The sequence below is a fragment of the Poecile atricapillus genome, chromosome 15 (genome assembly GCF_030490865.1).
Source record: "Poecile atricapillus isolate bPoeAtr1 chromosome 15, bPoeAtr1.hap1, whole genome shotgun sequence".
Lineage (NCBI taxonomy): Eukaryota > Metazoa > Chordata > Aves > Passeriformes > Paridae > Poecile > Poecile atricapillus.
In genome coordinates, this window is record NC_081263.1 from 982,086 (window position 1) to 1,123,838 (window position 141,753).

General features: G+C 47.7%; 3 protein-coding genes and 1 long non-coding RNA gene across 15 annotated transcripts; 2 read left to right on the plus strand and 2 right to left on the minus strand.

Annotated features, from left to right (window-relative positions):
* Positions 1-11,365: 11,365 nt before the first annotated feature.
* On the plus strand, positions 11,366-44,048 carry PTPN1 (protein tyrosine phosphatase non-receptor type 1). 2 transcript variants are annotated; one of them, XM_058850912.1, is made up of 10 exons: positions 26,711-26,798; positions 26,903-27,040; positions 33,010-33,100; positions 34,734-34,834; positions 36,010-36,108; positions 37,590-37,727; positions 38,179-38,388; positions 39,418-39,579; positions 40,193-40,431; positions 40,922-44,048. In XM_058850912.1, the coding sequence occupies exons 4-10, from the start codon at positions 34,799-34,801 to the stop codon at positions 41,124-41,126; spliced, it is 1,089 nt and encodes a 362-aa protein (XP_058706895.1). In that variant the 5' UTR covers positions 26,711-26,798; positions 26,903-27,040; positions 33,010-33,100; positions 34,734-34,798; the 3' UTR covers positions 41,127-44,048. The 2 variants fall into 2 exon arrangements, with proteins under 2 accessions (XP_058706894.1, XP_058706895.1); XM_058850911.1 differs by lacking the exons at positions 26,711-26,798; positions 26,903-27,040 and adding an exon at positions 11,366-11,524.
* Positions 44,049-44,536: 488 nt separating this feature from the next.
* On the minus strand, positions 44,537-92,054 carry RIPOR3 (RIPOR family member 3). Of its 10 annotated transcripts, none has more exons than XM_058850905.1 (23): positions 91,889-91,992; positions 91,816-91,836; positions 69,757-69,885; positions 66,116-66,262; positions 63,917-63,995; positions 63,517-63,540; positions 63,329-63,382; positions 62,516-62,665; positions 62,003-62,066; positions 61,550-61,593; positions 58,613-58,738; positions 57,362-57,507; positions 52,318-52,447; positions 51,386-51,967; positions 50,395-50,531; positions 50,006-50,138; positions 49,451-49,559; positions 48,159-48,323; positions 47,837-47,995; positions 46,996-47,198; positions 46,476-46,559; positions 46,245-46,335; positions 44,537-45,483 (listed from the first exon to the last, which is right to left on the minus strand). In XM_058850905.1, the coding sequence occupies exons 3-23, from the start codon at positions 69,855-69,857 to the stop codon at positions 45,386-45,388; spliced, it is 2,826 nt and encodes a 941-aa protein (XP_058706888.1). In that variant the 5' UTR covers positions 69,858-69,885; positions 91,816-91,836; positions 91,889-91,992; the 3' UTR covers positions 44,537-45,385. The 10 variants fall into 10 exon arrangements, with proteins under 10 accessions (XP_058706888.1, XP_058706887.1, XP_058706884.1 ...); XM_058850904.1 differs by lacking the exons at positions 91,816-91,836; positions 91,889-91,992 and adding exons at positions 85,020-85,088; positions 85,217-85,786; XM_058850901.1 differs by lacking the exon at positions 91,816-91,836 and having other exon boundaries at positions 91,919-92,054.
* An 8,452-nt stretch (positions 92,055-100,506) lies between these two features.
* On the minus strand, positions 100,507-102,858 carry LOC131585079 (uncharacterized). Its single transcript, XR_009278858.1, has 3 exons — positions 102,730-102,858; positions 102,295-102,454; positions 100,507-100,810 (listed from the first exon to the last, which is right to left on the minus strand). It is a non-coding gene; the product is annotated as an uncharacterized LOC131585079 (long non-coding RNA).
* PARD6B (par-6 family cell polarity regulator beta) lies at positions 101,974-118,158 on the plus strand. Of its 2 annotated transcripts, none has more exons than XM_058850774.1 (3): positions 101,974-102,175; positions 106,785-107,007; positions 113,571-118,158. In XM_058850774.1, exons 1-3 carry the CDS (start codon positions 102,110-102,112, stop codon positions 114,398-114,400), a joined length of 1,119 nt encoding a protein of 372 aa, XP_058706757.1. In that variant the 5' UTR covers positions 101,974-102,109; the 3' UTR covers positions 114,401-118,158. The 2 variants fall into 2 exon arrangements, with proteins under 2 accessions (XP_058706757.1, XP_058706758.1); XM_058850775.1 differs by lacking the exon at positions 101,974-102,175 and adding an exon at positions 106,495-106,607.
* The last annotated feature ends 23,595 nt before the right edge of the window (positions 118,159-141,753 follow it).

Below are 141,753 nucleotides of genomic sequence, written 5' to 3' on the forward strand. Positions count from 1 at the left end.
AACAGATGTATATGCCAGTTATTTAAAATGTAATCCTCAAGAAAATCTTCTGAAGATGTCCATCACCTTCCTCTTTGTTGGAGTTCTTGGGCTCTTCACAGAAGATGCTGAGCTTTAATTACTCTGGAATTTGAGGCTGCTCAGCCAATGCCACCAGACAGCTCTCTGAATTTCAGTGCCTCTTCAAGGACTCTGCTCCTGCTCACTTCAGGCAGGAAGCACATCTTGGGAAATGAGCTGTGCTCTTCCTCAATGTGAGGCTAAACTAGAATCATTAATATCTCTCAGTTTCAGCAATTCCTTTTGGCCCAGGTCATCAGACTCACAGCATCAGTAAGTGGAGTGTCCAATCCCCTTTTCAGCTGAATATACCCAGTCATCAGGGACATATGAAGTGGAAAAAGTTCACAAACATTGTGTTTCATTGAAATCTGGAACTACTTAAGCTGAAATGAGACAAATCTGGACAATAGCATCCCCACTCTGCACGGAAAAAATGCCCTGCCCAAGCCCACATATCTGTTCCATGAAGACTTTTAACTGGGGTGCCAGTGTCTAATCAACCTCTCAAAGCTTATCTCATATCCAAGTAGCTGCTAATCAGCAGGAGCAATATGGGCACAGTTAATAATGACAGCTGATAAAGCTGAGCATGGCTGAAATAGCACTGGACAGTGTCTAGAGTGAACTGCAGGCTACACCTACCCACACCTGTACCTGGGTCAGTGACAGTGAATTCTTGTCAAGTCACATTATCACTGAAAGATTATCCTGGCTTCGGAAATGGTACTTTGAGTTAAAACCCCAAATGGACAAAATATTACCTATCAATTTGACATTATTTCATAATGACTAAATTAGAAGTCATTTTAGTTTTCTAATCTCATAACATTTAAACCATAATTGTAACATTATTTTTTCCATCCCCTTTGTAAGTTGCTCTTATTGACTGCTCTTACTTTGAGCAGTAATGAGTATTTTGAAAGTAGCCACAGATTTATCTCTTAATTTGTAATGGATGCTCTGCTACGTTCACTTATCTCACTGAGCCACTTCTCTTTGACCAAAGCTTCATTACTGAGCATTTACCACTCTTTGGTCAAACTGCCCTCAGGCTCATATATCCATCCTTCTCCCATGCCTGGCTTTACATTGATAAAATCTGCTTCACGAGAGAAAAAAATAATTTAAAAAATATATATATAAAATTATGACAATTATTTAATTCAATATTTTTCATACTTTTAAGCTCTAATGCAAAATTTTGATCTCACCTCCGCTGGATTTTGCCTGCCAACAGCTTGGATTCTCTCTAATCCCTAAAAAACTGCTGTATTGCAAAAGCAATTGGTTGGATGCCTCTTGTGAAATCATTAATTTTACAAGTTCTATGATATTTTGAATAACTTATTTAATGGATTTCCCCTGGTTCATTATTTACTTGGGATCCATGGCTTATGTGCAGAATGTGCAAACCTAAACACAAACAAGCCCCAACTGCCTCATTGCCCCAAAACACAGCTTTGGTTTTGGGTGTGCAGAGCCCCACCTAATCCAAGCAGGGACATGGTGCCAGAATTCCAGGCCATGGATCTCACATCCCAGGGCTCTGCTCATCTGGGCAGCACATGCAGGACAAGCAGGGTACAAACACTGCCCAGAGAGGAGGAGTGACACCAAGATCATGTTCAAAGGCCAAAAGCCATTGGATGCAACCCCTGTTTGGACCATTTGAGGCTGGTCAGGAATAAATATCTGAGAAATATCCTGAAGCACCAAAATCTGGCTGCATTCCAAACTGGAACAAATGAAAGATCTCCCAAATCTTTTCCAAGAGGAGAACAGGAGCGCATAACCCTTGTAACAGGCAGGCAAATCTCAAACAGCCAATTCTTTAAGACCCTGCTCTGAGACACAGGAGGCACAAGGCAAAGCTGGGACTGTCAGCACTGACCACTGGACCTCCCCATCTTCTGGAATGAGAGGGTCCCTCACATTCTCTTCCTTTGGCTACAAATTTCATCTGAGACTCAGATGTTTTTTGTAAAAAGTACACATCCACAAGTGTTTTCAAAAACCAGCATTTTCAGACAAAGAATGCTGTGCTAAAACATTCCCAACCAGTGCTCAGTCCCTGTTCTTCCAAGCTCATTTACATATTTCTACTTCAGATAAGGAAACTAAAGCTTGAACCCCAGGCTGTTGTGATTCACTGAAGTGTTGCATGGTGGAATGAATTTCAGAGATGCTGCTTCACTGAAAAACTGCAATTTGTTGTAAAGACACCTCCTATTCCTGCACTTCAAACTACACTTTGGCAGCAGAGATTTTTCACTCCATAAAACAAGATGTTCTAATTGAAAGCATTGAAAATGCTTTGCTGTACCAGAGATGAAGTCCCTTGTTCCATCTTAAAAGTTCCTTGTGGGGGAAAAAAATAACAACAACAACAAAGCTAAAATGACCCTGAAACCAACTGTTAAATAGTACAGAAATTATCCTGTTGGGAACAAATCCTCTGTGATAAAGGTGGTTTCTGGTTTTTTAAAGGACCTTAGTCCCTAAAATACGTATCAGTTTTGGTTGCCATGCACACCTGCTCCCTGAGAGGTCACTGTGACCCATTCATATTGATCTACATGCAGATAGGAGCGAAATGTTGATATTTTGTAAGTGTTCCATGTTTTCACACACAGTATCTTTCATAGGAACTAGAATAAATTGGTTTGGTTAAATTTTTTCCTATTTTATCAGCTACAAAAGAGAGATTAATTCCTGCTGGAAGGGTTTTCTTTCTAAAGAAAAGCTTGTGATTCAATTCTTTATCCTGAGCACTCAGACAGCATTCATATGTGGCGTGCCTGATGCCACAGACAGAGAAAGTAACTGATTTTTAAAGACACTAAACAGGCACAGTCATTCTTGGATTGAATGAGAGCAGCTCTGAAAGCTGGTGGTGACAGGTCAGCAAAGAACACAAGCCCTTAGAGTCAATAAATCAGGTGTTAATAGGCTGAAAGGGAAATTACAGGTGAAATAGAACCATTTCCATTTCCATTCAGCATTAAGGGAGTTTGATGTCTGGGCTGAGAACACCGGACTCAGGCGGGAGGGTGGAAGCACAGAGCAGATAATTCATCTCAATCCTCAGAGAGTGCACACCGGGAAGAGGCTTGGTTTGGCGGTTTTTTAGTACTTTATAATGTTAACAAAGGCCTGAAAACTCTGTTTCTATTTCACACCTTTCAGCAGGCATTTCCCAGGCTCTGCAGAACCAGATAACTGTCAGCGAATAATGACACAGTTGTTCTCCAATTTATATGACAATTGTTTCAGCTACCTGGCAGGTCAGGGAGAGCACCAGCAGCTCTCCACCACCACAGCTGTGGATTGTGCAATTCTGTTGTCACTTGAGAAAACAATGGATAGAGCCAAGAGGATTTCAGAGGAGCCAATTTGGGTTAAACCATTCCCTCCCCAGTCCCACCACCCTGCCCATTCTCCACCCCAACGCCTCCTCCTGCACACGCACAACTTCTCCCTTCTGTTTATTTTTCGTTTTAAACACTCTAAGCAGAAATTGACTTTGGCTGTTTTTCCTGAACTCTGAAGTGTTTGAGCAGATAAGATTCAGATAACCCATCAGAAGAAAGTTTCATAGGTCCCTCTTCTCCTGGCAGGTGGTCACCAAGGCCAGCCATGCACTCAGGTTTCTTTGCCCAGCTGAAGGATTTTTCTGTCTCATTTACTTTTCAAGTAAATTTACTTTTATCCAGATTTGAAATGTTTACAGTATCTCACTTGGAAAAAGATACTCGTTTATATACCATGCTGGGGAAATACAAAGTGTAAATCTCCCTGCTGCCATCCCAAATGTGGTAGTAGTTTCCCAAGCAGATTTAGTGAGCCCCTCAGACTCAGCAAAAGCGAGCTGATCTGAGCTCCTCTTCCTTTATGGGAAATAAATAAAGAGTGATAAAACTCTCCAAAGTACTAAGATGTGTCTCCAGAAATAACTGCTCTTTAGAGCACAATGTAAAAATAGCTACATTTGTTTCAAGGAAATACTGGTTAAAATAGATAAGCTTTTATTTTCCTATCACTATTTTTTCCACTTAAAGGCTTACCTGAAATGAGAATACTCCTAGACAAAAAGGAATTCGTGCTGTTCTTTCTACATAAGATATTTGTTGTAACTACAATCTTACTTATGTCTGGCATGGATTTTGTCACCAATATAATAATACTAATACTACTAATTACTATTATTACTGCTACTACTAAAAATAATAACATTTTAGAACAAAGTTTACTGCGGATCACTGAAATTGTAGAATTAGCCAGAGTGTCTCAGGATGGAGTCTTGAGTGGTAATACTGGTTTATGGTACTGATATTAATCTTCTCCTCTCCTCCTGCCCCAGCATCAATGTGTTCTAGAAACATTGATATGGTATTCTAGATAAATTGATAAATATTCTAGAAATACTGTTTATGTGCCATGTAGTTCACTCTACTAGAGACCTGATCTTGCTTAAAACTAATCCAGAAAAAACCTCTTTTTTTGGGGGTGTGGTTTTTTTGTAGTAGTGATGGTGTTTTTGGGGGGATTTTGTTGTGTTTTTTTTAAATAGCTGTGTTCCCAACTCCATTCCCGAGTGCAGCTGCATAAACACTGTGGCTGGGAGAGCTGCAGGGGTGGGACACCACAGAAACCAGCAGCAGGTGGCAAAGGAGGTGAGGCTCAGTCGATATTGCTGCCACACACTGGGACACCCAGCCTCAAGTGCACTCAGCAAATATAACTACAACTCACTTTGCTGCAAGCTAAGGCTGCTGGCAGCAAGGAACTCAGGGAACACTGCAAAACCCTGCAGGAATCCCAGGAAAATCTGCAGCTGGCTCGCTTGCCCTGACTGCCGTGCTGCGCTCACACCGAGGACACAACCCCTGAGTAGGAAACCCGTGCTGGAGCAGTAACTCACACCTGAGCTAATGCTCCCCTGCATTTGGAAAACCATCAGCCACACCTTGGAATGAAATGCACACATTCCCTTGCACATTTGTATCTTCAGTGTGAGGGGGGAATATATTTCTGCTGGCCAGACCACAGATGTGCGGGCTGAGCACTCACCGTTCTGCAGCCCTGGGAAGAGGAGGTGAAGGGAACTCCAGACTCAGGGATGCTGTATCTGCTGCAAGGAAAAAGCATCATGTAAGGAAAGGGTGGCTGAAAACATTCTGTCATTAATCTAAAATACTGCATGAGGCATAAAACACTGACTGAAAGGCTGGGGGAAAATTACCTTACAATCATAAACACATGCACTTCTCTCCCCACACTAGAGAGCACATCCCACCTGAGTCCCTTGGGACAGAGCCAACTGCATCTGGAAATCTTTATTTAGAAAACTAAACAATCTGACAAGATTTGAATACAAACCTCCTAAAGCCTAATGCTGTGGAACTAAAGCCAGAACTGCAAGTGTAATTTCATTCTGTTATCACATTAGCCATAAAAAAAGTCTTCTTATTAGCTACTACTTGACTTAAAAATCCTATGCACGAGTCAAATCCAGGCTGTGATCACCACGAGCAGTAAGGACTGGAGTGCCATCCAACGGTGAGACAGTCATTAGCAGCTCTGATTAAAGATTTCTGCCTCTACCTGCTGCTGCCACAGCAGGATATGAAACACCCTGCAAACCCATGGAGGCTCTAAAACATCCAAACCAGCAGAAGGTGCCCAGTTATTTTTACTCTCCTTTAACAGAGGCAGTAAGCAGAGTTTTTGATATCCCAGTCTTGTTTACAGCATTCAGGTTATCCCATCCCAACCAGGAGTTCTGTTTCCCAAAAGGTAAAGGCTGCCAGCTGGCAGAGCAGCTGAGGAGTCACATATCCTGCCACTCCAAAGCTTGTGTATCTGTGTATTTCCAACCTTCTCCATCAAGTTGCTTTGAACTGTGGAGGATGAAGAGAGGATATAAAATGTAGGATTGAGTTTGGACAAGCACCTGCCCTTTTTATGAAATAGAAATAAATCACACAATCCAACCCTTTCCCCTGGATTCTCATTGTCATTTCAAGGGCCAGGCTCTAGTGGACAATTTAAAGCCAAAACCTCTGAACCAGACTGTACTGGGATGAAAAAACAACGTACCTTAAGTTGCACAGGTTGGAATTATTTTGGGAAGGGACTACCTTCTTCTGTGCAAAGTGCAAGAAGGGTTGTGTCCTGAGACCACAGAACATTTTCATTTACCTAATCCTCCATTATTATATGGATCTAAGTCACCAGTAATACTTTTAATCTCTTCTGTGTTTTTTTTTTACTGCAATGCTTTGCAGATTTTGCAACTTTTAGCATTTTGTAAGGTAGATCATAAATTTCCTAAAGGCTGTTAGGAAATTTTTTGCTGCTCTGCATTTGTTTGGAGGCACAATTTGAGGATTAAATTTCTATTAAAGGGTGAACATGTTTGTAGGGCACAGATGTCTGATCCAAACAGCCCTTTTCAGGCCATATTTTTGGCTGGAATATATTTCAGAGCTTCAACTCTACTGGGACAGGCACCCTAAAGCGTGGAGCCAGTTGAGTCCAGTTCAGCATTGGGGTAAACAGGTATTGCCCTCTCTGGCTTCAACTGGAGTTATAAACTCAGAGATTAATTTACCCTTTTTCCATTGCAAGGCAGGACTGGAAATGAAAACAGACCTTCCTGTAACAATTCCAGTCCAGACATCCCTATTAGCTTTCCTATTCTATCCCAATCATCGTTAAATTGTATCGTAAGATTTATATTTCTTTTAATTTGTACTGCTTCCTACTAAGGAGAAAATAGTTCAGAAGCCACCAAAGAAATCTTACAACACAAGCCAGACTATGCCAGGGCAAATTTTCCCTGCAGAAGCAATTCAGACTGAAATATTCTGCCAGTGGAAAAGTACATGTTCCCAGCGAGGAAGGGAACGAAAGAGTGTGAAAACGTGCGGGAGGAGCTGTGCCCGTCCGCCCCCGGCGCTGCTGCGGCACGGCCGGAGAGCGGGGCCGGGCTCCCTTCGCTCGCTCTCCCGATGGGCGAGTGACACCAAGCGGCTCCTGCCAGTGCTACGGGCCCCGAGCCTGCCGCAGGGCTCCTTCCTCGGGGGCTCCTTCTTCGGGGGCTCCTTCTTTGGGGGCTCCTTCTTCGGGGGCTCCTTCTTTGGGGGCTCCTTCTCCCCTGGGCTCCTTCTTTGGGGGCTCCTTCTTTGGGGGCTCCTTCTTCGGGGGCTCCTTCCTCGGGGGCTCCTTCTTCGGGGGCTCCTCCTCCCCTGGGCTCCATCTCCCTGGGATCCTTCTCCCGGTGCTCCATCTCCCCTGGGCTCCTTCTTCGGGGGCTCCTTCTCCAGGGGTTCCATCTCTCCCGGGGCTCCTTCTCCCCGAGCTCCTTCTCCCGGGGCTCCATCTCCCTGGGCTCCTTCTCCCGGGGCTCCATCTCCCTGGGCTCCATCTCCCGGGGCTCCATCTCCCGGGACTCCATCTCCCGGTGCTCCATCTCCCGGTGCTCCATCTCTCCCGGGGCTCCATCTCCCGGTGCTCCATCTCTCCCTGGGCTCCATCTCCCGGGGCTCCATCTCTCCCGGGGCTCCATCTCTCCCGGGGCTCCATCTCCCGGGGCTCCATCTCCCGGGGCTCCATCTCCCGGGGCTCCATCTCCCTGGGCTCCATCTCTCGGGGGTTCCTCTCCGGAGCTCCTCCGGGCACAGCACACCGGCTGCGGTGTGCGGAGAGGGACCCCGGCCCGCGCACACCTGAGGGACCCCTCACACACCTGAGGGACCCCTCACACACCTGAGGGACCCCTCACACACCTGAGGGACCCCTCAGTGGGGACACACCTGAGGGATCCCCCCAGCCCTCACACACCTGAGGGACCCCTCACACACCTGTGGAACCCCCCAGCCCTCACACAACTGAGGGATCCCCCCAGCCCTCACACACCTGAGGGATCCCCCCAACCCTCGCACACCTGAGGGATCCCCCCAGCCCTCGCACACCTGAGGGATCCCCCCAACCCTCACAGACCTGTGGAACCCCTCAGCCCCCACACACCTGAGGGATCCCCCCAGCCCTCACACACCTGAGGGATCCCCCCAGCCCTCACACACCTGAGGTACCATGGGCATAACGTCGTTCCCTGACACGCTGACCCTCGGCCTAGTGGGGAGTCCCAGTCCGACCTCTGATGTCGCATCTCCTTGTCCTCACTCTCATCTTTGCTCACCTGGCCCCTGGTCCCAGCCCAATGCCGCTGCCAGGCTGTCCCCGCTGTCCCCGCGGCCGGGCTGTCCCCTGTCGTGTGGCACTGCCGTGTGGCATTGCCCGGCTCCTGTCCCCTGCCGTGTGGCACTGCCCGGCTCCTGTCCCCTGCCGTGTGGCACTGCCAGGCTCCTGTCCCCTGCCGTGTGGCATTACCCGGCTCCTGTCCCCTGCCGTGTGGCACTGCCCGGCTCCTGTCCCCTGCCGTGTGGCATTACCCGGCTCCTGTCCCCTGCCGTGTGGCACTGCCAGGCTCCTGTCCCCTGCCGTGTGGCACCGCCAGGCTCCTGTCCCCTGCCGTGTGGCACCGCCAGGCTCCTGTCCCCTGCCGTGTGGCACTGCCGTGTGGCACTGCCAGGCTCCTGTCCCCTGCCGTGTGGCACTGCCCGGCTCCTGTCCCCTGCCGTGTGGCACCGCCAGGCTCCTGTCCCCTGCCGTGTGGCATTACCCGGCTCCTGTCCCCTGCCGTGTGGCACCGCCAGGCTCCTGTCCCCTGCCGTGTGGCACTGCCAGGCTCCTGTCCCCTGCCGTGTGGCATTGCCCGGCTCCTGTCCCCTGCCGTGTGGCATTACCCGGCTCCTGTCCCCTGCCGTGTGGCACTGCCGTGTGGCATTACCCGGCTCCTGTCCCCTGCCGTGTGGCACTGCCGTGTGGCATTACCCGGCTCCTGTCCCCTGCCGTGTGGCACTGCCAGGCTCCTGTCCCCTGCCGTGTGGCATTACCCGGCTCCTGTCCCCTGCCGTGTGGCACTGCCCGGCTCCTGTCCCCTGCCGTGTGGCATTGCCCGGCTCCTGTCCCCTGCCGTGTGGCACTGCCGTGTGGCACTGCCAGGCTCCTGTCCCCTGCGGTGTGGCACTGCCCGGCTCCTGTCCCCTGCCGTGTGGCATTGCCCGGCTCCTGTCCCCTGCCGTGTGGCACTGCCCGGCTCCTGTCCCCTGCCGTGTGGCACTGAAGAGACGTTGGCCCCTCACAGCTGCTGCTGTTCCCACGCTCATCAGGCCACAAAGACCCACGAACACCCCAATTTCCTCTCTAGGCTTGGGGTCTGAAGAGGTAAAGCTGTTCTGGGGGCCATAGAGGTAAAGGTGTTATGCAGGAGTGTATCCACAAAGCTGGGAAAGGGTCTGGAGTGTCCTGTGAGGGGCTGAGGGAGCTGGGAAGGGGCTGGAGAATTCCTGAGGGAGCTGGGAAGGGGCTGGAGAATTCCTGAGGGAGCTGGGAAGGGGCTGAGCCTGGAGAAAAGGGGGATCAGGGGGAATTTCTGGCTCTGCACAAGTCCCAGGAGGGGACAGCCGGGGGATCGGGCTCTGCAGCCAGGGAACAGCGACAGGAGGAGAGGGAACAGCCTCAGGCTGGGCCAGGGGAGGCTCAGGGGGGACAGAGCAGGAATTTCCCCATGGAAAGGGAGCTCAGGGACTGGAACTGCCCAGGGAGCTTTGCAGTGCCCATCCCTGGAGGTGTCCCAGGAATTCCTGGAGGTGGCACTGAGTGCTCTGGGACAAGGTGGGCATCGGGCACAGCTGGGACTCCATGGGCTGGGAGGGATTTTCCAACCCAAACGACTCTGTGATTCTATGATTTGGCATAAATTGGCATCCACATATTGTGAGGGTCCCAGTTTTCTAGCCCTAGATATTGTTACATGCAAAAGAAAAGCCAGAATTCTGTGGCACATACATCAGTTTGCTGGGCTTCACCAAAATGAGAGTCACAGTGTGTGCCACTGCTGCAAATTGCTTCTTACGTATTTTATATGGGCATACACAGGTAAAAGCAAATATTTATAATGTACCCACTCAAAAATTTCCAGTTATTTAGTAACATCATTTATTGAACCAGACTGACACATTTAAAATATTACTTGTCACGCATATTGCCACTGTGATGGACTGAGATTTATGAAGAAATATGAGATACACTGATTTTCTAGGTTACTCTGTGAAATCTTCAGCCAAATACCAATTTGCTTGGGATATATGACTTGGGATATCTATGTCTGTATGGTTGGAGTATTTGGATTTCAAATCCAGGAGTAAGGACAGGGCTCTCTGAGATGCATAGGGTACAACTCCATTTGGAAATGGATGGCCTTATGAAAAAGCTGAGGTAGAGTGACATCTTTACCTCCTGGGACAGGACCATAGCACCTGGATAGTAATGGCCATTCCAGAGTAGGAATGCAAGAGCCGAGAACAGATGATCAAACAGCATCCGGAGCTTGTCCATTTCCTTACATCAAAAGGTATGGGGCAACTGACACAAGTACATTTCATTCTGCGGACCGTAAGAGCGAAACCCCTGTCCGTGCTCTGTCTGCAGCAAGGCAGAATGTCTCGCTAAGCGAGCCCACGAGCGGCACCTCTGCACGGCCACATCTGGCAGTGCCAGCGCTCCGCCGGCTGCCTCCGAGCCCTTCCTCTGCACAGCGCCGGGGCTGCGGCTGCTGCTGCCGGGGACCGACACGGGACTCGAGCCGCTCCTGAGGAGAGCCCAGCCCGGGCCGGAACGGCTCCGCTCCGCCGCGTCCTCACCGCAGCCGGGGCCGGGTCGGGGTGGCGGCGGCTGGGGAGGCTGCGGGGCCCCGGGGCCGGCCCGCTGGTGGCCGGCATCAGCCGCACTGCCCCGGCCCTGCCCCGCAGCCCCGGCCCTGCCCCGCAGCCCCTGCCCTGCCCCGCTGCCCCGGCCCTGCCCCGCAGCCCCTGCCCTGCCCCGCATCCCCTGCCCTGCCCCGCAGCCCCTGCCCTGCCCCGCATCCCCTGCCCTGCCCTGCATCCCCTGCCCCGCATCCCCTGCCCTGCCCCGCTGCCCCTGCCCTGCCCCGCATCCCCTGCCCTGCCCCGCTGCCCCGGCCCTGCCCCGCATCCCCTGCCCCGCATCCCCTGCCCCGCATCCCCTGCCCCGCATCCCCTGCCCCGCATCCCCTGCCCTGCCCCGCATCCCCTGCCCTGCCCCGCATCCCCTGCCCTGCCCCGCAGCCCCTGCCCTCCCCCGGAGCCCCCGGCCCACAGGGCGGGCGCTGTCCCGCTCCCACCGCCCCGGACGTCGCGTCGCCGGGGCGGGTGCGCAGTTCCGGCGGCAGCGGAGGGCGGGGGCCGGGCAGAGCCGCCGCGGCCTCGGCAGCAGCTGCAGCCGGAGCGGCGCGGGGGGCCAGGCCCCCGCCATGGAGATCGAGAAGGAGTTCCAGCGGCTCGACCAGGCCGCCAGCTGGGCCGCCATCTACCAGGTGAGGGGCAGCGCCCGGCCGGTCTGCCCCCGCGCCGGGCTGGGAGCGCTGCTCCGGCTGCCTCCGGCTGCCTCCCGTGCTTCCCTGTGCTTCCCTGTGCTTCCCTGTGCTTCCCGTGCTTCCCTGTGCCTCCCTGTACCTCCTGTGCCTCCCTGTACCTCCCTGTGCTTCCCTGTGCTTCCCGTGCTTCCCTGTGCCTCCCTGTGCCTCCTGTGCTTCCCTGTGCCTCCCTGTGCCTCCCTGTGCCTCCCTGTGCTTCCCTGTGCTTCCCTGTGCCTCCCTGTGCCTCCCTGTGCTTCCCTGTGCTTCCCTGTGCCTCCTGTGCCTCCTGTGCCTCCTGTGCCTCCTGTGCCTCCCTGTGCCTCCCGTGCCTCCCGTGCTTCCCTGTGCCTCCCTGTGCTTCCCTGTGCTTCCCTGTGCCTCCCTGTGCTTCCCTGTGCTTCCCTGTGCCTCCTGTGCCTCCCTGTGCCTCCCTGTGCCTCCTGTACCTCCCTGTACCTCCTGTGCCTCCTGTGCCTCCCTGTGCTTCCCTGTGCCTCCCTGTGCTTCCCTGTGCTTCCCTGTGCCTCCTGTGCCTCCCTGTGCCTCCCTGTGCCTCCTGTACCTCCTGTACCTCCCGTGCCTCCCGTGCCTCCCGCTCCCCGCCATGCCGCCGGTGATCCCCGAGGGCCAGCCCTGCCCTGCCCTGCCCGGGCACCGCTGCCCGCCTCCCCCGCCTCCGGGACCCCGGCCGGGCTGACCCGGGAGGATCTGCCCCGGAGGAGATGCCCCGGGTGGAGATGCCACCGGAGGATCTATCCCGGAGGAGATGCCCAGGGAGGATCTGCCCCGGAGGAGCTGCCCCGGAGGAGATGCCCCGGAGGAGATGCTCCGGGAGGAGATGCCCCGGGTGGAGATGCCACCGGAGGATCTGCCCTGGAGGAGATGCCCCGGGTGGAGATGCCACCGGAGGATCTATCCCGGAGGAGATGGTCCGGGAGGAGATGCCCCGGGTGGAGATGCCACCGGAGGATCTGCCCCGGAGGAGCTGCCCTGGGCACATCGGTCCGGGGGAGCTGCTCGAGCTGCCCCTCCCGAACCGGGGGCAGCGAATCCATCGGATTTGTCTTTGGGTGGAACAGAAAAGCAGCGAAGGGGGCATCAAATGCATTTAGCTTTGCAGTCACTGTAATCATAGAACAGAGCCTGAAACAGCGTGTTAGCAGTACTTGTGGAACTGGAACTGGGTTTCTGTTGTGCCGTTTGCTGCATTTAGATTTTTTTGTGATACTTAAAACAAGCCTGTGACAAACGTGAATGCTTACAATAATATTTGCCTTCTGGATCCAGCTTCACATACAAGCCACAGAAGTTAGTGCTTTTATCTTTAAAAGTTCTTCACAGCTTTATCTAAAATGAAGCTTAAGAGAAGCTGAAATACATGAATGACTGGGAGGATGTGTTCAGTCAGATCAGGCAGCGTTGCTGTAACATCCATTTGAATGTTTAAGCTGGTATATTGCATAAATGAATGGCCCGAAGTTCGTGTTTGCAATATAGACGTTGAGCTTCGCTTCTTTCAGTGTGAATTTCTCTGGCAATAGACCATTGAGAGGAGGACTTGTATAAAAGTGAAATAAACGGACTTCAGTTTCAGAATCACAGCAGGCGAGTTTTAACAGTAATAGCTTGCAGCGTGAACATCTTCAGTTGTCTGGCATTTAGAGAATAAGCGTGAAATGTTAAGGCTGCTTTTCAGAAGGTCCATTTCCTACATTTCCCTTCCCTGCCGGGTGTCAGTGCTTGCTGACTGTATGAAAGTCATGTGGATATATGACGTTATGTTTTTGCTGAACTGTTCTGCATGATTTGGTGTGTTGCAGGCTTTGTGCTCAGGAAATGATTTTGGGTAATAGAGCTTTGTAATTCAAGTGGTACATTTCTACAGGTACAATTTAATTACAGCAGTGAAATATCTAGGTAGAATGAGAGAATAGCCCATTTTCAATGAGGGATCAGCATTCAGTGATATTTTTGTCCTGCTCTTTTTGAATGATATGACTCAGTGGCCTGCTCAAACTGTGGCACAGCAGTAGCTTTGATTGCGGACTAGAATTCAATTTAAAAAAGGACTAAAGTGATTCTTTGATTTGTATCCAACTATTGACAAGCGCAGGGAGTGGGTTTTTACTTTTTTTTTTTCCCCTGATTGATTAATAGATATGTGCATCTATGTCATGAAATTCAGTTTCTCAGCTGCATCCTGCTTTTAAATAAGCAGTTGGAAATGGCATCGTGGCAGGTCATGTCTGGAAGAGCAGTGTACTCCTCTATAATCTGTGCTTTTGGTGTCTGAGCTGTGACATTAACAAAGCAGTTTTCCTGCAGCGCTGGTTTTTGCTTGAAGAGTGCAGTAAGTAGAACAATGTATGTGATTGGTGCAGGAAAGCATCCTCCCCCAGGGTAACTGGGGCTTCTGGTACCTCAGAGTGGCTGCTGAGATCCACAGCTGTTCAGCAGCGCTGCAGGTGAGGCAGACTGCAGCTTGCTCCTGTTCTTGTGTCAGTCTGTTATCTCCAGGTACAGCACAGCATCTCCAGGAGGAATTGGCAGTAGACGGGAGCTGTGGCTCACAGGGACTTGTCTGGGTGCCACATGACTTGGAAGGGTTAAAATTGTCCATGCTGCTTTTTTTTTTTGGGTGAGCGGAAGCTGTGCTCAGCTATGATAGTACAGCTGTGAGAGAACAAAATTTAGATTACCTTCTTTATTCAGCAATAATAATCCCAGGATGGGGACACAAACATTTCAAAATGAAGACCTTGTTTAGGTGATTTTGTGACAATCATGTCTTGGGCACTGCACAGTAGTGGAACCATTCTCTGTACAGCTGGTCAGAACAGGGTGAGCAATGATGAAATTCTTCGTGTTTTGACAGTCTGGGGTTTCTCTGAATGTTTATTTGGTTTTTAGTACCTATTTCTGTCCCTTACTTTCCTCTAGATTTACTTGCTATGAGAACTATGGGCCATGAGATCCTGTGGAGGTTGTTCAGTGACCCAAGTGAAAAAAAGAATTGCTCAGGTTCCGACTGTTGCTTGTGTTTTAGAGAAACATAAGCATAAAAAAGGCACATTCAAATTAAAATCCTCTCCCATAAAACAGTAAGTTAGAGGAATGTGAGCTTTACCATGTGCTAGCTGTGGTAAAGGTGGCAGCAGAAAGCAAATGCTTGGGGGTAGGTGAATGACATGCACCCTGCAGAACTGTCATTAGAAGCTATTGGAATGAAAAGCATTTGCTCTGGAGATGTCACAACAAAAAACCCATACCCCAAAGCTAAGGAAAGCACAGTGTAGGCTTTTAGAGCAGGGAAGAAAAGTAGATATTTGTCCAGAACATCAAAGCAACACTGGATTGTCACTTGCTCACAGTGAGTGCAGTGCTGGATTTTCACAGTGGTTTTACAGGCAGAAGTCTTTCAGAACTTTAGGAGATATTTTAGTTTCTAACTTCTTACACGGGGTGATAGAATGAGATATTATCTTAAAAACACAACCCTCAGATACAGGTAGAGTTGCTTCTTGTGTTTATATAAACCAGATATGTTGACTTTAGTTTGTTGGCCAATGATATTAACTTTGATGTGCTTATCAGGAGCAGTAAAAATACCTCTGAATTATTTACTGATGTACCATTCATCTGGGGATTCCATTCACTATGGATGGAGGCAGAGCTGACATCTGGGGACAGCTCATGCAGAGTTTTCCATGTGAAGGTAGCAAAAAGAAATTAAAATGTGCACTCTTTTCTAGTTTTTATCTTTAGTGGAATATATAATAAGAAAGAACTGGATATCGTTTGGAAGTGATATCCTGAAAACAGAACTATCTCTCTCTGGAAAGCTGAGTTGGGGTTGGGTTTGAGACCTGTAAATAACTGTTCTCAGTTTCTTTATTAATTTTTGAGGGTCTTTTAACCAAATATTAATGTGAATGTTAGTTTTTCAAACCTGTCTAAGCTAAACTGAAACACTCCAAATTATGAAAATGAATGAACTTCATTCAGATTATGGGAGGAAGACAGAAAGGTATTGTGGACATTTTGGATATCCCTCTGTCAAGAGGGAAAAGGCTTGGGAAGTTTTTTAGGTATTCACCGTCTCTGGAAAAACATTTGTAGAATCTGTGGATGGGTTTTGATGCTGAAAGTAAACTGTGAAATGGTTGACCCTGAAGACTTGTAACAGTGTGGTTGTGTTGTGTATTGACAGTCAATGGACAGGAAGCTCTTCAAGAGGTGTTGGTTTATAAGCTGCAGCAGGAGTGCAGGCTGCAGTCTGGAAGCATTTGGGTTACTCCTTTGCTCAGCTACTGAGCAGCAGATAAATTGTGGCTCGAACATGACTTTTTATAAATGAATCTTTGTGCTTTATTCTGCCAGTTCTAGCTGCAGGTCTCTGCATGCACTGCCTTGCCACCGCTTAATTTGTGCTCTGTTGATTCATTTGAGGCTCAGCATAATTGGCTCTGGTTGTGGAGAGCTGGTTTGGAAGTCAGGGTTGCAGGGAGGCTCTCTGTTCCTTCAGTAAGCTGGAGATATTCCGTGTTTTCCTGTGCTCTACGCTGACTCTTCCTAGCTGTGTGCAGGGTTAGTGATGGAGAAGCAAAGTGTGTGTGGCTCACAAGGTCAGGATCCTCCTGAAAGCCAGAGCTGCTGTTCAGCTGCAGGTGATGCCACCTTTGTCCCCTGGGGCTGGCTCAGGGCACTCTGTGCCTGGGCTGGCTTTTGCTGCTGGCTTTTTCAGAGCAGCACCACTTGTGTCTACTGCTGGCAGATTTGAGATTGGGTGAGTCCCATTTTGTACAGCTACTGAGCCACCTGCTCTTGCTTTTTCTACAGAGTTTAAAATCTAAATACATGAACCCAGAGCTTCTGTGGTGGTCTAGCTGGGAGCAGAAGATGGAAAAATGGAGCCTGTTTGCTTATCATTTGCTAAAAAAATTAGAAATCATACAATGTGCACAAAGTGCTCACCTTCTTCTGAGCATTTCTGGAAGTGTTTCATGTTGTTAGTGTTCTGAGCATTTTTGGAATGGTTTCATGGTGTTAGTGTGTCCTTCCACATGGTACCATTGCCTCCTCTGTGTGCTGGAATCACACATGTATGGAGGGAAAGTGGTGAGGAGAAAGAGTGTTGGCCACATGCCAAATGATGGTAAATTCAAATAGAAATAGCCCTTGTAAGCAGAGAATAAAATGTGGTAGTGGTAGACCAAGTATTTTTCAAACTAAAACAACTTTCTAAATACGCTGGGTAGGTTTGAAATAACAGTTCGTCCTATAGTTAACTAAACATTAAAATTGAAAGTTTTCCTGTAGTGCCTGCTTTGCAAATGGACTTTCTCCAAGGGGTCTCTTTAGCTGAGACTTCATAAGATGTGGCTTACACTGAAATATCACTGCTGCTTTCTTGTAAACATGAGAATTGCCAGGTTTGAAATCAGTGTCACTTGCATGAGCCAGGTTTGGGTTGTGAATTTAGGCTCATTAAGTACCTGAGGATACTCAGTGATTCCTTCCTCATTGCTCTCTGCAGTGTTCATAACGAACAGGGACTCCATCTGATCTCTGAGCTTGGATGTTTGCAGCGCTCACCATTGAGGTTTTCTGGTTTCTGGGGTTTTTTTTAGTCATTGGTCAACTTGTTTCATGTTGATCTGCAGAAGAGGTGGTTTTTTTCTCTCTGCTGCCAGGAGACATGCCCTTGCTGGTTTGACTGGGAGAGGCACTTTGATAGAGCATCCAAATGCCTTTGTGTGTTCACTTTGTAGATCGTGTAGTACAAATGCCAATTCATTTTCTACCAAAGCCTGTGAATTCAGATGTGCTTTTTCTCTCACCCACGCAGAATACAGCTAAGATTCAACAGCTTGCCTGTCATATTATACCAAGAAAAACTGGTAAAAGTGATTCTTGGAAATGCATGTGATTCTGCTAATGGTGATAGCTGATCTACTTTCAAATTGGGTTGCATTTTCTGCATTTAAGAAAGCAGATTCATAGAACAGTAGCAAAAAATTTCTGTCCTGGTTGGGAAGGAAAATGAGCTGGCATAATATGAAACTTTTAGAAATGCTTTTAATTCTGTTTTTTCTTATTTTGAATTCTGTACTCTTTCCATGTATAAGTTGTCTCAGCTCTTGGTTGTTGTTTAGGAACATGTGGTTAAGGAGTCAAAAGTCACCTTCAGCACTGAGGGTGGAGATTTACCTGTTTCACTCATGATGAAGAGATCATTTAGTCAGATTTACATTGTTTTGTGCAGCCTTTTTCTTCTCCTCAGAAGATTAAAACAGTTTCTACATCAACAGAAATAGAAAATAAGGCAACAATACAGCAGGTTTTGCATTCTGCCAGTTTGGGCAATTACAGAAAAACCTCTGTAGAGTTTAGGGGTGAGTGTGGAGCTGGGCAGACCTCGCTGCAGGCAGGGGAAACCCTCCCCACCCTCCCCTCTGGGCTGAAAGCTCTCTGTACTTCATGTACTGAAATAATTGCTAGTTCAAAATGCTACTCCAGAGTACTATTGTGAACTTAAAGCAGCTATTATATCTGTGATCTCTCAGGTGCTTTTGCTTGTATCTGGAGTTCCCAGAATTTTATGCTGCTTCTGTTAAGTACTTGATTTGTCAAGTCCTTGATGCTGAGAGCCATCCTACAAAAGACACTCTGTTTCTCAGATTCTTTATATTTATATGGAACAAGTGTTCTACACATAAAGAGGAATGTTCTCATAACCTTCTTCCCTTGTGCACAGTTCAATGAGAATTGCTTGTTTATACCATTCCTGATCCCACAGTCACAGGTTACAGTAACATAAACAGCCTGACCTTTTAATGTGATGGCAGGAAGTAAAATGTGAAATCTATTTTAAAAATGCATCTTTGACTAAGGAAGAGTATACTTCCTTTTTCTGACATGAAAAATAACCCATGCTCGTTCAGAAGATCTCGATTCCATTTTTATTATGTGGGGCCTGTTTTTTCCACTGTTTTCTGTACAGTCATTGCAGCTGCTTGTGGGACTAAACCTCTGCCATCCTCATGTGGGATTGTATCTCCTTCCTTAACATTTGCATGGCCATCAGTGGCTGAAGATGGGGGCTACAGGAAAAGCACAACTCTGACACAAGCAAGAGGTTTTAGTAAGAGGAACTTCTTTTGGAAAAAAGGAAAGGGTGGGTCATTGGAGCAAGAACTGGAAAAATACTACATAGCTTATTAAACAGCTAAAATACATATTGACACATTGGACAGAATTTCTGAATATTTCCAGAAGTGGAAGAGATATGGGGAACTTTACCTAGTAAAGGAGTGGGGGTGGACAGCTGCCCAGCTCTGGAAAATGTTTTTATTTTCTTCCTTAAGAGTTTAATTAAATTGGAAATCAACACTGTCACTTCTTTCTTAAACTTCTGCCAATGAAGGATTTTCCCCACTTAATCACAGTTGCTACCTGGAACTTGATGGTGTCTGTGGGATGTCATGAACAAGAATTGTGTTTCACCCTGTACTTTTCTCATTGCCAGTATTGAAACCTTCTCAGAAGCGTGTTTCCTGAGCAGAGCAGATGTTTCAGAGCTCCTGCAGGGAATGTGTGCTGGGGAGCAGCAGAGCCCTTCCTCTGAGTTCCCAGTGAGCTGGGGTGGCACTGGCAGAGCGCTGAGGACGCAGGGCTGGGCTTGCAGTGAGCACTGGGCAGTCAGCAGGGTACCTGCCCGCTCATTAATGATTGCCCTTCCTTCTGCAGCCATCCCTGAGGAGTGCCAGCTCCTGAGAGATGAAGCAGGAGAGTGTGTGGCAGCTGGCTGGTGCTGGGAGCAGCAGGGCACAGCAGGAGCTGGCCTGGGCAGAGGGAAGCTCTGATCCTTGGAGGTGCTCAGCCCTTCCCTGGAAGGGCTCAGGAGCAGGGCTGTTTTCAGGGGACCCCAGCTTCTGGAACTTCTCTGTCCTGTGTCCATCACACTCGTCTGGTGCTCAGTGGAGGTGAAAGATTGGAACAGGAGGTTGAAAATATGTGAAGTCTTTAGAGCTGCTGAGTTGCTGGATTTATTAGCCCACGTGAGAGCATTAGTGGAGAGTTCTAATCTTACCAGTCTTTTTAGAGCCTGTCAGGAAGCAGACGGAGCAGAAAGGTTTCATGGAAAGCACTGACTTAGGTCTTATTTGTCATTGATTTCATGTTTATAACTTGTGTAAAGCTGACCATCAGGGGCCTCCACTGGGAGCCAAGCCCATCAGCCAAGGCTTTGCTTGGTTGCCCACACAATCCAGTGTACAGGATACTCCTCTGTGAGTGACTGGCTGACAGCAGGAAACTGCTTCTGTGCTGCTCTGCCTGCAGAGTTCTCAGCCACATGAAATTTGGCTGGTAAAACTGATATGTGCTTGTTGTCTTTCAAGAGTAGCTAAGTTAATATTGCTACCCAGTTAGGAGCAGGCACTCAAACATTTATTGCTTTCATGTAATAACATCTACATCTTTTGGGTTTTTTTATACCAAAGTCTTTGCTAACAATGTGTTCTGCATATTAAACTCTCTCTACAGGCAGAATTGTGTCTTGAAACACTTACAGAAGAATAATACAATGTAAAAAGCTTTGTGTGATTCTGATAGTTGTTAACCTTTATTTGTGGATGAGTGCTCAGAAGCCTTTGGTGTAGCTGTCCTTTGGGGGTGGGGAATGGAAAGGGATGTGATAAGGTGTGAAGGGTTTATTGAAAGATATTTATTGCATTTCTTAGTGTTGTTTTTTCTGTGTTCCCGATCTGTTCCACAGCTGCAAATGAGGATTTGGGGTAGACATCAAGTGATAAAACATGTTTAGTCACAAGGGATGACTGGCTTTGGCTGGCAGGAAATGGAACACGATGATGAGCAAGAGTCTGGGGGAGCCTGGGCTGTGCTGGGCTCGGTGCAGAGCTGCCTGGGCTGCCAAGGAGTGCTGTGTTTCTAGAGAGGATACTGCCCCTGCAAGATGTAGAAGTTCTGAGGGTTGCTTGGCTTTGCTAAATCAGCTGCTTTAGTTCTCAGAATTAATTATTTTTAGCTAGCAGGGTGAGTAGATGTATGAAGTGGCAACACTGTTTATCTCATCTGATCCACACAATGACTCTCTCTGCAGTCTGTTCATTAGCATGGGGAGCATTCCCCAGTCCTTTGAAGGCCTGGCTTGTCAAGTTTTGCAGTCTTTTTCATGTGCTGGAGTGCAGAGTGCTAATCTGTCCTGCATAGGATGTCTGTGAGCCCTTACCTTGATGATGTGATGTCCCTGTTTAACACTGACATTTGTTTTTATAAACTCTCAGTTGCTTTCAGATGAGAAGATGTCCTGTACAGCGGGGCATGAAAGCTCTCTGTCCCTGTAGTGACACTTAAAACATCCTCTAAGAACACATCATTGGTTCTCTCAGTGTCTTGAAGCATTGCTTTGCAGCTTGGAGAACTGAAAATACTGAATATATTTTAGCTTGTAAGGTCTGGCTGGTTTGGGGTTATGGGAGGGGTTGTCTTTATGCCAGTTGCCAGGCTTGTTTGCCATAGGTGGATTCTCTTACACATTTCCATCTCTGCTGTAAGAATTTAATGGTTAAGTTTCCTTTTCCAAAAAGCATATTGGCTTTTTCTCTCTGACCCTTGGAGCAGTTTACTGCTCTGGAAGTAGTTGCATAAACATTGTGCTTTTATGTGCAATTTCTGTTAAACCTTGGTGCAGAACAGAGGTGTCCAGGCATCCATCCTGCCCCAGAGCCAGGCAGGGGCTGGGCAGTCCCTGCTGTCCCCATCAGTGCCACCATGCCTGTGCAGGACACACCAGTCACCCCAAAATTGTGTTTGGGCCATGGACTGGGAGCTGAGCAGCTCGGGTTCAGAACGCTGTGAGGTTTAATATTAACCTCGCTTAGTTAGATTGCTTTCCTAAACACGAATTAGACAGTCATGTGGAAAGCCAGGAGTATCCTAATTCTGCTTTATCTAACATCTGTTTTCAGCAGTACTGTTTGTTCTCAGCAGGTTTTTGTGTGCATTGCAGTAGCTTGGCAACCTGTAGGTTGCACCATTCAGTGAATTCACTATGCTTTTAATCATCACTACGATTTTCCTTTCCAAATTTGAATATTCTAAGTACAGTGAAGTAGGCATGTGTGATTATAACTTCAGCCTCCATGTTAAACAGATCCCAACTGAAACAAGCTGCTCATGCAAATTTGTGATCCAGCAAGTTCCTTCGATTGCTGTCCGAAAGTCTTTCTTAGGAAAAGACACTTTACTTTCTGGCAATGGTAGTTCAGCAGTTACAGCCAGTTCAAGTTCCCAAAGAGGGATTTGGGATTTTGCTGAGAACCAAAGCTGATGAAAGCAGGGCTGCTTGCTGCTTCTGCTGGAGGAGCAAAGCTTGAGTTTGACCTTTCCCTGCATGCAGAGGCATGAACCTGCATTGTGCAATCCTGGTAATTGTACATTCTCTTTAAACTCTTGGAATCTTGTTAGGTTAGAAATCATAAAAAGCTTTTAGTAGCAGTGTAATGAGCATGCTTTGGCAGAATGAATCTGTAGTTCCATTGCCTGTCTACTTTCCAATGGCCAGCATGGTGAAACATTCTTTTGCCATAGATTAGAACTTGCTGGAGTTTAATTTTAGGAAAAAAACAGAATGTGGGGAGAGACACCGCTTACATTATGGCTCTGGTACCTGTGTAATGTATGGTTCATAAATTTGAATGCATGAGGATCCTTGATACTAAATAGATTGAGTTTTCCCCTCATACATCTGGCTTAAAGACTGCATCTCAAGACAGCCAGTAAAACAACACACGCTACAAACACCTTCATGGAATTGAGGTTTGCCACTGAATAAGATGTAGATGATGATATTTTTTTAATAGGTAAAGAAGAGTTCACAATTTCCTAGATACCAGTTCCTCCACTCCCGTTCTGGTGTGTTTTTGTTCTACATACAACCTTATAACTTGGAGAATTTTGATGGAATTAGTAGAAAGTTGGAAATATGGCTGATGATTATCCCATAGCATTTTAAATAGAAAAATAACACTGACATGATCTGAACATGTGGCCCTCTGTAGTCCTGGTGTGACTATTTCATTAATGTGTGTCTATACATGGGAAAGTCCAATTTAGCTTTTAGATTCACGTTGGAGTACCCAGTGTGAATTAAAATTATTTATGCAGAAGGACACCCCTTAGCCTTGAGGGAAGAGAAATTTGCTTTAAATTCTGCCTTTGCTTGCTCAGTGTTTGAAAGTAATGAGCAGTTTACTTGTGTTAGAACCGAGACCTTTCTTTCTGTGAAGCAGCTGGGGAGCTGGACCTTGTCTCTACCTTTCGAGGCTGACTCCCATGAGTGCTCCGGGTGCTTGGCATTACCTTATCAAATGAGAATATTTGCCTTTATAAATGAATCATTTCAGAAAGAGTAGTGGGAAGTCCCTAAAGTCTGAATATTGTGTTGCATCTGGTGTGGTAGCAGCATTGTGCTGTGAAGGCTAATTTAGAAGGTTTTGGAGAGGGAAAAAATCTTTGGGGCTCTTAGAATATGCAAACTAATTAGAGGTTCCAGTGAACACAGCTGTTTCTGGCCAAGCTGACTAAGCTAGGAATTCAAATTACTATTTTTAGCCATCTTACAAGGTCTCTACTTTTCAATGATACCCATGTTATTACTTCTAAAAATTACACTGTTGTGTATTTATCACCCTGACAATAAGCATTTTTAGTGCAACCAGTCCATTGCTTTTTAAATCAAACAAAATGTTTGAAGTTCTGTGAGATATTGTGAAGATAGCTTCAAAATCACATTCTGAACTTGTTTCTTTTTTCTACTAAGCTTTGTTTGGAACTTCCTGCAAAGATTACTGGATGAGAAAAAGCATTCCTTAAAATCTGAGTGTACTGAATAGATCTACTTCATGCATAAATTCGTTGCCTTTTTTAAAAAAAAATCAGTCTAATTTTAACATAGCATATGGCAAGCTGGTGTCTTAAAACTGCTTTAACTGGCTGTACTTTCTAAATGCATATATAACTTGTTTAACTCCAGGTAAGTATTAAAGAAAAAACCATTGTAATTTGTATTTTCTGTGAATACCAATAGCTTGCTTACTCTGTCCTATAAATTATAATAGATAAGATCTGAATTTAGTTTTAGTCAGCGCTGGGGGTAGAAAATGAGGTTTGCAAACTTATTCTGTTTTCACAAAATCCTGTTTCCATGATGGTAAGAGACTTTCAAACCAACTCAAATCAAGAAAATGAAAATGAGGCAAACTCCAGAAGTTCTGATTCCTAAGTAAGGATTCTTTTGTTTCTGGCTTTGTGTCATCATGGAAAATACGCCATTGAGAGTTAATCTAGCAGTGCTCTTGTGTTTCCAAGGAGTTTCCCAGCAGCAATGCAGGAGGAATGCAGGATTCCCAGCCCTGCCTCTGGTGCTCCCTTCTTCTCATGGTGGGCTCGGGGAGCTCATCAAAAGCTTTCTTGCCTTGCCTCCAGGAACCAGGGAACAAAAAGCATTCCTACAAGAGCCTAAAAAACTGTCCCAGAGAAAAGCCCCCCTCCTGAAAGGAGAACTGCAGAGCTGATGGTTACAGCAAAGGCTGGATTCTGGAGATGGTACTGAGAGCACTGACTCCTGAGCTGGAAACAGGAGCTGGAGCATCCCAGCTGAGAGCTGATCCACGTGGAGACACGAGCAGCAGCTCCTGCAGCAACCAAGAGGTGTCTTCTGCCTGTCCTTGCTGGGGACTGTCCCCAGGCACCACTCCTCAGGGAGAACACCAGAGGCTGCTTGGAGGAGAGAGCGTGGATCAAAATCCCTGCTTTGGAATAAGGGCTCGTTCTCAGTGAAACCTTTTAATGTTTTAGCAGTCCAAGAAGACAGAGATGTTTATTTTGGAATGTAATGACAGCAAACTTGACATTAGGGTATTCAAAGGACAATAGCAGTGATGTGAAAAAATGTGTGGTATTTTGCTTTGTAAACCCTGGAAGTATATTTTTGTAGCTCCAAGTCTCTGATGAGCAAAGGATTATGTGTGTGCACGTTCTCAGAACCAGCCCATGTTTTCCCTTTGCAGCAAATGCTGATGGTGTGTTAACAGCATTACAAAAAGGAATTGATGATAAGTCTTGGAGTGTACAAAGTCTCCTACTTCCCCTGTTACTCACTGCATTGCCTGTGGTTTTGGGAGGTGTTGTAAGGTGCCAAGTCAAGTTGTTGAATTTGTAAAGAGCTTGATAAGTAAATATGGGGAGTGTGGAGCTCTTTGACTTGTCAGATTTTCTGTTTTCAGGCACACGTGGTTCTGTAAGGCCTCAGACACTGGTGAAGTTTTTTGCTCTCACATTGTCTCTGTGTAGACATCTCTGATTCCACCTGGTTTGTGATGCTTATTTTGAGCACCCACCAGAATTTCTGAGGTCAGATTATTTCCTGTTTTCAGGTAGTAATGTAAACTTCTTTGGCCCTCATTACTGGTAACCCTTTTGGTGTAGTCAGTGGCACCTTTCAGGAGAGGTGTCTGTGTCCTTCTCTTGGAACCTCTTCATCTCTCTGAGCTGCAGAACAGGCTGAGAAGTGTGAGAAACATTGTTCTGTTTGCTAAATCCAGGGTTAAAAATCCTTGTGATCTGATTCAGGGAATCACATGCCTTCCAGGGAATTGTCCTGGTGCTTTATGGATGGGTATAAAATCAAACTGAAAAAACCCAACACCACCAGTAGGAGACCATTTAAAAAACCCCTCTTTTTCTGACTTGTTAGGACTGCCTCGAGCATTAAAGCTATAGAAGGTCTCAAAGCTTGACAAATAATTTATCTCTACTGCATAAGCAAAAATGATGGATTTAGGAGAGATGATGACTTTGTAGTGTCTGGAAGTTTTAGCCACACACAGGTGCTGCTCAGGGCTTGTGTATTTGTAGGTCCTGTCCCTGTCCCTGCAGGAGTCACAGCCTTACACCTGACTGAACTCCCTGCCTGCTCCAGAATTGCTTTCAATTAGGGACGGAAGGGAAAGTTAGTGAGTTGGTGAGGTTGTGTTCCCAGGAAGGTGTGGCTGGTGTTTTGGGGGTGCTTTAGAAACACTGGTCCTTTTCCTTCATCTCCTTTGGCAGAAGAGAGCCCGGGTTCAGATCTCAGGGCTGGGCAGGGAACACCATGGTGGTGAGGGAGCTGCAGTGTCCGGGGAACTTCTGCTCCTTGTTCTGCTCCTGGGGCTGATAACACAGCACAGATGAGAGGGGCTGGGAGCTGCTGTGGGGCCTGTGCTGGGAATGAGCCGGGAATGAGCTGGGAATGAGCTGGGAATGAGCTGGGAATGAGCTGGAGCTCCTCTGGCTCTCCTGGAGCACCCAGCGCTGCCTCTCTGTAACCTCTGGTCCTGCTGTGTGCTGGGCAAGGAGCTCCTCATGTTCAGCACCTGATGGGGAAAATCATCTCAACGAGGTTAACATCACTTGGGAATTGCAAACTGCCTTTTTCCTTTGTCATTTGTGGCGTTTTAGTGAATTCTGTGTGTCACAGATGAGCAGATACGGCTGTAGATGGGGAATACTGGACTTGTCTCGTTATCTGTTACTGTGACCCGCATTTTTGGATTTACCAGGTACCAGTTGGTAACTAGACATGTTAAACTCATGTAATCTCCAAAAGGATTCAAAATAATGCTGTGGTAGTTCTGCAACTCTGAGTTTAAAATGCTGCTGAGACAGCTACGCAAATGTTGGCATTTCATTTTTGAAAAATAAATCAAAAATTTGCAGTCTTAGTTTGTTTCTTTCAAATGTTTGTCCTGAGTGAAATGATTGCGGTGTTTGTTAAGCAGCTAAAGTGCTGTGCTGTTTATTTGGCTTTTAGTCACCACACTTTCCAGGAAAAGGTGAAAGGACACAAACACCACAGACGAGTTTCGGTTGCAGCTCAGTGCATGTGAAGTGCACGTCTGAATCTACAGTGAAGACTCTTTAAAAAACTTCATGGAGGCTTAGTAGGAAGAGTGGAACTCAGATACTCAGGGCTGGTTGTTTTCAAACTCACGTGTGATATTACACAGCTCTTGTGTGTGTGTGTGTGTGTGTGTGCTCCTCATTGCAGAGGTGCTGGCACAGCTCATTAGAGCAGTGTGTTAATGATCTTCCCAACTGATTTAGGGACCTTCAGCTGGGACAGGAGATGCAGCACTAAAGGGCAGCCTGGAATCTCTTCAGGCAGAAGGTGATGATGTCCTTCCCTGCTGGTACAGTACCTTGCAGTGGCCTTTCAGATTCCTGCTCAGTTGCAGGTAAGGCCAGATATTCTGCAAATTCATATTCTTTCAGTGAGCTGTGTGCCAGCACGCCCAGCTGAATAGAAGAGCAGGATGTGTTCAGAGCCAGGAGTCTTGGAGCAGATGCATACACTGGGACCAAAAATGGGAGGAAAGGAAAAAGGATCTGTAAAGGTTCAGCTTTTAACTGGTAAGGCTTTGAATGTGTTACCTGGTGAGGAAGCGAGACTTCAATTTGATTATCTTATTTTTACTTATTAATCAAATTAGTTCATTTACCTTAAGATAACATGGTGATAATGAATTATGCAAGATTTGGGGGAATGGTGATAATGGATTATGTGAGGTGTAGGGGAGATAGTACAGTCTTGCTTTCTTAACATTAACTGAGGTTATCAACACAGTATCTCTGAAAGAGTACAGGACTCTGAGTATAGGTAAAAAATCCATGGTAAATGATTCCATGGTTCCTATTTCATGAACCTTGAGGAACCAAGAGATCCCCTTGAGAAACTGTAAACTATCTGCAGTGGGGGGCGTTTCTTGTCCTTTTGTTTCCCATTTGAAACATACCATTTGCAGCTTGTCTAAATTCTAGAAAATACCTCGGTTATACAGGGCATGGAAAGGTGTGAGAAGTGTTTCTCACCCCTCCCTTACATTCTAGTATTTGCAGGGTTCTTTTTTCCTCCTCTGAAGCCTCCAAAGCCTTGGGTTTTGTTTGTGGTTTTTTGGTGGTGGTAGCTCTGTAAAAGCTATAATGTTCTTAGACGGCTTGTGAGATGTCAGAATGAAAATATTAGGTAACTAGGAAAGCAGGACTGTTTATAACCACAGTTGTCAGTCTGTGAAGCCTGGAATACCCTACAGGCCAGCAGTGATACATTTTTAAACTCACACAAAACCCATACTGCAAACAAATTAAGGGCTGGATTTGCTATGCAGACGGAATTCCTTCAGGAGTTCTGTGGATATCTGGTCTGTGGGATGCACCAGTCTATTTGAGATGAGGTTAAACCAAAACTCTTCATGTAGAGACCCCCTAATGTTTGGGCAAATCAAGATCTGGATCTCATCTCGGTGGTTATTTTTCTTACAGAAGAAGAGCAACTGAGTTAGAACCTCTTGACACTTTAATGAGAGTGTGGTTTATTTCCTGGCACTGACTTTGTTTGATGATACAGATAGCAAAGCTTTGCTTTTGCACAACAGCTGTCAAGAAAAGGCCATTTCACATTCTCAAACATCTCTATCCTTCCAATAATGTCCAAGATGCACTTCTGGAGCAGATTGAGTATCTGGGAGGAAAAATAGAGATGGATGTGAAGAAGAAGAAGGGAACTTGAGTTGTTTTCTGACGCTGACACTCCATTCAGTTGTTTCCTGTTTTGGCACTGAGTACATGGCTACAAAACAGCAGAAGTAGAGTGTTCCTGCCAGCAGCTCTGAACTTCTTCTGTTATGGGTCATAAATTTCAAGGACAAACTATATTTTGAACTTACTGAAATTTGAGAAGTCTCATGTAATTCTTTAACCTGATACTAAAGTTTAGCTCTTTGATTTCCCTGTCTCTGCTGCAACATTTAAAAGAAGCAGAGCTGGAAATTCAGTTTTTACCCATTGCAGATGACACTGAAGCAATCCAAGAATCTGAATTGTTCAGTATTGCTGTGGTTTATTGACAGCAGTGCCTTCCTTCTGGGAACACACTAAATAAATGTGCTGGTAAGGTTTGGAAGTGACACAGGTCGGAGGATTTCTCCCTCCTGGAAGCACAGCCGAGCCCTGAGAGCCATTCAGGTGCAGGTGTTAAATGGAGTTTTACAGTGTGCAGGTGTTAAATGGAGTTTTACAGTGTGCAGGTGTTAAATAGAGTTTTACAGTGTGCAGGTGTTAAATAGAGTTTTACAGTGTGCAGTTATCTCCCTGATAGAGGGGGAGCAATAAAGGGCTGCAGGCTTTGCTGGCAGAAGCCTCTGGGTGAGGGATGTTGGAGCTGGGCAGTGGTGAGACATGATCTGTAATACCTGCTAGCTGTGATAGATGCACCCTGGGGAAAAGGAGCCCCTGTGCCCGTGTTGATATGATTTAATGGGGCAGTTTACATTCTCCTGGGGGGTTATTTCCGTGCTCCCAGCAGCTGACTGGTGTCACAAACCCTCTGACACCGCTGTGCCACAGCCTGGTCACGGTGCCAGGGCACTGCTGAATTAGCAGAGGGCTTTCTAGGAAATCGTGTTGCAAGTGTGTGATTTCTTGTTTATTTATTTATTAATTCTAACCTCCTGTAATAGTGGTGTTGAACTTTAAACAAGCCTGTCCTTTCCTCTCTGTGCTGCTCGACCTCAGGAAGAAGCTTGACATAGCAAGCAACTGGTTTCTTTTATTTTGAGGGAGATTGGTAAGCAAATCAATACTACCATATCTTAGTTGAAAGCAAAACTAGGAGACCAAATAAAATGTTTTTAAAGGGTATTAACATCCATATTTATTTCATTTAGCTGGCCAAAATTCTGCAGCTGCTTGTTAAGATTTATGTAGTGTGATGCAACACTCTCTTCATTTATCTGTTCTTTAGATGACCTTCCTCTTACCTACAAATTATATCCTCATTTCTTGTTCTTGCCCAAATATGCTGATGTAAAGCTTAATGTAGGGTAAGAAATCAAATCTTCCTTGTCAAAGTGGGTTACTTGAGCAGTTGTGAGCTTTATATCTTCATCAAGTTCTTTTGCTGGGGAGTGAGTTCAGGGCCTCAGGTTGCTCTCTCCCATGCTGAATCTGAAGACCTTTTCCCATTTGTGTAAAGCAGGTGTTTCTTGTGGATCTCTTGGTACTTTTGCTCTTCTCTCAGGTCTTTGCAACCTCATTGGATTGTAGGGGGATCTCCATTTTTAAAGTGACATCTTGGGAAAAGAGCACCTTCCACTTGATTTTATTGTAACTTTCTACTCTTCCACCTTTTCCAGCTGTATCATGTGTCACCTTTTTATTTCAGTGGCAGCTTTAAGAAGAAAACCTGTTTTTTTAATCTACGATTACTTTTTAAAATAAGTCTTTATATAAATTTTGTGAATTGCTCTCCATAGTGCGAGTGCCTCAGTAGATGGATTAGGAGCAGTTCCGTAGCCCCTGATAAGATCTTGGCATTTGCTGCTTCCTGTAGGAGCAGAACTGCTGAAATGCCAGTAAATTGTTATCTGTGAGTCTGGGCTGCTCCAGGGTTTGTGGTGCAATTAAAGAGTGTGATCAAACTGAGCCCTGCTGCGAGGGAGGCTGGCTGCTGAAGCTGAAGATGTTGAGGCTGCACCTTTAGTTCCTGTTCTAAACACTGGTACACAAATCCACACGGTGTGCTCGAAGGCCTGATGGCATGGCCACCTCCTCCTGTGGTCTTCATATTTACTTGGGGATTTTGAGGTGCATCTTGTCTTTGTGAGCCTCCTGCTGGTGTCTGAGCAGGATGGGGAAGGTGAAGCCCAATGTGCTCTTGTGCTCAGAGCTGCAGGAACTTCCCGTTTGAAGAGCAGCAGACTTCCTCTCTCCAGCCCTGAAGTATCTGGGGACAGGGTTTAGAACCAGGAGATGAGTGGCATGAAGTGACTCATGCTCCAAACCCAAAGCATTTGACTTTGGAAAACTGACTTCAGTTCTAGCCCTTCCTCTTTAAAGTTTTATATTGCGCGACCTTTTAAATGAAATGTCGAGCTTCCTTTTTGACAAGCAGGATCTCTGCAGTGTGACTGGGTGTGATTCAAGAAGGTGTTTTGTAACTTCAGAAATCCCTGCCTTCATCAGCTACCTTCGGTTCTTGTGACATCTCTGGCTTCAGGTTGCTGAGAGCACAATTCCATGCTGTGAATGTCTGCGTTCCCCAGCAGGGAGACCTCGTGCTGCTGTTCTGGCCGTGTTCTGAGGCTGCCCTAGAGCAGTCAGTGGTGTCAGTGAGGATGGGACTCCAGCAGTGCTGGCCCCACACAGCTCCTGTGGGTGACTCCTGTGCCCACTGCCTTGTTTCTCTCCAGCCATTTTCTCTGTTGAAGGCAATTGTGTTTCCACTAAAGTCAACTTCATATCCTGGAAGCCCCCTTGGATGATAAATTTTCTTTGGTCACTTTAGATGTTCTAGCAACTCCTGTATCCAAAAAAAACCAAAAACCCAACCAAAACTCCAAACCTCTTTGCTCCCAGGGTGCTGAGGAGAGTGAGGAGAGTGTGCCCTGTCTGATGTGCAGGCACGCCTGCTCTCCAGGATTTTCTGTTTCATGTGTTCTCACACTCAGCAGTGAAGTGCTGCTGCTGGCTGGGTTCTCACACGAGGCAGCAGCTTGCCTGTTGCCATGTCTCCATCCCTCTTTTGTTACCATCCCACCCCCATCCCGTGGTTTTTCCTGTTTCTTGAAACACGCTCCAGAAATACACTGCTGTTTTTAAATAGGCTGCTGAAGGCACACGAGTGACTTCTTTCTTCCCATTTTCTCTGTGCCTGTGGGAGTTCAGCATCTCCTAGAACTCCATTATTCTCCAAGTACCTTCAGGCACCGTGGCATCTTGAAAAAGATCTGATATTTGCTGGTGAGGTAATAGCCAGCTCTCTATTCCCTGCACAATAAATTGCCACTTTCAATTCCTGAAATGCTCAGTGTTGCTGTTTCAATCTGTGGAACTCCTGGGGACTGGCAGGAGTTTGTGTGTGCACATACATGTGGATGCTCCAGTGTAACATCTTTGTATCTGAGTTCCTTTGTATAATTCCATTTCTGTAAAGAAGCACTTGATCCACTTAGTTTTAAAAGAGGGGACATTTTTTTTCCAAATCTGTTAATGCTGTGAAATGAAACTGTGTATTAGTGCTGCTGCTAAAATAGCCCAGTATTTACAGAAAAATTCCTTGGGGATCTTGGTTTGGTTTGCATTTTGATGCTTTTATAATATGAATCCTAAGTGGGAGGGGGGAGCTGTGTTGGTTTTGTGTGTTAGGGATTTTCAACACACATTTGGGAAATGTGGTTAGTGATCTAGAAAACCATTTTTCCCAGTTCCCTGTTTTTTTTCTCATGTTAGTCCTGTACAATCAGTACAGAAGAATAAATCCCTGTAAAGTACAAAGTTACCAGCCTAGTGTCAGAGACAAATTTCTGAAAACACCCATTTTAGCTGCCTCATGTTTGAGATATTAGACTGTGGCAGTCCAGATCATGTTCTCCAGACTGCATTCTTCATAAGCAGAAATACTGGCAGCCATGTGCTCAGTTATAAAAAGCTGGCAGCTGATGTCAGCCCTTATTTCAGTTTCGGAATACTGTGCTAATTTTGGGCAGGTTTATGTAAATCAGAACTCTTCTCCTGACATGTAGCATTCAGGGTAAATTGGTACATACCTGAATAATGCAGCAGAAGAGATAAACAGATAATGTGCTGCAGTGGATGGCCCACTTGAAAAATCTTTAGGGTTGTACATGATTCTTTATATGCAGAACTGTGCTTACACAGTATTTATTTATGATGTGAAATTCTGTTTCAGCAAATTGGGACTAATGTCCAAGGACAGCAGAATTCTTTTTTGCTTCTGAAATTGTCTCAAATTGCTGAGCTATTATGTACATCTGAACAAACCTACCTGGGAGAACCCTGGTGATCTGTTGGAGGTGCTACATCTGTTTCAGCTCAGCTCGTGAATTGAGTACAACTGACTTTTACCATTGCAGCTCTGTGACATCTTGCTGATCACTCAAGATAATGCTGCAGGTGGTCTTAGACAAATCACCTCTGTGTGTGTGTGATGCCAAGGAGGGTAGACAAGTTCTTTTCTACCACAATGAATGTTTTCACTGCTGCTGAGTCAGAAGCAGGGTTGATATTTTCACTGATGCTGCAAACGAGGGCTTGAAGCAGTTTATGTGGGAGTGCTTTGGGGCAGAGACTCTGCTGCTTCAGAGCTGGTGGACATTGTGCTACTTTATTATGCAAGTTAATAATATTTTTTAAATAATGTTAATGTTGTATTCTGAGAAATTTAATCTGAATTCTTAATCTGACACCCAAAGTCCAGAATTCCCTCACATGAAGATGTGAAATCAAATGGGTATCTGTCTTAAAATAGCTAATGGTGTGAAATTAGTTGGATTCATACCTAAAAGGATTTTTTTTTGTTTCAGGACATCAGGCATGAAGCCAGTGATTTTCCATGCAAAGTGGCCAAACATCCCAGAAACAAAAACAGAAATAGGTACAGAGATGTCAGCCCCTGTAAGTACACTTTCTTTTCCATTGTTTGTAGGAGTGTTGACCTCTAATGACTTCTCACAGCTAAATGTTCTTTGTAAGGACAAGATTCTGTTAGATTGATAAGCATCCAAGACAACTCTCTTTGTTATTATATTTATTTATTTGTGAGATTGGTGTCACAGGATGCTTTTATGTCCGTAGGGTTATGCTAGAGCAGCAAACAGTAGAGTCTGTATTTGTGGGCAGAAATCTGAAGAAAGAAACTTGCTTTACCTTTGACTTCTTCTCCTGGAGAAGAATGGTGGCTGAAGTAGCATTTCTAAAGTTGCAGGGGTGGTTTCTGTGCAGTTCTCACCTGGCAGAGCTCCTGCCAGGCAGCACAGGAGGCAGCAGTGCCCTTTCTGGGGGTGGGAGCAGTCTGGCACAGAGCTCTGCCAGAGATAAAGCAAAGCTGATAAACTCCCTGGAGCAGAGGAGGGGCAGAGGTGCTGCTGCCAGGCCACAGCTGGATTTATGGGATGGCTGTGTCCCCTGTGCTGGGGAAGTGGCTCTCTGAGCACAGGTGCTGTACAAGCACAGCTCACTGTGCTCTCTCCTCCTGTCATCCCAGGGACAGGGACACTCCCAGTGCCACCTGCCCACACCTGGCACCCAGGGCTTTGGGCTGCAGCCACATGGCCAGGAATGGTGCTCCATGGCTCTGGGCTGAAATAACATTTCATGGATCTGGTCAGAGCTAAGATTTAATGGATGTGATGCTGCAGGCAGCTCCCAGGAGGTCTCTGAGCAGCCTTCTCTGCACAGGACAGTGCCAGTCCTGAGCCACGTGTCCCCTCAGGGCACAGCACTCCCTGTCCCAGGGCACATGTCCAGCTGCTGTCCCAGCCCAGAGTGCTGCTCTGGGACACACAACTTCTGCCTTGCTGCTTAAAAGCTACTGAAGCCTTTGGGGCACTCGACCAGAACAGTAATGTTGCACATAGTTTGCTTTATTAAGCAGTTCTAATATTTGAGGTTGTGAGTAACAAATTCCTTCTTGCCTTTGGATAATCCTGTTCCCAGTCTGTTTGCTTTCTTGCAAAATGTGGGAACCCGTGTGTGTACTGAGATTTTTAGTTGGTGGTTTGGTTTCTTTAGTCCCAAGTTGAGCGAGGGACTAACAACAGAGCAAATCATTTCCATTTGCTGTATTTCTTGAATTTTGATAATTTTTTCTGTACATGAAAGGGTGTTTGGGGTGGGAACAGTGGCTAAATGTCAGTAGGAGTAAAAGGTCTCTGTCCTGTTTGCCTGATATATGTTTAGACAAACCTTTAACAACCTTGAACAAGCTGTATTTGAATGTTTAAGCTGAAAAGATAAGCAGTTGTGTAATTAGATTTATTTTAAACCAGCAACCTGATAAGTGTATAAATAGGTCAGTGTGGTGGGGTTTGCAGATTGCAGTGGGGATTATTTCAGCTGCTTCACCCTTGCAGTGAGCTGAGGTTTCAGGGTGGCTGTGCTGTGTGTGGCAGCCAGCTCTGCCCTGCTGGGACTGAGCCCTTCCTTCCTCAGCACAGCTCAGCTCTGGCCCCAGCAGCTGCTCAGGGTGTGCAGGGGTGGATTGTGCTGTGTTCACATCATCAACTCCTGTTTTCTCCTTGTGCCACAGTTGATCACAGTCGGATTAAGCTAAACCAAGGTGACAATGACTATATCAATGCTAGTTTGATAAAAATGGAAGAGGCCCAAAGGAGCTACATCCTTACCCAGGTAATGGCTGGCAATAGAAAATAAAAATCTTACGGTGGCTGGAGTTGTTTTTCATGGGTTTTGTGTTTGTTTTCTTTATTGTAAAGCAACTTAAGTGCATACAAACGTCTGTGTGTGTAAAAAAGTCACTGCTTTTCCATGAATCTGTCAATTCCACACCTATCAAATGTAAAACAAATGTATAACAAATGTACAAGTACCCACATGCCCTGTTTTATTCTGAGGACCAGCAGCTGTGCCAGGGTTCTTGTTTGTCCTAAATGTTCACTTCCCTGGAGACTGTCCTGATCTCTAATCTTGGCTTTTTTTTTTTACCCCTTCCTCCCACACACTTTAGATAAAGGTAGACTGGGATTAATATTTTCAAGTGACAGCTCTTCCTTCCTGTTTCTAAAGAATAAAGATAAATCTGCTCAGGAAGAAATGGGCAGAGCAGTGTGCAATTCCCTTACTCAGGGCAGGGGGTTCTCACAGGGGTGTGGAATTGTCTCACGTGCAGCTGATGCTGGTTCCTGTCCTGGTCTGAATTGAGGGGCTTTGAATGGCTTGATTTAAATCCAGCAATTCTTTCTGAGGATCTGCTGCTCCATTTGAGCACAGAAATGGATCAAACCCAAACTTCAGAGCAATAGCTTTAGAGTAGAAAATAGCAAAGGAACATAGCAGAGCTAGGAAGTTGTAAGGAAATCTGCTTTGGGAATAGAGAGTCTTTAAAAGGAGCCACCATTCCATGCAGTCCCAGACCAAATCTGTGAAGACTCTGGAAAACCATACAATTTGTTACTGATTTTGCATCCTTTCAGTCTTTTGGATGTTTATCATTTAGTCAAGTAATTTTCAAGTATCATGGAATAGGGATTGAGGGATTGCAGGTTAGTTTGACACAGATGGTATTTTTGCTTTCAGTCAGTGGGGTTTATTTCCCCATGACCTTTGTATACCTTTCCTGAGAAAATACAGCATTTTTCACTCCCAGTTCTGGGGAATAAGAGATTACCCATGCTTTCATGGGTAAATTCATAACCTGGAACTTAAAGCTGTCTCACTGCATTTTTTTACAGTTTCAAATGAGAAGTTTCTTGTTACTTGTTTGAATCTATTGCCTTGTTTCTGGGGAAAAATGCACTGACATTTACAGAAAATAATGCTTATTTCTGGGGATTCTGTCTCTGCAGGGACCTTTGCCAAATACTTGTGGTCACTTCTGGGAGATGGTTTGGGAACAGAAAAGCCGTGGTGTTGTCATGTTGAACAGAGTGATGGAAAAGGGATCTGTAAGTACTCACCCAATTCTAGCTATGTGCTCATCACATTTATGGTTTTCTGTAATAAAAAACTCAAGTAAAACCAACCCAGAGGATGGGGTGGGATGACTGTGAGTAGTTTTGTCTAAGAAATGGTGCCTGGAATTGAGTACCTGGTGAACTGATCTTACTTCAGTCAGCAAATCGCTCTGTTTGTAATTGTAGGCCCTGATTTCTCGTGAATTTGGCTGAATAAAACACAGACACCACATGAGTCCTCACAAATGGAGATCTCTGGTGCTAACCAGGGGGTCTGGAGTTGTTCTCAGTGTACACAGATGGCACCTCCCAGGGATCTGCAGTAGAGAGAGGAGCTCTGGGGCTCCAGGTTTCCATCACACACTGAGCTCTGATCATGCAGTGACCCCCAAGGCACACCCTCCCCTCCAGGGTCACTGCTGTACACAATAAAGTCTAATAATGTATATTATTTGGACATTTTGGAGGAGGGCAGTGAGTGGATTGGGTATCCACCAGGGATAACTGGGTGGTACATGATTTTGCATCATCAGGAAAACAATTCTTGGGCTGTGTTTTAATAAACTGCAGTCTGGATTTGCTGGGTTTTGTATTGCAAGTGAAATTTATTCTTCAAAAGAGATGTAGTAACCATATTTTTCAATAGTTTCTTCCTTTCCAACCATTCCTGATCTCTCTCTGTGCTGCTGTAGTTTTGAACAAAACAAATTACTGTGATCCCTTAGGGCAGTGCTTACACTCCTCAGCAAAGAGCAGTGGGAGATTTAGAGTGGAGCACAACAAAATATTGTTTGCAGATACATTTGTGAAGAAATTAGACACAAAGGCAATTGCTATAACTTTAACATTAATACAAATCCAAACAAAAAGTGCAGAGAATTATAACTGCATTCTGCACCCTGATCAACAAGAGGATGTATTTTCAAAATAAACTGGAGTAACTTTGAGCAAAACCACTGTTAGTCTACCTATGAGGAAAATGCTGAAGGGGTTTACTGTTCCTTAAAATTATGTCAAAAATCATCTTAGCCTTGAGCCTGCTGTTGGTTTAACATCGTTCTTCCATTTCTGGTTTGGCCACATTGTTTGCCCTAACAAAAGAGGCCTGAGCCATGGTGCAGAGGCTCAGAGAGGGAAGGGCAGGTGGTGATCCCAATGCCAGGGCAGAGGAGTGGCTCAGGGCCAGCAGGAGGGGGCCAGTGCTCCCAGGCACAGCATCCACAACATTCTGACATTTCATTGGCACAAGCTTGGGTGCAGACTTCTCCTTTTCATGCTGCTGATGAGCATTTTAGGTCCAGGTTTTTCCTGCACACTTTAAAATGTGCTGCTTTCCTATTTGGTTGCCTCAGTAAAGTCCCTGGCATGCAGCAGTCTCAGCAGAGCTCATCTCTCTGGGAGACCTTAATGAGAAAATTGCAATTCAGTCACAAGTGGGCAATGACATTTCTGTGTCTCCTGCTCGGTTTTAGATAAAGTGTGCACAGTACTGGCCACGGAAGGAGAAGAAAGAAATGGTTTTTGAAGATACAGACTTGAAACTAACATTGATATCTGAAGATATAAAATCCTACTACACAGTACGACAGCTGGAATTGGAAAACCTGACTGTGAGTACCAGATCTCATCCAGTCCCGGTCCTTGTTCTCCTTGAGGTGAAATTCATCTCCTCCCCAGCAAGGGCTTGAAATTGGTGGTCATGAAATTGTCCTGAATTTGATGATTCTGCATGAGATGTCATGGAAATTAAACTCTTGGATATTTATGAGATGTACCTGGGGATCCTCCAGGCAGTTTCTGGTCTCAGCCATACCCAGAGTGACACAAGCTTTTGAACTGTACCGAGATAACTAAACTCTAAAGAGGTTTAAATTTACTTGCCCAATTCCCTTTGCTCCCAGTGGAGACCAAGAGACCAGTGCTTGTTATCCATTCCTTGGCTGTGCAGCTATAAAAGCTCCCTCAGACTGGTGAAACTTTGTCCTTGGAATTTAAGTCAGCTGTTCCCAGTCCTTCTGACTGGTGTACCCAGACTAAGAGAGTTCCTAAATCCTGTTGCAGACCCAGGAAACTCGAGAGATTCTGCACTTTCACTACACCACCTGGCCCGACTTTGGTGTCCCGGAGTCGCCGGCGTCGTTCCTGAATTTCCTGTTCAAGGTGCGGGAGTCGGGCTCGCTGAGCCCCGGGCATGGCCCGGTCGTGGTGCACTGCAGCGCTGGCATCGGGAGGTCGGGCACCTTCTGCCTGGTGGACACCTGTCTGCTGCTGGTAAGGGCACTGCTGCAGGGCCACCTTGTCTGTTTAGGGACTTTTTGATTTGGGTTCTTTTTCCCTTTGAACTGAAGATTGATGAGGGGGAGGCGGTTTTTTCTCTCGTTCGGTCTCAGTTGTTTATTTTTTGTTATCAGCATTACAAGGTACAAGGAGCTGTGTGCACTATGGTAGAAAAGGGGTAAAATGGCTAACAAAGATCTTCTTCGAGGTCTTTTATATGTCCATTTACCCAATTAACAGATGCCAACTAAATTATTTTTCTTAGTGACCCAATGACCCAACACCTGTGTGCTGCACTCTGACATTTTCTACCCAATCACCTGCTACTACCCAAACACCCCTAGGAGAAGAACATGAAGAAGAAAGAAGAAGGACAAGAGACAACACCCTAAATCCTCCATCTTGTCTCCTGTTCTCTAAACTACTTTTTCACCCAGTGATTTAAGAAACTTTCTAATCTACACATTTACACATTTCCTATCTAACTTTAACATTTGTTTTCATGTGTCACCATGAAAACATGCACATGAATTTCATATTATATGAAATTCAGTGTTTCTTTGAATCCTGGAACTAAATATTAAAAGCAAGGGCACACAGTCTGTATCTCAGACTCCAACACCACCTGTCCTCCTGCACCTTGGGACAGCCTTCCAGGAGCTGGGGCAGGGGCTGGGAAGGGTTCCCTGCCATTTGCCATTCTTTACTCCCATGTTTTGGGAGTGTATTCCAAGGCAGGTCTCGTTCCTAAGTGGCCATTTTGAGTCTGGGGAAGAGAAGTCTCCAGTTTTTCAGAGTGATTCACGAAGACAGGCTTTGCCTTCAGGGAAAGCAGCATTTTTGAGGCCCAGTGTTTTCCCCTCTGTGTTTTTGGAGAGCCAGTAGCGAGCTGCTGATACCAGTTGTGTGTGAGTTCGTTCATTCTGTAATGTGGAGCGTGGTGTGAAGGCCCTACCACAAAAATGAGTCATCTGTAGTGAAGCTCAGCAGAGCAGAAAACATGTTTCACATTTTTATCTGCAGATGGACAAACGGAAAGATCCTTCCTCCGTGGACGTCAAGCAGGTTCTCCTGGAAATGAGGAAGTACAGGATGGGGCTGATCCAGACTGCAGATCAGCTCCGGTTCTCCTACTTAGCTGTTATTGAAGGGGCAAAATTCATCATGGGAGATGCTTCAGTGCAAGTGAGTGCTCCTGGCAGCTCCCAGGGAGCTGCAGCAAGTGGGTGGGAGGAACAGGATGGAAAGAAGCTTCAAATTTGGTGCTTGCTTCAGCTTCAGTACGTGTTTATATTATGGGGTTTTTAGGTACAGTACTTTACAGTCTGCCACGACCTAAAGTGCTGTATTTTATTTATTTCCAAAAGTACCTGTGATGTAGCAGGTGCCTCCTGTGCTTTGCTGCACAGTGACTGGGTGGAGCTGCAGCATCAGCCTCCCCTGACATTTCAGACAGTACAAGTTTCTTAATATGCCTGAAGTTCAAGTGTCATGATAAATTAATCAGGGTTTTTTATGGTAAGCAGAACTCCAGCAAGATAGATTTTATTTTGCGCTGCTTAAATCTTTTAGAAGCAGATTGGAATTTCTTGCTTTTAAGGCAAATGTGTTTTGTGTAGTGGATATAACTTGGGCTTGGAGTTCTTGTGTCTGGTTTTCCTTTCTTTTTTTGTCAATGCAAATGAAGAACCGCTTTAAGAGTCAATTAAAAGGCAGAGAATAAAGATTCTGCCATGGTAAAGTTTAAAGTTAGAGCAGCTTACATGAAAATCTGAACAGGGCTTGTCCTTCCCTGAAGGAGCAGTGGAAAGAGCTCTCCAATGAAGACCTGGAGCCACCCCCTGAGCACACCCCCCCACCTCCCAGGCCCCCGAAGAGAACCTCAGAGCTGCACAACGGGAGGATGCACGAGCACCCCGAGTTCTCCCCGAGGCAGCAGCAGGCAGCAGAGGAGGAGAGCAGCTGCTCAGTGGGCAGCGTGGAGCCGGCGGCTCCGGACGGCAGAGCCCGCGCGGCTGCACCAGCGAGCACAGACAGGTAAAGACTCGCTGCCCCTGGCTGCTGGGGCTGCAGGCAGTGGCACAGGGCAGGGGATGCTCGCCTCCACCCTGAGATGCTCTGTGGGAGTTAGGAGTGAGCAGCCACATCCCGTCCCTTTCTGGCTTTCTGGGCAGGTGCTGGAGTTTAGAACTTTGGTGTTCCCCTGAGCTGGCTGTGGGTGTGAGCGGGGTGCGTTCACTGCCTGTCTTGGTACAGATCTGTGATGAGCAATGAAAGCTGCTGGTGGTTAAAGCTTCTTCTTTGAAGGGCACAGAATCCTCCCAAGCCCTTCCTAAACCTCTGTTGAACAGCCAGGTGTGTCCTAACTGGAGACAGGCTGTGCTTTGGTGGCTGCTGCAGCTCCAAGAGCTTTGTGGTGTTCCCTGCCCTTGGAGCACCTGCATGGTTTCTCTCCTCCATGGCCAATCCAGCATGGAATGTTTGTTCCTACCCAGCCCTGAGTGTCCCTCCCTCCCTCTGTCCCCAGCACTAGTCACGACACTGAACCCCGGAGGAGAACTGTTGGTGAGAACCCGCGGCTCTCGCCCCGCAAGGAGGAGTCCGTGAAGGAAAACTCGGAGGAGGAGGATGAGAACGTGGTGGCGACTTGGAAGCCCTTCCTAGTGAATATCTGCATGTTCACTTTCCTCACAGCAGGAGCTTATCTCTGCTACAGGGTGTGTTTCCATTGACCAGTGCCCCGGACTCAGCTCAGCTCCTCGGAGCCCCTCGAGGCAGGGCAGCCTTGGCTCAGAGCAGGTAGATTTAGGGGGAAAGGCCAGAACTTTGGGTAGGGCTTAATGAGAGAATGCACTAGGGTTTTATCCAGCCCTGTGGTCCCAAGAACATAATATTGTAATCTCAGGGCCTTGAAATATTCAGGAGTAAGCAGAGAAAATGCCAAATAGTCTGTTTTCCTTTTTTGTTTTCTTTTTTTTTTTTTTTAAAAAAACTAAATAATAGAATTACAACACATTGTTGTTTTTAGCCTTTTTTAAAAAGCCAGTTCATTTTCTTTTGTTTCAGAAAAACTAGGCACAAGTGAAACTTGCTTGTACTCTCCAAGTGTTGTAACCAAATACATGACTTACATTGACAAGTTCCCAAAAAGAGAAAAAGAAACCCACATACCTGAAGAATGTAAACTTTTGGAAGGGGAGGTGTGTTTGTGGTTGGTTTTTTGGTTTGTTTTTTGTCTTTTTTTTAAACTTGCTTCATCTTTAAAGACTGAGTTGTGGGCAGTGCCTGTGGTATTGATATATTTAATCTTGGCATAACTGTTCTTAAAGAGCTGATTGTTTTACTTGTGTTGATAGAACCAGGCTTCTGCATTTGCTCAGGGTATCCCAACATGTCCAGCTCTTTGATTTTTTTTTTTTATTTTTATTTCTTTACTAAGTGTATCTCCTCATTGACTTTTGTTGCACTCTACTTGCACATATGCCTCTTTACATTGCACCATCCTTTCTAAAGCTGTTTTTACTTTTATATTCTGGGTTGGGAAAGGTCGAGGGGAGGGAGAGAAAACAGGAAGGGAAATTCAACCAAACCATGTCCACCAGCAGTGGGGCTGTGCCCGTGGCCCGTGGAAGGAGCAGTCCTTAAAGCTCAGCATTTGGAATGTAAAGTGCAGTTTCACTCTGCTCCCCTGGCCCAGCGTGGCCCTGGTGAGGGGCTCTGAGCAGGGAAGGGTTGGGAGATGAGAGCAGTCCCTGCTGGGGCAGTTCCCCAGGGCAGGAACAGGCCAGCAGGAGCCGTGCTGGGCTCCCAGCAGAGCCCGTGGCTGGGCTGGCAGCGTTGGTGTGCCCTGCTCGCTTGGCAGCAGAGATGCCAGTCCTGGCTGGGTGCTGCAGGGCTCAGGGGGCAGTGCTGCTGAGGGAGGGCTGGGCAGGACTGGCACTGGAAGGCAGCACTGCACCCAGCACCCAATGCTGTTCCTCGGGGTAATGCCAAATTCTCACTAGTTTAAACAATAATAGCAAAGATTTCTTTGCTCGTGTCGTGGTGCAGAGGACAGGAGCAAACTCACTCCTGGGAGCTGTAGTGATTGCACTGCCCCATGACAGCTGATCTGCAGCAGTGTTACTGATCTGTTTCATTTCTAAAGTCTTTCTAGATTTATAGCACTTAACCACCCTCAGTGCAGCCCTCGCTGTGCAGGAGCCCAGGGGAGCCCTCCACTCCGTATTTATTTTTGCCAAGCTGGCTGTAGGTGTAGCTCTCCCTTCAGTGGGTGAGTAGGTGAAGGGGTGGGTGGGGGTGGGAGTCACTTCTATTTTGTGTTACGTTAAGCTTGCATCAAGGGCTTTTCAAGAGTACAATAATAAATCCTCAGGTAGTACTGGGAATCAATCCTTTACCTGTGAGACTGTTGGTCAGACCAGTACTTGAAAGGAGGAATGTTGTAATCAGTCAATATTTAGTTATATTATTGGAAACAGGAAAAATGAGTATAGAAAAATGGTAATATATAATGGCTCATCTGTGTATTTAAGATACATTCTGTGATTGCTTTGTCCCCACTGTTCTCTGCAGCGTGGGCAGGACCCTGCCCTGAGGCACCATTTGTACCCCTTTGTATTAAAGTGCATGTGAAGTCTGCGGTGTCCCAGTGAAACACCACGTGCTTGAAAGGTGACAGAACTTATATTCCTGCTTCCTGATGTGCCCAAATGATACTTGCATGACCTGATCCTTAGTGGCTGTGGTTCAGAGGGTGTTGCTGAGTCTCTCTGTTCAGCACTGGACTGATTGGTGTTTATCAGAGCCCATGTACTCGCCTAATCCTTGGCATGACTTCCCGTGGGATCCCGTGTGCTCCGTGTGCCGGTGGTAGCATGTTCCTTTCAGCTGAGTGAGTGTAGTACAGACATTCCAGAGAGTTCAGGCAGCCTTTCCACACCTCCCCTGGCACTGGGACACCTGGGGAAAGAAACAAACCCAACCACCTCTGGCCACCTTCCCAAGAGGGAGTGTTTTAAATCTTAGGTATGGCAGGAAAACAAAGGATCCTTCCTTTGAATACAGAGAGTTATTTAATTGTGAATGATTCTACCCAGACAAAGTTCCTGCAGATGCCAGAAGAGCTTTGAGCATCCTCTTCGTGCCTGTTTCTTTCCTGTGTCCCAGGCCTGGCTCTGACCTGTCTGGGGCACGGTGAGAGTGCCCAGAGCCCAGGGAGATGTGGGCAGGCTGGCAATCCTGAGCTGTGCCCGTTTTGTTTGCTGTCCTGTACTGTCTGTGGTAGTTGGGGGGTGTATATACCGTAGCACAGTGGGGTGTTGGGTAACCTGTTCTTGGAAATGGACAAACATCCATGTTAGACTCGTTAGAAAGTTAGTGAGCTGCTCTGCTATCTGCCTTAAGCAAATATTTACTCATCAGGTCTTTCTTTTTTACAGATTGCCATAGAATAAACTTTTATAAAAAAAAATGTAAAAACTCAAGAAAAAAGCTGAATGTTTTGGTATAATACAGTTTCAGGTATCTTGTCTTTTGTGTAAACCGCTGCTGGGCCTCCCAGGTTAGAGTACAACTGTACAGTTTTTCAATCTCCCATACAAGTTTTCAGTTCTCATTTTAGTTGTAACAATAAAACTCTTTTTTTAAAGAACTCACTTGAATGTGTCATTGCTTCTGGGCTGGGTCCATGGGCTCCTGCTTGACCCACGTGCACATGAGGGCTGGAGGGGATGGGGTTGTAGAGTAAAAAAGGAATTTAAATGTTTCTGTAAGAACTTCCTGGAGGCAGAGCTCCAGTAAAAGAGTAGAGGATCCCCATCTCTCCCTGCCACCTCCATTTCCCTCTTCTGGTCTTTCACACTGAACATTTTAAGGGTAAGAAGTGCAGGCACTCAAGCACCCTGGTTGGTCCCTGCAGGAGCTGATGCTGACCCTGGTTGCAGCTGCAGCCTGCACATTCTGCTGTTTGAATTCCAGTACTTCCCTTTGGTTTATATTTCTAAGGAAACTTACAACTGGAGGAGGAGTTCACCAAAGTGGAGCAGGACAGGGCAGATCAGGGCCCTGTCCTCTGGGGATTGAGTTGTCCTTTGGGGGTTTAGTGCCTCTTACCTGGTTCCAGGGCCTCAGGCAGAGCAGTAAGAAACACTCCCAGGAGCTTGTCTCAAAAGGTTTATTAGAACTTTAGAAAACAGTATGAAATCCAACAAATAAATACCAAATAGAAAAGTTTTATGTGTATATATATATAAATATGTACACACAAGCCCAACCCTTTCAAGTATTGCACCTGAAGCCAGGCTGCTCCCCATGGCACCCTGCCAGCCAGGGCTGGGGGACGAGCCCCACCAGGGGTGGAGGAGAAGTCTTGGTCTATGACTAAATTCAGCATTTAAAAAAACCAAACCTGTCCCTCTCTCAGTCAGACCTGCACATGGCAAACCCCTGCAGCCCTGCTGCTGAGCACACACCTCCTCCAGAGCCCGTCAGGCCCTGCTGCACCTGGCCTGGCCTGCAACAATTATTAAGAAACTGATTTAGGGAGTACCAGGTATTCCTTCTGCAGCTAAATTGCCCAAGCAAAGGAAACCATCCAGCAATGGTACTGGATTTGTTCTACTGACAGGGCAGGTGATGGTGTGGGAGAGTGATCATTTCTCTCCTTGGAGAATGCCAAATTAATAAATTGCTTCCTGGGAAAATAGATCATATTGGACAGAATTGGAGCAGGGACAGCTAATTCCAGCAAGATGGAGATTTTAACTCCAGTTAAGATGTGGATCCACATTCTGAGAGATCCCAGTTTTCATTTGTCCAGCACTTGCTATTTCATGTGTTAGACTGAAAAAATCATGGAGAGCACAACTGTCCCCTTTGGAAATAAACCTGTCCTGGGGCAAGAGGCAGTGAAGGAAACCAGACAAAACCAAACCCTCAGGTACCCGTGTGGCTGTGAGGACAAGGGGATCCAGCTCCTCACATTCCACTACTAAAACACTGTGATTTCAATCTCAGCCTCCTGAGCTGTTTCTCTCAGTTCACAGCAGATCCTGTCCATCTTCTCGAAGGCTTGTCGGCCCCGTTCCCCTGCGGAGAGAGAAAACAGCCCCTGCTGAGGGACAGGCAGGAACACCCTGAGCAACGTGGCCAGCTGGGGACACTCCTGTCACACAGCCCTGCTTGGGAGAAAGGACTCAGGAGTGACAAACATCCCTCAGGGAACAGTTCTCCAAAACCAGCTAGAAGCCACCATGGAAAAGATTTCTATGAGTAACAGTTTGGAGTGTTACTGCAGGAAAACCTGTCGTGTGTGTGAGCCTGAGTGTTCTGTGGGGCAAGGCTGGAGAGCCCCAGAACTAAGCCTGGCTCAAAGTGGGGTTTGGAAGAACAGAACTGGGAAATGGTTGTCTCCTGCATGACCTGGCCATGCTCTGGCAGCATTCCAGCCATTAAGCCCCCAGGAAAAGATAAATACTGGGCAGTAGGAGGTGGGGAGCACTGACATTTTATCAGGTCACCTCCACTGTCAATCTACTTGGATTCCAGTGAAGTAACAAGTAATGAACCAGCATAAAACTGTCAGTCCTCATCTGTGAACTTTTCAAAAGGTCCAGTGGTTTCTAAAGCACTTAATCCTTCAGGATCTCCTTGGTCTGGTTCTATAAACTTCATCAGGGGCCCTTGGCTGTTATGTGTGATGTAAAGTTTATCTTCATGGTATGAAACAGCTGTTTATGAAATATTTCCGTTGTCCTGGATGTGTTCTGGCTGAACTTGAGGCCCCTCCTGGTGCTGCACTATTTCACATCCCTTTTTCAGACCATTTGAAAGCTGTACAAAAGCCTTACCAAAGGACAGTGTGGTTTCTCTGGCTGCATTCCTGACTTCCTCTGTTTCAGACTGGCACAGGTGGGCAACCTGCTCGATGCTCTCCACAGCCTGTCAGAGAACAGAAGAACTTGCCTCAGCAGCTTTTCAGCAGTTTGATGGACACTTTTACAAAGCAAACACAGACACCAGCTCCAGCACACATCCTCAGGGCAGGCAGGCCCTGCAGCAGCAGAGCTGGGAGCGCTCACCCTGAGGTTCTTCAGAGCCAGACACGCAGCCTGCTGAAGCCTTGTGTCACAGTCGGATAAAACATCGGTGTAAAACAAGACAGCCTGAATGAACAGAGAGGAAAATAAAAAAGAAAGTGTAATCAAGCAACCAAACCCGAGTTACAGGAGCAGTTTTGCCGTGGTGAAATGGAACAAGGCAGAGACAAATCACTCGAGCACTGCTGTGTTTAGGGGCTCATTCCCAGCGAGAGCAAGGCAAGGAAAGCAGCGCTGTTTGGGGGAAGCTGCCTGCATCCCTGCTGCCCCTGCATTCCCCTCTGTCCCCCCATTCCCCCTGCTGTCCCCCCATTCCCCCTGCTGTCCCCCCATTCCCCCTGCTGTCCCCCCATTCCCCCTGCTGTCCCCCCAGTCCCCCTGCTGTCCCCCCAGTCCCCCTGCTGTCCCCCCAGTCCCCCTGCTGTCCCCACATTCCCCCTGCTGTCCCCCCATTCCCCCTGCTGTCCCCACATTCCCCCTGCTGTCCCCCATCCCTGCTCACCCGTGCTCGGAGGCTGCTGCTGCCGCTGGCCCGGGCCAGGCAGGCGGTGGCCGCTTTGCTCACTCGGTGGTTCTGGTCCAGCTGCAGCAGCCCGAGCAGCCGCAGTGTCCGTGGCAGCGGCTGCAGCCGGCTCAGCCTCTTCCCCTTCAGCCTCTTCAGCGTTTTCAGCCTGCCGGGGCACTGCAGCTCCTCGATCAGCATCGCTGCGGGGCAGGACCGGCCTCAGGCAGGGAAACGCTCCCGGCCCGGCCAGCCCTGCCCAGCTGGGACAGCAGAGCCCTGCTCAGGCTCTCAGCCCCCTCCACGAGCCCTCTGCATCAACACAAGCCTGAAGATGCAGCCAATACCAGGACTATTTTTAATTCTTTTCTAATACTGAGAAAGTTTTGAAGTACTTTCACATGTTGGACAAGGCTCCAGTGAGGCACTGGCTATCTCAGGCTACAGAATACACATCAGTAACCTCTGCAATTGTACTGCTCTTTTCTGTGGCTGAGTCCAGCTAAACAGTGAACCCAATTCACCGACTGCACTCGGTCCTTGGATCCAGCTGCAGGCTGCTCCTGTCTGCTTCAGCTTCAGAATATCCAAAAAAAAAAAAACACTTTGCAGGGCACTTAAGATAAGCCCATCCTTCACACGGGGTTTGTTTGCACATGCTCAGATATGGGAGTCAAGCATGCTTTTCCTGTTCTGATTAAAACTACATGGTCATAAGAGGAATAAAAATGGAAACAAGTTGTCAGTGCAAGGGCTGGGCTGTTTCCTGCTCTGGAGTTGTATCTCCAGTGGGACCCCGGAGGGCACCAGCCCTGCAGGAGGAGCCAAGCACTGCCATTACCTTCTTTAGCAAGTTTTGCCAGGTGTTTCTCCAGGCTGCCAATGCGGTGTCTCTCCAGGTAACGATAAAACTGGAATAGAGTAACCGGTTCCGTTTGGAAATGCGAGGAGGGGAGCAACCCATCACAGGTGAGGATCTGCTCCAGCAGCCTCTGCAGCACTGCAGGGAACAGGGGAGGGACACAGAGGAAACAGCAGCTCGGTTACATGGAAGCTGCTGAAAACGAGCGAGAGGTTTGGGTCTGGGGTTTTTTAAATGCACAAGGACAGTTTTGAGCATGGCACTGAAATGAAGACAGTGTGGCCAGGTGCTCACGTGGTACCTGTCTCCAGGTGGCTGGGGTACTTCTCCTTCACTTTGAGCATCATTGTGTATTTCAGGGCATGACGGAACCTCTCTGCTGAGGTCACCAAGATGCTGCTGCCAGGCTCTGCAAGATCACTCCAGATTTTCAGATACTGCTTCTTCTTTTTAGTCTTCTGAATAACTGAAACCCAACATTTTAAAAAGTCAGTGAGCTCTAGCAGATTTGGGATTTTACATAAGAAATTAGGCAGCAGGTGGCCTGCCTGAACTTGGGGCAGCATTAAATTGTATTTGCATTAGAGATGGTTTTGTGAAAAACGAGGCATTTGCTGCCCAAATGTTCACACCTGCAAGCACTGATCTCCCCATGTTGGGCTGAGCTCCTGAACTGCCATCAGCAGCTCTTCTGCCTCTCATTGTTGCCTTCATCCCAGCACCTGAGTCAGTTCCAGAAGAACATTCTGGGAGTTTAGGTGGTCGCCCTTCTGTCAGCCAAAGAGGTGCCACTGCCAAGGGTTTTAGGGATCCTGCCTCGTGTTCCTGGCCCAGGGCAGAGCTCTGACCTCGGGGCACCCTCAAACCCTTGCCAAGAGCACGTGCAGCAATCCCTGTGGTTCCTCATCCAGACCCTTCATCCCTCATTGTACCTGCAGACACTGAGCTCCTGCCTCTCCCACACTTCCCCTGTCACACTCCACCAGCCCTGTGCAGCTCTGCTCCAGGGAACAGTTTATTCTCACATCCTCCAGGGCAAAATCTGCCAGCAAACGCTTCCAAATAAATTTGCATTCTTGCTGCTGTATTTACCAAGAAGAGAACAAAAACCTTCCAAGCCTCTCATTGTGCTTTATCATTTTGTCATGTCCAACAGCCAACGGAAGGATTTAGTAGTGGGAAGACTTGAGATAGAATTCTGTGCCCACCAAACTGTTCTGGCAAGTGAGCACAGAATTTGGGCTGTTTGATTACCAAGGAAAAGCACAGATAGAAAAGAGGATTTTATTAAGGCCGCTCTGCTGCTCTTTGCAAACTCCACCATCTACAGCATCCCTGTTTAAGACATACCAGTTCAGCTACTCTTTCTCTGAGACCAACTTCGCCAAATTTTTTCCTTCTGTGTAGAACTAAAAATGAACCAAAGAATGAGCCCTGTTTTTCCTAAGAATCCAGATAAAAGAGCTGGTTTAATGATGTCAATGTTTGTAAGGAATTTAGAGTGAAGCCCCTGGGTCTGGGGAGGCTCGAGCAGACACATCAGGAGTGCACCTCTCCCATCTCTGCATGCCTTGGAGCAAGGCAGGTACTCACTTTTCTCAACAGACAGATCCAGGACATCCCCCAGGACTCGTGTCTGCTCGGACACTTCTTCCAAAATGCTCTCCTGGACCACCTGGGCTACGTTGGGTGTCCTCAGTTTCTGAAATGCAACAGACATAACTCAGGGGCTGAAACAAGAGCAGGATCAAGCTCCAGATAAATGAGGGTTTGCTTCTTAGAATCCAACTTTTAAGACAAGTGAGAAAACCCTGTCTGCTCTCAGAAGGCCCCTTGCCCATCAGACACCTGGCCCCTGTTGTAGCAGTTTTTCATTCATTAAACATTACCCAAGCCAAGGCAAGCCTGTGCATTTGTTTTGAGCACTGAGGTACTGCTTAGAGCTTCAGCAAAACCCAGAGGCTGAAAAGAGGCAGCAGTTTTGCATGACATGTTTTGTGTGGGCACATGTGTACACTGCATTAATACACCCGATTTCCATTCTGAATCTCTCTCCTGTTATAAAACAAACAAAACATATCAAATTCTCCTGTAATCAGAATCAACAATGACAGCCAGTGCCCTGGAAACCCCCAGGCTGCTCTGTACCTGCAGGAGACCTTTGCACAGCCTCAGGTGTGTTATCAACAGCGTGTCTAGGTTGTCATCCCCAGTAGTTACATCTCGTGCTTCTGGTCTGGTGTCACAGCTCAGGGACTGGAGCACATTGCCATTGTATGTGCTGGTGAGATGAGGGGAAAAGAGAGTTAGAAGCCTCATCACTAAATAAAATTGAAGAAGTACAGTCTCAACAGGGAGCTGCAAAAGAAACCAGGTGGCATTGAACAGAAACCCACCTTTTCTTTAATTGCATTTATAACCCTCTAAAAACACAGGGGGACATTTCTGTGCTGGATTTGGCACCACAGCTGTTTCCCAGCCCAGTGTGGCTCTTGGGGACCCCTTTGCCTGTCCCCAGCAGGTGCTGCAGCACTTACCTGACACTGCCTGTCCTTACACTCCCAAACAGGGACAGCTCATCAGCACTGCAGTCAGCGTTCAGGAAATCAAAACTCTCCAGCACTGTCTCCACCATTAAACTCTCCATAGATGAGTGTTTGTGAAGTGTCTTGAGCTGTTGATGAAATGGAAGCAGAAACACTTATTTGTAGCCATTTTGCAGTTGTTCTTTGCTGGTTTTGATAACATTCCTAGTAATAAATCACTTTGCTTTTCTGATTTCATTCTTAACACATCAGGGAAGTCTGCTCTTGGTGCAGCACTCTGACCCCAGAATGATGTTGTTAATTAAATTGAAAACATGTCCCAATATTTTAATCTCTGTGGAGTCCCCTTTATCTTCATGCCTGCTAAGGCTGCTGAGAGCTGATATTCTCTGCATCCTGTCACTACCATTTTTCACTCATTCCCTGTTTCTGAGCAGCAGCCTTGGGTGGCTGCTGCATTCCAGCACAGCACCCAAGAGCTTCATTCCAACAGTGAATTCCATGGAGCCTTTGTGCCCCTCGGAAAGGCTGCTCTGAGGGTACCTGCTTTGGGTTTCAAATTCTGTTTTTCCAGGGGTTTCAGTGAGGGGAAGGACAGTTGTGTTAGCAGTTTTTACTCCAGCCCTGGTGTTCCTGCCCCAAGCCCTGCTGTTCCCAGGACGCTCGGTGAGGGGAGGAGGCTGCAGGGCGATGTACCCAGCACCAGGCCTCACAGCCCAGCTGCAGCCACCCCTTCCCCAGGATTGAGAAACACCCCAGGACTCTTATCCAGCCCAAAGGCTGAGGCTGACACGCAGGTTCTGGGGTGACAGAGCCCAGTTTCTGCTCAGCCCGGAGCTCCCTCCCCACACGGCTCGGCTGCTCCCCGAGCCCTGCCCGGCCTCTGCTGGCCACAGCCCGGCTGGGCCTCCAGCCAGCCATGGAGCTTGTCCAGGACTAACAGAGAGCCACAGCTCCTCCCGAGGGTGAAACTCAGCCCTACCTTCAACTTATCCCTCAGGGACGAAACCTGGCATTCCAATTTCTCCAGCTGGGCTTGCCCCTCATGGCGCGATTTCAGCAAATTTAACACTTCCTGCAGAGTCCTGTCGATCGACTTTGCTCGCCCGTCTGCTTTGAGGTCACCTGCAGCATTCCAGCTTTTCTGGCTGATGTTTTCCTGCTCTGCCAGGCGGCGATTCCGGGCCTGGCCGAAAGAGTCTGTCCTGCCTTTGTGACGGGTGGGGAAGGTGGAGGGGCTGGGGAAGCCACCCGCACACGGCGTCTTCTTCAGGATGTCCAGAGTGCTGTGGTCTGCCAGAGGATGCTGCAGCTCTTCCCCTCCAGTCTCCCGAATAATCACCAGGGGCAGCATCCTGTGGTCCAGGGCTGGCGTTGTACTTCTGGATTCTGCCCCTTTCTGGTCCTCAGAGCTGAGCGAGTCTCCCTCGCTCGTCTCCGCAGGGTTGTGGGGCTTGTTCCTCCCCGGGACATCGAAATCACAGGCAGCCAAGTAGCTCAGGATGCTGGGAGGCTGGGATTCCTCCCCTCCATCCCCTGGGCTCTGCCTCTGCTGCAAAACAGACTGCAAAGAGATGCCCAGGTGAGCCTGGAGACAGCTGGAAAGCCCCACTGGGAGAGGGGACTCTGCTTCCCTGGCTCCCAGTTTGATTCCCAGCACACATTACTGCAGCAGACACCCATTCCCCATCCATCCCAGCTGCTGAGCAGAGTTTTGTTGAGGGTTTTTTAAAATGTTTTACAAAATCTAAAAGAAAAAGGGATTAAAAGAAAAATTTAACAAAGCCCCAAAACAAACTGCAAAGGAAGCAGAATGCTGTTTTCACATTTCTGAGTGAGCTCCTGAGCAGCCTGACCCAACCCAAAACCCAAGCCCCAGGTCTGTGCTTTACCCTTTGCTCTCCAGGCACTCACCAGGTAATATCTCTCTCTGAAGCTGGGGGTGTTTGGGGGGGTCCAGTTGTACAATGAGCTCTTCCTGCTACCCACAGAAAACTTGGCAGTGCTTCCAGGTGACAGAAACAGGTTCTCTGTGTCAAAGGGGCTGCAGCAGAAAGCAAAGGCCCAAGTGTCAGTGAGAGCACAGAGCACAGAGGTGTTCAGTAGGATTTGAATCTTTAGTCAGCAACACACAGAACAGAACGAAACAGAAACTGCCTCTCTAGCCACCATCCTTGATTGCTACAGCAGAGAAAGACACAGGGTAAAAGGTGGTGGGTTTTGCACAGAATTCTCAAGACCCTTTGACAGAAACCTGTGCCAGTCTTTGGAAGAGGAGCCCAGTGGTCCCAAAGGCTGAAGGGCTCTGTCCTGACAGCAGCGCTGGCCCAGGCACCAGGCAGCGACACAGGCACAAAGCCATAGAGGAAGGAAATACAACACATGTAATAAAGGAGAAACTGCCAATTTCCCTCCTGCAGAGCACACACCACCTGGAAAAACCAATAAAAGCCCTCATTATCCTTCACCTATTAATAAATAATTCCTCTGGCTGGCAGAGGAGGCCTGTGCAGAGCTACTTGGCAGGTTCTGGGGTTCATACAGGCAGGGATGAGCCAGTCACAGCCCCAGAGCATGTTGGCTGTGGTCTGCAAGGGTTTGTCAAGTGCTGCACCAAAGACTTCCTAATTACCTACTTCATCTGAGCCATTAGTTTCTAAACTTCTTTGCAAAGCAGTCTAAGGAAACTCGCATGAATGATCCCCTGGGATGGAACTCAGCTAACCAGGAGATGGAAAACACATTTCAAGTTAAGCAAAGCAAGTTCAGTTTCTATATGTGTTACTTTTTGTTGCCTATTGAGGTGCCTTGTGGCACCAAAAGAAAGTTTGTTCTTCCCATTTGAGTACTGGCATTTTGAAAAAAGTGAATTGTTCACAACAAATCTGCAGCCTCAGTGATTGAGTATAACAACCAAAGAGCAGGATAAAATCAGCTGAATTCAGCTGTACATTGCAGAGATCCAGGTGATAATGAGGACTAATCAACTGCAGCAAAATGAACTTCTGCTCTCTAGCAAAAGTTGAAAAGCAGAGTCCCAACCCTCTCTGGCTTCTCAGAGACAGGGACAGTTGTGCAGAGCGTCCTGCAGTGCAGCACTCTGCTCTTCCTGAGCACAGAAGATGCTCTGGGAGCTCCCCTAGCCCAGGTTAATTGGCTGAAAGAGCCAGTGTCACCCAGCTGGGCTCCATCACAGCCCCAGCACCACGGGAACAACCATCTGCACTGACTCTGGGCAGAAATAAATCGGGGTTCTGACAGCAAGAGCCTTTCAGCCAAAGCCTGCTGTGTTTACTGATGAAAGCAAATTACTCCTACCCATGGCATTCTTAACAAAAGTTACAGGGACCCATTCCTCAGATTTTTCATTTCTAGCTTTTAATACTGTGATGCAGTAATGGAAAATGACACTCCTAGGAGAGGAAAAAGAACAAACAAAATCTGCTTTGCCTCTCTGACAATTCCTAAAAGCCTAAATACTTCAGCTGGCTGCAGACATGCACTAGCTCCTGATCCTGAAGGAATGACAGAGGGCAGAGCAGAGGGGGACAGCAAGAATGGAGTCTGCTCTGGAGCTTCTATTATCTCTTGGCTCTGAGCTCCTTGGGCAAGATCCATCATCTCCCTCCACATTTCTCCAGCAACAAAGCCTCATGCTGGGACAGCTCCACGAGTCCATCTCTCCCAGCATGCTGACACAGACTGAGCCAGTAGGGGATGTTCCAGGGAAAGCCAGAGGAAGCCAGTCAGATGGAGTTTGAGGCAACCCATAGCTGGGCTCTGTCATGCAGCACACTGCAAGCAGACTATTGTCTTGAATTGTCACTGGTTTTTCCTCAGTTTGTTTAGTCACTTCCTGAAATCATTGACATAAAACCTCTGCGTAGGTAAAAACCATGCAGGAATGTCGTTGTTTAACCTTAAACTGTGGAGCAAGTACTTTGATGGGGTGTGGGGGGTGCCTGTGGCTGAGCTGAGAGAAAGAGTGGCTCCACATTTCCTGTTCACATTTCCCAGCCAACATCCACATGCCTGCACAGGATTATCCAGCAACAGCTTTTCAGGACTGAAAAACTCTATTAAAAAAAAATAAAAATCTAAAATGACCCACAAGTCTGATCATCTTTGCTGTCCCCTTTCTGTGCACCAATCACTCCCCTCCTGTCCAGCCACTCCATGGAGTCAATACCCCCAGAGCAGAAATGGATAGAATTCCCTGCCTGAATCCCACTGCTCAGCCCATGAATCCAGCCTTTCACTGATACCCCCAAAAAAGCCCATTCTAGTCAAATGGACTGGACTCTCTGCTAATAACGAGATTTTTCTTTCCCCCATTAAGCCCAGGGGGAAATGCCCATGGGATTTAGCAGAAAGGTGCTCATTGGGTCTCAGCCACCCCTTCCAGCCTAACGAGCACCAGTGTCCAGGTTATCCAGCTGAGAGAGCACAGAGATGCACCAATGCATCACTGCCTGAAGGTCCTGCAGCAGGACCTGCCTCTCCACCCAAGGCTGCATCTGGAAGAGCAAGACTGGCAGCAGGGATGCATCCCAAAATAAAAGCCAGACCTTCCTTTTTCACATCCCTTAGGGCTTTGTCCTGCTGCTGCAGGAGGCCCTGTGAGCCAGGCCAGCACTGCTCAGTCACCAGGGTGCTTTGACTGGATGGTGCCCCTGGATCCCAATGCAGGGCACTCCTGGAGCTCTGGAAAGAGAATACAGCTCTCTCTTTATCCTGCATGTGAGACACAGAATTCAGACTGCTGTTTAGGTTGGCAAAAAACTCAAAGCCTTTTGCCAAACTGGCCAACAAAGCTGTTCTGCAACGGCCCCAAGCTCATTCACACTCCTCATGGCACAACCTATAAAGGAGCTGAAGGCACTTTTGTTTGAGCCCAGAAGACCAGAGGCCTATTTAAAGAAAATATACATTTAGAAGCAGAAGAGAGATCTACATTTGGATTTCTCACAAAGCAGGTCTAGACAAAGCTTGCCTCTCAGGGAACTTGGGTAAATCAGATGGATTTGTTTAGTTATTCTTAAATCAGAGGAAAAAGCAGCTGTTATTATGAGTGCTCTATCTCTGGAAACAGAAACACCCTGAGTTATCACCACAGCTTCTCTTTTCTGTAAACAGCCTCAGCAAACACTGTCAGAGAGGAGAGGCCAGCTCTGCACAGAAGAGCTCTGGAGAATCCACTTGATGAGACCCCAACACATCTCACAAAATTTAAACACAGCAGAGACACAGAGCTGGAGCTCTCATGTGCTGAGGAATTCCAAAGGGGGATTAACTCCCAAAGAAAATGAGTCACATCAGCCCTGCTCCCAGCTCAGCTGCTGCCAGCTCCAAGGGCTCTGTGATGCTGTCCCAAATCCCACGGACGTGCTCCTCTTGCCAGCCCAAAGCTGCACTGGGAACCACAGCCAGAGAGGGTCAGCAGCACCAGGATGGAGTTTTCTAGAAGGTTTTTCCCCAAATACAATTTTCTGTGGAGATTCAGGTTGTGAGGAGCTGTGCAATAGCCCCACATAGGAGGGGGATTTCCTCATCCAGTCTTTTGTAAGAACAGTTTCTATGCATGATTGATCCTGAAGCTCCTGACAGTGGGGACAGGAAGAGAGTAGATCCAGCAGTGAATGAGGGGCTCTGTCTGTCACTGCCACTGCTGGGGGTGCACAGGAGAGAGCAGAGGGGATTCCTTCCAGGCCCTATAAGCTCCATATGCTGTGGCCACTGTCAGATCTCAGGAGGAAAAAGCATCATAAACAGGGGCAGGCAAAAGTCTGCCAAGGTGAGTTTATTTCTTATTGACTTTGAGCAATCTGTGTTTGAAAATAACTTTCAGCTGCTGTGGCTGGGACACATTTCTCAGCCCAGCTGCAGGTACAAGTGTCAAGAACCACAGCGTGCACAAGGGATGCTCAGAAAATGGTGCTGGACCAATAAAGCTTCTCCTTCCCCAGCCAGGGAACCAGAGCTGTTTCTGATTTTCCTGGTGAGAGCCTGCACAGGTCACAGGGCCTTTCAGGGAGCTCCTGGCACCGAGGGGTGCTCAGAGGGCTCTGGCCATGCAGGGTTGGGAAGAGCCCAGGCTGCAGAAAGCCAGCACAGAGGGACCTGTGGAGAGGGTCCCCTGCTTCCCTGGCACCTCCCCAATGTGCTGCTGTGATCCTGGACAATGGCAAATGAAAACAGGTTTAAAAGTCTTGAATTGTTGCAGATGGATCTCTCTGTACAGGACAGCAGCACCATAAAGCAGAAATAACAGAACTACCTCAAAACCCTGTGCTGTGAGTCTGGAGGGAGGAGTAAGTGCCAGTGCACCACCCACAACAGTGAGAATTTACTTTTAATAACAGCAGTAGTCCACTACAAAAATCAAATTACAGATTTAAAATGTGAAACAACTTAATCACAGGCACCATGACAATGCTCAGCTATTTAAAAGTACATCTGTAAGCAGCTTCCCTGGAGTGCACAAACAGCCTTCTATCCATAACTACTCACACATGCAAGGTGCCAAATCTTTGGGAAAGCTGCTTTTTAACAGATCATGTCTTGGTAACAATGACTATCCTAAAACTTCAGCTATGTATTTTTTTCATTGTCCAGAAACTGCCACTTCCAGTTTAGTTCCATCACCTTGAAGACATTCTGTGTTTTGCAGACACATGCATTGCCTGGAGTTAGGCTGAACGCTCCTTGTGAGGAGCAGAGTCAGGCCACTGGAGAGGTGCCATGGCTGTGGTGACACCAAAGAAGAGCTGAAAGGTCACAGGAACAGCTTCTGTCCTCTGCCCTGCCTGCTCCCATCAGCTGCTGCCCGGGGAGGGAGCACGGGGCTGCTCTCTGCCCTGCTCTCAGACAGAAAGAGGACCATGGTGTTGAATGCAGCCCAGGGACACACCTCAAATCATTTGCTGTGTTTTCTGTTGCTGTTTGAGGCTGTACTTACTTCCAGAGGACCTCCAGCCGCAGCTTGATGGTGCCCAGCTCGGTTATATCCACGACGATGGCCTGGGGCTTGGTGCTGAAGAAGTTGATGCTGTCACACGTCACCACCCCCACCAGGATGGTGGCCAGGCCTCGCAGCTCTGTCACCTGCAGAGACACAAACACACCCAATTCCACCTCAGCAGGAGATCCTAAACTGCCTGCAGGGAAGGGAGAAGAGCCCAGGACAGATCTGCTCTGGGATCAAGCCCTGGCACACAGCTCTGTGCTCCCAAACCTGTGAGCCCCCATCCCCACAGGGAACAGCTCACAGGAGGCTGCCATGGAGGGGAGGGGTCCCAGGAGTGGGGACACACAGCTGGACAGCAGCTGCTGGATTTAAACCTGCCCCTTGTTTGTATGGATTAGTGAGAACCAAGCAGAAAGAGCAGGAGGTGTGGAGGACATCTGTCATCAGCTGACACAAAGAGTAAAACTGTCATTGTCACACAAAGTGACACGAGGTTTTACAACAACAGTGGTAAAACAGGGATCTGAATTAGCTTCTCACTGATGCTCATTGTGCAGTGAAAGTAAAGAGCCACCTCATAAAGCCATTTCCAAAGGCAAGATGCCAGAGAGGGTGCCCAGTGTGAGGCAGCTCCTGCTGGCAGGGCAGGGAGCTCTGCAGGAGCTGCTTTAACCAGAGCCCAGAGGCTGCACTGGCACAGTTCCCCACTAGGACAGGATCCAGCACAGCCTCAGCTCCCTGCACAGCCCAGCTGGGAGTGGTGCCAGGCTGCCCAAGGACTGACCCCTGCCAGGGCAGGGCACAGCCAAGGCTGGGCTTCCCACACGGGGATTTCTGTCCTCCAGCAGAGAGCAGGACTGCAGGTGCTCAGCATCCACAGGGGGGATAAGAATAATATCTACAGGCATATCTGTGCCTCCACCTCCAGGCTGTGTCCTAGAAATTCACAGATATTGATCTAGGACTTGTTTAAAAAAACAAACAAACAAAAAACTCTGAACACAACCACATATCCCAGGACATGGAAAAGCAGGTGGACTGATGTGGTTACTACTGCCAGTAGCAAAGGAAAATCAGAAGTAATGTCCCTTCACTAGGCACAACATGGATTAACTGTCATTTTTTACATAGTTAGAAAAAGAAAACTATTTAAGAATTTTGAGAAACCCTTGGTAGCCTGAGAGTGGAATAGCAGAAAACCTGCTAACCCACAGCTTCCAATCCAACCATTATACACCACACCTTGATTTCAAACTTCTCGTGCAGATTGGGTATAAAAACCTTTTCTTCCTCATCCCATGTTTGGCTGTCATCAGTCTCAATTTTGCCTTTCAGCCTCCATTTTTGGCGCCCCAGTCTCACGAACACCTGGACAGCAGAGAGAAAAGAGGATGTTGGGTCAGCATGTCCCAGACTATTCCCTTCAGCCCACAGGTCCCACACTGGCCCAGCTCCACAGAAGCAAAGCCATTCCCTTCCCTGGGACACTGGGATGGATGCAGCAGAAAAGTGGAGGCAGGAATTGGGGGTGCAGGTTTAACCCTTGCACTCAACAGCCAAAGGCACGTTCCAGCCACTGGAGAAGAGCCCAGGCCACTGCAGTGAGGTAGCAGGCACTGGAATTCCCTGGGAAAGGTGAGAACAGGAGGGCACCCAGGGAGACACAGAATGCATTCACCCCGTGCCAAGGGCAAGCTTCCAGCCAGCAGGAGCCTCTGGCTCCAGGGCAGCTCTGCAGGCAAAGCCCTGGCAGCTGGGTTTGAAAGGCAATCACTGCAACCCTCCCACAGCACCCAAATCACATCCCTGTCCCTGCCCAGCCTCCCAGGGCACAGCCAGGGCACCACTGCTCTGCTCTGCCCACAACACACCCTGCCTTCATCACACACCCTGCCTTCATCACACACCGTGCCTTCGTCACACACCCTGCCTTCACTTCATCACACACCCTGCCTTCACTTCATCACACACCCTGCCTTCCCTTCATCACACACCCTGCCTTCCCTTCATCACACACCCTGCCTCCGTCACACACCCTGCCTTCATCACACACCCTGCCTCCGTCACACACCCTGCCTCCATCACACACCCTGCCTCCATCACACACCCTGCCTCCATCACACACCCTGCCTTCCCTTCATCACACACCCTGCCTCCGTCACACACCCTGCCTCCGTCACACACCCTGCCTCCGTCACACACCCTGCCTTCCCTCCATCACACACCCTGCCTCCATCACACACCCTGCCTGCCTTCGTCACACACCCTGCCTTCACTCCATCACACACCCTGCCTTCCCTTCATCACACACCCTGCCTTCCCTTCATCACACACCCTGCCTCCGTCACACACCCTGCCTTCATCACACACCCTGCCTCCGTCACACACCCTGCCTTCATCACACACCCTGCCTCCGTCACACACCCTGCCTCCGTCACACACCCTGCCTTCCCTTCATCACACACCCTGCCTCCATCACACACCCTGCCTTCCCTTCATCACACCCTGCCTCCATCACACACCCTGCCTCCATCACACACCCTGCCTTCACTTCATCACACACCCTGCCTTCACTTCATCACACACCCTGCCTCCGTCACACACCCTGCCTCCGTCACACACCCTGCCTTCCCTTCATCACACACCCTGCCTCCATCACACACCCTGCCTTCCCTTCATCACACCCTGCCTCCATCACACACCCTGCCTCCATCACACACCCTGCCTTCATCACACACCCTGCCTCCGTCACACACCCTGCCTCCGTCACACACCCTGCCTTCCCTTCATCACACACCCTGCCTCCATCACACACCCTGCCTTCCCTTCATCACACCCTGCCTCCATCACACACCCTGCCTCCATCACACACCCTGCCTTCACTTCATCACACACCCTGCCTTCACTTCATCACACACCCTGCCTCCGTCACACACCCTGCCTCCGTCACACACCCTGCCTTCCCTTCATCACACACCCTGCCTCCATCACACACCCTGCCTTCCCTTCATCACACCCTGCCTCCATCACACACCCTGCCTTCCCTTCATCACACCCTGCCTCCATCACACACCCTGCCTTCACTTCATCACACACCCTGCCTCCGTCACACACCCTGCCTTCACTTCATCACACACCCTGCCTCCATCGCACACCCTGCCTTCACTCCATCACACACCCTGCCTTCACTCCATCACACACCCTGCCTTCACTCCATCACACACCCTGCCTTCACTTCATCACACACCCTGCCTTCATCACACACCCTGCCTGCCTTCATCACACACCCTGCCTCCACTTCATCACACACCCTGCCTTCACTCCATCACACACCCCGCCTCCATCACACCCTGCCCTCATCACACACCCTGCCTTCCTCCATCACACACCCTGCCTCCACTTCATCACACACCCTGCCTCCACTTCATCACACACCCTGCCTTCCCTCCGTCACACACCCTGCCTCCACTTCATCACACACCCTGCCTTCCCTCCGTCACACACCCTGCCTCCACTCCATCACACACCCTGCCTCCGTCACACACCCTCACACCCTGCCTTCATCACACACCCTGCCTCCGTCACACACCCTGCCTCCACTCCATCACACACCCTGCCTTCACTCCATCACACACCCTGCCTCCATCACACACCCTGCCTCCATCACACACCCTGCCTTCCCTTCATCACACACCCTGCCTTCCCTTCATCACACACCCTGCCTTCACTCCATCACACACCCTGCCTCCATCACACACCCTGCCTCCATCACACACCCTGCCTCCACTCCATCACACACCCTGCCTCCATCACACACCCTGCCTTCACTCCATCACACACCCTGCCTCCATCACACACCCTGCCTCCATCACACACCCTGCCTTCACTCCATCACACACCCTGCCTCCGTCACACACCCTGCCTCCGTCACACACCCTGCCTTCCTCCGTCACACACCCTGCCTGCCTCCGTCACACACCCTGCCTGCCTCCATCACACACCCTGCCTCCATCACACACCCTGCCTCCATCACACACCCTGCCTCCATCACACACCCCGCCTCCGTCACACACCCTGCCTCCTGCTCTCCTTTCACCCCCCAGCCTCCCCTCCCGCTGCCACTGCACTCTCACTCCAGGAAAGGGAAGGGCAAAATGCACAATGAGCTGTAAACTGCACCTCGTACTGGTCTCCTGGGCAGAGACGAGCAAAGCCCACCAGCCCTGAAAAGAGAAGGAAAACTCCTAAAAATGTTTGTAAAGCTTTACCAAGCCCCCCAGCACCTCAGCCTGCAATAAATCAAGTGACTCTCTGAGGAACACCCCCTCTTGTCCTCAGCTCTGTGCAGAAGCTGCACCACCAGCCCTGCACACTCTTAAAAGGACAACATTTAATTGAGCTGACAAAAGAAAGCTTATCAGCTTTGTATTCAAGTATAAAATACCATGGCAGGTCTGTTTTATAGCACTGGAGCAAAACCCAGCATTTTATTCCAGGTCTCTCTGAATAAATGGATTCTCAGTGGATCTGATTGTGACCCAGAAACCCCCAATCAATGAATCCATGAAACCCCCAACCAATGAATCCATGAAACCCCCAACCAATGAATCCATGAAAGAGAGAGGAACCTACCTTTCATCTTCACATGGAACTCTCCCAAGTGCACCTCCAGAGCCCCCTCTATAAAGCACATGTCCTAAAAGAAACACTGCAGTCACCAGCACTGCAGAGGAGCTGCTTCCCCACACATGCTAGTTCTTTCTTTTTTTTTTATTTTAAAGGACACACAAACATTTTCACCAGTAAAGGCAGATAAATGTAATATGAATGGATTCTGTAAAACAGAAAATCTTTCACAGAAGAGTGGAACTCCTTGAGCTCTTGACTCCTTGAGTCAGTTGCCTTCCATTATTGGTTTTGTAAAAATAGCAGAGCTTGTCCCTTCAATTCTCATCCCACACTTCCAGGGGAAGTTGTAAGAGACCCCAGCACTAAGGAATTTCATACAGTGTACCTGTATTTTATTCACACACATGAAGTTTTTAACCCACACCTTTAAAAAAAAAAAAAAGCCAGCAGCACCTCCCAGCACATTTTCGAGAGGGAACAGGCAGGTCCTGGTTACGAGTGGGAAGGATTTCCTACCTCTGTGCACTCCTGGACGTTCTTGTAGAGCTCCACCAGGCTCTCCCTGGAGGCTTTGGTGGCAGGGGACAGGGAGAAGGCGTGTTTCATGTTGGTGGCCCCATCCCTCAGCCTGCACTGGATGCAGTAAGCTTCATAGAGCTCTTCTACCTTTGGAACGTGGGAAAGAAGGAACTGGAATTACCCTGGCAGAGTTCAGGAGTTTTGGAAAGGAACATCAGCAGCGTTTCCTGGCAAAACAGCCACCAACCAACCCAAATCCCTGTGTCAGGGCACTGCAGGACGCTGCAGCTCCTGCATTTTACAGAGTGCAGCATTTGCTCCTCAGTATCCCACACTTCTCCCAGGAACACAAGCAGCTCTGCTTTCACCAGAACAGAAGACAAGAAGTAGAGCAAGGCTTTGCTGACAGGAATTGCAGAGCAGGAAAGCAATTCCCTGAGCACAGAGTGAAGCCCCTGCAGTGTGAGCTGTGCCAGAAAGCAGCAGACACAGAACTGCCCCTGTGGCCCCTCGTGGGGAGAACACATCAGGCTTCCCAGAGCAGCATTTGCTGAATAAACTGGCACAAAATGCAAACTGCTTTCACAGGAAAACTCAGGTTGGGTCATGCCCAACATTCAGCCTGAATAGAACCATTCAGGAAAATAAATAAATAAAAATCCCCTCCTCCTGTAAGAAGGGTGGCTACAGCTCTCAGCAAGTCCCCAGCACTCTCCCCTTCAGATGAATTATAATCCATGTATTTTCCTTGGGGGTAGATCACTTACAAAGCAGTGTGAGCCTGACAGGTACAAGGTATAAACTCCTTACCTTGCTAATGTGAAACTCCAATTTCCTGATGTATCTCTCCACAGAGCGGATTTGCTTTCGATGAGGGCAGAGAGAGAGAAAGGGATTTAAAAATAATTTCCTAAATGTGTCATTAGGTAATACAGCAGACAGAAAATCACCCATTTTCCTCCACCTGCAACATTCCATGCCACCCCCAAGAGCCTTACCTTATCCAGGTCATAGTAGAAAGCCTGAAAGAGAAATGGCACAGGCTGAGGAGGGGAGCACCTGGATTTGTGGCATTAATGATACTTTTGTATGCACTGCAAGACTCCTAATTTACACTAATTCATAATTTACACTAAATTCCTGCTGCAAACACTGATCACTGACACAGGGAGATTCAGCCCAGTAAAGAAAGATGAGCTGAAGAGCACTGCTGGCTATTGAAAATGAGAAATTTCAAGTTAAATTCTCCATCAGGAGCTACCTTGCTTGGGAAATGCCTGGTTGTGCTCCTTTGCTGGATCCCACCTCAATGCTTTAACTGGACTGGGAGTCCCAGGGGGGAGAAAGCACCTACTTTTGTGATTCTTATTCAAGTATTTAACATTGAAAGCACCTTACCAATCTAGAGTTCCTTTTTGTGTCTTTGTGCCGACCAGAGAGATAATCCAGCTCAGCCTGATGTGCTTCCAGGTATTCACTGGAGAGAAAGCAAACCCACGTTAGAGCCTCCTGAGATTCCCTAGAGATCCTTTGGGGAGGGCTCCCAGCAGAATGGCAAGTTCTAACACACATCAATCACACAGCTCCCTCTCAGATTTCCCTAGCTCTCCTACCTGACCCTTTCCTGGAAGGCAGCAGGATGGTTCATCCTGGGGAATTCTGCACTTCCAGTGGCTGAGGAGGAAGAGCTCAGCAGCCAGCTCCACCTCAGAGAGCCAGAGCCTTGCCACGTGAAACACCTGCACAGGTAAGGTGGGGCAGATGCTGCCCAGGGTTTTAGCAAAGAGCTGAAGACCGTGTTAAGGCAATTTCTTAATGCAACTATTCCTTTTTCCAGGAGAACTGCTTTGCAAGGTGTGAAGCACTCGGTGCCAGCTGGCTTCTCTAGAGCTGCTTGCATGCATGGGCTCTGCCTTAGCACTTTCCACAGCCCCTAAGACCTCTTCAGCTGAGACTCTCCCAGCTTTGCTTTTAATACACAGCAGACTTAGGTAACTTTTTCCTCTGATGTTTAAAAGGGAGCCAGAATCACCTGGTAAACACTACATTCTTAGACACAGTCTCCGAGCAGTCAAAATAACTTCATTTTAGACAGCTACACTTCCTCACATTTGCTTTGATGCATTTCATTTTCTCACTGTTCCAAAGCCAGGTCCCCCAAGACATGCCACGTCTCCAGCACTCAGCTGCTCTTAACACCTGCCCAGGAACAGCTCAGTGCAGAAGCAGCCAAGGCTGGAGGCAGAAAAGCACTCACTCACCTCTTACAAAAGCTTCATCACTTTTAGCTTCAAGTATGTTAGAATTATCAGCTCGATGCAATGGCAGCCAGATGGTTAGCAGAATAAAGAGTTATTTTCTATAGCTATAAAGAAACAGGCACGTAAAATATGTTCTGTACTAAAGCTTCAAGTCACTCCAGCACCGAGTGGACTTAGTCTGCATTTACTTAAAATTTGGCCTTTGCATTGCTATTTGATCCAGTTGTTTTCTGTAGGTTACTTCAGTCCATTAATCAGCCACTCACTCCTGGCAGGAGGCTGATCATGTGGCACTCGTGCAAAACTGGGAACAAATTCTGACCCACTTTATAGTTTCTCCTCCCTAAGCTCAGATAAATTCTCAGCTCTGCAAAAACATTTGGTTTCCTTGTTTCTTTTAAATCCAAATCCTCTAATAAGACATTGGTGGATATTTTTAGGGTGAAGATTTCATGGTCTCTTATTGGACTAAAAATGTGGCACATCTGACTTTATAAAGCATTACTACACTGCATTTGATGTTCTTTGCTTAAGAAAACAAACTATGACCAAAATGAATAGAGTAGTAAAATGTGGAGGAGAGCAGTGGCACACTGCAGGAAGAGTTAGGAGGGTGCCAGCAGAAAGAGCTGCAGGGTTTACAAATCCAGGGAAAGGTATTTTATCTTCCAATAGCAGCTGCAGGGTGTAAATGAAGTTCCTGTGATAATAGAACATTCTGGGAAATCAAAAAGCTCAAGTTTTCAAGTGAACCTGCTTTGAACTTTGCCTTACAAGACACCCAGAGACCACAGAGTAATTTTGAACTTTGGAGTTTAATTCTATTAAAAGAGGGAGAGAAAAAAAATAATACAGAAAACCCCAAAAACCCCATCCTGACACCCCCCTAGAGCAGCTCACTCTAAGGGCTGAGTAATTAGCACAGGGAGAACAGAAGAGCTCTATCAGCCTCCCCACTCTGCCTTTGCAGGGCACTCCCTCATTTGCAGGTTCCATTTTCAGTCAGCTTTTCGAGTCAAAGCAAACTCCACACAGTTCCCTCTCCAAAAACGTTTTGCCACCCCCTCCCCAGGTCTGGCTGTCCCAGCCCTGCCCTGCCAGCCTCAGTGGCTCCCCTGGAGATGGACAGTGCTCACTGACAGGGTGGAATAAACCAGAAACAAAGCAAAAGAGATCCCTGTGCTTGAGAGAGTGAATGAAGCTGGTTCAGGTCCCAGGTCTGGGGCAGCCACCACACACGTTCAGAGATGTTCAGGGTGGAGACAGAGCACAGTGACACACGGATTTAAGCAGCACGACTGAGTAAAGCAAATTACAATATTGAAAAAGTCCTTACTTAAGTCCTTTCTTCAAAGCTTCAAAAATTTTCTTCACCTGCAGTGGCTTTGGATCCCAGATGAGTGCCCCCTTCTGCAGGGAGTTATAGGCCTTGGGGGGTTTCAGTGACATCCTGGATCTCACTGAGCTTCTGCTGAGGGATTTGCTGCAGGAAGAGAAAGGAGTTTCAGAAAGGGGTGAACCCATCACTTGGGAGATGCCTGGGGCACAGAGCTTCAGGGTACCAGCTCTGTCCAGCCCCACTCCCACTCTCTCAGTGGTTCTTGGGCACCTGAGTGTCACCCTGGCAGTGACAGAGCCTGGCAGGGCAGGGCAGGGGGCACCCACAGAGCCCCAAAGGCAGCCCTGCTGCAGGGCCAGTCCCCTCTGGATCCACCTGCACACAGACACCAAACCTTGGGCTGTTCAAGGTTTGAGCCTTTAGAACTCGCTGTTTCTCTGCCACACACCATCCTTTAAACCATGGCTCAGAGCACCACTCACTTGTGAAAAGCCAACTGCCAGGCCCAGATTGCACACAAGATAGAATTAGCAAGGGGTTTTTTTCAGCATCTAACACCTCAGCTAATTACTTTTAAAAGCAACTGCAAAAGCAAAATTAAATATTGTTTCTACCAGAAGTCCCCCCCCATAGAACTTTTTGTGCCAACCTAAGCAGTTAGAACACCTTGAACCATCAGTTGGAGACACCTTTAAAGCAGAAAATGAGCTCTCTGCAAATAATTCCTGCCTGGCTCACCTCTCTCCATATCCTCCCCTAAGTCTTGGCTATTTTTATGTAGGTTTGTTAATAATCCCCCTAAGTAAAGCCTCTAAAATGACATTACCTAGAGCAGTTTCCCATCTATGAAAGCAAGCCAAACCAGCCAGCTGCTCTCTGAACAGCTTCCTTCCTTCTCTACAATTTCCATCCTAAATCCTACTCAAAATTCTACTCACCTGGAGAAATGATGAACTCCATCAGGCCCCCTAGTTATCACTGGCTGCTTTCAGTTCCAGGCTTGGAACTGAGGCCTGATGAGATTATTGTGCTGGGTGATTAAAGCCCAGGCCCAACACACCTGAGAGCTGTCCCTAGTCCGATTAGAGAAGCCCCTGAGTACCTACTTTAATTATCCTTGTCCTAAATTTCCACTTAATTCCAGGTTTTAACATCTGTTCTGCAAATAATCTGATAAACTAGGTGTTGCCAAACATTGCTGGATACCTAATTTCTTCACACCACTGATTACCTTGTTTTTTTATGATGCCTTAATGGAAAGAATTAATTAACCAAACCATTTGGAGCTCGGGTTGCCTACAACAAGGAACATAGCTGTTAAATTAGAACCTTATATTAATATTACTTTTCTTTATTATGATAATGTATTTTGGGTATCTTTGCATGTATCCATGCAAAGTGAGAGACTTTCAACAGGAATAACACTGGAAGGGACAGTCTGACCAATAAGGGCAGTTGAAAGAGTCTCATTGCTTGAAATTCTTTCATGCCAAGAAGAAATAGCATCTAATTCCAAGCTCTCAAGTACTTTAATTAGCAAGATACCGAATAGAAGAGACAAGATAATTCTGTTTTGAAATTAAAAGCCCAAATTACTCCAGGGTTTTGTTTCATTTTGGAATTTACCTTCAGATTTTTGGAGTTCAGATCCTAAATTCTGGCAATGACTTCCCTTGCACAGCACCTCAGTGCTGCACACAGAGGCTGGGATCCCACTGCCCCTTCTCCCCAGCATCTCCCAGCAGCTGCTGCAGCCACTGAGCCCTGATGTTAGGAATCCCATTTTCATACATTTCATACATTTTCATCCCATTTTCATACATTTCATACGAAAGTGAAGTAGCTGACATGGCCTGGAGGGCCAGTAGCTAAAAGCTGAATGTTCTCATGCTGCTTTCCCTTGTGAACCTGATAATTTAAGGATCAGATTTCCCACTTTACAGATAACAGGAATAACGTTTACTTCCTGTGGAGACCATGGTGGGGAAATACAAAATTGTGTCTGACTGAGAGCCATGGGGAAGTTGCTAAAGAAAAGCAAAAGTATATTTAGCATGTGCTGCAGAATGTCCATGTGGGGCTGATTTGTGTGTCATCCTTGGACAGACCTTGCACAGGGCCCCTGCGAGCTCCTGCTGACTTTTGCAACAATGCCTGAGGGACAGAGAAGTTAGGAAAGGGTGATTAAAAAACTCCTTGTCTGTGCCAGGGCAGGCTCTCATGTTCACTGGGCTGTGACTGAGTGTCTAGGGCAGAAATCTTCCTTATTGCAGTGATTCCCGAACAAAACTGTCTGTCTAAACACTCAAATAATGAAAAACAACATCAGGAAAGTGCATAAAGAGAGGTGCTTGGTCAGGAAAGCTTTGCAGCCAGATGTTAGAGGATGACCCTAAGGGATGCTGAATTATTCTGTCTGGAGCTCTGGGACCCCACTGGAACCCCCTGCTCAGCCCTGCTCCTGGGAGATCCTTTCCCTGCTAGAGCTCTCTGCACTGCAGCTCAAGCCTGCCTGTGTCATCTGACAGAGTTTTTCCCCAGATCTTAGCAGTTGGTGTGATTTTAGATATCTGATCTTTGCTAGGGATAACATTAATTTTCACTTTCACCAACGAATTAATTTATCCAAATTGAAGACTCAGTTGCATCACAGCCATACAGGGATTTCATTTTTGGTTCATACTTTACCGTGCTGTGTTTAACCAAAAGTTTCATTCAGTCATCTGGTTCTTTGAAAAGATGCTTCATTCCATGAGTCAGGATTTTACTGATGCACAACAGGATTCTTTTTGAGTACAGTGCTCCTGAGGCACACTTCCCAATGCTTCTATAGGGTGCAGCTAAATGATTCACTTTATTATTGCTCTAGCATGCACTGGCAGTCAGAGATCGTATTCATTTCCCATTTATAGGTCCTGTCTTCTAAAAGCACTCAAGATTTACAGGGATTTACAGGGATTGTTAAACTCACAAAAAGCACAGGATTTTTTGTGGAAAAGCTGCAGTGACTACACAGAGCAGCGCTGCCCAAGGAGTTATGGAGAGCAGCATGGGAGCATCAGTGCAGGATGCTCAGCAGCTCCAGAGGCCAGCTGGGGACTGAAGGCTGCAGCCCTGCTGGGCTCTGGGCTGCTGTGAGAGCAGGGAATTGCAATGTTTGATTCCTGCCCTCCTGTGGCCCTGCCAGGACCCTGCCCTTCCTCCCTGTGCTGCTGCCATGGCCCTGCCAGGACCCTGCCCTTCCTCCCTGTGCTGCTGCCATGGCCCTGCCAGGACCCTGCTCTTCCTCCCTGTGCTGCTGCCCTGCCCCGACAGCTCTGGCAGGATTTGTCTGGGGCTGCTACAGATTTTGCCAGGATTCACCAGGAGCATCCCCAGGGGATTTTCAGCTCCTTGGCTGCTGTGAGAGCTCGGTCAGAGCCGGGCAGGGACAACAGCAGGGAGTTATTTTCCCTAAATATCCCTAAAATCCCCCGTTTTCCCAGCAGAAATGGCCCTGGAGCATCCTGGCAGTGCTGGGGGCACAGCTCTGGATCCGTGACACCACAGCTCCAGCAGTTGAGCACAGAGGGGCAGAAACAGCAGCTGAAAGCCCTGGGTGCCCTGCCAGCCTCCAGCCACTGTCCAGGGTCACTTACACCACTTTCCTGCTCTGCACCGTGCTGAACCCCGTGAAGGAGCAGCTCCTGCTGATCCCAGCGCCATCCCCAGGGGACACAAACGTGAGCTTGACCGACATGGCTCCCAGTCACAGAGTCTGCTGGCTCCTGAAAAACACAAAAACAGATGAGGCCAAACCTTCCTGGCAGCTCTCCTGCTGCTGCTGCTGCAAGCCGTGAGCTGCATGGAAGTGGAAAGTCAAAACAACACACAGCAGAATAAATGGGAAAAAAAGACTTGTCTGCAATTCACGTTTCCTGTGTTGCCATCCACGGTGCAATTAATAAGGGATTGAACAGTCTAAAATGAAATCTCTCATGCCCTCTTCGATTTCTGATGGATTTTACAAACTCACTATGCAAAAGCCAGAATAGCCTCAACTCAGGGGCTCTCTACATTTCTGACTTTTTAAGAACCCTGTAATTGTCCCAGTGCTTCAGGAGCGCAGGCCAACCTGCACATTTCCCAACCAGTGGGGATGCCAGAACAATACTTAAGCTCCAGACTCCATAGGGTCCAAAAAGCAGCTCCTTGCATCTGTGCAGAGCCACTCTGCAGTCACTGGTAGAATTGGCTGTGTGGTGCTTAAGCCCAAGGCAGAAGTCTGCTTTCAACAGTAAATTTCAGGTTCATGCTCCTCCTCTGGCAGGGTTTCTCTTGGATTGCTCTCTTGTTTTCCATCAGTCAAACTCTTTTGCTTTTTGGAGAATTGTGTTCTCTGCCATATGTCCATAGAATCCAAGTCCCAATATAAGTAACAGACATATCCTTCAAAGCAGCTGTAGAAAATCACCCAGACAGTTCATATACAGAAAAATTCCCTTCCTTTCCCCCTCAAGCTGGTGTAATGTAAACACCACAAGTGAGTAAATCTGGGTATAACAAAAAGCTGGAGGATGTGTTTGGAGGGAGAGGTACAAACTCCAAGAAGGATCTATGAATGCTCCATGCAGAAGTTTGTCCCACATTACAGAATGTGCTCTGAAGAACATTTTTAATCCATCAGAGTGGATGCTGGACAGGAGCTCTGTGCTCAGAGCCTGGCATTATCCCTCCAGCATGGCATTACTCAGCCTGCAAGCCCAGAAATGTCTGTGTGAGACTCCTGGCTCTGCCACTAACTTGGAGAGCCACCTCCTCCCTGCCTGCAAAGAGCTGGATGGCTCCATCCATCCCAAGAGGAAGGGGATTTGAGAGTATTTTGCTAATTCTGGGCTAGTCTACGAGCACAGGGAATTACTGCCAGTGGCCAGGCTTTAGGTACCATCACCTACCAAGGCAGGAGCAAAGCTGGCCTGGATTTCCAGGAGCAGAGATCCTGCAGGGATCCTGCCTGCTCAGAAGCCTCTCAGCCATTCCCTGGGCTGGTCTCAGCTCCCATCTCCCTGCCTGTTCTGTGCCAAGCTCAGCAACACACCTGGGAAAACCAGGCAGAACGTGGAGAGCAAGATGTGACAATGATAAATCCAACAGACACCTGCTTTGCAAGGTCTCCAGAGAGGTGCTGGCCATGGCCAGGTACTCCTCTGCTGAGAGAAGCAAAATCCACAGCACTCCACAGCCTCAGGAGGATCCACAGAAACCTGACATGGAAAATTCAGGTGCCTCTTCCCCAGCTCTTAAACCATACAGCACTGACATTGTCTTGCTTTGAAAAGACCCTCCTTAACACCCTTCATTAGAGCTCAGACTTGCATCATATCACAGCTGAAGTTTCAAAATATTTTCCATTCTCCCCTCTAGTTTTCAGATGTTTGTAAGTCTCTGAACTGTCACCCCATCTGAAGGATCATTAGCCTGGAGAAAGCATGCAACTTACTGAAAAATGTAATTGCATAACAGGCTGTCAAAGGAAGAAATAAAAAAAGGAATAGCCTTGTGGTTATTGACCACATCCCTCATCAAGGCTAAGCCAGATTCCCAGGATCTGTATTTCAGCTCTTTAACCTGGGAAACTCAGTTCATGGGTATAAGGAAGGAGGACAGTGCAGGAGCAGCTGCTCTAAAGCTGCCCAATGTGACACTGAAAGCCTTTGGAGGACAAAGATAAGGAACAAACACAACCAGACCCTTGGCAGGGAACAGAAAGTGGAAAATTATGAGAAGACTCCTGAAGTAAAATCTGTGGGACTGAACTCTAGATGTGAAGGACAATGTGGGAAATGTACACACCCCCAGAAGTCCTGAATTGCCCAGATTGCCTGGACCTGACCATGTGTGTTTACAAACCCACTGTAATTCTGGATTTCCAGGGGATGCACTGCTGGAATTCAGTGGAAGCCAGAGATGCCTTGAGGGCATGGCCAAAAGCATTTCAGCCCCTCTGGGGTCATTTGCTTTCTGCTGCTGCCCAAACTCTGTCCCCAAGGCCACTGACCCTGCCCTGCTCTAATGCACTGCTCCTCTCAAAAGTAACTCACAGGCACATCTTCCCAACTCCCTAAGAATGAAGAGAATTGAAATAAAACACCATTCAAGGGCTTATGGCTTCAAAATAATGCCAACAGTCAATGCCCCTCAATACACCCCTGCATATGGATTTTTTGTTGTGACCCAGAAACCTTATGGGTCATTTCACACTCCTGGGCAGAAGAACATAAGTTGGATGTCAATAAAATATTTTATTTGTAAGAAAGACTTACAAATGCAGTTGTTTAAACAGAGGGTTTGCTATCTGGAGTGTCTCTATAAAAGTGCTGAGCTACACAAGTGCCCCTGAGAGAAAGTATCTGGACACATCTCAAATTCTACCCTCCCTTTAGGGTAGAAATAAATCAGATAAAGACCCCAACAAAGCTCAGTTCAAATCTGCCTTCCAACCTGTGATCTCTGCTGTGCAGGCCAGTGTGTCCAGCTCTCACCAAACCAGGGATTATGCCCTGGGGAGCACAGGAGCTTCCCCCCTTTTGCTCTTCCCCAGAAGCAGGAGTGTGAATTCAGCAGGGCTGCACAGGCAGAGCACAAAAACAGCAGGACAAAATAAAGGAGTCCATTGCCAGGGGCAACTGGAACACCAAACTGCTGGAGAAACCACGGAGCCTTTTAAAGCTTGTGGGTCCTGGGCAGAGCTCCCAGCTGCCAGGGACTCGCTGGCTGTGATGCTTTAATAGGGGTGATTTGTCCCCTTGAGACCTCAGGCCTCAGAAGTGCATCCTTAAGTCAAGACACAATTTATTTTTAGATGAAATGAGTAGGTTTGTTTGGCCCTGCTTCAGGGGTCCCTCTGCCATGAGAGATGTTGGAGTCTGAGATACAGACTGTGTGCCCTTGCTTTTAATATTTAGTTCTAGGATTCAAAGAAACACTGAATTTCATATAATATGAAATTCATGTGCATGTTTTCATGGTGATACATGAAAACAAATGTTAAAGTTAGATAGGAAATGTGTAAATGTGTAGATTAGAAAGTTTCTTAAATCACTGGGTGAAAAAGTAGTTTAGAGAACAGGAGACAAGATGGAGGATTTAGGGTGTTGTCTCTTGTCCTTCTTCTTTCTTCTTCATGTTCTTCTCCCAGGGGTGTTTGGGTAGTAGTAAGTGATTGGGTAGAGAATGTCACAGTGCAGCACACAGGTGTTGGGTCATTGGGTCACTAAGAAAAATAACTTAGTTGGCATCTGTTAATTGGGTAAATGGACATATAAAAGACCTTGAAGAAGATCTTTGTTAGCCATTTTACCCCTTTTCTACCATAGTGCACATAGCTCCTTGTACCTTGTAATGCTGATAACAAAAAATAAACAACTGAGACCGAACGAGAGAAAAAACCACCTCCCTCTCATCAACCTTCAGTTCAAAGGGAAAAAGAACCCAAATCAAAAAGTCCATAAAGAGACAAGATTTTGGTGTTTCAGCCCTGGTGTGACCAAGTGTCCAGGTGGGCTGGAGCAGCCAGGACACACAAACTGCACCTTCTGCTCCCTCTCGCTGAGGCTCAGGATGTTCCTCCAGCCAAACGACCTTCACCTTCTACAAACAAAATAATGCTGTCTGTTTGTGTTTATGGCTCAACTTTTCCAGCCCTACTCACATCTTTAATTGTTTCTGGGCACAATGGTTTCAACAATTTTATGGGGAAAATATGACTCACCGACTTGCAAAACGTTTCTGCTCGTGTTTTGTGCTTTAAATTAGTGGCCATGTTTTTGTGTTAGCATCTCTGAGAGGTCCACTGGCTAAACCCCTGCTAGAGGAAAGAATTCATGTTCCCCTAAAGTTTGTAGTGTCCCAGCTGGGAATGGGCAGTGGGTAGGAGACACTTTCTCCTGGCTGTGTTTCTGCACAAACTGCAGCAGCTCCTGCTTCCCCAGCTGTTTGTGGCTCTGGCAGCCTGGAGTGCTCCAGAGCTCACCAGGGCACCCACCAGAGCTGGGCTGGAACTGTCCCTACAGAGAGCAAACACAGTCAGTGCCACACATCACTGCTCACAGCTCCTGTGGCTCTGTGGAAATGTGCTCAGGACAATTTGCCTTCCACTGCCTGCTGCAAACCTTCAGCTTTCAGGCCTTCTTATTTAATACATCATTTCACTCACAAATATCACACCCACTCCACTTGGAAAGACAAGAGAGCCATTTTATCTTCCAGCTCTGGGATCCAAACAGAGTTAATCTCATTTTGCATTATCACAACATAATGTGGCTTAATTCAGTATCTGGGAAGCTCAACAGTTTACTGGAGGGACTGGAGCCTTCCTGCTAAAATCTGGGGCTTAGATTTGTGTCAGGAGACTCCCTGGTGGATTTGTGCACAGCAGAACATGTAAGTTTATTGCAGAGTTGCCACCCAGAATTTGTCTTTCATAGCATGGTTTTATAAAATTCACTTCATGACAGCCAAACAAAGGTGGCATTGGGCTGTGCTGGCTCTGCAGCACTCTGCTGAAACTCAGCTTTCACTGCACAGGACCAAGATCAGCAGAGATTCAGTACATGAACATTTAGGGTCTTCAGAGACCTTCTCTGGACTCTAGGAACGAGCTGTGATTCCAACTACTCGCCAGCTGTTTAAAAAGTAAATCAGCCAAAGCTGCAAGGTTTTCATTCTGCTCCCCTGAATGTATTATGGATTCCACCAGAAAAACTGTTTCACTGCTATGCCTGCATCAGGTCAGGGTTTTAGCTGAAATAAATATATACTGCCAGCACTTCATGGGTGGGAAGACAACCCTAGCATAATTACACCAGAAATCTGTAGCATAAGTTAAATTATGACTGATTTTGCAAACTGGGCTATGTTTGCCTACCATCACTTTGATGGAATGACAATTATTTTTCTTCTTGCCTATTTCAAAGCACAGGGACAGTGGGTTTAGCTGACCCCTCTGGATGTGCTGGGATCCAGAGATGCTCCAGCAGACAATGGCACCTGTCCTTAGTGAGAAAGAAAAGATCAGGTCCCCACCCTGGGTTATAATCCTGCCTGAGCCCCAGGGCTGCTCTAGGCCTGTCCCACTGGGGGTTTTGTGATTTCAGGGCACTGTGGAAAGGGTGGAAACTCCTGGCAGGAGCCCAGGCCATGGGGAAGGAGAGGTGCTGAGGCAGCCTGGTCACCCTGAAGGGGGCTGTGATGAAGCTGACTGTGATGAAGGCTGGCTGTGATGAAGGCTGACTGTGATGATGAAGGCTGGCTGTGATGAAGGCTGGCTGTGATGAAGGCTGACTGTGATGATGAAGGCTGACTGTGATGATGAAGGCTGACTGTGATGATGAAGGCTGGCTGTGTTGAAGGCTGGCTGTGATGAAGGAAGGCTGGCTGTGATGAAGGCTGGCTGTGATGAAGGCTGGCTGTGATGATGAAGGCTGACTGTGATGATGAAGGCTGACTGTGATGATGAAGGCTGGCTGTGATGAAGCTGACTGTGATGAAGCTGACTGTGATGATGAAGGCTGACTGTGATGATGAAGGCTGACTGTGATGAAGCTGACTGTGATGAAGGCTGACTGTGATGATGAAGGCTGACTGTGATGATGAAGGCTGACTGTGATGAAGCTGACTGTGATGAAGGCTGACTGTGATGATGAAGGCTGACTGTGATGATGAAGGCTGACTGTGATGAAGCTGACTGTGATGAAGGCTGACTGTGATGATGAAGGCTGACTGTGATGAAGCTGACTGTGATGAAGGCTGACTGTGATGATGAAGGCTGACTGTGATGATGAAGGCTGACTGTGATGATGAAGGCTGACTGTGATGATGAAGGCTGGCTGTGATGATGAAGGCTGACTGTGATGAAGGAAGGCTGGCTGTGTTGAAGGCTGACTGTGATGAAGCTGACTGTGATGATGAAGGCTGGCTGTGATGAAGCTGACTGTGATGAAGGCTGGCTGTGATGAAGCTGACTGTGATGAAGGCTGGCTGTGATGATGAAGGCTGACTGTGATGAAGCTGACTGTGATGAAGGCTGACTGTGATGAAGGCTGGCTGTGATGATGAAGGCTGACTGTGATGATGAAGGCTGACTGTGATGACGAAGGCTGGCTGTGATGATGAAGGCTGACTGTGATGATGAAGGCTGACTGTGATGATGAAGGCTGGCTGCAGCAGGGGTGAAGTGACCCCCTGGGCACAGCCCTGGGCTGGATCCGCTGGGAAAACACACTCTGAGCTCAATCTCTGCTCTCCAGCATTCCTCAGCAAACCATTGACCTCAGGAGCAATGTCTACTGTGCTACATAAACATTCCACATTTATCATTCAGACCCCTTACATTTTAAGTGGTTTTGTTCAGCTGTTTGACAAACATTCTATTTATACAGTTAGGGGCAGAACTGAGAAAAAAAATTTCTTTTAAAAAAAGAAAAATAATTTGAATTAGGGAGACACACGGTGCCCTTGATCTCAGAATACATCTCAAAATGCGTATTTTAACACAACATCACACCCAAATAGTGATCTTTTCTTCAGGCAGATCCAGCCTGTGGCAAGAACTCCCAGCACAAGGGTTCCCAGCAGGACCTGAGCAGGTTGGGTGGCACTGCCATGGAAGGGGTTTGAGCTGTGGCTGTCGTTGCTGTGGAGCTGGGTGAGCTGGAACTGCCCCCACACTCAGGGGAGAGCCCTGCACACAGACACGGGCAGTTGTGCTCGATATCCAGCTTTTATCAGCTAAAACAGATCTGTGAAAAGGGAGAGAAGGGACACAAACAGCTTCCACCCACTCATCAGACATCTCTGCTGGGTTAAGATTGAGCAATAGGAGCAATTACATCACAGCTTTGCTGTGGATGGAAGCTTTTGCTCCCCTGTGTAGCTGCACATGTTCCACAGAACTTCTTGACCTGAGCCTGTTTAACTCAGATTATGAGATGGGCCCTTTACTCTGCACCAAACTTACATCTGGCAGCTCCTATTCTGAAAATGTCAAACGATTCAGGAATAGGATCCCACTCTCATAGGTACTTTAGGCTCCTAAGAATTACTTCAATCGATTTTTTAAACAAGAATTACATTCAGAGCTTTCATTACTTAGAAAGACAGGACTTCAGTGTGTAACTAGTTTTGGTACTTTTGCAATTTTATCTATGCAGATTCAGCTCTTGAATATATATATTTAAATATTGCACATCTGACATACTTTCCTCCTAGCCATACTTAAGCCATTAAAAGAAAATCAGATAAACAGCTTTGATCCAAGTTATTGCTTTCCTCATTAGGCCCTCCCAGAGCTTCATGCCAGCTTCTGGAAATGGCATTCCGGAGTCCAGGCTTCCTAGGCAGCAAAAAATCTGAATATCACAGGCACTGCTGTCAGACAGCCTGTCCCACGCTGGAGGTCAGGTCTGATGGCCCCATTTCTAGGGGGTTCTTTGAACACAGGACTCAAATTTCAAGTCCAGGGCAAGCTGCTTTTCAAGCCTGCACCCCAAATGTTCCTGTACTTCCAATCACTTTCCATCCCAGCACTCCAAGCTCTGCTCTCAGTGACAGTGCACACATCCAGAGGAAATTAATCAGCCATTTATTCCAGATTCCCAGCAGAATCCAGCAGCAGGAGTCGGCCTGACCGAGCTGATGACCTGGAAATGATTTTCCAAGACACGCTGTGGGCGCTCGGTGCCTCCAGCAGCTGCCAGGGAGCAGCAGGAGAGCTCAGCAGGGATCTCCCCAGGGCTGTGCCCCTTTCCCCAGGGAAATGTGGCAATCAGGGCTGCCTGTAAATGCCACTGTGGCCTTTTGGCAATGCTGGACTCGCAGACACAGCCGCAGTGACTGCCCAGAGCCCGCTCCTGGTTTCCATCCTCTGCCTGCCCACGGCACAGCCCTTGGCACCTTCCCTGTCTCAGCTCTCCCAGCTGCTCCCTCTGGGCTCTGCTTTTCCTCCAGGGGAGGCACAGGACATTCCCCCAGTGCCAGCTGCTCTATGAGCACAGCTCTCGGAGCTCCTCTGCTTTCCACTCCCAGTTTGTGAGCCTGGATCGGGGATTTGGGATGTGGCAGCCCCACGCTGGCACAGCTGCAGGTACAGCTCAGCCTCACTGGCAGAACATCACCCAAATCCCAAGCAGGACAAGCAGATGGGGCTGAGGCAGAGCAGTTTACAAGCGATGCACAGGCTCCTCCATTTGGGACAAAGGAGATCTTGCCTGGCAGCAAGGCACTGCATCCCCCCAGCTCCAGCCTCCAGAGATCCCCACATTAATTACCAGCCCCAAGGATCATTCCCTGTAAGCCTGACCTCATTCTCCCTGTTTCCCCCAAACTGTGCCCCAGTGTGTGCCACAAACACACCTGTCAGGGTGATCATGTCTCCAGCCAGCCTTCTCATGCAGAGCCCATCTCCAGGTCAATTATGACATAAGGAAGGTCCTTCATCTCAGCCTTAGGGCTGTGGAGAGTCCCACGGCTGAGTTTCAATAGCAGCACCATGATGGGCAGATAAATGCTTTGATTACAGCACTGAAAAGGGTATTTAACCAAATCAGATGACAAACTTCCAGCAAGAGGGAAGTTTGATGTCCAGCAGCGTGGGGATGTAATCTGTTATCTTCAAAAACTGAATTCTGTGAATCACAATATCCTGGTGCTTCTGAAGTGGGACAAACCCTGTGTCATTTACCTGTCTGACCAAGAAAAATGTCCCTTTACTAAGAACTGAACCATCCAGCCCACTTCCTATGGTGACCATGGTTTATTCCCATAAATGTTACCAAGATAACCTCGTGCCACAGAAATAAAGAAGTTGCTAAGTTAGGATCAGTATCCCAAAGAACACTGGAAAAAGAGGAAAAAAATATAAAATTTCACAGAAGAGAGAAATAGAAGGGACAAAAGGTTTATGCTTTAAAGCCAAATATTTACTTGTGGAAAAAACCAAGAACTTTGAATGCATGCAGGTATATCCAAACTTTTCCCTTCACTTCTTACCAGTTCCTAACACACACGCTCTGACATTCGTGGCCCACATTTTTTACTCTGTTATTCTCTGCTTTTATTTGCTTTGGGCTTGTTTTTAATGAGGTGAACTTTGCACGGCCCAGCTCTAGCTCCTATAAAACCTTGTCTTAAATGGCCAGATTTAGTGTTTTTTCTGTGGAGAGAAAAAGCCCTCCATCCCAACCACACAGCTGTACTTGGAACCAGATGTCTCACCCCCTTTAAACCGAGCTAATGAGGACAGGAATACTGTCAGGAAAGCTCCTGTCTGGGTCTTGCCTGTGGAATTATGGAAAGAGTGCTGCAAGGCCTGGTGTTTCTCCAGGAGGGACGAGGAGGAGGATGGCAATTCCTGCAGGAGGAAAATCCTCAGTGCTGCTCTTGCTCAGGGGCACTTGCACCCCCAGCCCTGCTCATGCCAACATTCCCACAGCCCTGAACCCACCCAGGTATGGGAACTGTTCTAACTCACCAAACCATCCCAAATCACACAGATATCCACAGCCCTGAACCCACCCAGGGATGGGAACTGCTCAGACTCACCAAACCATCCCAAATCACACACATATCCACAGCCCTGAACCCACCCAGGGATGGGAACTGCTCAAATTCACCAAACCATCCCAAATCACACAGATATCCACAGCCCTGAACCCACCCAGGGATGGGAACTGCTCAAATTCACCAAACCATCCCAAATCACACACATATCCACAGCCCTGAACCCATCCAGGGATGGGAACTGTTCTAACTCACCAAACCAGCCCAAATCACACACATATCCACAGCCCTGAACCCACCCAGGGATGGGAACTGCTCAAACCCATCAAACCATCCCAAATCACACAGATATCCACAGCCCTGAACCCACCCAGGGATGGGAACTGCTCAAATTCACCAAACCATCCCAAATCACACACAACCATTCCCACAGCCCTGAACCCACCCAGGGATGGGAACTGCTCAAATTCACCAAACCAGCCCAAATCACACACAACTGTACCCACAGCCCTGAACCCATCCAGGATCCCCAGGGATGGGAACTGCTCAAACTCATCAAACCAGCCCAAATCACACACACATCCACAGCCCTGAACCCACCCAGGGATGGGAACTGCTCAAACTCATCAAACAATCCCAAATCACACACATATCCACAGCCCTGAACCCATCCAGGATCTCCAGAAATGGGAACTGCTCAAACTCATCAAACCATCCCAAATCACACACAACCATTCCCACAGCCCTGAAGCCATCCAGGGATGGGAACTGTTCAAACTCATAAAACCATCCCAAATCACACACATATCCACAGCCCTGAACCCATCCAGGGATGGGAACTGCTCAAACCCATCAAACAATCCCAAATCACACACATATCCACAGCCCTGAACCCACCCAGGGATGGGAACTGCTCGAATTCACCAAACCAGCCCAAATCACACAGATACCCACAGCCCTGAACCCACCCAGGGATGGGAACTGCTCAAACCCATCAAACCATCCCAAATCACACACAACCATTCCCACAGCCCTGAACCCACCCAGGGATGGGAACTGCTCAAACCCATCAAACCATCCCAAATTACACACATATCCACAGCCCTGAACCCACCCAGGATCCCCAGGGATGGGAACTGTTCTAACTCATCAAACCATCCCAAATCACACACATATCCACAGCCCTGAAGCCATCCAGGGATGGGAACTGCTCAAATTCACCAAACCAGCCCAAATCACACAGATATCCACAGCCCTGAACCCACCCAGGGATGGGAACTGCTCAAATTCACCAAACCAGCCCAAATCACACACATATCCACAGCCCTGAACCCATCCAGGGATGGGAACTGCTCAAATTCACCAAACCAGCCCAAATCACACAGATATCCACAGCCCTGAACCCACCCAGGGATGGGAACTGCTCAAATTCACCAAACCAGCCCAAATCCCACACCCAGGGGCTGCCCCTGGTCACCTTCACAGCTCTGAGGGACTCTCAATTACTCCTCTCAAGACTTCTGTGAAACATGAAGCAGAGCAATGCTTGAGGGTCAGACGCTGTGCAAACCGTAACTTCTGACAGAAATCTGACTAAACAGGAACATTTTTTAAACTGACTTTGCCCATCAGTTGTTTTTAAACTACAAAGGGTCCTGTGCTGCTAGTTCAGAAAGAGATAAGATTTTTAGGAGCATCACTTCTCTTCCCAGTCTTGCTCCCATTCACTGGGAGCTTTGCCATCACTTCAGAGATGATCAACAAGACCTTGGAGATCATGATTTGGCACTCAAACTGGAAAAATACATAAGTGTGGCTTTTTTTTCTTTTTCAGAAAAGATGCATCAGATTCTCCCTCTGGTGCCTAGCTTAAGCTTCTTTAAAACAATGATTCTTGATTTGTTTTTATGTGTTCTTCATCAGTCCTTTCCCTGCAGTGTGGAGCAGGTCCCTTGCACTGAGACACAGCAGCAAAAAGGAATCTTCTACTGAATAAAGTCTTGTGAGACACAGTCATTACATGCAGAGGAAACTGGGTTTAGTGGGGCCCTAGTTCCCCTGGGGACTCCCATAATATAAATTATTAATAATAAAAATAAACATTGGCTAGCTTGAACTTCTCTTCATTCCCTTAGAGCTTATTTTTGTGATGGAATTAGCTAAATAAAGCCCACTTGAAAGAATGTTTAATTGCAACCTATCCAAAGAAAACAAAATGGAACTAATTGGTTCTTAGATATTAAACATTCAAAAGGAGATGGTTTTGGAAACAGCTGAAAGAATAATGTGCATTAGGATACAAATGGTGCAGTGAGCAGCTGAGGAAAATGCAGTCTAAACTGGACTACATTTACTTTTAAACCAGACATTCAAGTTTAGTCAGTCTGGCCCTGCTTAGCAGACAGCTTTGGATTGTTTCAAGCCTAAACAGAATTACAGCAACACTCTCTGCAAAGTTATAAAAGTTATAAAATCAGAGGAGGCAAAGCTGTGCACTGACTCCTGGGCACCGTTTGCCCAGGAAACACAACAAAACCTCCAGTGATTGCTGCTTCCTGGAGAGCCCCTGAAACCTCCTCCAGCCTCAAGGAGACATCCTGGCAGGGGCTGTTTCAAGTGGCTTTTCTGGAGCAGTTGTTTTCCTGCAAGTCTGGTGGGGAGGAATCCCAAAACCAGTTCTGACAGCATCTGCAAAGGAGAATGGCTGTGCTTCCATCAGAGCACCCGAGATCTGCCTTGGCCTCTACAAACTCCCCTCCTTCAGCCCTGCCTTTTGTTATTGCTGTTTAATTCAAGTATTTCACAGGCAGCAAATAGCAAGAATCTGTCTGGCCATGTGAAAACTCCCTTTTCATATTCATTACAAGTTAAATAGTTGCCACACTAATTTCAGAAGTATTTCTGCCAGGCTGGGAAGCGATGGCCCTAACGTGACTGAAATTTGTAAACAAGAAAAAACCCTCTACATTAAAAGGGAACAAGAAGTAGGTAAGTCATAACAAAAGTCATACAGGAAAGACAATTTTAAAAATTAATGAGTGGTAGAAGAATTTTCCTCTGTAGGACCAGAGTGTGCAGTGAAATCATCCTGGTGCTCAGGCACTGAAGGGACACTGTCTCATCAGCAACATGTTTACTTTCCCACTTATCAATGACTTCCAGTGACGAGGCCTCTGCCAGAGATAACAAATTCCTGGAAATGTCAGGGCCCCCAGAACACCCAGCCCAAGCACACGAGAGCTGCTCACTGGAGAAAAAAGGCAGACACAACTGGAAGTGCCAAGCAAAATTGCTCAGCAGGATCAGTTAAGATCAAACCACTTCAACATTTAGGCCAAAAGTTAATGTAGTCTAAGGTCCCTTGAAATGTTATGAATACCATCAACAAACACGGCAAGAGTCACTCATGAAAGTGCATTTCAGCTTTGTGCACATAAAAAATCAATCAGCTCTCTGTCTCAGACTTCTCCAAGACTGTGAACCCAATTGTTTGCTCCCTGAGGACCCAAAGCTTTTACTGCAACTCACACATCTGCTTAGTGTTTCCTATTTTCCAGCATCACAAAGAGTTTTTCTTAGACCTTGGACTGGTGTAGTCAGCATCTCTGGAGCAGTGATCTCCTAACCCCCACTGGTGATCCTCTGCAGAGCTGCCAGGGACAGTGCACACACCACAGACCTTCCTGCCACAAACTCACCCTTGGCTTATCCTCAAAATTCAGAAATGGCCTTCCAGATAGAAAACATTGACAAGTGATTCCAGCAATGCAGAGCCAGGATTCAATCCACACTGACACAATTCCAGCAGCAAGGGCAGGCAGCGCATTCCATGTTCTAACACAAATGTGGAGTTTTGCTCTTGGTTTCCTCAAGAGAGATATTTTACAAGAAGATACAGTTTTACTGTATTGTAAACATAATCTGACAATTGCAGGTCAAAGTATCCTCACTTATTGCTTTGAAAGGAACTAAAAGTCGTCAAATTCATGCATACACACGTGGGGGGAAGATTCATCGTGTGTTACTGGAGCTCGGGGAAAACAGCACAGAAACCATGTCTGAACTGGAGACCTCAGCACAAGATGCAGTGTGTGTTCTCACCCAAAGCCTTCTCCTGCAGAGCATGTTCTCCTTATAATCCTGGTTTTGCTCTTGAAGAACCCAAACTCAAGCAATTTTGAGATACTTTGCATTGCTACTTAAATGTTTTGCACTTCTGCTGTTTGTTTGCAGGCAGCTGGGATGCCCACACTGATTTTCTAAGGTTATTCAAATCCTCCTTTATTTGTTAACAAATTAGGTCGTTGCACAACACATTGGCATGTGAAGCCTTCAGAAAAAGGGAGAGGCACAACTCAGTGGAATTAGGAAGGAGCTCGGTGACCTCAGCAGAGTTACACAAAGGACAGCTCTATGGTCTGGGTGCCTGTGGTGCCTGGCTGAAGGAATATTTCTGTAGTCAGGGCTCTTCAGAGGGGGCCTCACCTTCCAGATCAGTGTCTGGGGCCCCATTTCAGACAGCAGTGACACATTTCCACCCAGCCTGGGCTCCTGGTGCTGCACTAACAGCACCAGCAGATGTCTGGTGCCTTTACATCAGACTTCCAGGCACTGTGTGTTGCTGAAGGACTCAAACCCAGGCATCTCCACACAGATCCATCCACTGGAAATGCTCTTCTCTCGTCTGGCACTGTGAAAAACCAGATCACTGACTTGCTCCAGGCCCTCCCAGCTTTAGAAAAGCCCATGAATGTCCTGTGTGGATCAGGTCTCGGGTACATCCACGCTCTGGACTGCAGAGATTGCTCAAACAGCCGCATTTGGAACATCCCTTTGGAAAACCCTGGGCTTCTATTGCAACTTGACACATCTCACCAAACAAAATCCTTCCTTATCATCTGCAGAAATCTCCTGCACTCTTTGTGTAAAATTTCAGTTATGTAATGGAAACATTTCAGAAATTCAGTGCCCAGGGAAACTGAAGGTTATTGAGGTGGTGTTTCCTCTGCACTAGCAGAAGCACAAACAGATTCACACCAACATTAAAGCAGCAAACATTCAGATTTTAAAGCACACTGAGGCCTTGGAATTGCCTCTCTTTATATCTGTTCAGGCTCAATATTGGAAAATAATATTTCCCTCTTCAAGTCTGTAGCAATTTCAATAATAAAGCAGAGGTTATGTAAGTGCAGAGAATTATGGAAAAAATATAAGTGGAAAGTACATAGTTATAGAATTCATTTGAATAACTCCAATGCAACTGAGCTGACTTTATTCACACTTTCCAGTCTTAGTCAATACTGGATTGAGACCAAGCACAAGACATTTCGGGCCCAAAGGAGGTTTTTAAGAAAATGACAAGTACCTATATTTCCAGTTTCCAGCGCCTGTCTGGGAAAGCTCTGCGGCCTGAGGAAACACCAAGTGCCCTCTCCTGGGATCAAAGAGCAGAGATGTGAACTAATTAAAGGCACCTTTGGATCAGGCTGTAAACACAGGGCTGGCTCCACCGGGATGGAAATGCTGTGGAGTCTCAGGGGTGAGGCTCTGAGCCACCCTCACCCTGCGAGCTCATCCCAAGCCAGGCAGCAGCAGCGCCAGACACAGCTCTGCATTCCTTCCACACCCAGGGCTGCAGCTGGGCCTGAGAAGGAATGCAAGACAGAAAGGAGTTTCTTATCAGCCTGGCAGATCTTGTTGGGTGATGCCTGTGGAGCTGGAGAGCTGCAGAGTGGGACATGGCACCCAGCCCAACTCCACAGCCCCGAGACCTCAACCCACTGCTCCAGCAGGGCTCTGGAAAAAGGCAAAACTGCTTTCTAAAGCACAAGCAACTGCTCCTAACTCGGGGATACATGGATGTATTCCTGTAATAAACTATTTTCATCAAAGGAAAAGTGAAGATCACAGATTTGTATAAGAATGAGTAAAAAAGGGAATAAATGATGTATTTCCAGACTCAGGGGCATTTGGAAGTCTGGCTAAAAGAAAACAGATTTAATAATCACAGATCTCATGAAGGGGAACAATAAACACCCAAAGAAGGACAGGAGGTTTCCCAGGATAACCCTGTGTGTCCATTCCCTCCCAAACCAAGGGCAGCATCCTGCATACAACTGCACATGGCAAAACCTTCCCATCACTCCAAAGAGACCCAAACTCCACCTTGGCTTCTGGTGAGATAAAGCAGTTACAGCTCTTTCAGTTCCACAGCATTTCAAAATGTGCAGGGACAAAGACCTCCCAGATGCATGAAGCACACAAAGGACTGTGGAAACAAGGCTCTTCATGTGGGCATTGTGGCCTTTTCTCAATTTTGCCAGGGCTGGGACCTTCCTGGATGTTCCTCCCATTACTCTCCCCAAAGAGAATGAAAACCTGTAGGATAAAGATGCTGTCAAAAATGTCCAAAGGACATATTGAGGTAATTCACATTGCATTTTGTCCAGAGCTGAGAGAAGAGTGTGTTGAATAGTGCATCTACTGTTTCGAGAAAAATAAATACTAGCTAAAATTAAGGGCTTTGGCTACTTTAGGGCTTCCTAGGCAAGATTAAATCAAAACATTTCCTGTAAACATTCCCTCTTTTCAGCAGCATGTCACTTGTAGTAAAGAGAATGTGATCCTAATTCTCAGCATCAAAATTTGGGATAAGCATAAAGTCAAATGTTTTCTTACTTTCACGGAAAAAACTGTGACTGGAAATATTTTCCAAAGCATGTTGCAAGTGGAGGTAAGTAAATCAGCTAGAGCACAGCACATTTTTAAAGGAAAAAAGTTTCTAAAACTGAATCGGGATTTAATAAAAAATGTCTCTGAGGTACACAAGTCATGCCCATAATAGAATATTTTTCAGTTTTCAACCCTGTATAGAAAATTTTAAACCACTAGCAGATGCAGGAAACAAAAGCAAAATTGTCCCTTATTCTCTGCTGTAACACATAGATAGAAACAGGGAACACAAGGAGAGCCTCTCAAACATTTTCCACAAGACAAGAAATTTGCTCACAATTCCTTCTCCCTTTAAATTGTTTCTGTGGCAACACATCTGGTGCTGTAATTCTGGGCCAGCACATTAACTATCCTGAAAGAAGAAAGTTCTGTTGTTGTTCTGTGTGCAGGAACGTGAAGCAGAGAGATCTGTGAGCACACGTAATCAGGTCACCCCTCCTGCCCCCCCAGGCACACACAACATCAGCTGGGGGTATTTATGCACAGCTTCAAATTGCAACTTTTAAAACATTTCAACAATGGTTAGAGAAAACTCTCATGGTAAACACAGTCTATGAGCCAGGGGTTTTTGAAGATAAAATGATGAGTGCTTTGCTGTTGCTCCTACTGTGTGAAATAAATTATCCAGCTAAGAGGGACAAGGTTCATTTCCTAATCATAAACATAACTCTCCCTGTGTAGTGGAGCAAGGCTGGTGTTGGTTTCTGATCTCCCAGCACTGCACAGACTCTGCTGTGTTATCACCATTTCACACGTGAGATGTGAAAATCCCTCCCAGAATCACAGAATCCCTTGGGTTGGAAAATCCCTCCCAGAATCACAGAATCCCTTGGGTTGGAAAATCCCTCCCAGAACATCAAATCCCAGCTGTGCCCATCCCCACCCTGTCCCCAGAGCACTCAGTGCCACCTCCAGCCCTTCCAGGGACACTCCAGGGATGGGCACTGCAACCCTCCCTGGGCACTTCCAGTGCCTGAGCTCCCTTTCCATGAAAAAATTCTTCCCAAAACCTGCAGCCCTGGGCTCCTCAAACTCTCGAGGACCAACAGATTTTACATGAGGGAAACAATGGAAGTAGATTTTTGCTACTTCATCAAGCAGATCAGGCAGGGCTGGATTCATGGAAAGAACATATCTGATGAGCAATAAAACGTCACAGAGTTACTGTCCCAATAATAATTGCATATGTTCTCCATAAAACAGTTATTATTATTTAATTTGAAACAGCTAAATTCTCATCTAGAGCAGTTACATATAAATCTGTTTGTTAACTACACTTAGGGTATTTCTGTATTAATGACAAGATCATCTTAGTGTTCTGATCTTCTAAATTACTGGTGATTAAATGCCTTGTCTGTCTGAAAACCAACTTTTTGCCCTAAAAAGTTGAATTGAATAAAAATGATAGTTTTCAGGCATTCTATCTTTGAAGACATGCTGGCTTAAAGCAGTCTGTCCTCAGGGAGAATAAACTGGCAGCAGAAATGGAAAAGTTGAAAAAAAAGTGGATAAAACCTGGTATTTCATAAATATGTATGTCCCTTTTGTGCTTCTGGAGGCAGCATCCGAGGATGGGAACTAAAGCCAAGGCCCTGAGCACCTGTAGCCATCACAGGCTGGCTGATGTCCTGTGCACGACTCACTGTCTGTAATTTTGGATTATCACCAGCCAATCACCTTCCAAAATCCAGTGCTGGCCAACAACAGTCTGGATAATTCAACTCTGTCTGTTCCCTCTTTCTCAGCCTTTTGGCTAAGATCAAGTGGGCAGATTTAAATAATATTAAACTTACTATTTTACACAAATTCTCTCCTTCATTTCCAGTCTATTTATTTCATCCAAATGGAACAAATTAATAACCCTTCTGAGACAGTTCCCCCTCCCTTGCTTTATCTTGGATAACCTTCTGTACCCAGAGCCTCTGCTTTGTCCTGGTGCTCTGGAACCCCACATTGTCACTGCTCACGTGAGGATCAGAGCTTTCCCCTCCCCACAGACTCAGCCTGCTTTCCCTCTCTAGCCAGGGTGCCTCTGTTCCACTCCTCAGGCTCTGAGTGAGGACGAGGCAAAGGAGGCTTTGTGGAGGAATTAGCTGTGGAAGGGAATAAAGTGGCACTGGTGGATGTGCTGTTACAGGAGCCAGCTCCCTGCCTGGATTGCTGCTCAGGAGCCCAGGCTGGGGAGAACATTGCAGAACAGTGCAGAACATTGCAGAACATTGCAGAACAGTGCAGAACATTGCAGAACATTGCAGAACGTTGCAGAACATTGCAGAACATTGCAGAACACAGCAGAACATTGCAGAACATTGCAGAACATTGCAGAACATTGCAGAACATTGCAGAACATTGCAGAACAGTGCAGAACATTGCAGAACACAGCAGAACATTGCAGAACAGTGCAGAACAGTGCAGAACAGTGCAGAACAGTGCAGAACAGTGCAGAACATTGCAGAACATTGTAGAACACAGCAGAACATTGCAGAACATTGCAGAACAGTGCAGAACATTGCAGAACACAGCAGAACATTGCAGAACATTGCAGAACACAGCAGAACACAGCAAAACATTGCAGAACAGTGCAGAACATTGCAGAACATTGCAGAACAGTGCAGAACATTGCAGAACACAGCAGAACATTGCAGAACACAGCAGAACATTGCAGAACATTGCAGAACATTGCAGAACATCGCAGAACATTGCAGAACATTGCAGAACATTGTAGAACACAGCAGAACATTGCAGAACATTGCAGAACACTGCAGAACAGTGCAGAACAGTGCAGAACATTGCAGAACATTGCAGAACATTGTAGAACAGAGCAGAATGTTGCAGAACAGTGCAGAACATTGCAGAACGTTGCAGAACATTGCAGAACATTGCAGAACACTGCAGAACACAGCAGAACATTGCAGAACACAGCAGAACATTGCAGAACATTGCAGAACATTGCAGAACAGTGCAGAACATTGCAGAACATTGCAGAACATTGCAGAACATTGCAGAACATTGCAGAACATTGCAGAACAGTGCAGAACATTGCAGAACATTGCAGAACAGTGCAGAACATTGCAGAACACAGCAGAACATTGCAGAACACAGCAGAACATTGCAGAACATTGCAGAACATTGCAGAACAGTGCAGAACAGTGCAGAACAGTGCAGAACAGTGCAGAACAGTGCAGAACACTGCAGAACATTGCAGAACAGTGCAGAACATTGCAGAACAGTGCAGAACAGTGCAGAACACTGCAGAACATTGCAGAACATTGCAGAACATTGCAGAACAGTGCAGAACATTGCAGAACAGTGCAGAACAATGCAGAACAGTGCAGAACATAGCAGAACAGTGCAGAACATTGCAGAACACAGCAGAACATAGCAGAACATTGCAGAGCAGCTGTGCAGCTGCTGTTTGTCCAGCCAGAAGGAAACCATCCCAATCCTCACCCTGTCCCCTGGGGGAACCAATACATAACTCCCTGCTCAGCCTCTCTCTCCAGGCTCGGTGCTGCTGCCAGCACACCCTGCAGCTCCTGACAGCCTCCAGGACGGAGCCCTGGCTCAGGATGCAGGACCCAGAACCTCAGGAGAGCCCTTCCATTGCTCCCAAGGGGCTCCAGGCTCTGACTGGAGGAGAATGCTGCAGGTTAGCTGCTCACACTGTTGTGTCTCACACCTTTCTCTCCACACCCAGGGCATGAAGAGGCTGGACCTGCCTTCCAGGACAGCTCCAGCCCATTTTGGCAGGGGTTGTGCAGCTTTTCCTGCTGTGCTGCCACACGTGCTGTTGTCATCTCTGTGCAGGACCCAGAGCAGCAGCAGGGAAGGGATGAACACCACGACACAGGAATGAACAGAGAGGGAGTTTCTCACTGTGCACTCCTGTATCCACAGCATCTCTCATTGCATTCAATATGCAATATTCCCCCAGACACGTTTTGCACTGTTTGCTACCCTTGCTAATGATCTTCCTCTGCTTTTCTTGTTTTTAATTTAGGGTTTTCCAAAAAAAACAAAACAAACAATGTAAAGCACCTCATCAATAGGTGCAGCTCCCATTTTGCAGCTGTGAAAACACAGGTATGGACAGATTAATTCTTGATCCCAACAAAGGAAATGACTGAATCAAGAGCTTGAGTACTGGTGCTGGTTCAATACTCAAGAAATGGCTCCAGAAATATATAACCTTATTTTTCAAATTCCTTAAAGTTCCTCTGGTTGATGAACAACTCTACTTCCATATGGCCCAACTTATTTAAAACACTTTTTAAAGGGGGAAATTAAACTCTGTCTGAATCAAAATGTAACTGGGCTGTGACCCAAAACCTCAACTTGTATTTACACGAATAAGCAATAAAAAAATAAATTAAAATAAAAAAAAGGCAAATAAAATGTAATCTTTGCACAGACAAAAAGTTAACTAAAATATAACCAGCTCATGCAACACCACCTCCAAAAGGCAAACTCTATGGGATGGCATAAACCTCATCCTGCTGCTCTTACTGTTCCACCTGCTCCAGCCAGGTGCTGTCCTGCCGGGGGGCTCCGGGCTGGTTCCTGCCGGGAGCGCCTTTACCCCGGATAAAAAGCTCCCGAGCCTCTCTGCACGGCTGCAGCCCCGGCAGGAGCCTTGGCATCCTGTGAGCCTTGCCCTCTTACAGATGCTCACCTGCCCCACAGGTGACCGGCTCCCACCTCAGGTGTCCGCATCCCCCAGAGGTGTTCGCATCTCCCCAGAGGTGTTCGCATCCCCCCAGAGGTGTTCGCATCTCCCCAGAGGTGTTCGCATCTCCCCAGAGGTGTTCGCATCTCCCAGAGGTGTTCGCATCTCCCCAGAGGTGTTTGTATCTCCCCAGAGGTGTTTGTATCTCCCCAGAGGTGTCCGCATCCCCCAGAGGTGTCTGTATCTCCCCAGAGGTGTTTGTATCTCCCCAGAGGTGTTCGCATCTCCCCAGAGGTGTTCGCATCTCCCCAGAGGTGTTCGCATCTCCCCAGAGGTGTCCGCATCCCCTAGAGGTGTCCACATCCCCCAGAGGTGTTCGCATCTCCCCAGAGATGTCCGCGTCCCCCCGCAGGTGTCCTCACCCCTCCAGAGGTGTCCGCATCCCCTAGAGGTGTCCTCACCCCTCCAGAAGTGTCGCTATCCCCCCAGAGGTGTCCTCACCCCTCCAGAAGTGTCGCTATCCCCCCAGAGGTGTTTGTATCCCCCCAGGGGTGTCTGTATCCCCCTCAGGTGACCGAGTCCCGGCTCAGGTGGCCGCATCCCCGCTGGGTGGCTGTCCCCTGCCGGCACCGGAGCTCTCCCTGCGGGCGGTGCGGGTGCCCCGCGCTCCCCGTGCCCAGATGTGCCCAGATGTGCCCTACCTGTGCCCAGATGTGCCCAGATGTGCCGTACCTGTGCCCAGACGTGCCCAGATGTGCCGTACCTGTGCCCAGATGTGCCCAGATGTGCCCAGATGTGCCGTACCTGTGCCCAGATGTGCCCAGATGTGCCGTACCTGTGCCCAGATGTGCCCAGATGTGCCGTACCTGTGCCCAGGCCGGCGGGCGCGGAGCGCGGCTCGGCTCCGCTGCCGTGGCGGCTGTCGCGGCTGTCGCGGGTGGCCGGGAGGGCCCCGATAGCCGCCGTTTATCGCCGCTTATCGCCGCTTGTCGCCGCCTGTCGCCGCCTGTCGCCGCCCAGCCGCGCTCCGCTTCCAGGAAGCCGCGGCTCCGGAGCGCTCGTTTGCCGCTGGGTGCCGAGGGCTCCGTCCCGCTCGCTGCTTCCCTTCTCCCTCCCTCCTTCCCTCCTTCCCTCCCTCCCTCCCTCCCTCCCTCCCTCTCTGCTCGCTCCCCCTCCGACCCCCCTGGAGCTGGCAGGGGGCTGGGAAGGCGCAGCTCCAGCACAAGCCGAGCCGGCGGTCACGGCCCGGACCCTCTGCTGTTAATCAGGAGCATCCCAGGCTCCCTCTGGCCCGCCCCGGCTGTTCCCCCGCGGGACACCCGGCCCTGCAGCCCGGTAATCCCCCGCTCCCCTCTCCCGGCTCTTACCCCTTCTGCTCAGACCTTCTTTCTCTGCCGTGCTCAGGGCCCGCCTTTGCCTCCTTCCCCATCCATTGCTCCCTCCTCCTCTGCCCTTACCCCACACTGCCTCTTCACCATCCCTTTAAAAGTCCCCTCCTCTTGCAGCCCTCGGCCATACAACGCTAATCATCATCATCATCATCATCATCATCATCATCATCATCATCATCATCATCATCATCTTTCTCTCTCTGCCTCCTGCCGTTCCCCATCCCTCCCTTCCATGGGTTTGCTGCTGCTCAGGAGATGTAATTTGCTCTCTCTGATTCTCTGTTGCCCAAAGGCTGCTCCGGGTCCTCCCTGCTGCCCCCGCTGCTGACCTCCTCCTCCTCCTCCTCGCTTCCGCAGCTCTCGGGCCCCTTGCAGGTGGCGGTGGCAGGGAGAGGTGAAGCTGTCATTGGAAAGCAGGCTGGGATCTGGCTGTTCCGTGTCTCACTCCGTGCGGCCCCGCACTCACCCCGCTCTGCTGAACCTTCTGCAAACAGCACACACAGCCCAAACCGGGCACAGCACCTGCCTGCCTCATCCATCTTCATCGCCCCCTGGCACTTCCCCGTGCCGACCGAATGACAGCACACGAGGGCAGACACTCCCCGCGGGGAAAACGAGCTGACTGCATGGAATTTGGCCATGCCCTTACCATAACTTCATCTGTCATGGTGTTTTCTCCCTTTTGGACCATGCCCCGCAGCATCCAGCACGCACATCCCGAAAGCCACCCCACTGCAGGAGGCTGGAACACAAAGTGAAGTTCTCAAAGCTCCAGCTGACCAGAGATCCCACACGAGAACCTCTCAGGGCAGGGCTACTGTTTTCTTTCGCAGTTCTTGATGAAGTTGGTCAGGATTTGTATTTTCCTGTGCCCGTGTTTAAAGGAAGGTTTTGAAGGAGGCAGAGGAAGATCTCTTGCACAGCTGAACACGCTGGTGAGGAGAGGCATGAGGGAACTGACACATCAAAGTGAGAGCAATAAGACACAAAAACAGATGGGCAGATGGAGTTGCCTGAGCCAACAATTCAAGCACTCTGGGTTTTAACTGTATTAGGAAGAGCTGTGCTGAGATACAAACAAAAGTGAGTTTCGCACCAGGTCTTCAAAATGGTTGGGGCTTGGAGCACTGCAAATGGCACTGGTGGCACACCAGGGGTGTCCCAGCTCGGGTACCTGGAAAACAGCATGGACATGCAAATCCATGGACTTGTACAGGTAATTACATTCATTCCAGTCATCACAACTCTGCTCTTTGATTTTCCTGGCATTTGGGGCTTTATGATCACATGCACTGGAGAATCCCCCCCAGGGAATGCAGCTGCAGCTGTCCTGCTGCTCTCTGGGCTTTCTGGGCTTCGAGGCAGCAGTGGCTGCGTGCCCCAGCCTCAGGCAGAGCTCCTGCAGCCCAGGACAGCGCTGCATCACTGCTGCATCACTGCTGCATCACTGCTGCCACTGCAGCAGCTCCCTGGCCCCAGCGCTGGCCCCACAGCAGGCTGCGACAAGCTGAAATCAGCTGGATTTGTAGGAGGGCATTTGTCACAACACCAAATCTCTGCAGGAGATCCGTGCAACCAGTTGGCCAAAAAGTCATTACTGTTAATGTCATTTCCTCCTAACCATGAGTCTTTTAACAAAATTTAACAAAATTCACAGAGCAGCCTGTCAGCAAACACCAATGACCACGGTTCCCTCGCTCCTGGTGCAGATGTCCCCACTTACTTCAGCTGGGGAATGGCTCTATGTGTTTTTATTCCAGTTTCCTTTTTATGATCTTCATTTGCTGTGTCTTCATCTGGTGTGTTTATGTGGCTGGTGCTTGGTTTTCATTATTTTTAACTGCATTTCAGATCATTTGCTCTATGGTTTTGTTCACATTCTCCTTTTCCACGAAATTCTAATAAAACACTTGGCTACAGTTTTCCTAAATTGAACACTGATGTTTAGTGCAGCTAATTATGCAGCAGGGTTCAAAGCGAGTTCTATAATGTAACAATTTACATATTCCTGAAAACAATGGACACAAACCTACAAATCATTGCTACAAGCTAGTTTCACATTCTTCTGGAATTTCCTTTAGAAATACATATGTTTAGTATTCTCACGCATATGAAAAGCAGTAAATACTGCATTGCTGGCACCATTATAATATTTACAGTGAAAAAATAAAACACACTCTGATGTGTCTCAGACCTAAAGGGACATGAAAAAATGCCAGTATGTTTCCTCCAAGATCTCAGAGCACTTCCCAAATTCAGCCACTCAACATCCATGGATATAAACCAATGATACACAAAGATCATTTTGCAACAAAGCATTCACCGTGGTTGCAACGACATTACACATTTGGTGCTTCTGCATCACCAGTGCTCTGGCATAATCAGATTAATCATAACTTTATTGTTTAAGCCCTGAATAAAGTCAGTTTTGTTTGTTTTGTAAATGGACCGCATTGCAGGCAGCCAGCCCTGTGAGCAGACCAGCCCAGCCTTCTCAGGAAGATCCAGACTAAACTGACTTTTAGAAAGGCTGCTGTAAACCAGAACTCTGTTTATAAAAGCAAGAGCTAATAACTCAGTAGCTGGGCCTATTACTGTGATCCTTTGCACCAGGCTGACTTGGAGAGACAATAACTCTTGCTGCTCTTAATGCAAGCAATATGTATGCCAGCATTTGCCTGTGGCTCCACCCCACCCTTTCCTCATTTGTATTTTTTTAATTTTAGGATGTTATTTACATCTTCCTAATGTGGAGTAATCTGCATAGAAGTGGATTATCTCTCAGTCTGCCCATATTGACTGTGCACTTCCATTGCTGTAACACAACAAACTGCAGAGAATGTTCCAGCAAACCACCCCTGCACAGAGCATTTGCTCTGAGCCTCTGAGGGGGGTTATAGTGAGATTAAACTGTAAATACACATCCCCAGTTCCAATCAGATGATTATTTTTCCCTCATTGTGCATCTATCTGTGCTGGAGTTTTTAGTTTCTGGTATTGTAACTCAGGAGGGAAGCTACGAGACCTGCCAAAGAGTATCTTCTAAAACCTCAACATGACCGGGACAGTGGCTGAGCTTAAAGGATTCAGTATTTCCAAATGTGACATGCATGGAAAATTTGAATTACTTTTCAAGTCTCCTTGGCTTGTACATTTGTAGCTTTACTTATGACCAGTGCACCAGTCCTATCTGGTTAATATCAGGGGCAGTTCTGCTGTGTTCATGTGTACACACCTGGGGTCTCACAGGGGGTTGGCTTGTTTGTGAATAGACACATAAAACACTGAGAGGAAAAAGCTTTAATTAATCTGATCATCTAATTACAATAAACATTTCATATTTTCCTAGAAAAAAAATGTTCCTTATAATGGTTTTACATTTTCTTAAAATGTTGGTAACTTCACCTTATGATTACAAGAATTCTAAGACAAATCAAAGAAATCAAATGAGTGTGCAGCATCACTGGGAACGTTGTCCCATCCCTGGAAGTGTCCCAGGGCAGCTTGGATGGAGCTTGGAGCAACCTGGGATAGTGGAAGTTGTCTGTGGCAGGAGGTGGAACGGGATGAGCTTTAAGGTCCCTTCCAACCCCAGCCGTTCTGTGATTTTATGAATGACATTTTAAAGGTGTCATTTTTATGAATGACATTTTAAAGAATGCGAGTAACGTGATACAGCCATTACAAACACAGGTAAGGCTGTGGGAGCAGCTGATGGCCTGGGCAGTCCGGTGCAGCCAAGGCCGCTGTTGTGATTAATTAATAGCGTGATTAGCTGGGTAATTAACGGGGTAATTAACGGGGTCATTAATGGGGTAATTAACGGGGTAATTAGCGGACGTCGCTCCGGCCGCAGCGCGGGCACAGCGCCCTCTGGCGGCGGCGGCTCCCGCTGCACCCGCCGGGACGGACAGCGGCGACAATCGCGACAATGGTGACAGTGGTGACAGTGGTGACAATGGCGACAGTGGTGACAATGGCGACAATGGCGACAGTGGTGGCAATGGTGACAATGGCGACAATGGCGACAATGTGACAATGGTGACAATGGTGGCAATGGCGACAATGGCGACAATGGTGACAATGTGACAATGGTGACAATGGTGACAATGGCGACAATGGTGACAGTGGTGACAATGGTGACAATGGTGACAATGGCGACAATGGCGACAATGGCGACAATGGTGACAGTGGTGACAATGGTGACAATGGTGACAGTGGTGACAATGATGACAATGGCGACAATGGTGACAGTGGTGACAATGGTGACAATGGTGACAATGACGACAATGGTGACAATGGTGACAATGGTGACAGTGGTGACAATGGTGACAATGGCGACAATCGTGACAATGGCGACAGCGGCGACAGCGGCGATCCCGCGCCATGGAAAGGGCCAATCCCCAGGGATGCTTTCCCAAGGGTCCCAGCCCCTGTGTGCCTCTCCAGCTCCTGCTCTGAGCCTGTGCTCTGAGCACTCCTGTGTGACTCGTGTGCCATCCAAGGGTAACTCCATCCCAGCAAGCAGCAGCTCGTTATTTTATAAAAGCTGTCGTTATTTGTGCAGCCAGACGAGGAATCATTCGTGAAATGAGTGCATTGTCCCGCTCAGACACAGGAACTGTCCTCTCCCTGCGTTCTGCACAGCGCTTGGTCCCGCAGGTGCAAACCCACTGCAGCAGCTCTGAAAGACATAAAAACACAGACATAAAAACCCTGTCAGCTCAGCAGAAGGGTTCGGTGCAAGGTTTCTGGAACAGCAGCTACGAAAGCGTGGGGCAGGAGGGGTTTGGCCATGAGAGCACGACAGAAAGTCCCCCAGGGAGGTGGGAATAACAGCCCGATAATGTCCCCAGCACACCTGGGGACAGGGGACAGGGGACAGGGGACAGGGGACAGGGGACAGGTGACACAGCACGGGCCGCTCAGAGGGAAAGCCAGGACACTGGAACAGGAGTTTATAAAACATTAAAGCAGGGACTCCACACAGCCTACTCCACTTGGATTTTGAGGTCTATCAACCACCATTACTGTAAAAATGTTCCTTTGTGGTAAAAGGCACAAATGCTCCTTATTCAGTGCTGGCACTCAAAATTCTCACTTATGTCACATTTACTGGGTGACAGTCACTAGCAGAGGGCAGAGTTTTCTTCACAAATAGCCATAACATGTTTTCCAGATAACACCAGAGGTTTTATTCCAAAAGGCTTATTAGGCAGAGCTTTCTATCTAAGAATATGACAGAATTAAGATCCCAACCTGTACCAAAAAAATAAAAGTAAATTTTTTAATTGCATTTAAAGTAAATTTTGCAACAGTTATTCCTTTGATTTGCCCTTTTTTTCCCCAAAAAAAAAATCTGGACCAGGAATACTCAGCAAGTAGTGGAAAACCAAACAAGAAATGTTCAGGAATTCCTTCATGTAAAGAAACCCTGAAGTGTTAGCTATTGAGCTGGACAGCCCAGCAGCAGCACGGGCTCTCTGAGCAGGAGAGTTAAATCATTAAACCCCACACACGAGTGCAAGTGTGAGGTGTCAGATGGGCTCACAACTGCCTGTTTAAACAAGGGGGAACTTCAAAGTCATTCAGAGTCATTGGACACAAATGGATTGCTAGATGAAGGGGAAGAAAAAGCTTGAAAAGCTTTTCATTATTTTAGTTAGAAACCTCAGAGAGAATAAATTAATGTAGCAGTATGGGCTTTTGACTTGCTAGGAAAGTATTTTCAGAAAACTTCATGAGTTTATCACTGGATCTAGTTTATAACTGGATTTATAAAATACCTGAAATAAACATTTCTTTGGCAGGTAGCATGGTATGAAGACAACCTTTCCCATAAAGCCAGACAAAATAAAAGTACAAAATGAAAGAACCCCCCCCAACCCCAGGAAACTATAAATATTTTATTGGAAAAGATCTCATACATGAACTTTAAAAACAATCATGTCACAGGTAAGTAAATATTGCATCAAACAACTAAAAGTTTCTGGAGGTGGAGTGGGGAAGAAAAAAAATGCTGATAGTTTTCCTGACAAGGAAGAAGAAAGCAAAGGAAGAAAGAGAACACAAAAACTCACTACTAATCCAACTCTTGTTCCCCCCTACCCACCAATAAAATAAAGTTTAAGAAACTCAAACAAACAAATAAAATTTCAGAACAACAAACAAAATTTTTATTACATGAGTGCTATTTAAATACTACTGGTTTTATTATTTATTATTATTATTATTATTGTTGTTGTTGTTATTATTATTTTTATGTTATTAATAAAGCAGCTAAGTTGCCACGCACTGGGGTTCACTTGCTGAGCCTTGCTCCTGTGTTTTGTAGAGCTGTTGGTATGGAGAGTTTTCCATGGAGATAAAATATAACAAGCTCCCCTTCTCAGATTCTTCCTCTCTGATGCAGCAGATGTGAATTCACATTTTCTGCCTCAGGATCAGCACTGTCAGCAGAAAGGTATGGAATGTATTTCCCTGGATTCATGGGGACCTGTAAGTAGTGTTCTACAATATTATTTGTATTTAATTTGAACATCACATCTGTGAACATCAGATGCCTTCATGACAGCACTGGTCTGTCTGTACCACTCATCAAGGTGAGGGCAAAAACAATTTGAGGTCACACTGGTCCCTAATACTCTGAAAATGGAGTATCCAAGTGCATACACTGCTGTTGAAAACGACTCTTTGTAGGGAAATGTACACAAGATTAATGTATCAAAATTGCAGAAGCTATCAAAAAGAAAGCCTGTAAGTACAGAATTTATTTTTTAAAGAAACCAGGACCTTCTTATTGTAATTTTGAAAATAAAGCTTCTCTTTTTCCCTTTTAGTTTTCTCTAGCCATCAAAAAAACTCTTCAGTCTCTCATCAACTCCAAGGCAATATCAGATTACAATTTAGTGCATCTAACAATCGCTCCTCTGAGCTGGCACTGACAGTGTAAATAAAGACTACTTTATGATAAATATGAAATCAGCATAAGCCCTGAACTCTGCAATAAAAGATTAGGTGGATCATCAATAACAGTCAACTTATGCTGACAGAATTTTTCTGTGCTTTATTCTTGGAAGTACTCTGTGAACTCCATCACACTTAAAATGTGGGAAATCTGGGCTAGGAAAGCAATGTCACAGCAGATTCTCAGTATTCTGCATGGTGGACCTGAGTGATGGAATTTCTACACCAAAACAAGGAAAAGAAAAAGGCCTCCCAAAAAAACTTCCCCAGCTGCTCAGAGATGAGGAAACCCAACCTGTCTTTCAACTTCACAGAAGCTGAACGTGCCATGAATAGCTTGATCAGGTCTGAATCACAGGTTGTACAGAACTTGGGACTAAAATAGCTCTATAAGCTTGCCTTACAACTGGCACAAAGAGCTTGCCTCACTCCTCACCTTTATCTGAGATCAAATTGTTTATCACATTCCTTCCTCATACGTCAGCTCCTTGTGATGAAAGCTAGCCAGTGATTAATACATTTTATTAGGTTGGTTCCAGTGACTTGAAATGAATTTGCCCTGACTCCTCAGGCTCGCTCCCACACCCACTGCCTGGCACTCCAGCCATGCTAGGAATGCACAATAGAAAACAAATTATCTTGGGCGATACCTCATAAATCTATAGCAATAAAATTAACTGCACAACGGCTCCAAGCAGAAATCAGCTACAGGAGGCTTTTCCTCCCTTTCTCCAGGAGAAAAGAGCTAACCCAACAGCTTTAAAGCCCCAGAGAAATCACTGTTCCCTTGTCTCTTGCACTCTTCTCTGTGCTCAGCTCATTAAACAGAGCTGTAGAAGACAGATATGGAAAGCAGTCCAAACCCTTTTCAATGTTATAATTACAAAGGGACAGAATAAGAGGTTTTATCCTGGTCTTGTTCACATAGCTGTAATCTGCCTTCTACTGCACCAGATCACAGATTCTATCTGAATTTACAGGCTGAATTCTCTGTGTATCCTTCTGCAGGGCAAAACCAAACATGTTGGATAAAGGACGAGAAGACTTGAATCAGCCTAGACACCGTCTGGCAGCAAACTATACTTAACTATTAACAATATCCTCTGTGCTAATTACAGCTTGTCTTGGCTCGAGTGAGAGCTGCAATTCCTTCGCCTTTGGCGTGATGGGAGGCAGATCAACTCTACAAAAATCAGCAGCGACTTAGAAGTGATTCAACACTGGATGCTTTTTATTTAATTACTGATTACCAGCTGAGACTTGAGAACTGACTAGACACCCATGGCTTGTCTCAGTTGCAAGGCATTGTTTGAGTTCCCGTCACAGCCGTCCACACAAGATCTGCATGATGAGACCTCACACCACGTTCTCTTCTAGCAGGTTTGTAGATTATGGAGAGACCTGTAATTCAAAGGTCTGTTGACATAATGAGATTAATGTACGTGCTTTCTTCTTGCCCATACACACGTGAGAAGTCATTTTTATTCAGTTTCCCGTCTCTCCACTCGTGGATTTTGTACTTTTGTCAGGGCAGTTTAACTGGACTTCAATGGAAAATAATTGATCTGTCTCAGAATCAATACAATAAGGAAGGTTAGCACTGACATTACGAGATCCTGCAATCGTATTTGTGAATAAAATGAAAACAAGCTCCATGAACACCTTTACGTTCAGGACAGACACAGAGCCACATCCTGGGAGGGAGACTTCATACTTTTGTCTTGGCCAAGAATTGTTTATGTAACGTGTAAACACCAGCTAACATTGGTGTGGTTTGTGTGTTACATCCGTGGGATGCCGAGATCCCAGAATCCCACAATGGCTGGGGTTGGATCTGTGGAGATGCTTCAGCCCATCCCCGAGCTCGATGTCTGAGGGGTCCGAGCCCTCAGGGCAGCCTGACCCGGCAGCTCCCGGGGCTGTGAGGGCTGAGGGATGGCGGCTCCTGAGGGCTGCGGGAGGGTTCGGGTGAGGGCTGGCTCCTCAGGGCTGTGGGAAGGTTTGGGTAAGGGCTGGCTCCTCAGGGATGTGGGAAGGTTTGGGTGAGGGCTGGCTCCTGAGGGCTGCGGGAAGGTTTGGGTGAGGGCTGGCTCCTGAGGGCTGTGGAGGAGCGGGAGCTCGGCACGGAGGCTCCGGGGGCTGTGGGAGTGTTCGGGTGAGGGCTGGCTCCTCAGGGATGTGGGAGTGTTCGGGTGAGGGCTGGCTCCTCAGGGCTGTGGAGGAGCGGGAGCTCGGCACGGAGGCTCCTGAGGGCCGCGGGAGGATGCGGAGGTGCGGGCCGGGAGGTGCCTGAGGAGGCAGCGGGAGCCGAGCCGCGCTCCAGCCCCGTGCGCGCACATCCCCGGCCGCTGGGGGACACCGGCTGCGGTGGCACAGCCCGCACCTGCTGCGGGACAGCGGCACGGAGCCCCGGCAGCCCGCGCCCCGCCGCCTCCATCTTGCCGAGGCTGCGGCGGCAGGTGCGCGGCCCCGCCCGTGCGCGGCCCCGCGGAGGCGGCGCAGGCGCGGCGGCGGCCCCCCCCCGGGTCCCGGCAGGTGCCGGAGCCGCGCGGCCCCGCCCCGGCCCGGCCGCGCTGAGGGCGGAGGCGGCGGAGCGGCCGCGGGTGCCGGGGGCTCTTGGCTGGGCCGCGCCGCTGCCCGTCCCGCAGCGCTCCGGCGGAGAGAGCAGCGAGAGCAGCGCACGCAGCGACCGCGTGCGGCATGAACCGGGCTCAGCGCGGCGCCGCGGGCAGCCGCGGCCTGGGCACCATGGAGGTGAAGAGCAAGGTGGGAGCTGCCGCCGCCTGAGGGCCGCGGGCGCGGGGGGAAGGAGCGGGCCGGCCCTGCGGGGCCGTCGGGCCGCGGTGTCGCTGCGGGCACGGGGACGGGGACAGCTGCTGACTCACCTGGCCGAGGAGCCGCCGGGGCACGGCCCCGCCGCGGCCTGAGCGCTCCGCAGGCCACCGAGCTCGGCGGGCGGGCCCCGGCGCTCCCTCCACACCTGTGCCGCCGGCCCCCGGCGCCACGGCTGCCGGAGCTGCTGGGGTCGCTCGCTGGGTGCCATGTCTGCGGGGAGGAAATATAGGCGGTTTAAAAAAAACAAACAGGTAATTGGAGTTGGCCCCTAAGTTTCTGGACAGACTAAAAGACGTACGGAGAAATATGTATTATGGGGAAAGTGTAAGATCACTGGGCCAAAAGAGGTGATTACAGACATACTTGACACGATCTCCAGAGGTCCCTTCCAGCCCTAACAGTTCTGTGATAATTCCCCAGCGTCAAAACCCACTCTTGTCCGAATTGCAATGAGTGCGTTTGTTAGTGACTGTTTCTGTAGTTACCTTTTTCTCCTTAATGATTATGTCTTTCTGTAGCTTTTTGTGCGGTGCAGTGTAGGCTTACAGGAGAGATAGAGGCGAGCCCTGGCTACCGTATCCAAAAGTGGAGTTTGCCTTCTCTTCCAGGCCCCGAGAGACTTTTACCCTGGGTGTACCTGTGTGTTCTCGCAGGGATCGCCGGTGTCAGCTGCTCACAGCTTTGTCCAGCTCTGTAAATTCTCCCATACCTGTATCCCCATCTCTTCTGTTTTTAGTTTATATTTACTGGTTAGGTAAAGATTTCTGGTGAAGCTTTGATATTCTGAGGGAGATTGGATTTATTTTTTTTTTGTTCTACTTTATATTTGTAATAATTTCCAATTGTAAAACTGCTGAATGTACAGTTTGAGGTGGAAGGTCTATTAGTTAAAGAAATGTTGAGTTAAAACTCCTTTTTCATTGCCTAGGTGGATTGCACGTGTATCCATGTGGAAATGTGCTTTCCATTGGTGGACACATGGATCTCTTGGGTTGTTTTTTAAAGTGGGGAGCAGCCTGTGTTCTGTCCCCTCCTTTCCTGCTAGTGAAGTGTTAGAGTAGCAGTGCCGGTGAAGCAGTCAGGACTTGAGCTGTGTGGAAGGTTAAGGATAAGGCATCGTAGTGCTGGAACTTCTGGAGAGTGTGTGCTTGGTCTCTACAGCTTGAATGAAGATGATTTCTTTCAAGTGTTCATTTTTCATGTGGCCTAAAGCAGCAAGCACAGGAATATCTGGTAGCTGTTATTTCAAATACCAGTTAAGTTAGTACTGTGATGGTGAAGTCTTTTATTTATGCTTTTATAAGGTTGAAAATAATCAGTATGATGTGCTTACAAACCAAATCACTTGTTTCCTCAGCCCAAAACTCTAAGATTACTGTTTCCCCACTGTGTGTGTTCCTTGATTTAAAATATATCTAGGGAATCAGCCATGTGATGTATTCCAGGTGTTTGTAGAGAGAAGTGCAGCCCTAATGAATAGGGATTGTCCCTCAAGTGCATATTATGGAGCAGGATTCAAGGCATTCCTAGAACTACTTGTTGCTATTGCATTATTGAACAGCTCCTCAATTTAATACCGCAGAGGAGTCATCTTCCTTCTATGAAAATGAGCAATTCTGAAGAGAAGGAAGAAGGGCCTGTGGGGGAGGTGGAGGGAGCCATTCCTGTGGAGTGGCCTGGGCTTTGAAGGCTGCTCGGTGATGTACAGCTCTTTATTTAGATATTCCAAATCAATAATTGTGCCTCAGCTGACAAGGCTGGGCCAGCACAACCCAACTGTGGTTGCAGTTATATGAGCACAATCCTTTTGTTAGTTTAGTTTATTCAGTTTGGGTAACTGCTCTGAGCTCACCCTGGCGATTCCCCATAGTACTTGAATTCCAGTCTGCCCATTTTCTTGTCATGGAAAATAAAACTTTATACCCTGGTCTAGAGTTCCTAGTGATGGTATGGGAACCCCAAAATAAGCTTCTAGTTCTCTATATATTAAAATTCAGGTTTTCTTCCTCTCTCATGATTTGGAATAATATTTTTTTCTGAGTAAAATCTTAGTAACTGGTAAGCCAGAGAAGATCACTGCAGCTCATGCTCTGTCAGCAATGGAGACTTGCATAGAGCAGCTTTATGTTGTGTTTCACAGGACTTAAAAACGTGACCCATAAATGAGTGTTGAATGAGCATCCCGAGTGCCTTCCTGGTGTGCTGCCATGGCTCCCTGGGGAGTTCCAGGGGAACAGCACAGGCTGTAAAGAGCTCAGGTGGCAAGGAGCTTTCTCTGCTTAAGTTACTCTTCCAGTGTCTCATCTCTAGAACACCCAGTGCAAGCCTCTTTCATGGGATGGAGTGCAGCATCTGATAGAAAATGCAGACATTTCAGGGATTCAGATAATGGAATTGTACAGCTGGACTTGTCTTTTACTTGCTTTCTAATAGTATTGAGCAAACCGTGTTAGGAAATACAAGTGGGTTATGAGTCTCTTAGTATTTGCACCAAATATGTCTAAAATAACATGGAAAAAATAAATATCACACATTTGAAAATCTGGCCCTTTGCTTGTTGTAAGATTCAACATTTACTCCAAGCTGAGGGTGAGGTTGTTGGCTTTTTAAACTTTTATTAGTGAATTATGTTTAAACTATGTAGTCCTTGAAAGCCAAACAGTTTCGATTGCTGCCATGCATGGGCAGTTCCTGTGGGGCTCACGCATCCCGCAGCTGGGGAAGGATCTGGGACAGGATGAGGTCCTGCATCCTTGTCGTGATTAAACTGTGCTGCCTCTGACGTGCTGGGAGTTCCTCCTGTGGGCTGGGCTTTTGTTTCTAAGCAGGTATGAATCATCCCTTCTGCCTTATTAGTTAATGTTAGCGAATTGCAGGCTTTTTAGAGCAGGAATGTTCCCAGATAATTCCTTTATTTGAGGCTTTTAGGGGAAGGTGGGGTGTTGAAGGTGTAGCTTGTTTTGAGTTAGCACGGTGTAAACGGGGTCCTTGTCTCCTGATTTTCAGTTCTTTGTTTGTATGTGAGAACTCCCAGGCTTTTATTCTCCAAAAGATTGTAATCAGGTTCGAGATAAAGTGCACCTCCGCATCTCCTGTGTGTAACACACACCAAAGTATGTGATACCGAGGCTCAGACTTGCATTCAGAGCATTTTGTTCCACATGTCCTTCTCCTCTGCTTAAAACTAAACTTGCTGAAGAAATTATATTTGAAGTCTTGATTTTCACTGTAGGTCAGCAATAGAATTCACACAAAAAAACCCAGCCAACTGAGTTTTTTTGAATTATTAGCTTATTATCCTTTTAACTCATACAGTCTGTTCTGGTTTTTGTAACCTGGCTGCTGCTATCTCTGAATTCCTTTTAACATCTCTGGTATGTTGTGTATGTGCCTGATATGGAGGATTTGGAGTAATTTTTATCCAGTATTCTGTTTGCTTTGGGTCCTGCCCTTGTTAGGCAGAACACCAACATTTTACTAGCTATGTGTGGTAAAAATCACAATTTGTCCAGTCTACATCAAATGCTCATCCTTTTCTTGGCACACCGTTGAGTCTCCTGCCTGCCCCCGCTGTATCATTGCCTTAATAAGCAACCTGTTTTTAATAAGTGTTTGCTGTAGAGATGATTTAGGAGACTGAGCTTGAGTGGATCTGTGAGCTGGGTTTTTTGTTGAATGATTATGTTGGCTACAAACAAATCCTACCCCTGAAAGTAGTGTCAGTGAGTCATTTATATTTATTTATTTATTTCGTATTTTCTGAACCTTGCCACGGTCAGAAAATCTAGGTTCGATACCCTGGCTAGAACCCTGATTTGAAAGACTGTTGCAATCAAGATTTGAGCCTTGCCCATGCAAGGGAATCTTCTGAGCACTCTCAGAGGTAGTGGCTGGTTGCCTCTTACATCTCTTCAGGCAGGAGCAGAGTGGACCTGAGATCAGCTCCTCAGAGCTGGGCTGCGCGTGGGTTGGACTGAAAAGCAGCAACAATTCTTTGTGGTCTCCACACCCAAGTGGCATTTTCATTTCCTGCCCAAACTGCTGGGGGTGTGGGGGCTGCTCAGCCTTGCATGGGTGACCCGCGGTTGTGTAACAATCCCTGCCCACTGCTCTCAAGGGCACTGCTAGTTCTTGGAACCAAATTCCAGGTAGTCACATACCACAGGATGCTAATCACAGCCCTGCTTTGAGCTGCCGCAGCATTGCTGCCTCTCAGTTCTGTCCCTTGCCCAGCATGGTTGCTTCAGCAGCCTGTGAGAACCTGCAGGAATCCTGCACCCGTTTGTCGCCTTAGTGCTGATGAGCCCCGTTAAATGGAACAATGAGACAGCCTTGGCATGCTCAAAAGCACTCCTTCTACCAGGTACAAAACTAGCTACAACTTTGGGGAAAAAAAACCTGTTTTAACTGACTGGTTTACACCGTGTCAAAATTGTTTGTTGTAGGTTTTAGTGCACTTTCAATTCTGTAACGTTTCTAGTTTAACATAAAATAATTCTGTTGCTTCCATATTAATGATGTAAGATATATTTTGTTGTAGTTTGGGGCAGAATTTCGACGATTTTCTCTGGAGAGATCCAAACCTGGAAAGTTTGAGGAGTTCTATGGATTGTTGCAGCACGTGCACAAGATCCCAAACGTCGATGTTCTGGTGGGATACACGGACATTCACGGAGACCTGCTGCCTATCAATAATGATGACAATTATCACAAAGCAGTCTCTACAGCCAATCCTCTACTCAGGATTTTCATTCAGAGAAAAGGTAAGAGCGCTTGAAGAATGTGAATCATCTGTTTATCCAGTTACAATGTGATGTATGGAGGAAAAAACCCTTCAGTCCTCTTTCATCATGTCAAATTCCGTAATAATTATGAGTCACGAAAGGTATTCACAACTTGTCTCTCTTGCAAGGGCTTCCTCAGGCAACCTATTTATACTTTGTGATTTTTTGCATGTATTAAGTTGAATTAAAATCAAGTTAAATCTCTAGCAAATGCTTCTTTCTGTTTTTTTGTAAGAAAATGAAAATAAACTTTCAACCACTAAGGTTTTCTGCTCTGTAATTTGGACACTTCTCACTTAAAATTCCAGTCTTGATCAGACAAGAGGAGAGACCATTAAAGGATGGAAAGTAATATTAAAAGTGTTATTACATGAAGTATTAAACGTAATATTAAAGTATAAATTCAAGACTAACTTTGTAATATGCTACTCTTATCACACTTTCCTAATAAAACAAGCTTATATCAGTTAGCGTACTTCAGGAGTGAGGGCAGCTTGCTTTGTTGGTTTGCCTTTGAAAGTAGTGTGTCTGCTCTGGTTGTGTGTTCCTACTGTCTGCTGTTGTTCATGAAGGGCAAAAATCCAGTTAGAAGTTAGTATTTGTTCTTGTGGTGTTGTTCCTGGCTGTTTCTAAGACATCTTTTCCTTGGAAAATGCTTGGGCATCAGAACTTTTTATCAACTCCCACTCCAAAAAGTGAACATCTCCACAGGAGCGTGACACAAACCCAATATTCATAACCAGTGTTGCTGCTTGGCAGCTGCTGGGTGCTGGCAAAATGTCTGTTTTGTGTTGATAGTATAGACTGGTAAGGGCTGTGTTCTCAGTGCTGAAATGCCAAAGGCATGAACCATTTGCTTTAGCAGAACCTGGAGGGAGACAAGGCCTGTGATTCCATCTAATCCCCTACAGTAGCCATATGACAGGAAGGGATAAGCCACTTTGTCAGACTGGGATTATTCAGTTTATATTTTTACACCATATGTTTTTAGATTGTTCCTAGTGTGACAGGTCTGATGTTGCCTGTTCCTGGTGTTACATTTGTAATGCTTTCTTAGTTTCCTACCACCATTTACCTTGATTTGATCAGGTGGATTATTTGTCCTGGCACTTGCCAGGAGGTGCTAGGAGTTGATGTAATGCACAAAAGTAGAAGATGAATCCATTTTAGTTTATCAGAACAAGAATTGACAAGCAGGAAAAGCTGTGTAGAAAGTACCAGGTGTCTGTGCCTTCCCTTGGACACGAGAGCTTTCTGCCTGGGGAGTTTCAGGGAATAAAGAACCCAGGCTGGAACCACAGTCCCCACTGCACTTTGTTGGGGATTAGTTGTGGCCACACTGACCACAGCTGTTGATGAAATTGAGGCATCTTTGCTGTGTAAAGCAGGTGTTTGTTCGATGGAAAATACAGAAATAACTTTATTCTGTATTTTATTTGTGATGCTTTGCCTGTAGCTGAGGCTGGATTGGTGGAGTTAGGGATGGTTGAGATTTTGTGCAACATGATTTAAGTGTGCTTAATTCATAGATTGCAGCAGCCTTACTGGCTCTGGGATGGAGAAGAAATGTCTGAGCAAATACCTGCTATTGATGGGGCTGGTTTGGAGCTACAAGTGGCACAAGTTACTTTTCCACCTGCAAGGGTACCTGTGGCTTTCATGCATTCTCTTAAATCAGCTGAAATTTTTTTGTGGGTTTTGTAATGGAACTTCTTTTGTATTTCCAGCAGCAGTAGATGGGAATTTAGATCTTAGACAAAAAGCCACTGTGGGCAAGAGGGAAAGTGTTTTGATGACTTATAGGATATGAAATTTTTATCACACTGTCTTAATTGTTTAGAAATGACATGTAATTTGTGCCAAGCTAACTTGAGGTATGAGCAGACTGCAGTGAAATCTAATGTAAATAGTAATAACTTCTTAGTATATTGTATCCAAGGAACACCTTGAGGGGCTGAAATGGGAACTGCAAGATTATTAATAAGCGATGGTTGTGATAATGGGACTCCAGAATTTGGGAAATGTTATGCCAGAATAAGAACTCTTCTCTCCTGTTTGATTTAGACTCCTTATTTCTGAAAGCTCTGTTTGTCCTCAACATTTATGTGGCTTGGTTGATGGTGGTAAAAAAGCTAGAGATCTTGTAATGAAATCACATTATTCCCCTTAGACTGCTCTAATTGTATTTCACAAAATTCCTTTAAAATACTTTATAAACTTCTCCAGTGCTAAATCTAAACTGGGGATTGATGTTGCACAAGTCAGGATTGGCTGTCAGCTTGCAGAAAACATTCCTTGCTGGAATTTCATTCTGCAGTTTAACAGATTAACAGGTACTGTTGACATCTGGTATTTAAAGGTTAAACTGATGTTTTGAGATTAAATCCAGATGTATGGGAGTCACTCTGTCTGTGAGAAAAACCCTTCTGAAGAGAAAATGGAGGGGAACAGTCTGCACAGGCTGAAGGGCAGCTTGATGTGGGCAACTTTGCATTGTAAATACAAGAACAATAGAGATAACAGAAGATACCTTTCATTATAATATCCTTAGCAGTCCCTCACAGGATTCTAAATTACAATATCCAGCTCCTGCAAGTTCTGCATGTATGTGGCTGTATTTAGTGGGAAGTGGATTCTTTGGTTAATCCGCTTGTGCCTCTTGAGGAAGCCTTTGTCACTGAGAAGCTTTATTTTGGTGAGAAGTAAGAGCAGTTGGCTTTTTAAACAGCTCTTTGTGGACTGGCCTGGCTATTGAGGCCTCTTCCTAAAATCACAGGTTAGTTTCCTAAAACCATATTTTGTGACTAAATAAGAGGAGATTTGTTGTTTATCCAAAAAATGCTAAATTCCATCTCTTCAAATATACTAACTACTTGGGGGCTTTGAAAATTTAATTCTCGAGGGGTAACTCTACATTGATTTACAAATGGATCAGGAAAATATTTCAAAAATCTGTCTTCAATAACATTAAATTGAAAGCAGATTTGGCATCTGTGGGCTTTTGTTTCCAATTCCATGTAATAAGTCTGTACAGATTGGTGCCACCTTGAGCTTGAAGCTGCTGGGGCAAGAAATCCTTCCTGCACCGCGTGGGCCTTCTCCTTCACACTATCTGTAGTTAACACCTTGTCCTTTGGCTTTAGGCCAAAATATTTTTCGCCTGGGCTTTAAACTGATTAGTGAGGTGCCAGAACAAAGATGCCTTTGTACTTGAGAGTATTGCTTTAGAAAACTTGTTTAGCAGTGGAAGAGAGGTTACCCAGTGCGCGGTTCTGCTGAGATTTGGGGAGATGAGTTTATCAACCTTTCACTATTTTTTTCCTCACAAATTCTCTAACCTTAACTGTCTATCTTAAGATTCCTGCTAGTTCTGAATTATTAAACTATTAAGAGCAGTTATAATGAAAAAAACTTTCCTTCTGGTGTATGAGAGTTTCTTATGTGTTTTGACATCTGGCTTGCAATTTTGGGATGCATTTATTTCAGCCATGTGTTCTGTAACTTAAGAAAAGTACTAAAAACAAAATCACCAGCTCAGTTTAAGATTTCTGATTTGTCTTTTGAAGGAGACTTTTAAAGTTCTTCTCTTTTCCAAGAAATGTTTTTCTGCTCTTAGTTTTTGTTTAAAAAATCCTTTTGAATCTGTTATTTCGTATACAGACATTTACATAATATTTCTTTCAAAGCCAGTCCTGTTGGAGCTGATTTCATGTTTATCTGCTAAGTGGAAAAATTTGATTTGTACAGAAGTTACCAGCTGATAGTTGTGGAAGGCAGGCTGGGAGCTGGTTTCTGTGAAGGAAGCTGGGAACACTTCTAAATCTGACTTGAGTAAAGAGCACAAACTGTCTTTGATCATTTACAGGACATGATAGATCTACTTGGATATAATAAATACGTGTTTGTATATCCAGTCCATGCCAGACTTCCTTCAGGGTGTGTGGCCTGGTGAAGAAGCCTTATAGCCACTGTGGCAAGCTGGGAACATTGAATACTTTACATATTTGATATGGCAGAATGGGTAAAACACCACAGAGTCTGTCTGATTCTCTGAATATGTGCACTTTGAAATTAAGGAGAAAACCCCATCAATTGAACACCTTTTCATGTTGCAATGCACCTGGGAGAACACTTGTGCAAAAATCAAAACAAAGCTTTGCTGTCATGTTTTCTCGTGTGTTTTCCAAAAGCAGCAGGAACTGAGTGCTTGACTGGCACCAGTCTGTTGGGACCTGCAGCTGTCATCAGCAACTCCCACTGCAGCAGGAGTGAGTGCAAGTGTTACCTTGTGTTTAAAGCACCAACAGGTATTTAAAGGTGGACCTGTCTAGGATCTGATTTCACAGTTGACCTTTCCAGGTTGTTTTGTAAACAATTGTAGTTCTAAATAAAAAAAGAGAAGTTATTGCACCTCATTGAATTGCAAAAGTCCTTTCAATGGAACACCAGATGTCTGACTGGAAACTGGTTGGATGGGTTGTCAGGAGAGATAAGGGCAAATCTTCTCTCACTTTTTACTTTGATCATAGATTTTTAGCAAAGATGAAAAGAATTGCTCCATGTTGTCTGAAAAGTCAGCAGGTTAGTTGTCAGCAGTGGAGTACAGGGGCTTAACCAGCTGATCTTAGAAGGCCCTTTGGGATGTCTGACTACAGAGTAAAGGCTGAGTTTGCATTTTTGTAGGTGTTTTACTTCAGACACAGTTCACCTATTACTGTGCTTTGGCTGGCATGGTTGAATTGTTTTTTAAGGTACCAACTCTTCAACACAACTGACCTAACACCCTTAGATTTGTGAAGATCAGATTTTAGGCTATTTCTTCAGCCTTTGTGCTTGATGTTAAGATCTCCTGTAATATTAATTAAAATTTCAGTTACGAAGTAACTGAGATTGCTATGGAAGTGACTTCAGGCTATAATAGGGCTGTGTCAATCAGGTATCTTCAGAAATAACTCCCGATTGTGTCAATTAAATTGTTGAACAACTTTAGCTGTAAACATCAGTGCAAAAGATGCTCTGTGTATAGCAAACAGCTGAGCAAGAGCTTTGCCTTCCTCATGGTGTAATTATTTTTTTTAAACAAAGGAAATAAAAAAGAAATGTAAATGAGGCCATCATCAGAACACATTTTTCTAAAACATGTTGATGAACTATTGTGTACACACAAGCCAGGAGCTGACAATAAATCCCTTTGAGGTTTTTTTGTGGGCTAATTTGAATTTGTTTCTTTTCCTCTTGTCCTTTATCTTATAGAGTACTAGGTCCAAGGCTGCCTTCCTAGAGCAGCTAAAGGACTGTTCTTGTTTTCAGCAGCCCCAAAGGCTGGGAAGGGAGGAGTTGGTGTTCCATGCTGCAGTAGTGCTAGCCTGTTGCTCCAGGAATACTTTCTCTCTTCTGTCTTGCTTAAAGCATCTGAGGAGTCCAAATCTCACTGCTTCATGTCTGTGTATCTCAGCCTCAGAAACAAGTACACTCATTGATCTCCTCAGCAGCTGGCAGCTGTCCTGAAATGCCACCAGGGCAGCATTGCCACAGTCAGCCCAGTCCACAGATTGAAATGTATAGCCATTCTTCCACTTTCTTGGCTGTACCAGTGGCATCTGAATGGGATAATACAAAGAAATCCCAACTTCTCTGGGTCCTAGGGTTACTGCAGTCCAGTTCTGTGTGATTATTGGGGATTTTCCCCTGTGGGACAAAGATGTGTGCAGTAAGTACAAGTGTAATTCTGAGGAAGCTCAGATCTGAATATATTTAGGTTCATTCTTTTTGGTGAATTATCGCATATTAAAAAGAAAAATGGAACCTTTGGTAAACAAGCATTTCAGAAATCAGTATTGCTTCCACAAAACATGTTTTCTCATCCCTTACAAGTAGTTGTAAGACTAATACGTTTTCTTTTGGGTTTTTTTTTTAAGCTCTAAGCCATTTGCCTATTCCTGTATCAAATTGTGGCAGTTACGGCATTGCATGCACAGTTTTGCTTGAAGTATTTGTGTGCGAGGTCTCTTTGTTTCTGCTCCACAGCCATTTTACCTCCATGGCGTGGGGGAGGGAGGAGTGCAGAATGGAATAAGCTTTCTGGAGTTTGAATCCAGGTCACTTGGCTGGCTCCCAGTAACTAGGCAATAATAGGCACACTGGCTGCTTTCCCTTTTTCATTCTTTCTTTTCCAATGATCTGAAACCTGAGGAGAGAAAACTAGCAAGTGGAATTACTCTGAATAAAATTAAAATGTTTCTAGGAATGTACTCACTCTTTCCATTCTGCCCTTTCTCAGGCAGCTGTCGCTCTTTGTGTCTGCTGCTGCTAACTTGCTTCAATTTCTTTTGTGCACGCTTTTTCCTTCGGTAGAAGAAAACCAAAAGTATTCCAAACTTTGAATCTCATAACATTAAAGCTTTTGTTTTGTGAGTGGAGAGAAAGGTTTCTGTGATAGTAAGGCTGACAGTGGATGGGCTGTTGGCCTGTGCTGGGCTAACACACGGCAGCAGTGTGACCTGGCCGTGCCTGCTCTAATCCCCGTGTGCTCTGTCTTACAGAAGACGCAGACTACAGTGCCTTCGGGACGGATACCATGACGAGGAAGAAGAACGTCTTATCCAACGTGCTACGTCCGGATAACCACAAGAAGAAGCCCCACATTGTCATTAGCATGCCCCAGGACTTCAGGCCCGTGTCCTCCATCATAGACGTGGATATTCTGCCCGAGACCCACCGCAGGGTGAGGCTCTACAAGTACGGCACCGACAAACCCCTGGGCTTCTACATCCGCGACGGCTCCAGCGTCAGGGTCACCCCGCACGGGCTGGAGAAGGTGCCGGGCATTTTCATATCCAGGCTGGTCCCCGGGGGGCTGGCTCAGAGCACGGGCCTGCTGGCTGTCAACGATGAGGTGCTGGAGGTGAATGGCATAGAGGTGTCAGGAAAAAGCCTCGATCAAGTTACAGACATGATGATTGCAAACAGCCGCAACCTGATCATCACGGTCAGACCCGCCAACCAGAGGAACAACGTCGTGAGGAACAGTCGGACTTCGGGCAGCTCCGGCCAGTCCACTGAGTCCAGCCTTCCCAGCAGCACTCCAAACATTCTGGGAAATCTGCTGCAAGGAGAAGAGGAGAGCGATGAGGAGGACATTATTATCGAAGACAGTGGTGAACCGCAGCAGATCCCGAAAGCTGCGCCTACCAGCGCAAGCATAGAATCATTATCACAAATTGAACTCCTCCACGAGTCCACACAAAATGGATTCCTTCCTTCCAGCGAGGTGAACTTGAATCACTCAGCAGGCAGCATTAGTATGGAGTATGAAGTACCAGAGCCAGGGCGTAAGTCCTTAGAAGAAGATGGAACTATAATAACGCTATGAAATGATGTTGGTGTACTTTATAGAAGTAAGGATGCCATACATGTTTTAATTGGGCTTAATATGTAACACATTTTATACCTCTCCATCTACCAAGCACTGCAGTTAGATTAAAAGGAGGGAAAAGAGTAAATACAAGAAATTCAAAATTATGTAGGTTGACTAACTTCATTAATTCTGCACTTCAATGTAAATAATGCACAAAGCTGGACGGTAATTGATAAATAGCTGAAATTGAATGAGGAAAATTTAAATTGAAAATGAAGGATAGCTAAGAGATGGCGGTGAGCTTTCTTTTAAAGGTACTTGATTTTTATTATTTTTTTAATGCCGTATACTACTGGTTCTGTAGAAGTAAACTTCCTTACGTGTGAGGCTGAGCGTCTCATGGACTGTGGTTTCACGTTCCTCTGAAGTGCTGCTTACGTGGGATGGAGCTGCTCCAGCCCCCTCACTCCTGTCCTGGCTGCTGCTCCGCTGGCAGAGCTGTGTGTGGGCTCTGGGCAAGAGGAAACTGGGACAGAGCCAGAGGTGGGCTGGGAAGAGATGGGGTGGCTGCTCTGGTCCTGGCTGACACAGGGACAGCAGGGCTCTGTGGGCAGCACCTGCAGTGGGGCTTTGGAGGTCACTCTTCCTTTGTGAGTGAATGTGCAACCACAGGCTCGTTAGTCAGGCACCATTACTAGTTTTAATGGCCAGGCAAGTTTACTTTTAATGACTCTGATTATGAAATTCAAATGTGAAAGTCTTAACACTAATGCATCAAAGACCTGTTCCCATTCTACTTTGCAATATTTAAGAATATCATTGGATTTAGTTACTAATCCCAGGAAGTTACAAGCAAATCAAATATAAACGTAATGCAATGGAAATAGCATAAGGTAATTTCTGTTAAAATTACAGTAGAAACTGTAAAGATTTCTACTAGCAAGATTTGTTGGAATGAGTCTGGATTATATAAAAGTGACTTTCTTCAAACCTGAACGAGTTAGAACAGTCTAAATTAAATCCCTGGATTAAAACAAGTTTTAAATCAGAATGAGGCTTTACTACACCTTGTTTGAGCCATGTGATATTAACTTATTAATTTTTAGGAGCTGCTCTGTAAGTGCAGACCGCTGTGTGCCCTGGCTGGGTGTTGTGGGTATGACAGAGTTGCTGTGTGTGAAAACACCGGTGACAAGTCCTGATGCTGCAAGAGCAAAGGGGAGTGTGTGTAAGCACTGCACTCACTGGGACAACTGCAGGGGAGCCTTCTAGCATTGGTTTTATCTTTCCCCTGTTTGTATCTCCTGCTTTGGCCCTTGGTTCCCAACCTGACCCTCCTCTGGAGCAGACGTTGTGGCAGGGAAATGAGCTGGGGACTAATAGGATTGTGGAGAAGGATCTCCCCAGGGATCCCATGGCCTCTGTCAGCCTGGCAGGAGGGGCAGGGTGCTGCCAGTTCTGTCCTGTGCTCCCCAGAGCAGCAGTCGGGTGCTTGGGAGCGTGTTCCACCCTCTGGGAAGATGTGATGAGTGGGAAGGGAGACTGACCCCTTTCTTTTTTTCCCCTCAGTCTATTTTTGAGGAAAATCTACCTCTGGTAACTTCACTAACAGGAGACCAATGTAAGTTTAATGTAATCTGTAAAAGTTGTCACAGACTGTCAGAGGCTAAACCTGTGTTTGTTTCAGGTTTTTGTGGTGATACAAACACTGCTGCAGAAACAAATCCCTGCTGTTTGGTGTTACAAAGTGCACATTTGGAATTAGTGTCTGATGAGCAGTAGTTTTCTCAAACCTCCAATGCCATTGGAGTCCAGGATGCCAAGAGAGGCATTTATCCCCCTTAGGATTTATGGAGAATGAGCACAGCAGGCAGTGATACTCTGCAAATACAGGTGAGGGGCTCTTTTGTCACACTTATTTGTGGTTTCTTTGTGTGTGTGTGTGGAGAGCCCTGGGATCTTTCACAAGAGCAAGATCTTTCAAGTGTTTCACTTACTTTGCTAATAATTATTAAAAATGAAGTAACTACATCCACTTAGTGTGAAATGAGAAAAAGAAGTGTTCATTCTGCAACATGGAGACTTTACCTGTACGTGTTTTTCTCTCAGTGCTGCTCTACACTTCCTTTCTTTGTGGAAGATTGTTTACTTTGAAAATATCTTTTTTATTTTCCTTTGTCAAAATACTTTCCTTCCTGTATGAAATCACCAGTGGAGGGTGAGACTCATTATTCTGCTAGTTTGCACTTCTGTGCCTTTGGTTTACTTGAATGTATTGTGAATAATCACAGGAATAAAGGCACTTGGATGGGAAGAGAAGAGAGGTCCACAGGTACAGAGAATGAACTGGAAGTGCAGGTGTGATGTTTTCATTCCCTGCAGATCCACGTGGGGCTGGTGGGTCCATGAGGATTTTGCAGCTGGGGTCACAGCTGGGAGGATGGACTTGCCTGGGAGGGCTGAGTCTGGCCAGGAACCTGGCAGGGCCCAGCCCTGAGGCTGCTGTGCTGCCAGGCACGTGCATGGGTACTTGGAGTAATATTTATGCCAGTATTAAGGACTTGTAGAAATTGAACTGGGGTCCTACTCCAAACTGCATGAGACTTCATCTCTTAGGACCTTTCCTGCACACAGAGTAATCTAAGCGGGAGATAATGTTCTTTCTGACATAGATCATGTTCTGTTTCACAGAAATTTGGTGACGTGTAGTAAAACTAAGCATTTGGGACTTGATAAAAACTTTAAAGAATAAATCTAAAAAATGTGTATTTACAGTTACAATGACAGACTGCACAGCATGTAATTGCTTAATGCTGCAGTTACCATAAAGTTTCTAAAGTTCTTCCATATCTTACTAATACCTACACTGTTAATTACAAAAGATTTTTAAATTGCTACTTCAGGATGATCAATGGTTGATTATGTGTGGCTAAATTTAATTTTATATATAAATGATACTGGGGTTCGGTATAAGGTTTTTTAAAATATGCTGATATTGTTAGCCTTTCGTTCACTACCTCCTAAATTTTTAACATCTATACTGTTTTCTCCCTGGAAGACAATACTTAAAGGCTTGACTGTTTTATATAGATTTTATCTATAGCTAAAAAAAGGAGAAAAATATCCAGAAGTGATAGTGAGGATGCTGTGCATGATTGACAATGTTACGCTGCTATTGATGTAATCTGTGTATTAAGTATCCTGTGTGTGTAAATTGTGTTTTCAAGCCAGATTTTATAAATTAATTTATGAAATACCCAAATTATTTCAGAATGGAATGAAAAACTAAAATTCCTTTGACTAGTGTTATATGTTGTGTACATGCACAGAGGGGGGAAAGTGATTCCTCCCTGGTGACTGGGAGATCTAAGTGCACCTTAATAGGAAGAAGAACAAATTCTTAAGAGAATTAAGATGCATTTACTTTAAAGTTCTGCTGTGGTACTGGAGAAGTCAAGCCTAACTGTGAATCATACGGTTTTTTTCCACACCTGAATTAAATTTAGGACAATGTTCTCACAAGCTGTCTTTAACATGTGTATTTTTGTGAATATTATGTATTTTCTAATTAAATTTTACTTGCAATGTGATTTTTACATGAATGAACTTGTTTAAAATGTCAAATATCAGTATTTTTCTTACAACTTTAATGTATAATGTACATTGGTATCTCACCGAATGAAGATTGATTTTACAAAAATCAAGCTAGATGTAGTTGTATATTAGTCTTATATTTTTACAGACCAAAATAATAAATGGATATAGAAATAAAATTGTTTTTTGTCAATTACTTTGTCAGGTAAGTCAAAATGAGTAAGAACGTATCCCTTTTTTCCAGTGTGACAACAGATGGGTTTCATTTTTCCCTGCTGGCCAGGGAATCGGGCTGTTTTCCTGTGGTGCTTCTGTGCCTGGGGCAGCCCTGGCTGGGTGTCCCTTGGTGCTGCAGGTGTGCTGTGCTGCAGGTGTGCTGTGCTGTGCTGCAGGTGTGCTGTGCTGTGCTGCAGGTGTGCTGTGCTGCAGGTGTGCTGTGCTGTGCTGCAGGTGTGCTGTGCTGTGCTGCAGGTGTGCTGTGCTGTGCTGCAGGTGTGCTGTGCTGTGCTGCAGGTGTGCTGTGCTGTGCTGGCTGCAGGTGTGCTGTGCTGTGCTGCAGGTGTGCTATGCTGCAGGTGTGCTGTGCTGCAGGTGTGCAGGTGTGCTGTGCTGCAGGTGTGCTGTGCTGCAGGTGTGCTGTGCTGCAGGTGTGCTGTGCTGTGCTGCAGGTGTGCTGTGCTGTGCTGCAGGTGTGCTGTGCTGCAGGTGTGCTGTGCTGCAGGTGTGCTGTGCTGCAGGTGTGCTGTGCTGTGCTGGCTGCAGGTGTGCTGTGCTGTGCTGCAGGTGTGCTATGCTGCAGGTGTGCTGTGCTGCAGGTGTGCAGGTGTGCTGTGCTGCAGGTGTGCTGTGCTGCAGGTGTGCTGTGCTGCAGGTGTGCTGTGCTGTGCTGCAGGTGTGCTGTGCTGCAGGTGTGCTGTGCTGTGCTGCAGGTGTGCTGTGCTGCAGGTGTGCTGTGCTGCAGGTGTGCTGTGCTGTGCTGCAGGTGTGCTGTGCTGTGCTGCAGGTGTGCTGTGCTGTGCTGCAGGTGTGCTGTGCTGGCTGCAGGTGTGCTGTGCTGGCTGCAGCTGTGGTGTGCTGCAGGTGTGCTGTGCTGTGCTGCAGGTGTGCTGTGCTGGCTGCAGCTGTGCTGTGCTGTGCTGCAGGTGTGCTGTGCTGCAGGTGTGCTGTGCTGTACTGGCTGCAGGTGTGCTGTGCTGGCTGCAGCTGTGCTGTGCTGCAGGTGTGCTGTGCTGCAGGTGTGCTGTGCTGGCTGCAGGTGTGCTGTGCTGTGCTGCAGGTGTGCTGTGCTGCAGGTGTGCTGTGCTGTGCTGCAGGTGTGCTGTGCTGTGCTGCAGGTGTGGTGTGCTGTGCTGTCCTGTGCTGGCTGCTCCCGGGCCAGCTTCACCTCTCTCCTGCTGCCACCTGCTGCAGGTGCTGCTGGTGCTGGGAGTGGCTCCAGAAGTATCCATGGGACAGTTTGAACTCAAACCCTTTCACCTGTAAATGTCTCACCTCTGTGTGGGCTCTGTGCTCAGTCCTCTGCCTGTGGCCTTTGTTTCTGCTGCTTTGAGTTCTGCTCCGCAGCTCTCTGGTGTCTGCAGGACTGGTTTGGTTGTGTGCTCCATGTGCTTTCCATGCCTGGGACAGAGCCCTGGGGAGGGGACAGCAGGGCTGGGCTCAGCACTGCCCCGGGATGCTGCCCTGGGCACCGGAGCCTCAGTGCCTCGGAGCCGTTCTCTCTTTGCACAGGACACTCGGGAGGAGCGCTGGGGTCAGAGTGGCGTTCCTGGGATGCTGGGAGCTCTCTGCAGTGTTCCCTGGCTCGGGAGGGCACTGGTGTCACCCTCTGAGGCAGCAGGAGCCAAAGGCTGTCCTTGGGAGTGTCTGTGTGTGAGCACAGAGCACTGAGAGCTGGCTCTGCAGAGGGGGCACTGCCGGGAATGAGGCTCCAGCACACTCACACAGGTCAGCAATGCTGCTGCTTCCTACCTACAGCAGTTTTCTTAAAGCTCAGAAACTCATTTAAAGGAAGACTCTAACTTTCCCTACTGCTGCCTCCTTGAGGAAGGAATGCAGCTGTTAACTCTCCTTTAAACCCAGCAGCATTTGACTTTTCTCAAGGTGATGAGCTCTTAACAAGGCGTTAGGACTTGGGCTGTTTTATGAAACTGAAAATTCGCGTATGCTTATAGATACAGGATTTTCATGAGTAATCAAGTGAAAATCCTACTCTCCCTAGTATACCGACAAGAGAAAGAATACCCCTTGGAAGTTTTTTTATCTTCAAATTATCTGTGGCACTCCAGTTACAGACTTCCCAAAGTCTTCTGAGCACGTGTTCCTTGCAGTGCAGGTGTCACACTCAGACTCTGGGATGTAGTTGCATGTGGTAGTGCTAGAGAGGAAAAATCAGCTTTAAGGTAGCTTCATAAATGGCTTCCAACACTAACAGGAGGGAAGCTGTGTTGGATGGTAACAATATTCTTGGATGCTGTAAAAGTATGCAATAAATGGCACAGCTGGTCCTTGGGGAGGCAAGACTGCAGCCAAGATGTAGGAATTCAGACTCCTTGTGCAGCTCTGACAGATCACTTGTGTACTTTTCCTCTCACAAACGAGATAAATTTGTCTCTGGGGACTTAATGTCGTGTGCTTGATTTAAAAGTGCTTTAGAGCCATGAAGCACAAAGTGATTAAAGAAGTGCTGTGCTATTAAGCCAGAAGTTCTTATACCGAGTTCAGAAGTGTTGCTAATAAGATATCATTTCCTGTCCTTCCAATTAACATTCCTTTCTACTGAACTGCTGTTTTATTACCTGATAGCATAAGGAAATACCTTGCATTTCATCAGGGAGAGACTTGTTGCAGGCTCTGTGGTGCTGTGTTTAAGGAGTATAAGAGTGTATTTATTGTCCCCACATCAGAACATGGTTCTTGGCCTATGTGGGGCAGTGACTTCTCCAGAGCACTCCCGTGAGCTCTGGCAGTGCCCAGGTACTGATAATGGCTTTTTTGGAATCACACAGGGAATGGCAGCGCTCAGAACTGAGCAGCAGAGGAGAGCAGCTGATGTGGAAGGAGCCAGGGGAGGTAGGGACACCACCCAGGGCAGGGCTGGTGCTTTTAGAAATGCCATTTGCTTGGTGTGTTTACAATACACAAAGCTGCTGTGTATCACACTCTGTCCTGCCTCACTCGGTGCTGAAAGTGGCCCAGCTACCCCCAGCTGCAGGGGAAATGGAGATCAAAGGCAAGAGCAAGAAGCAAATAGGAGATTGACAAACGAAGGAGGTGAAAGTCCCAGCACGCTGCAAAAAGGAACACATAATTCTGCAATGGCCACAGGTTTGTCTATTCCATGAAGCTGTATAAGCTGCTCAAAGAAAAGATCCTATCTCGAACTGCAAGCCTGGTCCCTTTACACCCTCATAGCTGTACCAGTAAATTCGAGGTGTGAGAAAAGTAATCTTCTTGTGAGTCACTTGAATTTCTCAAGACTTTTTGCCTTTTTTTTTTTCTTTTGCTTCCTTGCTATTTTTCTGGATATTGTTTACCCAATTTAAAAAAAAGTGGGATTCTCTTTTCTGTTGGAGGGCACAAATTATTTGAAATTCTTAAAATGCTGAGCAGAATGAGTTGAATATACAAACACAGATTTCTCTGACTTTCTCAATGCTGCATGAGGTGATGCATAAAATGCTTGGTCTTGTAATTCTGAAATTTAAAAACTTAATAGCTTAAATTTTATAAAAGTCTTGTTACTAAATCTGCCATTCATGCTCTTTCTGTCCTGTGCAGCAAAATGAGAACAGCAGATATATTTTTGCAAACTCATGAGTTTAAAAGTGAGCTAAAAGCAAAAATCTCCTTGCAGAAGTCCATTTGGGTTTTATTAAACATGGAAATGCTATTAACTGTCTTTCAGGCATGCTTCAGGTGGTTGATGAGTGGGTTTCTCTAGTGTAGAAGGGAATGCAGGAAGGAGGAAGGGGTGAGGAGCTGGTGTGAGCTGGGCACGTCCCTGCCCTCGCATCCTTTCCATACCCACACTGCGACACAAATTCCGAGCGCCTTCGAGCTGCGTTTTCCTCCGCAGCCCTTTCATTTCCCGGTGATAAACCAGAGCCGGGCCCGCCCCGCTCCAGCCCCGCACCGCCGGGTACCGCGCTCGGGATGCACCGGGAGAGCTCGGGATGCACCGGGAGCGCACCGGGATGCACCGGGAGCGCACCGGGATGCACCAAGAGCGCTCGGGATGCACCGGGAGCGCACCGGGAGAGCTCGAGATGCACCGGGAGAGCTCAGGATGCACCGGGAGCGCACCGGGATGCACCAAGAGAGCTCGGGATGCACCAGGAGCGCTCGGGATGCACCAGGAGCGCTCGGGATGCACCGGGAGCGCACTGGGATGCACCGGGAGAGCTCAGGATGCACCGGGAGAGCTCGAGATGCACCGGGAGAGCTCAGGATGCACCGGGAGAGCTCAGGATGCACCAGGAGCGCTCGGGATGCACCGGGAGCACACCGGAAGCGCTCGAGATGCACTGGGAGAGCTCGGGATGCACCGGGAGCGCTCGGGATGCGCCGGGAACGCACCGGGAGAGCTCGGGATGCACCGGGAGAGCTCGGGATGCTCCGGGAACGCACCGGGAGCGCTCGGGATGCACCGGGAGCGCTCGGGATGCACCGGGAGAGCTCGGGATGCACCGGGAGCGCTCGGGATGCGCAGGGAACGCACCGGGAGCGCACCGGGATGCACCAGGAGCCCTCGGGGTGCACCGGGAGGGCACCGGGAGCGCTTGGGGAACGCTCGGGATACACCGGGAACGCTAGGGATACACAGAGAGAGCTCGGGATGCACCGGGATACACCCGGAGCGCTCGGGATGCTGCGGCCGGAGCAGCCCCGGCCCGGGAGGTGCCCCGAGAGCCGCCGGTGCTGCCCCGGGATGAGCAGAGCCCTGGCTGGGGGACAGTGCCGGGTAAAGCTGAGCTGCTGCTGAATAAGTATTGGCGTGCTTTTGTTTGTTCAGAGTTTTAGTTTCTTGTTAGTTACTGTGCCTAGTACTGGTTCTTTGGTTTGCAGGAGTGGAGCCGGCTGGTGTGTGAGGCTCAGTGAGGATGAGCCGTGTGTAGCCAGCTCCCCTCCGGCTCAGGGCACTCCTGGGATGTGTCTGTCTTTCCATGAAGGCAAAGCCAGAGGTTTGGAAATTGCCCTTTGTGGGCTGAGACACTTCCCCACCGCCAAAAAAGAGAGGAAGGCTCCAAACCCCGAAGTGGGGAGCGCTTGGGAGTGTTCCCTTTGTAACCTGCAGGAAGCTGATATCCCACCGAGCCTGGCGGTGATGTAGAGTTTGTTGTCTTGGGGCAGTTTGTTTAAATTTTTCTCTTGTCACGGCAAAAGGTGCTCCTAAACCAACCTTTTAAATCGCTTCCCCTCACCTTCTTCTTCATTTTGACAGTAAAATGTTGATGTGATTTATTTCTGTCTCCAAGAAAAAAAGGGAAACTTGTTCAGTTTCATTATTCACAGAATTTTTTTCCCATGCCTCCTCCTTGACATTATCTTTTCATACGTGGTTGTCAATGATTTGCAATAAGTGACTTACACATATCCACATGTTGGGATCTTTGTTTTGGTTTTGTGTTTGACATTTTCCAGGTGATGACACAATGCTTGGTCCAGGATACCCACATCATTTCCATGCGGTTTAACCACTAACAGTGCTTGTCTTACTTCTGTCACCTACACATCCGCAGTGGGCAGGACACAAATCTCATTAATGCTGTTTATATTTAGAAAAAATGAATAAAGCTACACTCCTGATGAGCTTTGTAGTGTCCTGTGGAAGATTTGCCCGGGGGAAGCTCTGCAGGACAGGTTGAGTGTCCCTGGGCAGAGCTGGGACAGACAGAAACTGCGCTGTGGAGGCACCGGGCACTTGGGCTCGCTTTGTCCCCTCAGAGCCGCGTCTGGCCGGGCTCGGCTGGGCTCGGGGTTGGGGGCTCAGGGTTCGGGGTTTGGGGCTCGGGGTTCGGGGTTTGGGGCTCAGGGTTCGGGGCTCAGGCCGGGCTCGGGGTTCGGGGTTTGGGGCTCAGGGTTCGGGGCTCGGGCCGGGTTCGGGGCTCGGGCCGGGTTCGGGGCTCGGGGTTTGGGGCTCAGGGTTCGGGGCTCGGGCCGGGTTCGGGGCTCGGGGTTCGGGGCTCGGGCCGGGTTCGGGGCTCGGGGTTTGGGGCTCAGGGTTCGGGGTTTGGGGCTCAGGGTTCGGGGTTCGGTGCTCGGGGCTCGGGCCGGGTTCGGGGCCCAGGGTTCGGTGCTCGGGCCCGGCCCGGCCCTCAGGCGCCATGCTGGCCGCGGGCAGCGCTGCGGGGCCCGCAGCCGCCGCTGGGTGGCGCCGGGGCGCGCGCGGGGCCGCCTGAGGGGCGAGCGGGGAACGGGCAGGGCCCGACACAGCCCCGCAGGTAAATACCTACAAATAACCCTAAAAACACCCTAAAAACACCCTATAGACACCATATACACACCCTAAAAACATCCTATAGACAGCTCCTTCCATCCCGACACAGCCCCGCAGGTAAATACCTACAAATAACCCTAAAAACACCCTATAAACACCCTATAGACAGCCCCTTCCATCCCGACACAGCCCCGCAGGTAAATACCTACAAATAACCCTAAAAACACCCTAAAAACACCCTATAGACACCATATAAACACCCTATAGACAGCCCCTGCCATCCCGACACAGCCCCGCAGGTAAATACCTACAAATAACCCTAAAAACACCCTAAAAACACCCTATAGACAGCTCCTTCCACCCCGACACAGCCCCGCAGGTAAATACCTACAAACAGCCCTATAAACACTTGTGCTTTGTGCTGTCAGTCAGGCACATCACATTTCTAGCTCCGGTGAAGGGAAGGTGGCAGGATTGTTCAGGTGGCTCCCACAAGCTTTTGAACCTCTTGTGAACCTTCTCTTGCCAACCTTTCCTACCCCAGACTCTTGTATCTGCTGTTCTCGTATTGTTTCCATGGCTCAGTGCTGGTTACCCTTCGAGACAGTTTTTTGTGCTGAAGCTCGATTGGAAAAGGTGTCTACTCAGACACGTGCAGCTGTGTGGAAATTCACTGTTCCCATTTCTTTGGCCCCTACTCCTTCAGGGGGATGTACAGATAGCTACAAAATCTCTGCTTGTATTGATAAGCATATACTCTCCAGTTACAACACTTAGTCTTGCTGATTTGAATTACAAGACAAAGCTCGTTTGGGGACACTGCTGGCTTGTTCCCAGGAGGGAGCTTCTACTGTTTGGTCTGTTATTGCTTAAGAACACTTAGAGCACTATAAAAGCACTTGATCTGCATTGATCTACTCCTTCTGGTAATAAAAATACCATAAAATCTTACTAGGAGTAATTATATTTTATATTGTTTTGTTTATACTCAGTTGTTAAAAACACATCTACCTAAAGAAAGCAAAGATGCAAATGTGAAAAATGTGACTCGTTTTTGTCTTTGCTTTTTTAGGAAATAAAACTGTACAAGCACCTGTTGGAGTAAAATGCACAAATACCTGTTGGAGTTTATAAAGCTTGATCCATGGGTTAAATGACCTACAGCAGTCATTTATGCTTTGAGAGTCTAGATTAAATACCTGAAAATGCCAAAAAAATTCCCTGCACTGTTAGTCCAGTGCCAGATTCTCTCTGTTCTGGCTAAAAGATCCTCACTCTTTTCTGTGTGGTTAAAGAGGACTCCCAGCTGCAGGCAGCCCTTCCTGAGCTCAGCCCTCCCATTCCTCACAGGTGCCAGGGAGCCCCAGGTACAGCTGCACAAATTCCCAGCTCTGTCAGGTGCCAGAGCGAGCTCTGGAAGCTTCAGCTGCAGGAAAAATCCCGTTCCTGCAGGTCCAGGGCAAAGAGGAGCCCGAGAGAATAATGGCTGTTCACTGTGGGCAGGGGATGCTGCACACTGATTTCATCCTCAGCTGCTCAACTCCAGTGAATCTTCAGGAAAACACAGTTTATATAAAGAATTCAGTAAAGAATTGTAACTTGGCCAAGTTCGGTCATATTTTCCTGGAAATGGGAAAATATGTCCCAGATGAGGGTAGTTTTCTGCCAATTTAAAATCTCTGCTGTAGCTTATGAAGGCATTGGGGCTTTTCAAAAGAGCTAAATACTACACATACTTTTCCTTAATTTCATTATCTGAATTGATTTGGTTTTATTCCTTAAGACTCTCCAAAGTTGTTAAACCTCCAGCAAATACCCAATCTGGAAAAAAGATCAAAGCTGGAGGTTCTGCAGGGCCAGGCTGCCCGTACAAACACTGTTGTGTAACTGGGACACCAGTAGGAAAACGAAGGCCAGGCTGGAAACACAGAAACTTCCTTGGGTTGGGCTTGAACAAGTACAGTGCTTTTTTTTTTTTAATAAAAATTTTGAAATTTTGCATAATGGTGTTTTCATGCTTGGAATGATGATGTTAGTGAAGAAAAGAGAAAAGGATCTAATCCCTGGGAGAAAATGGGTTATCAGGATTCACTCTTTGTGTTTGGAATATCCAGAGGTGGGCTGAACAGAAAGGACCTTGTACCAAATATGAATTACAAGCATGGCTGGGTAAGTCTGCTGGGTTGTAAGAATAAAACACCTCCAGAGGGAACAGAACAGGGGAAGGAACTTTCTCTTGTGAAGTTTGCAGCTCTGTGGCAGAAAAGCTTTTCTGCTGTAAAGCTTGAACTTCATATGGGAGAAACTGTGATTTCAGGCATTTTTATTCAAAGATGTTATCTGTGCCCTGGCTGAATGGGGTGCAGCAGTCTGAGAGAAAAGACAGGAAATCTATTTTAGAAAACTTCAACAAGTGGAGTTTAAAGAAACCTCTCGTATCTTCTGATGGAAGAAAGCTGGACATTAGCAACTCTTGCTGTTTTCAGCTTGTAATAGCTGTTGTGTTCTTAAAACTGGAAATGTTCTTTCAATGGCATTGGCTGAGAATCTTCTCACAGGTTTAAGAGTAATTTTTAACCCTTGTATAATTGCAGACTTATAAATCATAGCCTCAAAAAAAATGTCATGCTGCTGATATGGAAAAGAAGTGCACATTTATTAGACATTTGTTCTGGAGGCTTTTTACTGTCCTTTCTTTTCTGTACAAATCCTGTAATCTGTGGAGCAGCAGCTGCTCCCCTCAGGTGGGGTTTGCTCTCTTGTCCTGGCTCAGGGGCTGGCTGCTGGTTTTTCCTGACACCTGGAGCTGATTCTCAGAAATGGGAGTGGGAAATTGAGTGGGATATGGAACATTCTCTGTGCTCCTTTAGTGGTTTCCCTGAGCTCAGTAACGAGCAGGAGTTGTTGATGAGTCTGCCTGGAGTGCCTAGGGCAGAGACCTGTGCTTCCCAGTGCTTCCCAGTGCTTCCCAGTGCTTCCCAGTGCTTCCCAGTGCTTCCCAGTGCTTCCCAGTGCTTCCCAGTGGTTGTGGAACCCACACTGCCGGCTGCAGTGTCCACAGACTGAAGGGAGATCTCTTCTCTGGGAGAACAAAGCCCAGGAGAGCCCAGGAGCTCTGTGGAGTTCAGGTTTTGCTCCATGTAGAAAGCTGTGTCTTATCAGAAATAAATCACTGGAGTGGTTTCCTCTTAATATCTTTCAAATATTTCCTATGTGGAGACTTTGCACTTTGTAACTTTTGCAGATCATCCCTCAAATGTAACTCGAGGGAGGTGTCAGCCTCACTCTTTGCTGTATATTAGCAGTTTCTCTTCTTGAAGACTCCAGAGCAGCACATATTGCAATTTCTGTTATTCTTTGCCACTGACAGTGTGTGATCACATGTATGTCACGCTACTTTTTGTGTTCTAATTTACCTCACGAGATAATATTTGGTGTTTTCAAAGTGCTGTGAGATTTTTCTGACAGCCTTGAAGAAAAATATTTGTAAAATTAATACTAAACCATACCAGATGGGAAAGATGAGAGGAGAGAAAATAGAGCAGTGTATTTCAAAACTGGGGGTGTACTATGATCATATCTAAAACTCATTAATTTTCAAGTGCTGAGTACTACAGGCCATTTTTTTTAATCATGGGGAAGATAAAAAAGTCTAGCACATGCTTAAATATTTAATGTGAAGAACTTCAGGGGGATGTTCAGTTTATTTTACCTGCAGCTTGAAGTTCATCCAGTTCCATTGTGACCTGGACTGATGCATTAAATGGTTTGGGAGCCCTGGATGGTTCTGTGTTCAGAAAGAAACCAGTTTCAAATAGGAAAACTCAAAGGAGAGGATGCAGCAGGCCCAGAAGTCAGGATTTCAGCTGTCACAGTGCTGTGACAGTGACACTTCGCAGTTTTCAAGTGGGCAAGAGGAGAAGTCAAAACACAAAAGTACTGCCTGTCCCACCTGAAGTGGCTGAGTTTGTGCTCAGAGCGGTGAAAAAAGGCCTGGCAGCAGATAGATGTGTCCTTGTCACCCTGTGCAGGCAGGACAGCACAGCACAGCACAGCCATCAGGGTTTGTGCAGCACAGGAGTTACACACAGAGCACAGGAGTTACACACAGAGCACAGGAGTTACACACAGAGCACAGGAGTTACACACACACAGCTCAGGAGTTACACACGGAGCACAGGAGTTACACACACACAGCTCAGGAGTTACACACACACAGCTCAGGAGTTACACACACAGCTCAGGAGTTACACACAGAGCACAGGAGTTACACACATAGCTCAGGAGTTACACACAGAGCACAGGAGTTACACACAGAGCACAGGAGTTACACACAGAGCACAGGAGTTACACACACACAGCTCAGGAGTTACACACACACAGCTCAGGAGTTACACACAGAGCACAGGAGTTACACACACACAGCTCAGGAGTTACACACAGAGCACAGGAGTTACACACAGAGCACAGGAGTTACACACACAGCACAGGAGTTACACACACACAGCTCAGGAGTTACACACACAGCACAGGAGTTACACACACACAGCTCAGGAGTTACACACACACAGCTCAGCAGTTACACACACACAGCTCAGGAGTTACACACAGAGCACAGGAGTTACACACAGAGCACAGCAGTTACACACACAGCACAGGAGTTACACACACAGCACAGGAGTTACACACAGAGCACAGGAGTTACACACACACAGCTCAGGAGTTACACACACAGCACAGGAGTTACACACACAGCACAGGAGTTACACACACACAGCTCAGGAGTTACACACACACAGCACAGGAGTTACACACACACAGCTCAGGAGTTACACACACACAGCTCAGGAGTTACACACAGAGCACAGGAGTTACACACACACAGCACAGGAGTTACACACACAGCACAGGAGTTACACACGGAGCACAGGAGTTACACACATAGCTCAGGAGTTACACACATAGCTCAGGAGTTACACACACACAGCTCAGCAGTTACACACACACAGCTCAGCAGTTACACACACACAGCTCAGCAGTTACACACAGCTCAGCAGTTACACACAGCTCAGCAGTTACACACAGAGCACAGGAGTTACACACACACAGCACAGGAGTTACACACACAGCTCAGCAGTTACACACAGAGCACAGGAGTTACACACACAGAGCACAGGAGTTACACACACAGCTCAGCAGTTACACACACACAGCTCAACAGTTACACACAGCTCAGCAGTTACACACACACAGCACAGGAGTTACACACAGCTCAGCAGTTACACACAGCTCAGCAGTTACACACACACAGCTCAGCAGTTACACACACACATCTCAGCAGTTACACACACACAGCTCAGCAGTTACACACACACATCTCAGCAGTTACACACACACAGCTCAGCAGTTACACACACACAGCACAGGAGTTACACACAGCTCAGCAGTTACACACAGCTCAGGAGTTACACACACACAGCTCAGCAGTTACACACACACAGCTCAGCAGTTACACACACACAGCTCAGCAGTTACACACACAGCTCAGCAGTTACACACACACAGCTCAGCAGTTACACACAGCTCAGCAGTTACACACAGCTCAGCAGTTACACACACACAGCTCAGCAGTTACACACACACAGCTCAGCAGTTACACACAGCTCAGCAGTTACACACACACAGCTCAGCAGTTACACACACACAGCTCAGCAGTTACACACAGCAGTTACACACACACAGCTCAGCAGTTACACACACACAGCTCAGCAGTTACACACAGCAGTTACACACACACAGCTCAGCAGTTACACACACACAGCTCAGCAGTTACACACACACAGCTCAGCAGTTACACACAGCACTGGGGACACTGCAGAGCCACCTCTGCTGCTCCAGGGACAGCACCTGGCCCAGCTCCTGTGTAAACAGATGTCACTCACTGGGGAGAATCAGTTTTTAGTTGAGCCATCGTGCTGCAGTGGCACCAGGGGGAAAAATGGTTCCATTTATGTGAAACAAAGAAGTTAAAATAACAATCCAGATTCCTTTTTTTAGTCAGTGCTAAGATTGGCTTCTGACTTCCTGTTCTCTAATGGGAGGGATTAAGCCCTTTATGTTTTGAAAGATACTGTGCCAATTCTTGTTACAAAATTCCAGTTCTGAGATCAAATGAATGAACAAAAACAACTAGAAAAAACTTGATTTGTCAGAGAGGCACCTTCATTAGTGCTCTCGTCTCTTTTCTGTCATAGGAATTGTTTTTAAGCTATAATTGGATCTCACTGACAAAAGCTTCTGGCTACATATGTAAAGATTTGTAAAATGCTGCCTTTCTGTAAGCTGGTGTGATCTGTGCCAGAAAATAGGAAGCAGAGCTCCTCCCCCGTGTCAGTGCCAGGGTCTGTTGGTTAGTTCAGCTTGAAATGCACTCTGCAGCACACGGCTGCTGGCTCTGATGCTTGCTCTTGAAAAGCAGGAAAAATCTTCCTTGGGCAGCGTTTTACATAACACTGCCCTGTGCAGAGTTAAAGGGAATTACTTCCAGCAGGTATTGCTGGTACCAGTCAATAGCAGGAATTGTCCCCTCGCCCCAGTCCCTCTGCTGCTCCTGTCAGGAATGCAGGAGCAGAGCTGCTGCTCTTCCTCACACAGGATGGAAATGTCTGTGTGTCCCTGCAGCAGAGCTGCTGCTCCTCCTCACACAGGATGGAAGTGTCTGTGTGTCCCTGCAGCAGAGCTGCTGCTCACACAGGATGGAAGTGTTTGCATGTTCCACTGCAGCAGAGCTGCTGCTCACATGTGATGGAAGTGTTTGCATGTTCCACTGCAGCTCTGCAGGCCTGGCTGCTGGGGCAGGGGAGTGGCTGCAGCTGCAGCAGCTTTGCTGTCTGTACTTGCATTTCTGTCTGCAGTGCAGGCTCAGTGCCACATTTACACCGTCAGGCAGGGCTGGGTGTGCTCAGTGTTACAAAACGTGTATAAAATACTTCTGGCTCAGGGCTCCTCTTCATAAAGCCGGGCTGTAACTTTGTTCCAGGTGTGCCATTCATACAGCTGCTGCTAAGAGAAAATAACCACATTTCCCAAATATTAGAATTGCCGTACTGGGGAAGGCTGACTCTGTCTCCTGTTCCAGGATTTCTTTGGTTATACTGTTTTTCTCGATCTGTGCTCTACCAGCTACACGCTACATTCCAGCTGAGATGAGGGAACACCCTGCAGGTTGTGTGATTTTGATTTGTTAGGGTTAAAAACTTAAATGGATTTTAGTACACTGAGAATTTCTGTCCTTGCCAGCCATAGTTGTGGTGAGAGTGTTGGGAACTTGGTTTTACCATATTTCTGTGGGTTATTGATTCCAAGCACGTTATGCTCCTCTCCTTACTGCTGTAACCATGTAATAGATACTTTTGGAATGGTGTCCCATCAGAGGAATGTCTGTGGAAATTGTGGTCTCAGTGTGACAAAAGCAAAAATTGCTGTGTTTATTCTGTTCCTATTTTTATTTCTGCACAGAAAAAAAAAAAAAAAAGAAAAGCTATAAAATTATTGTCTGTTTACAAACATTTTACTTTATAAAAACAAGTTCATAATTTATACTCAGGATTCAATTGGGGTTGAAAATCACTGCAGCTGTCTTCATACAAGCTGTTCTGTCTCTGAGCTTCCAGTTTAATATATGCAGTCTGCCACATTAATTCTTGAAGTGGCTCTTAAGTGGGAAGCTGTAAAAGGGGTGATCTTGGACCAAGATACTTTTGAAAATAGGAGACACTCATCTTTGGTTCCTCGTGTCCAAATGTAAATAAGCCATTTTACAGTAGCCTTCAGGATCCTGAAAGGTGTTCATAAAATCTCTGCAGCCTTCTGTAGTACAGGGAAAGCTCCTCATAAAGTGAATTCAAGTCTCTGGAAAAGGGCCTTGAGGAAGACAGGGAGGGCAGTAATATTTAACCATATGGGTTCCATTAATATGGGAATGAGCGAAGTGTTGGAAAGGCAAAGGGAATTCAAGAAACACCTGGGCTGCTCTGTGCAGAGGAAAGAGCTGGACTGGCAGTCAAAGAGCGTGAGTGTGAATGATGAAGGATCTGGGAGCAGGTGAAGGGTTTTCCAGCCTGAGGAATGCCTTGTGCTCAGGTGTTTGTGGTGTCAGCATGTCCTGCTAAAGCTCCTTTTTCCAACTGTGTGTGACTTTTGGGATAATGTATTGATCTTCCTTAGGTTCCCAGGGAGTGAGGCGGGGCTTGTATTGTAAATTAATTTTTGAAAAGAATGAATTTAAGCCATGCCTCTTTCCCAAAAGGGGGCACATTCCATCACTGCCCCCCTGGCCTCGGGCACTCTGGGCTGATGTCCTTGTGTTCTGGAGAAGGGGCTTTGCTGCGCACCAGCGGCAGCTCCGTGTGCGCTCCTGAGCATCCCCGAGCATCTCCTCATCCCCTCATCCCCCCTCTCATCCCTTTATCCCCCCTCTCATCCCCCTGCATCCCCTCATTCCCCCGCATCCCCTCATTCCCCCTCTCATCCCCTCATCCCCTCATCCCCCCTCTCATCCCTTTATCCCCCCTCTCATCCCCCTGCATCCCCTCTCATCCTCGCGCTCCGCCCGCCTCCCGGTCCCGCCTGTCCCATCCCGGTCTCTCCTGTCCTCTCCCGGTCCCTCCTGTCCCATCCCGGCCCCGCCTGTCCCATCCCGGCCCCTCACCTGTCCCCTCCCGGTCTCTCCTGTCCCCTCCCGGTCCCTCACCTGTCCCCTCCCGGTCTCTCCTGTCCCCTCCCGGTCCCTCACCTGTCCCCTCCCGGTCTCTCCTGTCCCCTCCCGGTCCCTCCTGTCCCATCCCGGCCCCTCACCTGTCCCCTCCCGGTCCCTCCTGTCCCATCCCGGCCCCTCACCTGTCCCCTCCCGGCCCCTCACCTGTCCCCTCCCGGTCCCTCCTGTCCCATCCCGGCCCCTCACCTGTCCCCTCCCGGTCCCTCCTGTCCCATCCCGGTCCCTCACCTGTCCCATCCCGGTCCCTCACCTGTCCCCTCCCGGTCCCTCCTGTCCCATCCCGGTCCCGCCTGTCCCCTCCCGGTCTCTCCTGTCCCCTCCCGGTCCCTCCTGTCCCCTCCCGGTCCCTCTCTGTCCTGGCTCCGGTTGTTTTTTCCCGGTTTCCCAGGTCCGCCGTTCCCGGCAAGCAGAGCATCCCGTTTTACACAGGAGTCTCTGCTCTGAGCGGTGAGAGCGAGGGGTGTGCGGCGATGAGGAAAACACAACCAGCTCCCGAGTTCAGGGCTGGGTTTCTCCTCAGCAGTCCCGTTTCTCCTCAGCAGTCCCATTTTTCCTCTCGCAGCCCCGTTTCTCCTCTCTCAGCCCCGTTTCTCCTCTCTCAGCCCCGTTTCTCCTCTCTCAGCCCCGTTTCTCCTCTCTCAGTCCCGTTTCTCCTCTCTCAGTCCCGTTTCTCCTCTCTCAGTCCCGTTTCTCCTCTCTCAGTCCCGTTTCTCCTCTCTCAGCCCCGTTTCTCCTCTCTCAGCCCCGTTTCTCCTCTCTCAGTCCCGTTTCTCCTCTCTCAGTCCCGTTTCTCCTCTCTCAGTCCCGTTTCTCCTCTCTCAGTCCCGTTTCTCCTCTCTCAGTCCCATTTCTCCTCTCTCAGCCCCGTTTCTCCTCTCTCAGCCCCGTTTCTCCTCTCTCAGCCCCGTTTCTCCTCTCTCAGTCCCGTTTTTCTCGGTACAAACACAGCCGGGCCGATGAAGAGTGTGAGCGCACGGAGCGCGGCTCTGCTGGAGCCGGGGCAGGGCTGGGCTGGCGCTGCCTCCCGGATCACAGGAGCCTTTACAGCTTAAAGGACTTGTTCCACTCCAAATAACCCATGCCGTGTGCTGGGTTCAGCGGTCAAGAGATCCTTTAGGAGTAATCGAGGAAAGTGGGATTTTTTTAGACGCTGAGCTTGTGGGATTTTTTTTCCTAAGACTGATTTTAGCACATTTGTCTTTAATAAGAAACTGCGAAGAGAGGTAGAGGGAACAGCAGTGGATAACAGCATGCAGCCTTCACCTGAAAGTGCCGACAAGAAAGGCGGAAAGGGACTGTTTAAAAGGGCCTGGAGTGACAGGACAAGGGCTGAGAGCAATGTTAGATTATGTTAAAATGTAATTTATATATTATGTATTATATTCGATTAGACTAGATTATGTTATAATATATAACGTTAGGGATATTGGGAAGGAATTCTTTGCGGTGAGGCTGGTGATGCCCTGGCACAGGTTGCCCAGAGAAGCCGTGGCTGTCCCATCCCTGGGGGTGTCCAAGGCCAGGCTGGGCAGGGCTCGGAGCAGCCTGGGACAGTGGGATTGTTGGGGTTTGTGTAAAATGTTCCTCAGTTCCGGAGCAGTTTATTCACACAGGGCTGAGGGCCGGGCTCCTGTTGGGAAAGGGGAGGGTACAGTACTTATCTCACCTTTGACTTGAAATGTAAAGGTCACAACTGCTGGGAAACACCGCTCTGAATGTGCGCAAGTGTGTCTTTAATTCCCAAAGGCTGATTTACTGCGCCCTTTGGGAAGGCTCCTCTCCAAGTAGAGCTCTGTCCTGTGCCTGGGGATGTGAGCACAGCGGGACCTGGGGCACAGCGGGTCTGGGGGAAGGTGCGGCTCTGCTGCGGCCGTGGTGGGGTTACAGTGAGCGTGTGGTTACACTGTGGTTACACACGGGTTACACTCGGGTTACACCGCGTTTCTACCCCGTGTGCGCGCTCCCGGTGCCGGCGGCGCTCCGAGCGCGGCGCCTCGCTGTGCTCCGGGGCTGGGTGACATCACTGGCAGCCAATCGGGAAGTGCTTTAGGGCAGACTTTCAGGCTCTTTCATAACATATTTATAGTCAGTGCAGGTATTTTTGGGCTCCAGTAGCGCTCATTTTGTCGCAGAGTCCATGTGTCAATATGGCTGGGGGGAAAGGCGCTGGTTCAGCGCTGGAGCCGGGAGCTGGAGCCGGCTCTGCCCGGAGGGGTTTCACTGCTGGGCTGGGCTGGGCTGGGCTGGGCTGGGCTGGGCTGGGCTGGGCTGGGCCGAGCTGGGCTGGGCTGGGCTGGGCTGGGCTGGGCTGGGCTGGGCTGGGCCGGGCTGGGCTGGGCTCACCTGCCGGGACCGCCCGGTGCTGTGTGAGGAACAGACGGGCAGGACACGTGTCCGTGTGTCCGTCCGTGTGTCTGTCCGTGTGTCCGTGTGTCCGTGTGTCTGTCCGTGTGTCCGTGTGTCTGTCCGTGTGTCTGTCCGTGTGTCCGTGTGTCTGTCCGTGTGTCCGTGTGTCCGTGTGTCCGTGTGCCCGTGTGCCCGTGTGTCCGTGTGCCCGTGTGCCCGTGTGTCCGTGTGTCCGTCTGTCCGTGTGTCCGTGTGTCCGTGTGTCCGTGTGCCCGTGTGTCCGTGTGTCCGTGTGTCCGTGTGTCTGTCCGTGTGTCCGTGTGTCCGTGTGTCCGTGTGTCCGTGTGTCCGTGTGTCTGTCCGTGTGTCCGTCTGTCCGTGTGTCCGTGTGTCCGTGTGTCCGTGTGCCCGTGTGTCCGTGTGTCCGTGTGTCCGTGTGTCTGTCCGTGTGTCCGTGTGTCCGTGTGTCCGTGTGTCCGTGTGCCCGTGTGTCCGTGTGTCCGTGTGTCCGTCCGTGTGTCTGTCCGTGTGTCCGTGTGTCCGTGTGTCTGTCCGTGTGTCCGTGTGTCTGTCCGTGTGTCTGTCCGTGTGTCCGTGTGTCTGTCCGTGTGTCCGTGTGTCCGTGTGTCCGTGTGCCCGTGTGCCCGTGTGTCCGTGTGCCCGTGTGCCCGTGTGTCCGTGTGTCCGTCTGTCCGTGTGTCCGTGTGTCCGTGTGCCCGTGTGTCCGTGTGTCCGTGTGTCCGTGTGTCTGTCCGTGTGTCCGTGTGTCCGTGTGTCCGTGTGTCCGTGTGTCCGTGTGTCTGTCCGTGTGTCCGTGTGTCCGTCTGTCCGTGTGTCCGTGTGCCCGTGTGTCCGTGTGTCCGTGTGTCCGTGTGTCTGTCCGTGTGTCCGTGTGTCCGTGTGTCCGTGTGTCCGTGTGCCCGTGTGTCCGTGTGTCCGTGTGTCTGTCCGTGTGTCTGTCCGTGTGTCCGTGTGTCCGTGTGTCCGTGTGTCTGTCCGTGTGTCCGTGTGTCCGTGTGTCCGTGTGTCCGTGTGTCTGTCCGTGTGTCTGTCCGTGTGTCCGTGTGTCCGTGTGTCCGTCCGTGTGTCCGTGTGTCTGTCCGTGTGTCTGTCCGTGTGTCCGTGTGTCTGTCCGTGTGTCCGTGTGTCCGTCCGTGTGTCCGTGTGTCCGTGTGTCCGTGTGTCCGTGTGTCCGTGTGTCTGTCCATGTGTCCGTGTGTCTGTCCGTGTGTCCGTGTGTCTGTCCGTGTGTCCGTGTGTCCGTGTGTCCGTGTGTCCGTGTGTCCGTGTGTCTGTCCGTGTGTCCGTGTGTCCGTGTGTCCGTGTGTCCGTGTGTCTGTCCGTGTGTCGTGTGTCCGTGTGTCCGTGTGTCCGTGTGTCCGTGTGTCTGTCCGTGTGTCCGTGTGTCCGTGTGTCCGTGTGTCCGTGTGTCCGTGTGTCCGTGTGTCCGTGTGTCTGTCCGTGTGTCCGTGTGTCCGTGTGTCCGTGTGTCCGTGTGTCCGTGTGTCCGTGTCTCACCCCAGGCTGGGCTCCGCTGGCCCCCGGCGGGGCTGGCGTGGCCGGGCCGGGTTTGGGTGCCCTGGGCTCCCCCAGCCCGGCTCTGCCGGCTCGAAGGAGAGCTGGAGCTCCCTGGCAGCGTCTGCTTAATCCGTGCAGAGCCCCCACCATTCCTGCTTAACTCCTCCCTTTCCTGACTGCCCTCTCTAGCAGGACTTGGTGGGATCACAAAACCATTATAATTTCCAGCCCATAAAACAAAGCATTATTTCTTCTTACAGAGAAAGAATCAGAGGCTTCTATCAGGGGAGGGACTATCTGGGCTGTTCTCCTCCCACCTAAGCGCTGTGGTTGTGCTCCTGCTAAAAGTCACATATTCAAATATGTTCCATGAGGGGCCTGCAAAGTGTAAAAGTGCAGTGCTGGCTCCTTCATCCTTTTGGGATCCCAAATATTTCATGTGCTCCTGAGCTAAGGGGCTTGGGAAGAAGCATTTCAGGTGCTGTCTGTATCTCTAGCAGGCTGCTCAGTGTTCACAGAGGATTTAGAAAATAAGGCAAACAATGGGCTGAGAGAGGTTGCTGACATGGTTATTTTGAGATGACAAAAGGGAATGGCAACTGCAGAGAGCTGCAGACAGACCTTGCAACCCTGAGAGAGTGAGAGGAAAACTCTAGCCAAAACAAAGTGTTGGGAAATTATGGTGCAACTGGGGCTGGTGTGAGGGAGCCTCATGTGAGTGCTGGTGGTCTGTGAACCAGCATTTTCATTAAAGAAAGGGATCATGAAGTAATCCAGACAGCCTTGGGAAAACCTTCAGCTCACAGGTCAGTTACTGGGAAGAAAGAATTGAAAGTTAGGAACTATTAGGAAAAGTATGAAGACAGAACATCAAAATTATCTTGTGCTCCTCTCTGCATTTGTGGTTTCATCTTTGACTGAAGTTCTGATCCTGTTGCAGCAGGACCAGAAAAGGCATCTGGAACAGGAGTTGGGAACCACATCCCTTTGGGAAACAGCTAAACAGATTTCAATCTTCTCTTTTCCACACTGAACAAGGAACCAGTAGAGTTTATTAAATATGAAACTGCACGCAGCACTAAGTCAAAATTATCAAGAAATGGTCTCCAAATGAACTAAGGGAAGGTTTTTGACGTGTGATGTATCACTGAAGTTTGGAACTCACTGTTGCAGTTGTAAATGAAAGAAGATTTATGTATGTTAAAATTCATTAAAGTTGTTTAGCAAATTTATCTTTCTATTTCTAGAAACTCTTATGCTGTGAATTCCTACAGGTTAGGGGAGTATTTCAGGCAGGAATTCTGCATGCTTGTCCAGTTTTTGTACTCTGAGCATCAGCTGTTGATCTCAGCTGGAAACAAGTTCCTCAGCTTTGTTGGACAGTGAAGGCATGCTGGCTGTTCTTGTATTTGTGGGCAAATTTCTGCTGTACCTCCACAGAACAGCATCCCAGCTGCTCACTAGAGGTTGACATAGAAGCCAGCCCTCACTGATCTTTATTTCCTGCTGTATTACTCTTGGGAAATGAGTGTAATTTTCCATCTCCTGTGACTTGTGGGTGGGTCAGTCTCTGTTTGTGTGAATGCCTTCCCAATGAGCATTAGAATATTGAGGATTTTGCCAGGCTAAATCCGACACTTGCAGTTTTTCCACACTTGCAGGATCTGCTGGAGTGTCCAAGGTGCTTTCCATCCCCATCCTCGTCCCCAGGCTGGGGGAGCAGCTGGCTCAGCCTCTGCTGATGCTGAGCATGTCCAGCTCTCAGCACGCTGCCTGTCCCTCTCTGGGGCTGCTCCCCGGGCTCAGTCCAGCCAAACCCCCTGGCCTGGCAGCCCCAGCCCCAGCTCCTGGCTCAGTGGTGACCCCTGAGCCTGTGCTCATCCCCATCCCATCCCATCCTATCCCATCCCCATCCCATCCCATCCCATCCCATCCCATCCCCATCCCATCCCATCCCATCCCATCCCATGGATCCCATCCCATCCCATCCCATCTCATCCCATCCCATCCCATCCCATCCCATCCCATCCCATCCCATCCCATCCCATCCCATCCCATCCCATCCCATCCCATCCCATCCCATCCCATCCCATCCCATCCCATCCCATCCCATCCCATCCCATCCCATGGATCCCATCCCATCCCATCCCATCCCATCCCATCCCATCCCATCCCATCCCATCCCATCCCATCCCATCCCATCCCATCCCATCCCATCCCATCCCATCCCATCCCATCCCATCCCATCCCATCCCATCCCATCCCATCCCATCCCATGGATCCCATCCCATCCCATGGATCCCATCCCATCCCATCCCATCCCATCCCAGAGGCTGTGGGATCAGGGCACTGCTGCCCTCCCTGCAGAGCAGCTGGGATCCCCTGAGCACTGCTCACCCTTAGGAGAGCTTTGCTGGCTCTTTCTGGTCACCTCCTTTCCTTTGGACTGCTGCAAATGGATTCCAAAAGGTTTTGCTCCATATTTTTGTTGGGTCTGAGGTTAGGCTGAACACCCCGTAGCTTCTCCTCCTCAGCCCTCTGGAAGCTGAACATGACATTTGGCTTTTTTCCAGTCACCAAGAACCTGCTCTGATTGCCCTGACATTAAAGCTGATTGACAGCAGCCTCACAATGATGTGAACCAGCAGCTTTAGCATCCCCAAATTCATCATCTGCTCCCAAAGGTTTTGTTAGTGTTTGTTGGGTTTTTTTATTATTATTATTATTTTTATTTTTTTTTCCAGCTTGCTGCAGTAGTCCCTCCCTGGATCTGCCTGTCTTAGGCACTTCCTCAGATTGTTCCACTGGGCAGGGACCTGGGAACCTGAGAGCAGAGCTGGCAGTGAAAGCCAGGGCAAAGAGTGCATGGAGTTACCTTATTGCTAAAATGGGAGTATTTGTGGTAGGAGGGTGCTGTGAAGGAGCAGCCTGTGCTGCTCCTGAGGGTTGAAATGCTCAGAAAGTTGTTTTTTATTTATCTTGGTTTGTGTCATTCCTTGTTTCACTCCTGTTCCCTTTTGGCTCTCCTGAAGCTGAGATGAGGCTGCTGGGAGTCTGGGCACGCCACAGGCAGGGCTGGCTGCCCGAGGAAACCTCACAGCCACAGATTGTCACAGCAGCCACAAACGGCAGCAAAACACATCCAGACCTTCTGCTGGGAAGGACTTGCTCCCTCTGGCATCAGCATCTTGGGGAAATGATTCTATTAGTGAGGATCTGAATCCATCACCTGGTGTGTAACAGGCCAAACACCAAGCCTGGGACTCAGAACACGTTTTGTGCTGTTCCTGGAAGCTGTCTCACCTCTGCTGCATCCCACACCCCTGCAGGCATCCTTGCTTTCTGTCTCCTCACCAAGCTGCCAGTGAACTGAGTTCCCAAGCTTCAGCAAGATTATTGATTTGTGCAGATCGTTATTGCAGCTGTTGAACAGATCTGAAGAGACTGAGGGTGGAAAAGTGGAACATGGCTGTTGGTTTCTTCTCTGTGTTCTTTCTATTCTCTTGATTTCATGTATCTCATTATTATTTATGAAATACAAATAACTCTTTGGCAGATTTTTTCTATTTTCATGGTATTGTACTTCACAAGGGAAGCCTGATTTATCCTTGCCTTGAGGAAATTATATGTTACAAGTGAAAGGTTGTCATTAATGACCAGTTTCAGTCAACAGGATCTACGTGATGCTTTCTGGAACTTGCATGGAATTGACTTTGCTCCAAAGTGCTTGCAGAGAAATCTTTAGAACAGGAAGGAAAGGACTTTTGTGTTTGTCCAGGAAGAAAACTCTGCAGCTTGTGCTCCACATTCAATCATTTTGGGCTTCCAGAGCAGTAGTTTGATTCCTTTACCTGTGTGTGATAGTAAAGGTGCTCCATATGGAGAATGGAATCCAACTCCTGCAAGGAATGCTGTGTGAAGGGTATGTGGTGTGGGAGGAAAGCAAAAATTGGGCTCCAAGGCTTGTGCTCTGAAAGTTGGAGTGGTTTGACATTGCTGTGCTTGCCTTAGGACAGAAACTGCTCCTGAAGAGAATTTCCACCTGGATGTGATGCACCCTGGCAGTGATCACCTTTAGACCCAGCTTTGCTGCTCTGATGCTGGGCTGCAGTTGTCACAGTGACCTCTCTGCCCTCAAATTGGTCATTTTCTTCCTGCTGCTTGTGTTTGCTGCATCTTTTGGGTCTTGGGGGCTTCCAGCTGCATTTCTCCAGGGTGCTTTTAGTGCCTTCCACAGTGTGTCACAGTTTGTCTCCCTGGATAACCTGGCTGCCTGTTAAATGCTGGCTGAAGTCTCTAAAGTGCCACCAGAAGTTTTAATCTTCCAGGCATGATTCTACATGCCAGTGCTTTTATTGCTTGCAAGTGCAGATTTGTGTGTACTTGATTTTACAAAAGCTCTCACAAATGTTTTAATCCTTTCATTACTATTATTTGATCAGGCCTCATCTGAACATGCTATGCTGCCTTCCAAATGCTAAATTCCTCTGTAATTCCTTTAATCTTTATTTTGTCAGTTCATTCCCTCATTTTTGGATCTTTAAGTGAATAGAATACAGGGGCGGATCAAGAGAGATCTGTTTCCAGCAGCCAGCGTGATCTGGCCTTTATGATCTGGGGACACAGGAACCGAGTGATCTGGAGGCAAAAAGCTTTTTGCTTCTACTTAAACTGTGGGTGCGGAGGAGCCCGCTGGGC

Coding starts and splice junctions, on each gene's coding strand:
- PTPN1 (XM_058850911.1), top strand. CDS start 11,462: ATGGAGATCGAGAAGGAGTTCCAGCGGCTCGACCAGGCCGCCAGCTGG. Junction 37,728..38,178: donor TGGAATTGGAAAACCTGACT/GTGAGTACCAGA, acceptor ATCCTGTTGCAG/ACCCAGGAAACTCGAGAGAT. Junction 38,389..39,417: donor TGGACACCTGTCTGCTGCTG/GTAAGGGCACTG, acceptor TTTTATCTGCAG/ATGGACAAACGGAAAGATCC.
- RIPOR3 (XM_058850901.1), bottom strand. CDS start 69,857: ATGTCGGTCAAGCTCACGTTTGTGTCCCCTGGGGATGGCGCTGGGATC. Junction 63,541..63,916: donor CAAAAAGGAACTCTAGATTG/GTAAGGTGCTTT, acceptor TTTCTCTTTCAG/GCTTTCTACTATGACCTGGA. Junction 50,532..51,385: donor CCCTGAGGGATAAGTTGAAG/GTAGGGCTGAGT, acceptor TTTCATCAACAG/CTCAAGACACTTCACAAACA.
- PARD6B (XM_058850774.1), top strand. CDS start 102,110: ATGAACCGGGCTCAGCGCGGCGCCGCGGGCAGCCGCGGCCTGGGCACC. Junction 102,176..106,784: donor CCATGGAGGTGAAGAGCAAG/GTGGGAGCTGCC, acceptor ATTTTGTTGTAG/TTTGGGGCAGAATTTCGACG. Junction 107,008..113,570: donor GATTTTCATTCAGAGAAAAG/GTAAGAGCGCTT, acceptor TCTGTCTTACAG/AAGACGCAGACTACAGTGCC.